General features: G+C 44.1%; 2 protein-coding genes and 1 long non-coding RNA gene across 8 annotated transcripts; 2 read left to right on the top strand and 1 right to left on the bottom strand.

Annotated features, from left to right (window-relative positions):
* Positions 1 to 30,803: 30,803 nt before the first annotated feature.
* On the top strand, positions 30,804 to 35,368 carry RTP1 (receptor transporter protein 1). Its single transcript, XM_061413280.1, has 2 exons — positions 30,804 to 31,402; positions 33,448 to 35,368. Exons 1-2 carry the CDS (start codon positions 31,131 to 31,133, stop codon positions 33,965 to 33,967), a joined length of 792 nt encoding a protein of 263 aa, XP_061269264.1. The 5' UTR covers positions 30,804 to 31,130; the 3' UTR covers positions 33,968 to 35,368.
* A 6,949-nt stretch (positions 35,369 to 42,317) lies between these two features.
* Positions 42,318 to 110,306, bottom strand: MASP1 (MBL associated serine protease 1). Of its 5 annotated transcripts, none has more exons than XR_009735720.1 (17): positions 110,220 to 110,306; positions 104,164 to 104,395; positions 81,652 to 81,829; positions 79,894 to 80,025; positions 77,590 to 77,786; positions 75,236 to 75,383; positions 72,989 to 73,107; positions 71,978 to 72,056; positions 65,360 to 65,497; positions 64,455 to 64,529; positions 54,565 to 54,702; positions 51,405 to 51,518; positions 50,337 to 50,522; positions 48,481 to 48,548; positions 46,015 to 46,114; positions 44,837 to 45,555; positions 42,318 to 44,787 (listed from the first exon to the last, which is right to left on the bottom strand). XR_009735720.1 is itself a non-coding variant. In XM_061413276.1 (17 exons), the coding sequence occupies exons 1-16, from the start codon at positions 110,222 to 110,224 to the stop codon at positions 45,365 to 45,367; spliced, it is 2,100 nt and encodes a 699-aa protein (XP_061269260.1). In that variant the 5' UTR covers positions 110,225 to 110,306; the 3' UTR covers positions 42,318 to 43,780; positions 45,330 to 45,364. The 5 variants fall into 5 exon arrangements, 4 of the variants coding, with proteins under 4 accessions (XP_061269260.1, XP_061269262.1, XP_061269259.1 ...); XM_061413276.1 differs by having other exon boundaries at positions 42,318 to 43,780; positions 45,330 to 45,555; XM_061413278.1 differs by lacking the exons at positions 42,318 to 44,787; positions 44,837 to 45,555; positions 46,015 to 46,114 and adding an exon at positions 46,157 to 48,044.
* Positions 109,344 to 122,312, top strand: LOC133245489 (uncharacterized). Of its 2 annotated transcripts, XR_009735746.1 has the most exons (5): positions 109,344 to 110,113; positions 110,465 to 110,584; positions 112,517 to 112,814; positions 118,724 to 118,774; positions 120,282 to 121,280. It is a non-coding gene; the product is annotated as an uncharacterized LOC133245489 (long non-coding RNA). The 2 variants fall into 2 exon arrangements; XR_009735742.1 differs by lacking the exon at positions 109,344 to 110,113 and having other exon boundaries at positions 110,495 to 110,584; positions 120,282 to 122,312.
* The last annotated feature ends 17,544 nt before the right edge of the window (positions 122,313 to 139,856 follow it).

Raw genomic sequence — 139,856 nt, 5'->3', positions numbered from 1 at the left:
ATATAGCTGCTACTGCTGCTGCTAAGTCCCTTCAGTCGTGTCCGACTCTTCGTGACCCCATGGACTGCAGCCCACCAGGCTCCTCCATCCATGGGATTTTCCAGGCAAGGGTGCTGGAGTGGGGTGCCATTGCCTTCTCCAGAAGTAATATAGAAGCCTCTATAAATCTACTGCCCAAACTTTCCCTGCTTCCAAAAGGGCAAAAGATTGATTCTAGAAGCAGAGGCAGGACTGAATGTCCAGTTGGTAAGCGAAGGGGCCCAGCTACAGGACAGATTGCAAGTTGCTGAGCAAGACACTAAAGAGCTAAAGAGCAGAGGGGCCATGTCTGGAAACCATGAAAGAGGGAGTCCCCAGTGTTTGGAGGGGGCAGGAAGGAGTTCTCAGAAAGCCTGACTGACACCAGAGAAGACCTGGCTGTAGTCTTTGGAAAGCAGACAAATGGAGGTTGTCCAGGCTTCCCTCTCTATCCTCCAGAGCCCCCAGCCCACTACAGAGACTAGGAAAACTCTGAGTCAATTTTATGGGGGCAGATATATCAAAGCTCCAACTCGTCAACTCCATCCTGTCCATGCTAGCAGAATGCCAAATGACAGGTAAACTCAAGAATTGATACGTGGAAAAGGTGGACAAGGGAGGTGACATCACTGGGTCGCCTTAGGGAGTGGGAGTAACCTTGTGATACTCTTCTCTTCAACCCTCGTTGCTACCCCCTCAGGAAGCATCCTTGATCCTGACTCATGAGGAATGCTGCCGAGGCTTTCTCATAATGTGGGACTCGGCAAAATAGTGGATGCCCTTCAACTCTCTCTTCAGTCTCTTCTTCTACCTTGTACGGTATTTCTCACCCTGTCTCCATTCTGCTTCAAGCCCTCTGCTTCCAGAATCACCTTGATTTTGTGCAAAGAGTGATGTTCTCAGGGTCAGGTGATCTAGGGTCTGAATCCTAGTTCTGCCCTGTAGTAGGTCTGTGACCTTGGTTAGTCACTTGACCTCTCAGGATGGCAACTTCCTCATTGAAAGAAAAACTCCTAGGGCGGTGGGTGGGAAGAAGAGCACAATCAAAGGCATGTTGTGGGCTTGCATATTCCGGAAGTGAAGAGTTTGGATCTGACTGACCTGCCCAGCTTTTCCTGGAAACATCATCAATCTGAAGTAAATACATCTTTGCTTCCAAATTACTGATGTATTTCTGAGTGACGCGAATGTTTTCTCTGTGCAAAGTCTTTGTGTGCACAGCGTGCTTCTCCAGATTAGTGTTCATCATGACTTTTTATCATATTTCTGTTTCAGCCATCCTGAAAGATAATTGTTTCTTCCTGCTGTCACTCAGCGACTTTCATAACTGTTATACATACCACACAGTCTCTAATTTAGATCAAATTATGGGAAGATCCTGTGGAGAAGAAAACCTACTCCAGTACTCTCGCCTGGAAAATTCCATGGACTGAGGAGCCTGATAAGTTACAGTCCATGGGATCGCAAAGAGTCGGACATGACTGAGCGACTTCACATTCACATTCATTTCAAATATAGCATTCAAGTTTGGTGAAAATTTGTCCACTTAGACTTGAATTTTGTAGTATCTCTTAAGAGACAGAACCTTAATTGCAATTTTAAAGATAGAAAATATGGCTGGACACGTTATTCCAGGTAAAAGAGCATGTTCAGAGTATTTCAAACAGGGCTCAGTTTGGAAACCATTGAAAAATCAATAGCTTGGAGCCCTTGAGGAGGCTTCTTAATAACCCAGTTCTCATTTTCTCATTCCAAGAGTGTTACTGATACAAAGGACTAACTCCCACCTCCACAGAAACTACCCAAAGGGGAAGAGCAGAGAGCTATCCTCAGTCCAGAACATTTTAGAGAAAACAGTGTGAGTGGGCGATAATGTCTACACTGCTTCCTTGGCCTGAGCTCTAGGCATTTCTGAGGGTCACCCTCTCACGGAACTAAGACAGCTCAGTGGTGAAGTGCAGTGCAGCCGGGGAGGTCAGTCACAGCCCCAGGGAAGCTTTCCTGGTTTGTTTTGAACATGTTGAGGATGGTGCTCTTCACGCAGCTCTCAGTGGCTCCTTAATGAAGACCCATAGGAGAGGATTTGCTTAGGACTCAGCATCAGGGAGGGTGCTCTGCCTGAACACCTGGTTTGTTTCTGCTACGTAGGTGGGGAGAATTGTCTTACTCTGTTGCCTTTTTCACATTGTTGGCTACAAACATTGAGCCAGGATTATATGCAGTGTGTAGAAGTACATGGAATTCATTTGTGCACCAACTCCAGTTCTGTATCCATCTTTCAGTTTGCTCTCTTTTACCCTCTCTTTTGTATTTACTAATTTAAAAACTGTTTCAGTATGAAATTTCCAAATGTACTCTAGAGTAGAGAGAATAGTATAATAAGCTTCCACATATCTATCCCCCAGACTAAAGTGATCAACAGCAACAATATCCACCCCCCCAGACTAAAGTTATCAAGATTTTGCCACATTTGCATTATTGGTTCCTTTTTCTTTTGGTTCATGCTTGGAGAATTTTGAAGCAAGTCCAAGGACCTTGTCATTTTGAGCTTAAATACTTCAGTACGTACCTCTAAAAATTTTGGACAGGTTCTTAAAAATCCACAATGATATATGAAGTGAAGTGAAAGTCGTTCAGTCATGTCTGACTCTTTGTGACCCCATAGACTATACAGTCCATGGCATTCTCCCAGGCCAGAATACTGTAGTGGGTAGCTTTTCCCGTCTTCAGGGGATCTTCCCAACCCAGAGATTGAACTTAGGTCTCCCACATTGCAGGTGGATTCTTTACCAGCTGAGCCACCAGGGAAGCCCACAATGACCTATGATACCCAACAGAATTAAGAATTCTAATTAGACTAGAGGCCTGATTAGATTCAGATTTAGTTTTCTGACATGAATATTTCATGATTAGTATTGTACAATTCCTCCAGCATTATATCAAGAGGCACATAACACCTGGTTGTATTTCTTTTCATGATTGATTCACCCTGTCCTGTTTTTTTTTTCCCTGAGAGAGAAGAATTTTATTTGGTTATTTATTATTCCATTTATTTTTATTGTATGCAAATATTTATCTCTCATCTTTAAATCAAAAGTGTGCATGCTCAGTTGCTCAGTCGTGTCCAACTCTCTGCAACCCCATGGACAGGCTCCTCTGTCCATGGAATTTTCCAGATAAGAATACTGGAGCAAGTTGCCATTTCCTACTCCAGGGGATCTTCCCAACCCAGGGATTGAATCTGGTGTCCTGCATTTCCTGCATTGGCAAGTGGATTCTTTACCACTGCACCACCAGATCAAAGGTAGCAATCTCTATGTATAGTTCTTCTGCCCCTTGATTTTTTTCTTTTCTCTCTTTTTAAGTCAAGAATATATCCTGGAGTATAGAGACAATCCTTGTTCTTTTGTTCAGCTCCATAGTTCTCCATTTTGTGGGTGTTGCATATTTATTCATCTAGTGCCCTACTGGTAAGCATTTAGGTTGTTTTTAATCTTTAGATACTAAAAATAACATTGCAACCAATAACTTTTGGTGTATATCATTTTATATTTTTGCCAGTATATATTAGGCCAAGATTTCTAAACTTGGGATTGCTGAGTTGAAGGGAAATGCATGTATTATTCTGTTATATATTTTGGGTGTCTTAAGATATAGAAACTATTGTCATATTTTGTGCATATTTGAATGCTGTTTTAAACTTTTTTCTAAGAAACTTGGGGCATGAATTAATTTTTATTTTCATTATTATAATAATACTTTTTGATGCAATAAATAGATTTATGATTGTATGTATATCTATTATCTATGGGCATAATTTTCTGTTGTGAATACTAGTATTAACCAGGGATTATCCATATACTTCCCTCTCCCCTCAGTCCACCAAAGCCAGCGCCATCACTGCCAGGTCAACCTTTTCCATTTCCACAGGCTTTTCCCATCCTTTGTACTCTAAACTTGTCATTGCCAGTCCAGTTTCCAGATTTTATGACAGAGGGAAATGACCTAAGGAGAAAAATGGAGGACTGGGAGATGAGAAAACTGAGGCTACAGAGGCTGGAGGCGGGCAGTGTGGTGGCAGGATGGGGGCAGTAAATGAGAGGTGCTAGGGGACACAGGAGGTGAAGACGGGGAGGGGAATATGTGAAATGGTGCTAAGTTGGTGCATTTGATCACTTTGTCTCATTTTGGCAAAGCAAGTAAATAAAAGTCTTCTGTAATTGTTTGGTTTTTATAATATGTATCTTGAACACAGTGCCATGTAGATATGAAACTTTATGGACTATAACTTCGTATTCATAATGTAAGCACCTAATGTGTTTGCAGATAATACCAGATTGAGATTTAAGTTGGCTGTGAGCATGCAATCAGTTATGTGTGAATTAATATGTATGTACCGACTATGTACTAACTGAAACCCGTCCATGTGCTTGGGTGCACCGCATGCAATGTAGATATGTCTCCTTCTAGCTATGAGCAGACCTAGAAAGCAAGGCTGGGTCCTACCAGATACCACGCGTCCACTTACATCCTAGTGCTTGAATCCAGGTCTTCTGGAATGAAACTGTGAATCCCTGGCAAAGTTTCTAAAAAAGAAGAAAAAATATATCAATAGAAAATAAAGCCTGACTCTAAGCACAGCCAACATATTAACTAAACAGGATAGGCCAAGTTGTCAAGACGTTGGCAAGTGTGGCTGTCACATAAGAAACTCCTGCAGTCACGTTTTCCATGATCAGTGCCCAAGGAGCTGCCACATCTGTCCTACACAGGATTCTTTCATGGGAAAGGAGCCTTCTGGGCCTGTCCCTGGTGACCTTGAGGGCTGATTGGGACCCATTCCCCAAGGGTAGCGTTCTTATAATCCTCTACTTAGTTTATCTCCATCTGTGGAAGACCTGGGGCCTAAATTCTTTTTCCAGAGAGTTTAGTTTTTAAACTCTTTGCAGCAACCTGGGGAAGTCACAGACCTGTGACTGCTTTAGCCTCTTTCCTTGTCCCAGGCTTCATCTGGGAACCTTGGGTTGATTCTGCTTTCCTTCTGCTCAGAGTTTCTCTCTGGATTATTGTACTGATACACATTGGTAAATTGCCAATGAGGCACATTGGTAAATTGCCAAAGAGCCTCTCTCTTTTTCTGCCCACCACTAGTTTAAGCTTGACATTTTAAAAGGAAATGCAAACTTTCCATATACTTAACTAATTTATGCTCACAAACATTCTGTGAGGTTATTATCCTGGCCCCTACCATGACCCCCAAATCAGCCAAATGAGGCTACAGGCTTTAGAGGATATACATTCTTTCAAACTCATACTCATAGTAAGTGGCAGAGCTGTGGGTTTCAGTCCTGTTTGTTTGACTACAAAGTGCATGCTCAAAACCACCACGCTTCCTGCCAACTCCTCCCAGGGGTAGACTATGACCTTGGCCTTCAAATGGCCACTCTGCTGTTTTTCTTCATGTCAATCCACCTTTTGTGCTGCTAACCAACTGTCCCTTTTCGAACATGGCTGTCTAAGACAGCACCAGTCTAACCATCCTTAATATGCCATCTCCCTCCTTCCCACCAAAATGTGCAAAAATACACAAAGGACACAATTGTAAAAGCATTGCAAATTAAGGATAGTAATGGACTATTTGCTAGTGTCTGAGAAGATTTCCTCACTAAGTGAGATGTGGAGGGGCTTACAATGACAAACTTTCCCTTTGACCTGTGACACAGAACAGCAGGACTAGCCATGATGATGCTACAAAGCAGATCTGACACTCCCCTCCCGGAGGTCCTCTCTCCAGGCCATAGCAACCCTTCATCTCTAAGTTGTCACATCTACTGGACAGCAATTCCCTGGGTGGAGGGAGAATGGAGAAAGTGTATGTGTTAGATTCTTCCTGGCACAAAATCTAGAGCCTTGGGGGCAGCGCCTTCAGGGGCTTTGTTTCCATGAGACAGCACTGCCCTGCCTCTCCCTCCCTTTCTTGTGCCAAGAGAAGTAATAGACGGGCATAAGGTCGCTTGGGAAGGAGGCCAAGAGATCTCAGTGGGGAGAGGGGAGGGGGATTTAACAGGTTTTGTTGAGGGAGGCACTCAGGAGAGCCAGTAAGGGTTAGGTTTCTATGTTACTTCGAAGAAAGGAAAAGAAAAAGATTTTAGAGGAATACGCTATGGTAAACAAGAGGTGGATAAGTGAAAAGAACATTTAGGACATGTTGCTTTGTGTTACACAATATAATTCACTACCTGGCAACCCTCTGAGTAATGTCAATAAAAATATAAATTATTTTTCATTGCCTCTTTTGGACGTGCTTCTTTTGGTTGTAGCGCTGTGTAATGAATGATTGTATGGTGGTCCAAAGTTACCTTCCCTTCACAGTCAGACAAATGGACAGTGGAAGAATCAAAATATTCCTTCTTAGTCAGAGTGGGTCACTCCTGAAGCCTAATTTTCTACAGGACAATCACCTCCCTCATGTGTGTGACCTGAATGAGGAGAACTCAGGCAAGCAGTCGGTAAAGAGGGTATCCATACCAACAATTTTCTGGAAAACACGGAGCCTTCATGGATCTCCTTTCAAATTTGAGCAAAGAGAAAAACAAACAAGCCTCAAATAAAGCCAAATAAAGATAAAAACACAATCCAAGTGGAATCTACAAAACAAGTCACAAAAAAGCATAGTAATACTCTACAGTTGCAAACGAAATACAAATTTAAAAGAAGTTACTATAGGAAACAAAAGCTTGCTTTAGAGTAATCTGCTTTCCCTTATTGGAGAAGGCAATGGCACCCCACTCCAGTACTCTTGCCTAGAAAATCCCACGGACAGAGGAGCCTGGTAGGCTTAGTCCATGGGGTTGCTAAGAGTCAGACACAACTGAGCTATTTCCCTTTCATTTTTCACTTCTATTCACTGGAGAAGGAAATGGCAACCCACTCCAGTGTTCTTGCCTGGAGAATCCCAAGGACGGGGGAGCCTGGTGGGCTGCTGTCTGTGGGGTTGCACAGAGTCGAACACGACTGACCCGACTTAGCAGCAGCAGCAGCAGCAGCAGCTTTCCCTTATTTCCTCTCCAACTTCCTTTTCTTTCTTCCTGTGACTCCCTTGTTTCTCATAATCTTTCACTGTTCCATATTCTTTTTCTTCTCTTCCTCCCTGTCCATATGACCTCTCTTTCTTCCTCCCTCTCTAATGTTTCCTGTTTTCCCATTATCCTTTTAAGTTTCCATAGTCCTTTCTAAGGATGACAAGGTGGACATCTTTAACTCTTCCCCCCATTCTCTATCCTGTGTCATGGGGGGCATGTGGGATCTGAAGTCCCAGGTCGTCTCAGCCCCTGAGACACCTGGGGTTGGGGGGGAATGTCTCTTCCTGTGGTTGCCTCCTTTTCAGAGTTTAAGTTCACATCTTACATCAGATTCCCTTGGCTCTATGTTCACTTGTTGAGGCTTGTTAGGGAAGGCAAGCTGCACCAGGTGTGTGTGGCAGGAGTGATGCCCTATGCAGAGTCCAAAGGTGCCTTGGACTGAGTTTCCTGGAAACAAGCTCAGAGTTGCAGAGTTGTGTGCAGAGTTTATTGGGAAGTGCTCTCAGGAGTTATACCTGTAGGGAGGTGAGGAAGGCAGGATTGGATAGATAAGAAAGGAACATGCAATATGGTTGCAACTGAGCAATAGTCTGTCCTATGTGGGGCTCTGGCAGTAAGATGGTCCTTTAGAGTTGTCTCGAATCAGGCTTGGGGGGCAGGGGCAGCACTTTGGATCCTTGAATCAGCCAGTCATTGCCCTTTGGAAGCCTACTGTGAAGGGCAATTCCCAATGAGCCATCAGCAGTCCCAGTATTCCTAGGTGAGGGATGCCTGGGGCATCAGCAGAGAGGAGGGCATCTAGGTGGAGAGCTGGAGTGATATCTTGGGGATGGGCATAATATATATTCACCCATCCAATATACTTCTGTAGTCAGAGTGATGAATGAGATGCAGGGTACTCAGACAGGGGTTTGGCCTTTCATTCAAGGTACAAAAAGATAATGACCAAACTAATAAAGGAGCAAGAAACAGCCTACAAAAGGGACATATCATCTTTGGGGGATGATGCAAGAAGGGTCCTGGGTGAGGTAGCATTGAATTGGGCCTGAGAAAAAGGCCAGATTTGGATAGTTAGAGATGAGGGGTAAGTAGCAAGAATGTAGGCAGAGAGTTATCTGGAAGGACTTCAAGTCTTTGCAGGTCGTCAAGTCCCAGATTATTGTGACTAAAGAGGATCTAATTTCTCAAAGATAATGTCCTTTAAAGACACTTTGGATAAAGCATAGAATGGATAGAATGGAATAGAAGAGACCTTGTCCTGGAGGTGTTTTCATATATTAATACTTCAAATATGGCAGGAAGATGCAGATGTTTCCCAAAGGCTTCTAGCATCTCTTATTTAATAGAAGTTTATTCACAGAGCCATTTCTAAGGCTTGTGTCTTGAAGTGAGTGCTAGAAAAGTTCCAAGGGTCATAACTGCAGCTGCCTTTAAATATCTGAAGGGTGCCTTAAAGTGGGGGAAATGGCTATCATTTACTCAATGTGAATTCATAAGGCAAACCTAAGATCACTAATGGATGAAACAGGAAAACAGATGGTTCACTGCATTGAAAGAAAGAGGTTAAAGGAAGACAGTGTGTTTTCAGAATTAGGTAGGTTTTGAAGTAGTGAGTTGACTATAGGAGGAGATACTCAAGAAGAAGTTGGAGACAATATTAGAGAGAAGATTCTTTCTTTGGAATTGGCAGTTGATCTAAATAAACTTTAAAGCCCATTCCAGCTCAGAGGGGCTTCCCAGGTGGCGCAGTGGTAAAGAATCCACCTGCCAGCACAGGAGACATAAGAGATGTGGTGTGGGTTTGATCCCTGCGTTGGGAAGATTCCCTAGAGAAGGAAATGGCAACCTACTCCAGTATTCTTGCCTGGGAAATCTCATGGACAGAGGAGCCTGGTGGGCTGCAGTCCATGGGGTTGCAAAGAGTCAGACACAACTGAGCAACTGATGCCAGACACAGATGCCAGCTCAGAGATGATATAAGAATGACAAACATTTATTCAACATTTGCTATATACCAAATACTCTTCCAAGCACTCTGAATGTATTACCTAATTTAATCCTCACAAGTTCATAAAGTGGGCACTATCGTTCATTTTATATATAGGAAATTGAAACTAGGGAGATCTAAATAAGTCATTTAGCCAATTGTCACATAACTAGGAAGAGGTAGTGCCAAGATTTGAATGCAGAAGGCTGACTCTAGAATCTGCTTTCAAGTCTGAGCCTGTGGCGTCATTGACCACCCCACATCAGTAGGAAAAGCCCAGGAATAACAGTGATAGACTCTGATGAGTTAGTAAATGTCCCCTCCACTCTGTCCCCTCCACTCAGTGAATTACTTAACTCAGTCATCTATAAAGTGTCCACAAACAATGGTACCTTGATGAAATTAAAAGATGCTTACTCCTTGAAAGGAAAGTTATGACCAACCTAGATAGCATATTCAAAAGCAGAGACATTACTTTGCCAAAAAAGGTCCATGTAGTCAAGGCTATGGTTTTTCCAGCGGTCATGTATGGATGTGAGAGTTGGACTGTGAAGAAAGCTGAGTGCGGAAGAATTGATGCTTTTGAACTGTGGTGTTGGAGAAGACTCTTGAGAGTCCCTTGGACTGCAAGGAGATCCAACCAGTCCATCCTAAAGGAGATCAGTCCTGGGTGTTCATTGGAAGGACTGATGCTAAAGCTGAAACTCTAATACTTTGGCCACCTCATGTGAAGAGTTGACTCATTGGAAAAGACTCTGATGCTGGGAGGGATTGGGGGCAGGAGGAAAAGGGGAAGACAGAGGATGAGATGGCTGGATGGCATCACCGACTCGATGCACATGAGTTTGAGTCAACTCTGGGAGTTGGTGATGGACAGCGAGGCCTGGCGTGCTGCAGTTCATGGGGTCGCAAAGAGTCGGACACAACTGAGTGACTGAACTGAACTGAACTGAGGGGTCATATCACTGCTATTTACCTGAGGCAGGAATAAGATAATCAAGCCCTTGACAGCCTCTAAGTGATGGATGTTACCCAGCAAGTGGAGAGTAAGTTTGCAGATGCATTTCTTTGCTTCTCTTGCGAGCTTAGAGGGGGACCAAGAATATATGACCCAGTTGTCCTATCTGAGTGGAGGTCCTTGTGGGCAGGAAGTGTAGCCATATTTCTTGAGGCCCAGCATATTTCTTGGGGCCTTGCCTCTTGTGAGTCAGCCTGGGTTCCCAGACAAGAGCACCAAGCCTGGATAGTTCTGGCAGACACAACCCTACCCTTAAGGGGCTTGTGAACTATTAGAATTGCTGTCACAGTCATAACTCACTCACACTCAAGATAACATCGCAAGTGTAACAGAGGCATCAGAAAAGAGTTTGCAGTGGCTTAGAAGACAAAGGGCGTTTTCTCACAGGGCAGAGTGGGGAAGCTTCCCAGCGCAAGCAGGACTTTAACTCATTCATTCAGCTTTCTTTGATGCTATGCCTTACACATCAGTGAGCTAAGCTGGAGGAGGAACTTAATCTCAGCTCAGCTTTTCTTGGAGAAGACGGATTATCCTGCCATCACCCAGCACAGTGGATAAGACAGTGGGCACTGCCATCAGATTTCAAATCCCTCCTTCACCACCTGCTGACAAGTGACCCATGGCAAGATGCTGAACCATTTCACGGCTTGAGTCATCCATGAAAAGCAGAAAAACAAGAGCTTACTTTATAGGGTTGATATGAGAGTAAAACATGGACCTTTAGCAGGGTGCCTGCTTGGCATATAGTAAGTGCTCAGTAAATGCCAGCAATCTTTATAAATGTGGCAGTATGGAATATGTGGGCTGCTACCGAGAACATATGCGCTCTCTCCCCTTCCACCATATAGGGCAACAAGCATACCCGGCTGGGTAAACTGGTGCTCTATGAAAATGGCAACAAGGCATGTCAGGTAGAAGAAACAGAAAGAACAAAAGAGGAGATGGATTCCAGGTCCTGTTCTGGAGAAAGAAGCATTGGCAAGGGGGGTTGAGAAGGGCTGATGTGGTGGGAGCTGTGCTTGGTGAATTAGACTGAGAGCAGGTGATAGGAGAACTTGAGTCCCATGGGGACTTATTTCCACACTTGTACATCCATCCTCCTTTGCAGGCTCTGCTGAGTTTATGTGGAATCAGAAAAGACCTGGAGGATACACTGACTCAGGTAAATACATAATCTTGAATTATCTGGATGTGAGGGTAGTTATTTCATAACTTTGGCCGTTTAAAAATCTGAGGAGTTTTCTAAATAATCACCAGTTCCTATTTATTCAGAAAATATTTCATGAAGAAAACTAAGGGCATAGCAATATCTATTCATTGGGAAAATAGAAAGTAGCTCCTTATATGTTTCTGAGTATCTAAGTAGCTTTTTAAAAATTAATTTATTCTTTTACTGAAGGATAATTGCTTTACAGAATTTTGTTGTTTTTTGTCAAACCTCAACATGAATCAGCCCTAGGTACACATATATCCCCTCCCTTTAAAACTGCCTCCTATCTCCCTCCCCATCCCACCCCTCTAGGTTGATACAGAGCCCCTATTTGAGTTTCCTGAGCCATACTGAAAATTCCCATTGGCTATCTATTTTACATATGGTAATGTGTTTCTGTCTTACTCTTACCATACATCTCACCCTCTCCTGCCCTCTCCCCATGTCCATAAGTCTATACTCTATGTCTGTTTCTCCACTGCTGCCCTGTAAATAAATTTTTCAGTACCATTGTCTAGATTCTGAAAATTTGCATTAGAATACAATATTTATCTTTCTCTTTCTGACTTACTTCACTCTGTATAATAGGTTCTAGGTTCATCCACCTTATTAAAATTGACTCAGATGAGTTCCTTTTTATGACTAGTAGTCCATTGTGTATATGTACCATGACTTCTTTATCCATTCATCTGTCAGTGGACATCTAGGTTGCTTCTGTGTTCTTGCTATTGTAAATAGTGTTGCAATGAACAATGGGATACATGTGTCTTTTTCAATTTTGGTTTCCTTAGTGGAAATGCCTGGGCTTCCCTAGTGGCTCAGATGGTATAGCATTTGTCTGCAATGCAGGAGACCTGGGTTCGATTCCTGGGTTGGGTAGATCCCCTGGAGAAGGAAATGGCAGCCCACTCCAGTATTCTTGCCTGGAAAATCCAATGGGCCGCGGAGCCTGGTAGGTTGCCGTCCATGGGGTCGCAAAGAGTCGGACACGACTGAGCGACTTCATTTTCACTTTCACTTTAGGGTATATGCCTAGGAGTGGGATTGCTGGGTCATATGGTGGTTTTATTCCTAGTTTTTAAAGGAATCTCCATACCGTCTTCCAAAGTGGCTGCATCAACATTCCCACCAACAGTGCAAGAGCATTCCCTTTTCTCCACACCCTCTCCAGCATTTACTGTTTGTAGACTTTTTGATGATGGGCATTCTGACTGATGTGAGGTGATATATCATTGTAGTTTTGATTCGCATTTCTCTAATAATGAGCGATGTTGAACATCTTTTCATGTGTTTGTTAGCCATCTGTATGTCTTCTTTGGAAAAATGTCTGTTTAGGTCTTTTTACCACTTTTTGATTGGGTTGTTTATTTTTCTGGTATTGAGTTGTATGAGCTGCTTGAATATTTTGGAAATTAATCCTTTGTCAGTTGTTTCATTTGCTATAATTTCTCCCATTCTGAGGGTTGTCTTTTCACATTGCTTATAGTTTCCTTTGCTGTGCAAAAGCTTCTAAGTTTAATCAGGTCCCACTTGTTTACTTTTGTTTTTATTTCCATTACTCTAGGAGGTGGGTCATAGAGGATCTTGCTTTGATTTATGTCATCTAGTGTTCTGCCTATGTTTTTCTCTAAGGGTTTTATAGTTTTTGGTCTTATATTTAAGTCTTTAATCCATTTTGAGTTTATCTTTATGTGTGGTGTTAGAAAGTGTTCTAATTTCATTCTTTTACATGTAGCTGTCAAGTTTTCCCAGCACTATTTATTGAAGAGTGTGCCTTTGCTCCATTGTATATTCTTGCCTCCTTTGTCAAAAGGAAGGTCCCCATAGGTGCATGGGTTTATTTCTTGGCTTCTATCTTGTTCCATTGGTCTATGTTTCTGTTTTTGTGCCAGTACCATACTGTCTTGATGACTGTAGCTCTGTAGTATAATCTGAAGTCAGGAAGGTTCATTCCTCCAGCTCCATTCTTCTTTTTCAAGACTGCTTTGGCTATTCAGGGTCTTTTGTGTTTCCATATGAATTGTGAAATTTTCTGTTCTAGTTCTGAGAAAAATGCCATTGGTAATTTGATAGGGATCGCATTGACTCTGTAGATTGCATTTGGTAGTATAGTCATTTTCACAATATGGATTCTTCCTACCCAGGAACATGGAATATCTCTCCATCTGTTTATGTCATCTTTGATTTCTTTCACTAGGGTCTTATACTTTTCTGTGTACAGTTCTTTTGTCTGCTTAGGTAAGTTTATTCCTAGATATTTAATTCTTTTTGTTGCAATGGTGAACGGGATTGATTCCTTAATTTCTCTTCCTGATTTTTCATTGTTAGTATATAGAAATGCAAGTGATTTTTGTGTATTGATTTTGTATCCTGCAACTTTGCTAAATTCACTGATTAGCTCTAGTAATTTCTGATACTATTTTAGGGTTTTCTATGTACAGTATCATTTCATCTGCAAACAGTGAGAGCTTTACTTCTTTTCTGATCTGGATTCTTTTTCTTTCTTTTTCTTCTCTGACTGCTGTAGCTAGGACTTCCAGAATTATGTTGAATAATAGTGGTGAAAGTGGACACCCTTGCCTTGTTCCTGATCTTAGGGGGAATGCTTTCAGTTTTTCACCACTGAGAATAATGTTTGCTGTAAGCTTATCATATATGGCCTTTACTATGTTGAGGTAGGTTCCTTCTATGCTCATTTTTTTAAGAGTTTTAATCATAAAAACTGAATTTTGGGTGCTGAATTTTGTCAAAGGTGTTTTCTGCATCTATTGAGATTATCATATGTTTTTATCTTTCAATTTGCTCATATGGTGTATCACATTGATTGATTTGCATATATTGAAGAATCCTTGCATCCTTGGAATAAACCCAACTTGGGATCATGGTGTGTGAGCTTTTTGATAAGTTGCTGAATTCTGTTTGCTAAAATTTTGTTGAGGATTTTTGCATCTATGTTCATCAATGATATTGGTCTATAGTTTTACTTTTTTGTGTTGTCTTTGTCTGGTGTTGGTATCAGGGTGATGGTGGCCTCATAGAATGAGTTTGGAAGTGTTCCTTCCTCTGGAATTTTTTGAAAGCGTTTTAGAAGGATAGGCATTAGTTCTTCTCTAATTGTTTGATAGAATTCTCCTGTGAAGCCATCTGGTCCTGGGCTTTTGTTTTATGGGAGATTTTTGATCACAGCTTCAATTTCAGTGCTTGTAATTGGGTGATTCATAATTTCTATTTCTTCCTGGTTCAGTCTTGGAAGATTGAACTTTTCTAAGAATCTGTCCATTTCTTTGAGGTTCTCAGTTTTATTGCCATATAGTTGTTCATAATAGTCTCTTATAATCCTTTGTATTTCTGTATTGTCTGTTGCAACCTCTTCTTTTTCATTTCTAATTTTGTTAATTTGATTCTTCTTTTTTCCTTGATGAATCTGGCTAAAGGTTTGTCAATTTTGTTTTTCTTCTCAAAGAACCAGAATTTAGTTTTATTAATCTTTACTGTTATTTCTTTCATTTCTTTTTCGATTATTTCTGCTCTGATCTTTATGATTTCTTTCCTTCTACTATTTTTTTGTTGTTATTTTTCCAGTTTTTTTAGGTTTCCAATAACTTTAGGTTTAGACAACCTAAAGTTGTCTATTTGATGTTTTTCTTGTTTCTTGAGGTAGAATTGCATTGTTATAAATTTCCCCCTTAGAACTGCTTTTGCTGCATCCCACAGGTTTTGAGTTGATGTGTTTTCACTGTCATTTGTTTCTAGAATTTTTTTTTTATTTCCCCTTTTGATTTCTTCAGTAACCTGTTGGCTATTTAAAAACGTATTGTTTAATCTCCATGTGTTTGCATTTTTTACATTTTTTTTCTTGTAATTGATATCTAGTCTCATAGCATTGTGGTCAGAGAAGATGCTTGATATGATTTCAATTTTCTTAAATTTACTGAGGTTTGATTTGTGACCCAAAATGTGGTCTATCCTGGGGAATGTTCCATGTGCACTTGAGAAGAAGGTGTATTCTTCTACATTTGGATGGAATGTCCTGAAGATATTAATGAGATCCATCTCATCTAATGTATCATTTAAGACTTGTGTTTCTTTATTAACTTTCTGTTTTAATGATCTTTCCATTGGTGTGAGTGGGGTGTTAAAGTCTCCTACTATTATTGTGTTACTGTCAATTTCTCCTTTTATGTCTGTTAGTGTTTGTCTTAGGTATTGAGGTGCTCCTATGTGGGGTGCATAGATATTTACAATTGCTATGTCTTCCTCTTGGACTGATGCCTTGATCATTATGTAGTGTCCTCCATTATCTCCTGTAATCTTTATTTTAAGGTCTGTTTTGTCTGACATGAGGATTGCTACTCCAGCTTTCTTCTGCTTCCCATTTGCATGGCATATATTTTTCCATCCTCTCACTTTCAGTCTATATGTGTCTTTAGGTCTGAAGTGGGTTTTTTGTAGACAGTATATATATAGGTCTTGTTTGTGTATCCATTCAACCAGTCTGTGTTTTTTGGTTGGCACATTTAACCCATTTACATTTAAAATAATTATTGATATATATGTTCCTATTGCCATTTGCTTAATTGTTTGGGGTTGATTTTGTAGGTCTTTTTCTTCTCTTGTATTTCTTGACTATATAAGTCTGTTTAACATTTATTGTAAAGCTGGTTTGGTGGTACTGAATTCTCTTAACTTTTGCTTGTCTGAAAAGCTTTTTATTTCTCCATCAATTTTGAATGAGATCCTTGCCAGATACAGTAATCTTGGTTGTAGATTTTTCCCTTTAAGTACTTTAAATATATCCTGCCATTTCCTTCTGGCCTGCAGAGTTTCTGCTGAAAGATCAGCTGTTAAGCGTATGGGGTTTCCCTTGTATATTACTTATTGCTTTTCCCTTGCTACTTTTAATATTCTTTCTTTGTGTTTAGTCTTTGTTAGTTTGATTAGTATGTGTCTTGGCATATTTCTCCTTGGGTTTACCCTGTATGGGACTCTTTGTGTCTCTTGGACTTGATTGACTATTTCCTTTTCCATGCTGAGGAAAATTTCAACTATAATCTCTTCAAAAATTTCTCATACCCTTTCTTTTTCTCTTCTTCTTCTGGAAGGCCTATAATTTGAATGTTGGTGTGTTTGATATTGTCCCAGCAGTCTCTGAGACTATCCTCAGTTCTTTTCATTTTTACTTTATTCTGGTCTTCAGTAGTTATTTCCACCATTTTATCTTCCAGCTCACTGATTCTTTCTTCTGCTTCAGATATTCTGCTATTGATTCCTTCTACAGTATTTGTAATTTCAGTAATTGTGTTGTTTTTCTTTGTGTGTTTATTCGCTAATTCTTCTAGGTCTTCGTTAATTGATTCTCGCATTTTCTCCATTTTGTTTTCAAGGTTTTTGACCACTTTACTATCATTATTCTGAATACATTTTCAGGTAGCTTGCCTATTTCCTCTTCATTTATTTGGACTTCTGTGTTTCTAATTTCTTCCTTAATTTGTGTAGTATTTCTCTGCCTTTTCATTATTTTTTTTTTAAACTTATTGTGTTTGAGGTCTCCTTTCCCCAGGCTTCAAGGTTAAATTCTTTATTCCTTTTGGTTTCTGCCCTCCTAAGGTTGGTCCAGGGGCTTGTGTAAGCTTTGTATAGGGTGAGTTTGTGCTGAGTTTGTTTGCTTGTTTTTCCTCTGATGGGCGAAGCTGAGTGAGGTGGTAATCCTGTCTGCTAATGATTGGGTCTGTATTTTTGTTTTGTTTGTCATTTAGATGAGGTGTCCTGCACAGGGTGCTACTGGTGGTTGGGTGATGCCCAGTCTTGTATTCAAGTGGTTTCCTTTGTGTGAGTTCTCACTACTTGATACTCCCCAGGGTCAGTTTTCTGGTAGTCTAGGGTCTTGAAGTCAGTGTTCCCACTCCGAAGGCTCAGGGTTTGATCTCTGGTCAGAAATGAAGATCCCACAAGTGGTTTGTTATGATATTAAGTGAGATTAAAACAAATACCCCAAAATGAACACCAGACAAATGACAATTACAAAATCAGACAAATAATGATTAAAATAATGGAATATACACATATACACCCATAAGCAAAATCAAAACAGTCCAACAAAAATAAAGTACTGTAGACTGACCAGGTGAACAAAGGAAATCAAAAATTATATTTACCAGTTAAGAACTGCTGCTGCTAAGTCGCTTCAGTCGTGTCCAACTCTGTGTGACCCCAAAGACAGCAGCCCACCAGGCTCTCCCGTCCCTGGGATTCTCCAGGCAAGAACACTGGAGTGGGTTGCCATTTCCTTCTCCAATGCATGAAAGTGAAAAGTGAAAGTGAAGTCGCTCAGTCATGTCTGACTCTTCGCGACCCCATGGACTGCAACCTACCAGGCTCCTCCGTCCATGGGATTTTCTAGGCAAGAGTATTGGAGTGGGGTGTCATCGCCTTCTCTGACCAGTTAAGAACAAAACTGACTAAAGCACAAACTGGAAAACAAAATTAAAGCAGGTTCCTAAGTGGGGAATAAAGCAATGAAAACAAAATTTTAAAATATGTTGAGAGGAAAGGAAAGAAAGAAAAGAAAAAAGAATAGATATGCATAGTTAAATAGAGGTAGATGAAGAAGATTTACATGCATTAAAGATTAAATACAAGAGGAAAAGAACAGTAGGAAAGGCAAACAAAGGAATAAATGTAGAGAAAATATAATTGGTTTTAAAAGATTAAAAACTGAATTTAAAAAAGATAAAAGAAAAAAAAAGGAAGAAAGAAAAAGAAAGGAAGAATAAAAAAAAAAAGGAAAACCACAGAACTGCAAAAGCCTAACGTAGAGGCAGAGGTTTATAACAATAAAAAGTGTGACTGAATATTCACATATACATATACACCCATAAGTAAAATCAAAACAGTCCAACAAAAAAAAGTACAATAGATTGACCTGGTGAACAAAGAAAACCAAAAATTATATCTACCAGTTAAAAAAAAAAAAAAAACTAACTAAAGCAAAAAGGTCAGTTTTTATTCCAGTCCCAAAGAAAGGCAATGCCAAAGGGTGCTCAAACTACCACACAATTGCACTCATCTCACACGCTAGTAAAATAATGCTCAAAATTCTCCAAGCCAGGCTTCAACAATACGTGAACCATGAACTTCCAGATGTTCAGGCTGGTTTTAGAAAAGGCAGAGAAACTAGAGATCAAATTGCCAACATCCACTGGATCATTGAAAAAGCAAGAGAGTTCCAGAAAAACATCTACTTCTGCTTTATTGACTATGCCAAAGCCTTTGACTGTGTGGATCACAACAAACTGTGGAAAATTCTGAAAGAGATGGGAATACCAGACCACCTGACCTGCCTCCTGAGAAATACCTGTGCAGGTCAAGAGGCAACAGTTAGAACTGGACATAGAACAACAGACTGTTTCCAAATAGGGAAAGGAGTACGTCAAGGCTGTTTTTGTCACCCTGCTTATTTAACTTCTATGCAGAGTACATCATGAGAAACGCTGGACTGGATGAAGAACAAGCTGGAATCAAGACTGCTGGGAGAAATATCAATAACCTCAGATATGCAGATGACACCACCCTTATGGCAGAAAGTGAAGAACTAAAGAGCCTCTTGATGAAAGTGAAAGAGGAGAGTGAAAAAGTTGGCTTAAAGCTCAACATTCAGAAAGCTAAGAGCACGGCATCTGGTCCCATCACTTCATGGCAAATAGATGGGGAAACAGTGGAAACAGTGACAGACTTTATGTCCCTGGGCTCCAAAATCACTGTAGATGGTGACTACAGCCATGAAATTAAAAGGCACTTGCTCCTTGAAAGAAAAGTTATGATAAACCTAGACAGCTTATTAAGAAGCAGAGACATTACTTTGCCAACAAAGGTCCATTAAGTCAAAGCTCTGGTTTTTCCAGTAGTCATGTATGGATGTGAGAGTTGGACTATAAAGAAAGCTGAGTACTGAAGCACTGATGCTTTTGAACTGTGGTGTTGGAGAAGATTCTTGAGAGTCCCTTGGACAGCAAGAAGATCCAACCAGTCAATCCTAAAGGAAATCAGTCCTGAATATTCATTGCAAGGACTGACACCCAAGCTGAAACTCCAGTACTTTGGCCACCTGATGCAAAGAACTGACTCATTTGAAAAGACCCTGATGCTGGGAAAGATTGAAAGCAGGAAGAGAAGCGGACAACAGAGGATGAGACGGTTGAATGGCATCACTGACTCAATGGACATGAATTTGAGTAAACTCTGGGAGTTGGTGATGGACAGGGAGGCCTGGTGTGCTGCAGTCCATGGGGTCGCAAAGAGCTGGAAACGACTGAGTGACTGAACTGAACTAAACTGAACTAAAGCACACATTGGAAAACAAAACTAAAGCAAGGTGCCATTGGGGAGTAAAGCAGTAAAATAAAACAATATGCTGAGAGAAAAGGAAAGAAAGAAATAATAGATATGCAAAGTTAAATAGAGGTAGATAAAGAAGATTTCGGAGAAGGCAATGGCACCCGACTGCAGTACTCTTGCCTGGAAAATCCCATGGACGGAGGAGCCTGGTGGGCTGCAGTCCATGGGGTCGCTAAGAGTCGGACACGACTGAGCGACTTCACTTTCACTTTTCACTTTCATGCATTGGAGAAGGAAATGGCAACCCACTCCAGTGTTCTTGCCTGGAGAATCCCAGGGACGGGGGAGCCTGATGGGCTGCCATCTATGGGGTCGCACAGAGTCGGACATGACTGAAGTGACTTAGCAGCAGCAAAGAAGATTTATATACATTAAAGATTAACTGCAATGGGAAAAGGACAGTAGGAAAGGAAACAAAAGAATAAATGTAGAAAAAATAATAATAGGTTTTAAAAAATTAAAATTAAAAAAGAGAAAAGAAAAAAGGGCAAGAAGTGAGAAAAAAATTAAAAAACACACAACTGCAAAAGCCCAACATAGAGGCAGAGGTTTATAACAACAATAAAAAATGTGACTGAGGAAAAAAAAAAGCTCAAAAGCTTAATTAGATTTCATAGTGCCAATAAAATTGACAACTATACCAGAGGGGGGACAAAAAAAAGGGGGGAAAAACCCAAAGGTCTATAGAACAAGTAGAAATGTAAGAATAGTAAATTTTTTCTTGAGTCACTGCTGTCAGAATCCTTTCCCTCACTGGGAGTCACAGTCCACCTCACTTTCCTAAGATGCCCTCCAACACTGTGTTGATCTCTGGACCTGCTGTGGGGGCAGCTCAGATTCTAATCTGGTCCTACTCCTGTGTTTTCTTGCCTCCAAAGTCCACAGCTATCAGAATTAGTGCGTTTTCTTTTGGGGGAGCTCTCAGTGTCCTTTTGTATATCCATATACACAGAGTCTGCCTAGTTGATCGTGTGGATTTAATCTGCAACTTGTTCAGCTGGTGGGAAGGTTTTGGGTCTTCTTCCTTAGTCACACTGCCCCTGGGTTTTATTTCCACCTCTGCATGTGGGTCGTCCACTAGGGTTTGCTCCTGAAGCTTCCCTGGAGGACTTGGGTCTGTCCCGTTGAGGGCCAGGTGTGGAGGTAGTATAGATGCTTGGGTTGCAGGGGTTCTGGCAACACCAGGTACTCAGGGGAGTTGGCAGCTAGGTCAGCAGGAAATATGGTGCTCTAGAAGGGTATGGCAACCAGTATTGGCCAATATGCTCCAGTATTCTTGCCTGGAGAACTCGCCTGACAGAGAAGCCTGGCAGGCCATAGTCACCAGTGCTGCCAAGAGTTGGACACGACTGAAACAACCCTGCATGCACAGACACAAGACTTTTTTTGCCTGTGGTAGCTCTGCCCGAGTGAGGGCTGAGCGTGAAGGTGGCACAGCTGCTTGGCTTGTGGGGACCCTGGTGGTGCCAAGTATGCAGGGACATGGACTGTCTCCATAGCAGAAGTTATGGCCCTATCAGAGTCTTTTTTTCTAGCCTTTTGTAGCTGGCGATCAGAAGACCTCTTTGGCCAGTCTTTCTCCATAGCTTCACCTGTTCAGGCATTTAGAGGGCTGCCTTGCCTGGGGTCCTTCTCTGTTATCTGGAGCATCAGGCACATAGAGGGGACCCCCTGGCTTGGGTCCTACTCTGTGGATTGGTGTGTCAGGCACTTAAAGGGGCACTCTGGGTGGGTTCCTACTCTGTAGTTCCGTGCGTCAGGTGTTTGATGGTCCAGCCTCTCTATTGTTCAGCTGCTGATGCTGGCCTGTGGGAAGAGAAAGGCTATGGTGATGGCTCCACCTCCTAAGCATGACTCAGCATATCACCTTGCTTCCATGGCTGCCTGGCTTCCCTCCACAGGCATTTCCCACCACAACCTCCTCCCTCACATACCCTCAATCCATCTCTCCACAGTGAACAGCAGCCCTCACCTTGGGATTGCTCCACAATCCCTAAACTCCAACTCCCAGCCACTGCACCTTCCAGGGGACCTGCATCCCTGTCCGGGGTATGTATGTCTGAGGCAAGGACTATTTGATTCTCATTCCATTTAGGCTGCCACAGATCAGCTGTTTCACTCTCAACCTTAAATGTTTCTCCTCTGACTCAGACAATTGCCCCGATGTGGGAATCAGACCCCTGCTTCCCCCACCCGCCGAGGGCAGGTCCAGTCCTACTAACATACCTGTTTTTCCCTCTAGTTCCTTCGTCCTAGTGAGTTTTGCATGGATCTATATATTCTTTTCCACTCATCAGGTACTCCTGTCCACTCTCAGCTGGTGTTCTGCATGCACTTCTGTGTGAAGGTGTATTCCTGAAGTATCTGTGGAGAGAGATGTACTCCACGTCCACCTACTCCTCTGCCATCTTATTCTCCTAGGTGGCGTTTGAAGAGGGAAATCCTATCTTTGCCAGAGCTTTAGGTGTTTCATGTAACTGTGGGCCCATAAATTGTTAGGACAAAGAAGAAACTTACAGATATGTGGTACAATTCTATTAACCTTAGGGTCACAGAAATGTAGGACCAGAGAGGTCAGCTTCTCTGGGTAACACAGCAAGTCAGTGACAGAATGGAGACCACCCCCCCACCTGTTTTTCTTGCTCTCATTCATTCCACAATTCTTTATACTTCTCTCTCTCCTTGTAGTTTCTGAGAGTTTATATATGTAGATATGTACTGAATATCATATTATATATAATATGCAGGGGTATATGGCACCATATAGTTAGACAAGAGGCCAGTTGCTTCCAGAAGCAGGTGAGGTGTCCCAGATGTTAAAATGCAATTCAGTCAAACAATGGCAGAGTCCAAAGAAAATAGTCAAGGTAACACTTAGGTTGAAATGGCTATGTATGCCAAAATTCTTCTCAGGCACAAGTGGTCTGGGTGATGCCTGGGTCACTATAACCCATGAGCTCACTCTGGGGCAGACTTGGCTAGTTCTGGGCTGGTGTGTTAATCTGTTTGAGCCTTCTAGACTTGTTCCCCATGGGCACTCAGATAAGGGGCTGAGAGAGGGATAACTTAGGAGTTTGGGATTAACAGATACACACTACTATACACAAAGTAGATAAACAACAAGGACCTATGTATAACACAGGGAACTATGTTCGATATCCTGTAATAACCTATGGTGGAAAAGAATCTGAAAAATTACAGATACATATGTGTAACTATATCACTTTGCTGTACAGCTGAAACTAACACGACATTGTAAACCAATGGTACTTCAATTTTAAAAAGAGGCGGAGTTCGTTTTCTATCTCCTTCACTCTGGCCCTGTGATTGCTTTGACCAACAGAATATGATAGGAATGATATTCTGGGATTTCTGACCCCAGACTTAAGAGGACTGGCAGCTTCCATTTCCTTCTTCTTGGAATGCTCCTTTCTGGAAACCATCCACCATGCAATGAGGACACCTAAGTAGCTGAGGAATGCCATAATAGTGAATAAGGAATTCTGAAAGTCCACAAATGCCACAGCATTATGAAGAAGGAAGAGAAACCTGTATCCATAGTACTTGTCTATTTCAGTTAAAAACAAAGTTCTACCTATTTTCATTTCCCTGATGGAAATGGTCAAGTATAATCAAACTGCCACCAGGTGGTTAGCGGGTTCCCCATGGGATTGTGCCCCCCAGTAAAGGGTTCAATGCTGATCATTGACATCTTGTCATTTGGACACTCAGCAGTGAGCCTAGAGAATACCTTATTTGCCACTATGATATTCTGCATAGCATTGTTTGGGTTCATGCTCACGGAATTCATTTGTCTTACTACATATCCCATCACTCTAAAGTGACTGACCTGAATAAACAGTGGGAGGCCTTTGGAAGACTCATTTATAGAGCCATCTAGGTGACCTTGCAGGGCGTCCCTGGTGGCTCAGATGGTAAAGAATCTGGCTGCGATGCAGGAGAGCTGAGCTTGATACCGGGTGGGGAATATCCCCTGGAGAAGGGAATGACAACCTACTCCAGTATTCTTACCTGAGAAATTCCATGGACAGAGGAGCCTGGTGGGCTACAATACATGGGGTCACTAGGACTTGGACACAACTGATCGACTAACACACAGCTGACCTTGTAGGACTGGGGTATTATTCTCCAGGATGTGGCATATACTCTAAATTAGCAACCAAGGTTTAGTGCTGTTTTCCTCAGCCTCAAGTATTAAGAGGTGGAAAAGCTCTCTCAAAATTACCTCTGATGGTACACTAGTGATTTTAGTTCACTTCAGTTCAGTTGCTTAGTCATGTCCGACTCTTTGTGACCCCATGGACTGCAGCACACTAGGCCTCTCTGTCCATCACCAACTCCCGGAGTTCACTCAGACTCACATCCATCGAGTCAGTGATGCCATCCAGCCATCTCACCCTCTGTCGTCCCCTTCTCCTCCCTCCTTCAATCTTTCCCAGCATCAAAATCTTTTCCAATGAGCCATTTCTTCACATCTGGTGGCCAAAGTATTGGAGTTTCACCTTCGGTGTCAGTCCTTGCAATGAATATTCAGGACTGATTTCATTTAGGATGGAGTGGTTGGATCTCCTTGCAGTCCAAGGGACTCTCAAGGGTCTCCTCCAATACCACAGTTCAAAAGCATCAATTCTTCAGCTCTCAGCTTTCTTTATAGTCCAACTCTCACATCCATACATGACTACTGGAAAAACCATACCTTTGACTAAATGGACCTTTATTGGCAAAGTAATGTCTCTGCTTTTTAATGTGCTGTCTAGGTTGGTCATAACTTTCCTTCCAAGAAGTAAGCATCTTTTAATTTCATGGCTGCAATCACCATCTGCAGTGATTTTGGAGCCCAAAAACATATAGTCTGTCACTGTTTCCACTGTTTCCCCATCTATTTGCCATGAAGTGATGGGACCAGATGCCATGATCTTAGCTTTCTGAATGTTGAGCTTTAAGCCAACTTCTTCACTCTTCTCTTTCACTTTCATCAAGAGGCTCTTTAGTTCTTCTTCACTTTCTGCCATAAGGGTGGTGTCATCTGCATATCTGAGGTTATTGATATTTCTCCAGGCAATCTTGATTCCAGCTTGTGGTTCTTCCAGCCCAGCGTTTCTCATGATGTACTCTGCATATAAGTTAAATACGCAGGGTGACAATATACAGCCTTGACTTACTCCTTTCCCTATTTGGAAACAGTCTATTGTTCCATGTCCAGTTCTAACTGTTGCTCCCTGACCTGCATACAGATTTCTCAAGAGGCAGATCAGGTGGTCTTGTATGCCCATCTCTTTCAGAATTTTCCACAGTTTGTGGTGATCCACACAGTCAAATACTTTGGCATAGTCAATAAAGCAGAAATAAACGTTTTTCTGGAACTTTTTCAGATAATCCAACAGATGTTGGCAATTTGATCTCTGGTTCCTCTGCCTTTTCTAAAACCAGCCTGAACATCTGGAAGTTCATGGTTCATGTACTGCTGAAGCCTGGCTTGGAGAATTTTGAGCATTACTTTACTAGCATGTGAGATGAGTGCAATTGTGCGGTAGTTTGAGCATTCTTTGGCATTGCCTTTCTTTGGGATTGGAATGAAAACTGACCTTTTCCAGTCCTCTGGCCACTGCTGAGTTTTCCAAATTTGCTGGCATGTTGAGTGCAGCACTTTCACAGTATCATCTTTCAGGATTTGAAATAGCTCAACTGAAATTCCATCACCTCCACTAGCTTTGTTCCTAGTGATGCTTTCTAAGGCCCACTTGACTTCACATTCCAGGATGTCTGGCTCTAGGTGAGTGTGAGTGATCACACCATCGTGATTATCTGGGTCGTGAAGATCTTTTTTGTACAGTTCTTCTGTGTATTCTTGCCACCTCTTCTTAATATCTTCTGCTTCTGTTAGGTCCATACCATTTCTGTCCTTTATTGAGCCCATCTTTGCATGAAATGTTCCCTTGTTATCTCTAATTTTCTTGAAGAGATCTCTAGTCTTTCCCATTCTGTTGTTTTCCTCTATTTCTTTGCATTGATCGCTGAGGAAGGCTTTCTTATCTCTTCTTGCTATTCTTTGGAACTCTGCATTCAGATGCTTATATCTTTCCTTTTCTCCTTTGCTTTTCGCTTCTCTTCTTTTCACAGCTATTTGTAAGGCCTCCCCAGACAACCATTTTACCTTTTTGCATTTCTTTTTCTTGGGAATGGTCTTGATCCCTGTCTCCTGTACAATGTCAAGAACCTCCATCCATAGTTCATCAGGCACTCTATCAGATCTGGTCCCTTAAATCTATTTCTCACTTCCACTGTATAATCGTAAGGGATTTGATTTAGGTCATACCTGAATGGTCTAATGGTTTTCCCCACTTTTTTCAATTTAAGTCTGAATTTACAATAAGGAGTTCATGATCTGAGCCACCATCAGCTCCTGGTCTTGTTTTTGCTGACTCTATAGAGCTTCTCCATCTTTGGCTGCAAAGAATATAGTCAATCTGATTTCAGTGTTGGCTATCTGGTGATGTCCATGTGTAGACTCTTCTCTCGTGTTGTTGGAAGAGGGTGTTTGCTATGACCAGTGCGTTCTCTTGGCAAAACTCTATTAGCCTTTTCCCTGCTTCATTCTGTACGCCAAAGCCAGATTTGCCTGTTACTCCAGGTATTTCTTGACTTCCTACTTTTGCATTCCAGTCCCCTATAATGAAAAGGACATCTTTTTTGGGTGTTAGTTCTAAAAGGTCTTGTAGGTCTTCATAGAACCGTTCAACTTCAGCTTCTTCAGTATTACTGTTTGGGGGCCAGACTTGGATTACTGTGATATTGAATGGTTTGCCTTGGAAATGAACAGAGATCATTCGGTTGTTTTTGAGATTTTAGTTCCTGATTAGTTACCCCACTCCAGTACTCTTGCCTGGAAAATCCCATGGACAGAGGAGCCTGGTAGGCTGCAGTCCATGAGGTCACTAAGAGTCAGACACAACTGAACGACTTCACTTTCACTTTTCACTTTTGTGCATTGGAGAAGGAAATAGCAACCCACTCCAGTGTTCTTGCCTGGAGAATCCCAGGGACGGGGGGGGCCTGGTGGGCTGCCGTCTATGGGGCTGCACAGAGTCGGACACGACTGAAGTGACTTAGCAGTTAGTTAGTTAGAGTGTTTTGTATGTTTGTTTTTGGTTTACTCTTTGCTTCCTTTCTGCCACAACTTCTGGTTTCCAAGGGAGGAATGTTTCCAAGGAAGAAAAAAATCGTTTAATTAGGTGGAAGTTGAGATTACCACCTGGGCTCTTTATACCAGCAAATCAACAGATCATGGAGGGGCTTACTATTTGGGTTCAGAAAATGTAGGTCATTTTAGGAAGGACAGTTCTTTGTTGTGGAAATGTCAGGTGTATTTAGATCCTTGGTCTCCAGGCACTGTGTGCCAACAGAAACGTCTAGTCATTGATCCAACCAGCAAACATACCCCCTCCTTCCCAAATGCCCTTTAGGGATATGGCATTGTTCATGGCTGAGAATCACTTGTCATTAGTGTGTTATTTTAAGAGCGAGGATGTTTTATAACATTTTGATAAGCAATAATAGAATAATAAACTTCAGGAAATATTTCTGATTGAGCCAAATACCAAATTAGAGACATGGTTTTCTTCCTTCTTTCTCCCGCACTGCCACACTATTTTCTACTTGGGGATTTAGCTTTAAACTATTTAATGGATTTAAATTGTGATCACAAACTTTAAGAAACTGGTCAAGGTGATGTCATTGGCTTTAAAGACATCTATATTTGAGACAGGCTGGGACAAGGGCCCCTCTGCTGCAGTGCTTGCAGCTGGACAAACATACCCTCAAGCAAAAAAAAAAAACAGAAAACAAAAAACGAAGAAACTATAAGGGGCTAAAAACAATTGCAGGCATGTGCAGTTGGGGCAAATTAAGAACATCAGGATATGAAAAGACCAAAAGCCCACTGCCACTTCAGACGGGTTCAAAGCAAAAACAAGGTTCTGTGCATGCCCCTTGCCCTTAGTACAAGGGTCAAACTACCTAAGCTACCCCTCTGGCACGACCCCTGGACGCACCCCATACAAAGAACTAGCTCACTGCTCCCTTCAGGGAGTGAGCAAGAGAACCCCTTACTTGTTTCCACCCCTTCCTGCTGCAGCACGAGCCCCAGCAAAGCCTTGCCTGAATTTTTCCTCTGGCCTCTTATCAATTTATATTGATTAGAGCCCAAGAACCCTGATGCTAAAAGACTGGCAATCTCTAAATTGTGGATTTCATGGCATCAGAGTTCATTTGATAGAGAGCAAGTTGCAATACAGTAGGGTTATTTGCATTGATAGAAATATTATTATATTAGAGAAAATATTCCCCTATACAGAAGGATGTACTACATAGATCTCCACAATAGTAAGCTCAGGTTCTAAATTAAACTTAATTTGTGCCAGTGGGAATTGCATCAGCTGGTTACACACACACATGTGGACACATGCACACACACACACACACACACACACACCTCTGGTGATTCTTACCTTCTGTGTTCTTGTCTTTCATCATAATGTTTATTGTAGCAACAACTGCAAAATACTTCTAGAGAATTTGTTCCTGATATCAGGTAACACACTTTGGTTTCACAATGAGTTCACAGAAGCTTCTCTCAGCTTCACATACTTCCTGGAAATATCCTCAGTTTCCACTCTCTCCTTGGCCTGTGGCTGCAATGTAAGACAGCTCCCATCACACCTCTGAGGCTGGTTAGTCAGTTTATGTACTTCTCTGGATATCAACTGCCTTAACTCAGAGACAAGAACACTGACTTGAAGGATAAAAGTTTAATGAGCCTAAAAATCCTTTCCAGCATGAATGTGCTGTGGTTCTGACTTAATTTCTGTCCTTCTTATTATGTCCTGTACAAAGCTAGTGGACTGACACCTCCCCAGAGACCTTTAACTACGTAGCAGCCCCCAGACAGACAGACCCTGGCCCCAGGCACTACCTGCGATGCCTCATGAGAAGCGTCCTTCTGCCATCCAGTGGCCTCCAGCCTACATCTTGTCCTCCAAGGATTCGGGTTTCTAAGTATAAAGCTCCGTGAATTCATATGTGGCTACAGTCAAAGGGGACCTTAGCCTTGCCCTCTACTCTAATTCTTCACTGAACAGATGAACAAACTGAGGCTAAGAGAAGTGACTTGACCATGGTCACAAAGGAAGCCAGTAAAAGGGCTGAGGATATATGTTGATATCTCCACCTTCCAGTTCAGTGTTCTCTACACTGAACCTGGGTTGCTGCTGCTGCTGCTGCTAAGTCACTTCAGTTGGGCCTGACTCTGTGTGACCCCATAGATGGCAGCCCACCAGTCTCTGCTGTCCCTGGGATTCTCCAGGCAAGAACACTGGAGTGGGTTGCCATTTCCTTCTCCAATGCATGAAAGTGAAAAGTGAAAGTGAAGTCACTCAATTGTGTCAGACTCTTTGTGACCCCATGAACTGCAGCCTATCAGGCTCTTCCGCCCACTGGATTTTCCAGGCAAGAGTACTGGAGTGGGTTACCATTTCCTTCTCCGCTGAACCTGGGTGCCTCTCATCAAATGTCTATGGCATCACAGGAATGGTGAAGCTGCTGATATTACCTCTGTATAGAGATTATTATTAAGATGAAATAAATTAAGACATATACAGTACTTAGGAAAATGCCTGATACCTCGCTTATGTGCGAGTGATTGCTGTTGCTATGCAAATTAAAAATGTATTCACATAAAACACCAACATACATTTTGAAATGATATATATAAATATATTAGGATACCCAAGAGGATATAAGAGCATTCAAAAAAAAAAAAAAAAAAGAGAGGAAAAAAACTACCTAGGCAAGCAATTTCAGAGCTCCTGCTTTTAATCACCAGAGACACTGCTTCGTTATTATCCCACTGCCTATCTGAATAAACTGAGGCTAAAATAAAGGATGCCAAAGCATCAAGCATTCATGCAAAAGCAGAAGAATCACTTGGAAGACAGTCTCGGGTATCACATAGGCGATTTAGGCCCTTCTTTTTCATCCTTAAGCTTCAGAATCTGTAGGCGGTCTACAAGTTATGCTGTTGCAGAGCCTGCTTATGTTCTAGCCACATCAAGCTTCTACAGGAGTAGAGCCACAAGCGTGTTTTCCAACTGCAGGAAGCATCATCTCTCATGCCTGAAATGCAGGCCTGTGAGCTTCAGCAATAAGCTTTATTCAAATAGGAAGTGAGTGTAATTGTGAAATGTTGGGAAAAATTAATGCCCCTGCAAAGAGGGTTTCTTAAATAAATTATGCTCAACCATATAACAGCATATAGGCAGCTTCTGAGATGGAATAATATTAATGATGTATGTGTGTATATATGCATACACATGCACATACACACACATATATATACACTTGTACATGTACAGAAAAATAACAGGCAGGGTGTGCACATCATAATATTAACAGTGACTATCTTGAGCACGGGTATTAGGAAGAATCTTATCTTTGCCTTGTTTGATCTATATTTTCCAATTTTTCTATAAAAAACCTGTATGACTTTTATAAAGGAAAATGTATTAAAGATTAGCCAAAGAGGCACCAATAGTAAAGGTTGTTTTCCCCATGGGTATTATGTTCCGCTTCTATAAACAAGTTGAAGATTATCTTTTCTGCGTCTGCCAGGCTGATGCAATGGTCCCACCTTTGTGCACAGGTGGCTGCTCTTCTACATGGCTGTCACAGCACAGATTCTGTTGCATTCTGGTTACTGGTACAACTGTCTGGCATACACAGAGCCTGGCACATGGGTATGTTTGACAAACGAATTGATGGATTGGTACAGGCTCAAAAGCTTGGATTTTGCCAGGAGCTCTGCCATTTATATGCTAGGTGAGTCCCAGTCTCCTGATCTGTATAGTGGCAATAACAGTTGTGGGTCAAGAGACCTCCAATCGTTTTTGTAAATGGCAAAGTGCTGGTTGCAAGACAGGTGAGGGTGCAGAGAAAGGGTTTATTATTATTGCTGCATCTATTAACAGGTCTGCATCTTCCCATCCCTTATTTCTCTTTAGCTCCCAAAGGCATCACGGTTACCACAGCAGCCAGATGCTGATGATACCTCCAGGGACAGCAAGGTAAAGCTGAGCCATTTCCCAGGTCCTCGCCTCTGCATGCCCTTGGCAGGCCATAGTGAGATGATCTGAAGCTCACTCTCCTTTCAGGCCCCCCACCCTGTCTAAGGCCTCTTAGATTCACAAACTCTGCCTCCGCAGCCTCAGTTTGGGGCCCTGAAACACCCCTTCAGAGACTCCCTCCTTCTCAACCTCTGTCTCTTGGCTCCCTGCCTGGTTGCCGTGGAAACAGGTTCCACTGCGGACAAAGGAGGGAGCTGGGTCCCGCTTCCTCCCGGTCCTACTGATGAGGATTTTTAGACCGTGGAGACTGCGCTGCCCTGCCCTGCACCTGCCCTCACTCCCTGTGTTCTCACTCAAGTGGAGCTTGCCCTCCCTCGCCCCTGACGAGACCATGTGTAAAAGTGTGACCACAGATGAATGGAAGAAAATCTTCTATGAGAAGATGGAGGAGGCAAAGCCAGCGGACAGCTGGGACCTCATCATAGATCCCAACCTCAAGCACAATGTGCTAGCTCCAGGCTGGAAGCAGTACCTGGAGTTGCATGCTTCAGGCAGGTAAGTAGCCCAGGAAACAGGCTCTGCAGGCAGCCCCGGGGATACCTTTCCAGAAGAGACAGAAACGTGGAGAACCCATGTGCTAAGGGTCAGCTTTGCTGTGAGGCCACTGTAGACTGGGAGACAGAGGAAGAGGAGCTAACTGGGAGTTGGGATATGTGAGTTTGACCCCAGTTCTTCCACTGAGCACCTGGTAACTTTCCCTCTCTGAGTCATAGCTCTAAGTGCTGATATTTTATCTATTTTTATATTTAATAACCTCTTTGATAGCTCAGTTTTAAAGAATCCACCTGCAATGCAGGAGACCCCGGTTTGATTCCTGGGTTGGGAGGATTCACTGGAGAAGGGATAGGCTACCCACCCCAGTATTCTTGGGCTTCCCTTATGGCTCAGCTGGTAAAGACTCTGCCTGCAATTCAGGAGACCTGGGTTTGATCCCTGGGTTGGGAAGATCCCCTGGAAAAAGAAAAGGCTACCCACTCCAGTATTCTGGCCTAGAGAATTCCATGGACTGTATAGTCCAGGGCGTCACAAAGAGTTGTAGGACATGACTAAGCGACATTCACTTTCAACCTCTTAAAAAGGTTGAAAGCCAAGAGAAGGGGGGACGTGCTTGTGGGTCAAGAGATTTGTGTTCTGGTCCTGGACCAATTCAGTTTCAATCTATTTAATTCAGCTTGACTTAATATAAAATACTGAACACATGAAGTATGTTGGAAACTAGCTCTACTCTTCATGGCCTTTGAACAATCCAGTTTCCTTCTTGGATCTCTTTCCCCACTTGGTGGAAGAAAGAGAGAACAGTAGTATCGGCATCACCTGGAACTTGTTAAAGATGCAGAATCTTGGGTCCCATTCTAGACCTACTGAATCAGAACCTGCATTTCAACAAGGTTCCTAAGTGATTCGTACTTACAATAATGTCCAAGATGACTTTCCAGCACTCTTGTCCGTGGGTAGATTATGTAAAGTCTTGCCGCTGGGGCACAAGGTTTGGAGGCTGAGTGGTGCAGCCTGGGGGTCAGAAGCAAGGCCTTCCTTCCTACTTTTCCTGGTTCAAGTCACTCAGTTTAATTCAAGAAACATCTACTGGGCACCTGTTATGTGTTGGATACCAGCTCTGCCTCTAACTCACTGTGTGTTCCGCTTCCTTACTCTCTGTGCCTCAGAGTAAAACAAAGGGCTAACTAGGTGACTCCTAAGGTCCCTCTAGTTCTGACATTTTCCATTCCAAGTTTTGTAGTTTTGTTTCAGAGAGGGGAAACAGTCCCCAAAGGATGTGAGTAAAAGAAAATAGATAAAAAAATGAAAATGTGGAACCCCTTACCCAGCTGACAGGACAGATGCAAAAGTACTGGACACTCGTTGACAGGGCCCAGGGCTTGTGGGGCTGAGTGGGGAGGGCTGGTGTCTCCTCTGGACCCAGCTGACAGCCTGAGAGCCCCAGCTGGCTCCAGTTAGCTCACTCTGGGTGTAGATTGCCTCCATATCCAGGACTTCAGACACATTAATCTTGGCACTGGCCCAGAGGCTAAGAAGCGATAATGGTGTCATTTTCTCCTGATTTGGGTCTAGCCTGTTCACAGTCAGTGTTGACAGGTAAGAGCGTGTGGATGGATTTTGCGTTTTCTAGGTGATGTGGGCCATCCCTGTGCTATCAGACTCAAAGGATATTTGAGCAGGAAGAACTCCTTTCATACAATGTGCACGTTTTCCATGTGAGGAAAGCTGCCCAGGGCCACTCTCCTAGAGGCAAAGCCCTTGGGCATTGAGATGGAGGGCACTGAGGCTTCTGCAGGGCACAGAGAAGGGCCCCGAGATGGCTGAGCACTGCTGGATCCCAAGCGCATCCTGAGGTGGGGTCTCTGGTCCTAGAAGAGTCCACAAGAGGGCGGGCTGAGCAGTCACCTGGGGAAAGCTAATGAACTCAGGGAGGCGTAAACACACCGCCTCCACCTTCCAGCTCTGCCTCCTGCCCCATACCTCCTTCCTGCAATCTGTTTCCACCGTCTCCACTCTGTCCTCTCCTCTCCTCGTCCCCGCAGGTTCCACTGTTCCTGGTGCTGGCACACCTGGCAGTCGCCCCACTTGGTCATCCTCTTCCACATGTACCTGGACCGCGCCCAGCGGGCGGGCTCAGTGCGCATGCGCGTCTTCAAGCAGCTGTGCTATGAGTGCGGCACGGCGCGGCTGGACGAGTCGAGCATGCTGGAGGAGAACATCGAATGCCTCGTGGACAATCTCATCACCAGCCTGCGCGAGCAGTGCTACGGAGAGCGCGGCGGCCAGTACCGCATCCACGTGGCCAGCCGCCAAGATACCCGGCGGCACCGCGGCGAGTTCTGCGAGGCCTGCCAGGAGGGCATTGTGCACTGGAAGCCCAGCGAGAAGCTGCTGGAGGAGGAGGCGACCACCTATACCTTCTCCCGGGCGCCCAGCCCCACCAAGCCACAGGCCGAGGAGGGTTCTGGCTGCAATTTCTTCTCCATCCCCTGGTGCTTGTTTTGGGCCACGGTCCTGCTGCTGATCATCTACCTGCAGTTCTCCTTCCGCAGCTCCGTCTAAGATTCCCTTGCTGGGCCCAGGGCGATGCTGGGGGCCCAAGGCCCGAGGGGCCAGCCAGCTGGTGGGAGGGGGTGAAGAGAGACCTGGGTTGGGAGTGGGGTTAAGTTCTAGCTCTGGTGCCACCACTGACTCCACAGGGACCCTGCACAAATCACCCAGCTTTTCCATCTATAAAATTAAGGGTTTGGGTTTAATCATTGGCTTTTCAAAGTGAGACCCAGGGCCCCAATGCTCTGCATGGTGCCTTAGGGACTTTTGCATTTGGAAGGGAGACTGAGAGAGTGGCTTTCCCACCCTGGTCGTACCTCCCATCCCCATCCCCAACTCCTGTTTCCTCCTCTTGCTTTAATCAGAGCAGCTCCATGTTAGATGGAGTTTTATTTAAGAGTTTTGGATGGGAAAAGGTCCAACTGGTTTTAAAAAGTTTGAAAGTTACAGGACTAGGTGATCTTAAAGGGCCTTTCCAGTGATGAGCTCACCCTTGCTTTCTGGTTCACCCTACCCCTTCCCCTCATTATTGCCCACATCCGGAGCTTCGGCCTTAAATTAGCCTCTGCCTAGTGTATGAGTCTCTTCCAGAGCTCTGTCTCCACACAAACAGCAGAGGTTCCTCTCAAAGAGAGAGAGAGAGAGGTGGGGGCACTAGGCTGCCCTTTTTTCCTGGGTGTGTCAGGGTCACACTCCCAGTTTCCAGCTTCCCTCCATTCAGGGAAGTCATGGGATTAGGGTGGAGTCCCATAGCTCTTGGCTTCCCACCTGCTGCATATGGACCATCAGAGAATTTAGCAGGGGTTTAGAAGGTAGAGTGTTAGAAGTAAAGCACAAAATTCCTAGGAAACAAATCAGTGTGTCTCCATTATAGTGAAGAGTCTGCAAAGTTCAGGGACCAAATGCAACTGATTCTCAGCGGTTCTGATGGTCAGAACACAGGAAAAGAGACCTGGCTTCCTGGGCTGTTTGTTGAGAGACTTTCCCATACTGGCCAGGCTTGGTTCCTCTCACCAAAGTCAGCAGTGCACCCAGAACTACAGGGTTGGGGGTTCATTAGTAAGAGAGGGAGCATTAAAGATGCAAAGGGTTTTGCCCATAGAGAAGTGCATAGGTCGGTGCAAGAATCCTGATAGTTTTCAAATGGGATGCAATATGGTTTGGAGAGGGGAGAGAGATGATTTCTGACAGTAGGGGTGTAGAATAAGGTATGGGGGAGGCAGAGTGCAAGAAGTAGGAACCACCTTCATTTCTGATGGTCCTCATTCACCTCACTTTTGTTAATAACCGACTCCTTCTTCTTCCCTCACCACTCCCCTTTCTAAGAGAAAGTCACCACCATCTGTAGTGGTGGAAGGAGGAGGGCCATTTATATATAGGCAGGGTACTTTAATAAAGATGAGATTTCTTCAATCAGGCTTTGTAGTCATTAATGTGTGCTTGAGATTCACCAGTGTCCTTGATCTGTAATAGGCTGTTGGACACCCTGATCCCTTCTCTCCCCTTTCTGGGGTCCTCACATAAACTTGATCTGGCTCCAGCTTCCAGGTCAGGGCCGATCATGTACATAATCAGGAGGGATGCAGGCAGCCCTTGGCAAGTCATTCAGGGGAGGACTCAGCATAAGATCAGTCTTATTCTCGGCCTTGCTCTGATTCTAATAACTGGCTGGTGACTTCCTCTGCTTCACGTACACAGTATTCTTTCCTTTATCCAGGAAGCATACCTGAGCACCTTCTGTCTGGCCAGGCTTGATGCAGTGGCCACTAAGGGATGGGCTCTGTCTCTCAGAGATCTCTGCTTACAGCAGATGTTCTCAAACTTGGCTGTCGTTTAGAAATCCTGGAGAGCTTTTAGAGAAATGTCAGTGCTCAGCCACTACCTCAGACCCATAGAATCAGACTTCCTGGGTGGCACTTGAGGATCTGAATTAGAATCAGACCCCCAGGTGGCCCACCTGAGTTGCCTGGGGTAATGCTGCCTACCTGAGGAATAGGTTTTCTTCTGTACCCAGACTTATGATTATAAGCCCTGAGATCTTCCTTGATGAACTCGCTTGGATTCTTTAGGATTTGGGCACAGTTTCCCTACTCACTACCCCTCCCTGCTGGGAACTTAACCCTCCCTCAAACCTCCCTGCTCCTGCCTGTCCACCTGTGACCATGGCTTTATCTTGCTCTGAGAGTCTCCATTTTTTAATCTCTGTCACCTTTGCCAGATGCTTGTCAAACTTTGTTGCAATTATTTAATACTGGCCTATAGCTATACTGCATGCTAGAGCATGATCAAAGTTACTCCAGATTCCACTGTCAGGCAGTGGCAGAGCAAGGAGTCCAACTCTCACCTAGTTTTAGTCCAGAGCTCTTTGCTAAAGCATTAGGCTTCTTACTGCTCTGTAGGAAGATGTCTACAATCTATGAACACCTCCTCTGTCTCCCTTATTGTCCCTTATACTTGCTAGGCTAGCTCACAGCTTAGCCCTTGTCTTAGCAAAGACTTCTCAGGGACAGTTCTTTCTTTGCAAACATGGCCACATGCCACATGATGAACTTGTTAGATGTACCCTAGGTGTTATAAATACACACCTCAGGGATGTTTCAGGATCCCAGGCCTCTCCCAGTAGAGGTTCTGTGCATTTGTCTTGATGTTCAAGCCAGGAGGAGAACTGTAGACACTGAATTGGGGTCGGAGAGGCTGCAATCCTTGGTTAGGGTCAGCAAGAAGTGCTGCCTTGATCACTTCCTTCAAACTCAGCAGGTCAGGGGATCAGCTCACTCTTCTTGGGGCTCAAGAGTCCTGTGGTTCTTGAGGGGGCTCCAGAAGATCACCGACTAAGGACAACTTCTAACATTAGTAAGTCCATAGGCCGTCAGAGCTATAAGACACATTAGAGGTGTCTTGATTAAGTGCCCTTATTTTATGGAGAAGAAACTGAAGCCTAGAGAAAGCACCAAAGTTACACTCTGGAGTAAGGCAAGATCATGAAATCTGAGGAAGAAACACTTAAGTCCTGGTTCTGCTACTTACTAGCTGTATTGTTGTTGTCCAGTTGCTAAGCCTTGTTTGACACCACGGACTGCAGGATGCCAGCCTTCTCTGTCCTTCACTGTCTCCTGGAGTTTGCTCAAACTCATGTCATTGAGTCAATGATGCCATCTGATCATCTCATTCTCTGTTGCCCCCTTCTCCTCCTGCATCAGGGTCTTTTCCAGTGAGTCGGCTCTTCACATCAGGTGGCCAAAGTATTGGAGCTTCAGCTTCAGCATCAGTACTTCCAATGAATATTCAGTGTTGATTTCCTTTAAGATTTACTGATTTGATCCCCTTGTTGTCCAAGGGACTCTCAAGAGTTTTCTCTAGTACCACAGTTAGAAGATATCAATTCTTCAATGCTCAGCCTTTGTATTTGACATGGCCTTGGGCCAATTAGTTAAGCTCCTTGAGCCCCATTTTCCTCCTCATCAAAATGGGAATAATAGATTTGCCATGGATGTCTATTATAAGGAATAAATAATACATTATCTACGACATTCCAGATTCAAACCCCATATTCATTCTCTTCTTTCTGATGAGATTAAACAGTCATCCTTATCTTTCTTCTCCTTTCCCTTTCAATTGGCAGCCTCCCCTTTGAGGCTTCAAGGGCTCTTCCTCTTTGTGATTTTGGTTATGTTGCTAAATAATTTAGGAAAACAAGAGTTAACTTCCCAGCCCAAGAGTTGGAAACTGGTTTATTTTAATATATGTAGTATGATTTCTTTTCTTCTCCTCATATATCTCTCAAAGCAATGACTTCATTTTTCCAGCAGCATGGTAGCACTCCTCATTCTTCAAAGATAGCTATTAAAAAAGTCTCCCCAAACAGAAAACACCAGTGATTTCTGGGCTCCATTCCCATTGGCTGAAATAGCCAAGAAGGAATTTAGTTCTTCTCCAAGTCCCATTCTGGTTCTCTGTAGGACTCCCAGCTAAGAAATGTCCTTTGGGAACGTTTTCGGCATTTGCGTGGGTACTGCTGCATGCGTCAGGGGAATGAAAGCTGCCTATTTTATGGCTTTGTTGTGACAGGACCTTGTGAGGGTGGGTGGTGGTATAGAAAACTCATTGACCTGAGAGCCGGAAACCTGGGTTTCAGCCCTGGCTTAGCCATTATCTAGGCATCTAGGCTGCTGACCTTGGGTGACCTAGTCTTTTCTCTTCCCTGGCTCTCAGTTTCCTCACTTATCAAGTAAAAAGGTAAGGTGATCTGAAGAGTCCCTACTAGCTCTGACATCACTCAAAAACTTCTGTTTAGCCTTATTTTGTCCTCAGGCATTTGGGATGCTGCCCTGACCCTGATCCCTCTAATAGTTCATCTAGTTGTTACACCAAGATTTCTGTCTGCTTAGGTCAGCTTGGAGTTGGACCTTCTCATCTGAATGCCCATAGCATCTTCCTTTCCTTTCTGGCAGCAAACTGTTATATGTCTTACTTTGACTCAACCTCTCTTTAAAGGTATTCACATTTTGAAAGGTAGTTATTTTGAAAGGTGTCACCTTATACAAATACTTGTGTGGTAGTGATGAAATTTCAGCCTGTGTCTTATTCTCTCTCTTCTAAAATAAGCCCAATAGTTTTTCTTCACTTCCATCTTAATAGGCCTATAATTTTATTTTGAGGACATAATAAAATACTCAGTATTTTCAAGATTCATTCACTAAATGAATGTTTGTTGAGTATATATTATGTGCCAGTCATTGTTCTAGATGCTGGGATACATGGAAGAGCAAAGTGACTAAATCACTGACTTTATGGAGAGTAGAGGAACTAGACAGAAAACAGTATAAGTAGGCTGTGTGGTACACTAGTTAAAGGACTAAGAAGAATCAAAGAGGCAAGGGGGACAGGAAGGGCAGGGGACAGAGTTACAGTTTTAGATTAGGTAGCTAGGGAAGGTCTCACTAAGAGGTGACATTTGGAAAAAAAAAAAAAGATGAAGAAACTGTAAGGGGAAGGGGAAGGGCATATGAAGGCCCAGAGGTGGGAGCAGCCTGGAATGCTGAACCATGAGGAGGCCAACGTGGCTGGAATGCAGTTCAGGCTTAGTAGCCATTACTAAGTGGGAATGGGGTGATGGATTCAGAGCATAGAATCCATATAGGTCATTATCAGGACATCGATTTTTAACTTAAACAAGATAAGATGCCATTGGAGGGTTTGAGCAGTAGGGTGATGTAATTCAGTTTACTGTCACTGTGTTGAGAATGACCACAGAGGGATAACAATGAAAAAGGAAAGATTAGCCAGGAGGCTGGTGCAACAATCCAGCAAAGAGGGGATCGTGGCCTGTTCCAGGGTGGGGGCCTGTAACAGGGTGGCAGCAACTGGGATTGAGTCTGGCTATATTTTAAGGTAGAGCTGAGAGGGTTTGTCGATGACTCAGATGTGGGGTCTAAGAGAAAGGGGAGTCAAAGACACCCTAAGATTTTGGGTCAGGTCATCTGGAAGAGTAGAGTTACTGCTTTCTGAGACGGGAAGGCTGTGTGAGGAACCGATGTGGGGGCCATATCAGGAGCTTGACTGTGGACACATGAAGGTTGAGATGCTGAAGGCATCCTGTTGGATATTGAACACAAGAAACGCCAAGGCAGGTGAATATCCATACCTATGGTTCCGAGGCAAGGACCAAGCTAGAGACGCAGGTCAAGTCATTAGCATTCCCACCATATTAAATGTCATGAGATTAGATGAGATCCCTGAGGGAGTGAGAGTTGAGAGTCCAGAAAGGAGGCCCAGAGACTGAGTCCCGGGGCTGTCTGAGTATAGAGGCTGGAAAGGAGACACCCTCGGAGACAGTGGAAACTGAACAGAGAGCATGAACCACTTGAGTTTTTGGAACTATCAGGCGGCAGAGCTGGCTCTGGAGCCCAAGTCTTCAGGGTCAGGGTCCAGGGCTCTTCCCATGAGTCTAAAGTGCCTTCTCTCCCAGTGGCACCAACTTACTCCTCAGATTGGAATCCTGCCCACGTCCTCCGTGTGGGGTGTGTTGTTTCGGCAGGTCTGAGCTGGACACAGATTTGTGTCTCTGTTTTTTTCTTTTTTTAAAAAGCATTTCATAATGTTGAAATGCACTGAAATAAAAAGACATAATGGGAGGCCTAGACTGCCAACATGGATTTGGGCCTTGGGCATACAAACTCAGACCAAAGGGAGTTGTTTTTGGAAAGATTCCATTGTCTGGGATCCTGTCAACAGGTCTGGGCCACATGTGAGTGTTTAGTGGGCCTGGGTTAAATAAGCCAGATAATGCCAGAAGATGGGCAAGATGGAATAGTGGCATAGGATGAATAGCTCAGGGGGAGGCGAGAATCCTCACTGTTAAAGTAGGTCAGCATTTCTGAGAGCCCCGGGCCTGCACTGCTTCTCTGCTGTGCCTTTCGTATGCCTGGGGCTTGTTCTGTTTGGTGCTGGCCCATTGGCATGTTACTTTGCAGAGTCTTCCCCTGGGACTGAAGGATATTAGAGGAAGAGTTCTGTTCCCACCCACACTAATCTGTTCATCATTCTGCACGCTTGCCCTGGGCACAGGCCCAGCTTGGCACATCTTCCCCTTGTCAGAGCACTGTATTGTCCTAACGCCCCTTCCTCACAGGGGCCTCCCGTGGAGCCTTTGCCTAAATATTGGCAGGGTCCTGGCTCTTTTTCCTGTGATCAGAGGCTCATTGCTGAGAACAGAGCCTGTGTTTTTGCATACAAAAAACATTTTCCTTATCTTCTTGAAAAAAGGTCAGCACATACCAGACACAGGAGGGGGCCACAAAGGCTCTGTTTGTCTCTCTCTCTCAAGTTCAGAGAATGCCCTGGCTTTCTTTCTGGAGACCGCGCTGATGCCGGAGGGTCACAGAACATCCAGGGACCTGAAAACGATGACTGCCTTTGGGTTTTGGCCTCTGCTCTTTCCCCTCTGTGCTCTCTACTTATTCACTCTCACACATGAACAGACGTTTGAACCTCTCTAAACAGGCTTCTCAGGGCCCAGCCCTAGGTCCTCAGAGCCCCTGGAAGCGGGTTCCTCTCCTCCCTCTCCTCAGCCTGCCCTTGTTCAGGGCCAGGGGGTCCCTCGCCTGTTGTTCAGAAGCCATATTGAGTCTCCTTATCTTTAGGTTCTTCTCCCTCAGTTTACTCTCTGCAGTAAACTTGATTTTGAAAGATATAGCCGATCACGTCTCTCCTTGGTCTACAATCCTCAAATTCCCCAAACCACGCTAAGCATCCCAGTTGGGACTTCCTGAAGGTGATCTTTTTTCTCCTGATTTCTCTGGCTCTCCAGGGACAATGGGCCTCTCAGTCTTCCCCGTTCACTACCCTTTCATCTCCCTGCTTTTTCATATCCTATTGTCCATTGTTCAGTTGTTTGGTTCAGAGACTGGGATGCTTTCTTCTTCAGTTTGCAAAGTAAAAGAACACGGTTCTTTCCAGGAAAACACTAAAGCGGAATGTCTTAGTGATGGTGCTGCTGCTGAGTCAGAGTAGTTCTGGATCTAGGGCCAGAGCAGGAGGGTGTCTGCCTCGCCTCTGCCTCCCACCAGATGTGTGACCTGAGTTGAAGACCCAAGCTTGGGAAATACTCCAAAGTGTTATAATCTCCCATAGAACTATTTATATTGATCTAATTTAGTTTCCAAATTTTTTTCCTGTATGTTAATTCATCTGATAGCACAACCCTCAGACAAGGGTAGGGCAAAGATTTTTCTGCCAGTTTGTAGATGGGAAAATTAAGTGAATAAAGAAGTCAACCAATGCTTGGATTACAACCTAAGTCTCTTGATTTCAAGACTCACTCTAGACCCAGATTGGCTACTGTTTCTGCTGCAAGAGGCTATAGATTTTCCTTCCCTGATTCTTGCTTACCTTTACTTAAGGACTTCTTGGTGGTGCTGATTCTTTGATTCTGTCACCTGGTAATAAGTTTAATTCATTGCAGAAGGAAAGTACGTACTCCAATTCAGAATAGGCTACTCATCAACCTGGTGCCATAGTCTCTGAACCAAACAATTGAACACATGATCAAAAAAAAAAAAAAATGTTTTTTCTATTCTAGGTGTGGATGAATCAAGAAATGTAACTTGGATATTGAAAGATGGTCTTCCTGGAATATTTTGATAACTTACAGGAACAAAAGAATAAGGTATTTCATCAGAACTGACCTGAGAAGCCTAAGAAGTGCTTTGGTATCAATGATTTGATTTTCCCATCAGAATCTCTCTCTCTCTCTTCATGGTACAGGGATCCTAACTGGATACAGAGAACTGTTGATAAATGACAATGCAACTCACCAGAACCATCAGTCCATGAAAAACATACAAGCCAAATAGGATGCTTTGACTCAATACAGATGTTTATTGGAAAAAATGTGCAGTTACAGCTACACATGTTGTAGAGCAACAGTTTCTGTTTCTGATGAAATTGGGCATGATCAGTGTTGCTAATAACAACATTCCATGGTACAGAATCCTAGCTTTAGATATACTAACTATTCTCTGGGAGGTGAATTGTGGTTGCATAGAAGAGAGACCTCTCTAAGAGATAGTCATTTTGACGTTGAAATTGGCTATATTTGGAGGTAGCTAGTGTCATATCTTTAGATATGCTCAAGAATGAGGTCACAGAGTTAGACAATATGGTCCTAACAGACCCTCCAACCCTCTGCTTCTACAACCCTGTGAGACATTTGGGTTTCTTGGACCTTAGCAGCAGTGCAGGGGCTGGCATATCTAGTAAATGCTCATAGATCAAGGGTAAGGTAAAGTCCAGCAGCACATCTAGACATCGCTTAGATAAGGATGAAGTTGCAATTGGAATAAACAGGATAAACTCATCCAGCCAGAAATTGGCATTTGTACACAAATCTCGAGGCTGCTTCAAGTCCCAGAATTGCCTGAATTTAAGGAGAAAAGTTCTTCTAGATATTGACTCTGATTCCAGAGTCAGAGCACTGGTCTGCTGGACACGTCATTTTTATGAGAGAAGAATGGACATGTGCTCTTATTGTTGTGTCTAGAAGGCCTCCTTTTGTCTTACCTGTAGAAATGCCCACCTTCTTCAAGGCCAATTCCAACACCGTCTCCTCTGAGATGCTTTCCTGGTGTCCCCTCCTCCAATGCCTGCATACAGGAATGGCCTTTCTTTTACATCTGTGCTGTTCTGACACATAGCACGCAGTAGGGTTCATTCTGTTATGGTGGATACTTGTGTAGGTGTCAGTTCTTTGTGCAGGAGCTCCTGGAAAGTATGAATCATGTTCCCTTCATCATGGTGGTACCCATAGCAGTCATGACAGCCTGGCACAGGGAGGGACACTCAGGCAGTGCTGTGAAATGAGCAGGCATGATGTTTGGAATGCTTTAGGTAGTTCCAAAACTTTGCATTGTGATTCTTCTTTGGTATCTAAAATAGAGCTCCAGTTTGCTTGACAAATGTCTGGTGGGACTGAGTATGAAGGCCGCCTTCTTTGTAGAGAACAAACAGCAGGGCACAGAGAGGTAGAATGCCCTGCTCAGAGAATCAAAAACTGGCTGTAAATTGCTGTCCCTGAGTGGTCAGCCTAGGGCTTAGTGTTCATAAGTTCTCATTCCCAGTATCTTCTTTCGGCAAGAGACCTTGAATGATTCTGGCGGCTGCAGTGCAGGTCAAGGACTGAAATCTCCCATGAAGACCAATTTTGGAACAGAATTGAAGACAGAACAGAAGACAGGACTTGGAGCTTCTGATCCCTTGAAGGGCTCACATCTCAGAGTTCTGGAGGGGAGGAGGACCCTGGAATCTTCCTGAGAGAGAAGGTGGCTCCTGAAGGGAAGAGGCATTCTGCTTGGGAAGATTTTATGACCCTGCAGGGCTGGGGTGTTCTGGCTGAGGAACAGGGGTGAGGAACCAGGGGAACGGTGCTTGGGATCAGCTGTGGACACAGGGAGCGAGAGTACAGGGGCCTGAGTCTGGCCTCCCAGGACCCACCACATGCCAGGTTCCCAGGAAGAAAAGGAAGTGGGCACCTAGAACAGAGGCTCTGCTTAGGAATAAGAAAAGGCCCCTAGGCTTGCACTCTGCCTGGGCTACATCCTGGGGAGCCAGGGTGTGGTGCACGGGGTAGGTGTTGCAGTAGCAGCAGGATTTGGTCTGCATCAAAGCTCTACGGGTTCTGGTGGCTCAAGTGGTAAAGAATCTGCCTGCAATGCAGGAGACCCGGGTTCAGTTCCTGGGTCAGGAAGATCCCCTGGAGAAGGGAATGGCTATCCACTCCAGTATTCTTGCCTGGAGCACATGGGGTCACGATGAGTTGGACATGACTGAACGACTAACACTTTCACTTCAAAGCTCCATTGGCCCTTTTTGACCTTTTGGTAATTTTGGCTTTAACTCATCTCATCAGGGAGAAATGGCTTTGTTGGATCCTTGACTGTCAGAACTGGGAGGGTCTTTGTTGGGATGAGGGGAAGGGACTTGCATAGAGTCACAGGGAGCTGGGGGCGAGCTGGTTCCCAGTCTCCCCTCTCCCTGTCTCTGCTTCTCTCAGGCACTCTCACAGTTCGGTATCCAGCTCAGTCATAAGTGCATCACTATGGGACCTGCAGAGACTCAGACTGTCTCTTTTACCTTTTCATGGAGAGGGGTGGGAACTGGGGTTGGGGAATGCGTGGCAGCAAAGAAGCATAGCGCATTTGGGGGCAGGCGAAGGCTATGGTCAAGGTTGAGGGGACAGGTACACACTTGCTCAACCCTAAGGCCCAGCCAGGATTTATAAGCGAATGCAGTGTGCCTGGTAGACACACCAGCCTTCCACTAAGTCACATTTATACCTGCATTGTGCTGCTGCTGCTGCTGCTGGTAGACACACCAGCCTTCCACTAAGTCACATTTATACCTGCATTGTGCTGCTGCTGCTGCTGCTAAGTCGAGTCAGTCATGTCCGACTCTGTGCGACCCCTTAGACGGCAGCCCACCAGGCCCCGCCGTCCCTGGGATTCTCCAGGCAAGAACACTGGAGTGGGTTGCCATTTCCTTCTCCAATGCGTGAAAGTGGAAGGTGAAAGTGAAGTCGCTAAGTGCTATGAAATAAATTTGATCTTCATCATATGTTTCTGAGCAGGTAAGGTAGGCCATTTCCATCACAGGGATGAAGAAACTGAGGCTCAAAGAGGTGAAGTCACCTGTCCAGTGTTGCAAAGCTAGTAGGCGATACAACCTGGGTTCTGATCACTCTGCTACTCTGCTTCTTTAAGGAGAGTGAGAAGATGGCTGAGATGCCCCCTTAATTGGCCAGTAATAGGTGGGCTGAATGAGGTGCGTGTAGGGTGAGGGCCGTCTGGCATCAGATAATTATCCTCTGGTGCTGACTGACCATGGGCAGGTGAGGCAGAGGGTGAGGAACTGAACTCAATTGCTCATGCCGGTGACCCTCCGGATCCAGTCCTTGTTGTGGAAGATGTACGAATACACTCCGTAGCGGTCCTTCTTTCCGCAGTCCACGCCCCAGGACACCGTGCCCACCAGGTACCACTGGCCTCTCTGTGTATCCAGTGTCACCATGGGCCCTCCAGAGTCACCCGCACAGGCATCCCTGCCCCCTAGAGGAAGAAGTGACCCGGGTTAAAGTGACTCCTTCCCTAGACCCAAATCCAGAGGGCCCTCCCTCTCCCTACGACTGACATGTAGTTCAGAGAATTGGACACCAGGGGGCGCAGCAGACCGTTGGACTGAAACTTGGGCTCTGAGGGTTGTAGTCAGGCCTCCTCCTACCTCTGTGATTTTAGAAAGCGTAGGTTCAGGACTCTCGGTTACATAGGGGGAAACCTGGGCTGGAAGAAGGGAAGTATGGAAATCCCTTACTTGGCACACTTTTCTCTGATGTAACTTCTCCAGTGGAATCTTTCCTCTCATGATCTTCCTCCCCGTCCCCAGCCTCGTTCCTCCCCTTCCTCTGCTGTTCAACCTGCCAGCTCCAAGGTCTGCAGGGCCACCTTTGCTGGGCGTGGTGCCCCGCCCTGGCTGGTGGCGCCCTGCTGTAGGCAGGCGTCTTGACTCACCTTCCTTCTCCCCAGCACAGATCATGTCTCTGGTCACTTTTTTCTTCAGTGGAGCATAGGCCTCCCGACAGATGTGGTGGTCAACAATTGGGATTTCGATCTGGAACACAAGACCGTTGTCAGTCCCCAACCCTGGCTGAGCCCTGCTCTTCTGACACCCCATCCCCCGCTCTGTCTCCTTCCTGGACAAACCTGGGTCTGCCTTAGACCTCGCCTCAGAAACTGCCCTCTGGTACAGGTACTGAACGCAGAACCAGCAGGTCTGTGTTCTGGTACAGTCTTAGTCATGAACCTGTGGTGTGACCTTGCACATGTCATTTGCCCCCTCTGCACCTCAGTTTTCTCATCTGTCAAATGGAGATAATTTTGCTTAGCATATGCATTATTTCAAACACATCAGCATATGCAAAACCTATGGGCAGTCTTCTTTTCCCCACCCTTAACATTACTGGTTGTGGGATGTGGGACATGTAGCCTTCACTGTTTTTTCAGATTTCTGAGACTCTGTTTCCTCATCTGAAAAATGGGAATCATAATATTTGACATGCTAATTAAATGGAGTTGTTACGAAGAGAGGAGTTGAACGAGCAGATGCTCTGTGAACTACAAACCCTGCATACACAGTGGGTGGTGTGGGCTTCCCAGGCAGCGCAGTATAAGGGATCTGTCTGCCACTGCAGGAGGCGCAAGAGATGCAGTTTCAATCTCTGAGTTGGGAAGATTCTCTGGAGTAGGAAATGGCAACCAACTCCAGTGTTCTTGCCTGGAAAATTCCATGGACAGTGGAGTCCGTGGGGATCGCAAAGAGTCAGACATGACTGAGCCACACACACACTCGCATAGAGGTTCGTGAGGCTCACCTTGCAGCAAACTTCACTTATGTTCTCCCTCACCATGGTTTGAGTTTCCATACCCTCAGACTGTATGTTGCACATTTCTATCTTATATAGCTTGGAACATGGTCACTACTCAGGAAATGTTATTTTGAATTGAGATGATGCATAGATACATAAAGGTAAGGTATTGCGTTTCTTATTGCCCTTGATTCAGCTTGAGGGTAAATGTTGGAGTGGGTGCCTAGAATAAAAAGAGGAATCGCATGAGTCTCATTCAGCCAAACCAAGAACTGAATGAGTCACATCTCCCACAAAGCACAAATTCTATTGGCCCTTGCTGGGAGGGTACCAGAGGTATCCACGTCCCTCTGAGGCATGGCCTTCCCAGAGAGGTGGGGGAGGGGAAGCCAGGCAGGGTGGTACAAGCACCTGTCCTCAGCAAACCATCGAGTGTCTGACTAACCTCTATCCACCACTCATTACATCGCTTAACTGTCACTTCCTCTGGCCTTCTGCACTCCCAAGACAAAGTCAGAGCCTGGTTATATATTCTGAAGCATCCTGCACCTCTTCCTCATTCCGATGATCACACTGATGAATACTTTCTGTCTGTCCCTATAAGCCAAGAAGACAAGGGGCCAGATCTGTCCTCTTATCCCCCTGCATACTTAGTAGTTAATACAATACAAAGTCGTTAATACAATGTCAGTCGTGTCTGACTCTGCGACCCCATGGACTGTAGCCCACCAGGCTCTTCTGTCCATGGAATTCTCCACGGTTGTCATTTCCTTCTTCAGGGGATCATCCCAATCCAGGGATTGAACCCACGTCTGTTATGTCTCCTGCATTGGCAGGTGAGCTTTTTACCACTAATGCCCCCTGGGAAGAGGCACTGAATAAACACTCAAGAGTGAATGATTGAAGGGGTAAATGGTTGTTGCAAACCCCAAAATTTAAAGTGTGGTTAAAATAATGTACATTGAACAGTTTAGAAACTAGCCGTGGCTCTCGTAGAACCTGGTAATGTCCAAGCCAGACAGCTCTTGGAGGACATCTAGTGTTGCTGGTGGCTTTGCAGCTTGAGAAACGACACTGCAGTCCAGAGGCAAGATGACTTGTTTAAGATCACCCAGTAGGTTACTAGGGGCTGGTACTTGGAAGTGTGGCTTCTTACTCCTGGTTCAGTGTTCTTTTCTGAAATGATGAGAAATGTAAACTTTCAAATGCCATAGTCAAGTTCATTGCTGCAAGGACTGTGGCTCTCAGGGCCCATCCCTTGACCCATTCTTGGTTACTGCTATGTGAGTCTTCCTGATGTATACAGATGGATCACCTTTTAGGGTGTCCAAACCTGCTGTTTTTCTGGAAGTGTTTCCATAAATTGAGCTTTTAATAAGCTACAGAAACACTAAACAATGTTTACAGACTAGAGTCTTATGACATGTAGAACAAATAGATCAAACTAGTTGGGATTCAATCTCACTTAACTTTGAAGGTGAGTCTGGTCCCTTCGTACCTGTCTCACTCATCCCCAGTCCAAACCTCCAAACCCCTGAGAGACACTGGGGCTCAGAAATGCCCAATGTGGGGCACAAGTGTCACCCTCTGAAGGGTATATATTGAACTTCACCTCCATCAGGGTCTCTGGGAACCTTTGCAAGAACTGCTTCCCCCAACCACTGACGATGACCACGGCCCCTGGAGGAGAGAAGACACAGTGAGAGCGGACAGGCTGTCTGCAGGTTTCTGGAGGGTGGCACCTTGCAACCCCCTCATCCCCTGCATGTGGAGGAAGCACTGAGTGTTCCCCCTGAGAAAATGCCAGCATGGTGAGGAGGAAGACTTGGGCTGGAGCTTACCTGAGACAGTGGTTTGGGCATTTGTTTCTATGAGATGTTAGCTGGTTTATGTGTTTAGTTGTCTGTTCTCTCCCACTCCCAACTAGCTTGGAACCTCAGCTCCGTGAGAGCAGTAATCTCATCTGCCTTATTCAGGGCTGTATCCTTATGCCTACAGCAGGGCTGACACAGAGTAGATGCTCAATCAATAACTGAATAAATACAAAGTCCAGCCTAGCCCACAACAGGATGTGCTCCCTCCCCTTCTGATCCTTAGTTTTCTCATCCATAAAACGAAGAGGTCGGACTCGGTACCTCTAAAACCCCTCCTAGCTCTGATGTTCTAGAAGTCTGTAAGGTTGGCAAATCTTGAGGCAATGTGAACATGGGCTGGGCACTGATAGAGCACTTACTTGTTTCATCATTTGAAAAGAGCCTGGATACTGAAAACAGCTCTGGGCCTTAAGTTGGAAGATCTGAATTCCAGCCCCAGATCTACTTCTTACAAGCTGAACCTCGGGTAAAGCACTTCCCTTTGCCAAGCCTCAGTTTTCTCACCTGAAAATGGGACTACAATACTACTTCACAAGGCTTTTATAAGTAGCACGTAAATTAATTAATGTAAATCAAGTGGTACATGGCAGACACATGGTATCTGATGCATCAGAGCCTTTCCTGTGGGCTCACTTCCCCTCAATACTTCTCATATTCCATTCAGTCATTTTTTTAAAAATAACTTCGTTAAACTAAAGAAGGTTAGCTGTGACATGGCACCACTGAATTTAGAACAGGATGAAACAAAAACCAACTTCCCTGAGTTGGACTCTCAGTCTATGCTGAATATGTTTGATTATTATTTCACTGAAACATCACAACCACCCACGGGGTATTTATTATTCCTAGTGTAAAGGGAAGGGGCTTGAAGTTAGGCAACTTCTTCAAGGTTGTCCAGCTAGGAGATGGCAGCCTGGAGAGTTGAGCCTGTGTTAGCGATTAAGTCATTATCTCTCAGCTCCAGCGTACCCTTTTATACTCTGCTTTGTGATGCTGCGAATGAGACTCTGGAATGGCAGATCCATTTTATCAGGAACATTCCTGAAAACAGGGGGCAGTTCCAGGAAGCCCTGCTGTTCCCGATGGCATCACCCTAGTGATGGCTCCCCACCCCAGCAGTGGCGGTTGCTTCCCGGCACCGTCAGCACAGGGCCTCTTCTGCAGAGTCTGAGTTCCTACTTCACAGAGCCCCTGCCTAAACTTCCAGGCTCTGTAACTCCAACCTCTTCCCTTTGTTTCTCCACCCCCAGGACTGGCAGTTCCTCCCTGCAAGTGCTCTCTCTCTGATCTCAGCATCCCGCTTTACTTCTCCAGCCCTCCAATACCCTGTATTAAATTCTTTTTGTTACAGTAACTAGTCTGGTTTCTGTTTTCCTGTCTGGACCCTGACGGATACTTGCTTGAAATACTGACCAAGCCTGCCTGCTTTTGTGCACCGCCTTGAAACTTGTTTTGGCTTAGCTGTTTTAGGGAAGGCGGCTGAGGAATCAGGCAGACACAGTCAGCTGACTCAGCTGGCACTGAAGCCTGACCAGCGCTGGAGTAAAAGCCTCCATGGAGGCTCTGCCGAGGTGGAATCAGGTGGGTGCGGTACCTTCCTCCGGTGGCCTCTGGGGTAGACAGATGGGCATCACAAAGTCATTTAGCACCGGGCCCCTCGACAGCTCCAACAGAGCAACGTCATTCTCGTACGTGTTGGGGTTATACAGGGGATGGAAGAAGAGTTGTTTGACACTGAGACTCTGTTCATTCTCATCTGACTGGGTCCTCCGAAGCTTGCCTGGGCAAGAAGAAGGCATGTGAGGCATGAGGGCATAGGAAGCTTGGAGGATAAAGTCCCACCTTGTTCCCTGCCAGCCCCTGCCATGCAGCCCATGCTTCCAGCCCTAACCCTTACAGTGCCCTTCACGTACCTGTTTTAAGCCATCCCTCCCCATTTGCCTTTCCCCACATATTGTCCTGGGCTCGAACCTCTATCTTTCTTCATAATCTGATCTGATCCCATCGCCTTGTAATTAATACTCATTCCAGGGCCCATTACCATATGTCCAAACCATAGTCACCCTTCTGTACCCAGGTAATGTGTTGCCTCCTCCGTGAAACCTCGGAGATTCTTGAGTTAGACGCTTCAGTTAGGAATCTCTTCCCTATGAACTCCCCCTGTTCCTCTCCTACAGAACTTACTGCTTCCTGCATTTTATTAGAGGGCTTTGTGCTCATATTTTATTCCTTTATTAGACTATCAGTCCTTGTGGGCAGGAACTTGTGTCTTTAGATCTGACATAATGTCAGGACATAAATATGTGGTGAACTGAACTCCATCAGCCAGTTTACAAAGGAGAAGGGAAGCTTGGATTGTTTGTGTATGAATCACTTGAAACCACGGATTCATAGAAGCCTGAGACATCTTTGGAAGTTATCCAGATGGGAGTCTTTATTATAAAATATAAGGCCTCACCTTCAATGATCTGCTCATGGTCCTAACATCCAAGAATCACTGCCTTGGGCTTCGACTGTGATCCAGGACTTGGGCAGGTCCCTGGACTCCTGTCCTGGCTTGTCCTTCATTTCCAATGACTCCCTCCCTGATGACTGAGTGAGTAGATACACCCCATCCCCAGACCCACAGCTGGATTCAGGAATCAGCTTGGCCCACACTCACCCATGATGATTTTGAAGGCAGAGGGGCTGAGCAAGTCCAAATCACGGAGAGTTACGTCCTCTGAATCCGGCACTTCATGGAGACAGTGAGCCGCAGTCACAATCCATTTGGAGCCTGAGAACAGAATTGTGAACACACCCTGTCCTCATGGCCCCACCTTGCGTCCCACTACCTCAAGCTGAGGGCTTCAGACCCCTCTCCACAGCACCCTACTCCCTTGCATTTCACAGCCCCCAGGGCAGAAACTCATTGATCTTAATCTGAAGATGAGGAGTTGAATCTGTGATTTCATCTACTTCCCCAATCTAGGTCAACACTGAACATTTTAAAAACGATTCCAGGTTTCCCTTAAATGCATGGGGTTGGCAAGCTCCAGACAGCCCAAGGCGTCCATAGTCTTGCTCACCGGTTGCCCCTTGGGCCTTGCTGCTCAAGGTGCGGTCCCTGGACTAGCGGCCTCAGCCTCACCTGGGAGCTTCTTGGAAATGCAGACTCTCAGGCCCCCACACAGGTCTACTGAATCAGAATCTGTACTCAGTAGTAAAATCTGAGAATCTTAAAAAGAACTTCAAGTAACTTCTAGGCGTATTAAAGTTTGAAAAATATTGTTGCACATGATTCTTCTCAAATGTGAGTACACATTTATAATAGAATCATGTGGGGAATTAAAAACAAACAAAGAAATCCTCCCCAGACAATGTCTGGGCTTGAGCCAGACCATCTAAGTCGTGGAGTGAGGCCCAGGTACAAACACATTTTAAAAGTGCCCCCAAAGTTCTGCTGTCACGAAGGCTGGGAACCACTGCTCTGACCCAAACTTCTCATTTTATAGACATGGATTCTGAGGCCTGAGGGGAGCGGGGATGTCTAGGGCAGGACCAGGGCTGACCGTGGGTCTCCTGATGATCAGCCTAGCACATCTCTTGTATCTTGGCTCTTTTTCCCTTGCTGGACATATTCCTGCTCTTTGCTTAATATAGGATCAGGGCTTGGTTCATCCCCAAGGTGAATCAGGTGACAAACCCGTAAATAGCTGAGCCCAGAGACATACTGGGATGAGCCAAACAGAAAGAAAGGTACCAGGGCTTTGGAGTGTGGGTATCATAGCAGAGTTCAGAGTTGCGGGCAGAGGTCCCTTTCTGTGCAGGTTCCTGACTCTCTCAGGGGCAGCCATGTGCTCTGGCTACTGGCTTCCAGATAGTGCCCTACACAGGCCATCCTCTTTCCCCTGGTGGTATTTTTGATCCCTGTCTACAGCCAGGGGCTCCTGGATAATTTTCCAAGTGGATAAAGTGGAATGAGGCACCCAGATTAGGAAGCCTGCCATGGAACAGGGCTGGGGAGAGCAATGATGAGACCAAGACATAGCTTCATCTCCCAGCTCTGCAGATAGTGAGTCCCTGAGTCAGGACCCCTCTGCACAGGCTTCATAGTGGGCACTGAACGGGCAGGTTCCCTCTGTCTGTCCCTCAGCTTCTTCTCGGTTTCTTACGCCCTCTCCTGCCTTTCCTTCCCTCTACAAAACTAGACAACAGGAGGAGGAGGAGATTCTAGATGAGAAGGGCTCTGGGCAAGGCTGAGGATACCTTGCAGAGCTCTTGTAGCTTGGCTGAGGTTAGGGAAGTGGGAACAAGCGTGCAGTAGACACAGTGAGCACTGAACATCATTGAGCTGAAACACCCAAGGCTTCAGAACAGGAGTCTAACCCTTAAACAGTGGGTACTTAACCCATCTCTCTTACATATAATACATTCTAACAAAATCAGAAGTGTCTTTGCTCTCGTCCACTCTCCCTGTCTGCTCCTCCCCTCTCTGCTTCTTTTCTGATGCTTTCCTCTCCTCTGGTCCCCCTGCTTTTCTCCTTTCATGATTCTCTATCTCTCATTTCCTGCCCTACCAGTTTCTCTTTCTCTGTTTGTACTTGTTTTCTTTCATTTCGCCCTTCGTCTCCCTTCACTCCCGTCTCTAGGTCTCTGACATGCCTTCTTACGCTATTTTTGTCTCTGTCCTTCTAACCCCTCTCATTCTTGGTTCTCTCCCCTGCCTGCTCCCCACTGGGCTCCCCTTTAACCTGTGCTCACTCACTGTGACCCTTTGGGAGGCTCCAGAGAGTGAGAGCTCCTGTCTTTGTGTTTGTGGGAATATAAGGATCAGCCCCTCTGCTGGGTTACCACTTCACATAACCCAGATGTCCAGGCTGCAGCCTCACCAGTGCCCGCACCTTCCCTCAGGGGTCCCTTGTCAGGGAGCTGTCCTCCCCTGAGCGCACCCTGGAGGAGAGGGTGGGTCAGGGTGAGGCGAGGCCAGCAACCCTAGAGCTGCCCAAGCAGAGGTGGACCCGTCCATGCCTTCCTCCTCTGTGATGGGGTCAGAGGGACTCTAGATTGCTATTAATTTTTATTATGATGTCAGAGCTGGGATGGACCTTAGCTCATCTTAGCTGAACTGTGATAGGAAGAGCCATAAATCATTTCTTTCTTGCCTCTGCTGCCACTCCCAACCACGTTCAGTCCATTACAAAAGTCTGGCAGTTCCCTTTTCCAATGGCTTTGAATCTGACTCTGCCTGTTTCCATCCTCATCCCCTATTCTTATTCTGAGGCTAATGACTTCCCTCCTCACTACTGCAATCTAGCCACCTCACTGGACTCTTGGCTTCCAGATTAACCCTTCTTTCAATCCATGTTGTCTCGGGAGAGGACTTTTAGGAACATGATTATAAACCTGGAGTAGCATTTAAGATGCATCTTGATTCCCAAGCATCGCATTCAAAGCTTTGAAAATCTCCCTTCTTTGACTCCTCTAGGGTGGGTTTCCTGGTTCTCCCTCGGCCCAGGGCACTGGCACACCCTGACTTTGAGCTGCATGGAAGTGCTTTGTGTTGTAGTCCATGTTTAAGGGTCTGACTCCCTGACCCTTCTCAGTGCCAGAGAGTGACCAGGGCTCAGGAAGTGTTGCCTGAAGGAGCCAGCTGGAACAGAACAAGTGTCTCCCTGCTCCAGCTAAGGGCTCTTTCTACCACATTGTGCTTCTGGGCCCTGCTGCTAGAGTGGAAGCTTCTCAGTGAAGAAACCTTGTCAGTCTCCAAGAAGAGGGTCAGGTCCCTTTCCTCTACCCCACCCTCTAATCCTGGATCCTCCACCCCTTCCACCTCTCCTTACCTAGAAGGGAGCCCCCGCAGAAGGGCTGCCCATTCAGGTGTGACAGCATGGCAATCCAGGGGGTGGTGCCCTTCTGGGCAGGGCGTCCATTGATGATCCTGGCCAACAGATTCCGGGAGAACTTGGGGATCCCACACACTGCAGCCAAGGGAAGGAGGATAGGTCACACTCTGGGCTCCACCTTGCCCTTTGCAAAAGCTGCTAGCTCATCACCCTCTGTAAGGAATATCTGTTATTTTTGATTTCCCAGCACCCATTGCCCCTTTCACTAATAGCACCCGAAGTTTCCTCTAGGGTCCTCTCTTCCCCCATTTCTTTTCCCTTTAGCCTGAGTTGCAATGATCTTACCTCTGGTTCTAGGGTTTAGGAATGTGACCATGACCTGACTAGTGAAAGCCTCTTATACTCTGGTCACAGTGATTGCTCAGAGATGGGAATGTAACCCTGGACAGGCCAATAAAAGCCTGCCTTGGGAGTTTTGCTAGAAGGTCCTTCTCAGTTGGGGTTGCTAGACTACGGGCTATAAGCCCAGACCTGCCAATCATCACTTTATGGAAAGTTTGTAGAAAAAGTTTCAACAAACAAACACAAAGCCCACAAGAAACCATCCTCCTTTGTATCTACTCCCTCTCTAAACATCTCTTCAGAACTGATTCTGGGCTCTGGATCCCCTCACTTCCAAACTCTTGGGGACCTGGTTTTGAGGATTCATACCCTTCTCCTCTATCTTGCACTTCTCCTTTCTTTATGCCTCCAAAACATGATCAAGACTTTTCATGCTAAAAATTGCATTTTCATTTTCTCAGCTTCTCATTTATTCCATAGTCTCTCCCTGTCCTTTCTTCCATAGTCAAGCTTCTGGAAAGAAAATTGACACTCAGTATTCACATCCTTCCCTGTCCTTTGGAGGTGGACTCAAAAGAACAAAGTACCATGGTTCACACAAACTTGGACATAAAGTGGCCATTTGACAATCTAATAGATTTGTAATCATATGACAGAATGGCTCTGGACCCATAACTGGAACTTCAGTGGTGATATTTACATGTATAGGAGGACACTATTTCTGAAATTTTCTCTCATGTATTCTTCATCTCTAAGAATTCTCCTCACCTTGCAGCTAACCACTGTTAAAGCTGGAGCATCTGTTGTTTTAGGTGAGGCTAGATACAGCTTTGACTCATGAAAGAGCAAAACAGAAACCAAAGTCTGAAAATACAAACTCATTTGAAGAGTCAGACAAGAACAAGAGGTTTGTATTAATTGGTTTCAGGGAAGCAAAACCTGGAGAACTGGGCAAAGATGTCCCAGAGAGGCTGCCTCAGGAAAGAGATAAAAAACCTAGGAAAAGCTTGAGAGAGAGAAAGAGAGAAGGAGGGAGACAATGGGAGGGAGAGAGCAAGGAAGAGAAAAGTGGGAAAGAAGGAAGAGGCTATGGAGGAGGAAAGGGAGGAGGATTAGGGAAATGGAGCATAAAGGAAGGGGGAGGAAGGGCTAGGGACTTAAATATGAGCATGGGTCTGTCCCCTGGATCCTCTTCCAGACTTGATGGCAGTTGTTGGTCCTGGTGCCTAGGAACATCCAGCCTGGAAGTGTCCTCCGGACTGTCCCGGCTCATTTGCATTGTTGATCACTTTTTTCTTCTTGACACTTTCTCTCCTTGGCTTCTGAAGCTCTTTTCTTCTCGTGTTTCTGATTTCCCTTTTCTATGTCTTTCTTGGGGTTTTTCTTCTTCTTTCCATGCAATCCATGCTGGTGTTCCCCTTCTTTAGTCCTCAGCCCCCTCGTCTTTTCTTTTCCTTTCCAGTGGATGATGCCACTTCTTCCCATGCCATCACACCACACTTAGACTCTGATGAATTTCAGATCAGTGTCTCTAATCTGCCTTCTCCTGTGGACTCCTCCTTTCTATACCTCCAGCTGGATTGCTCATAAACTCCTCAAACACAGCATCCTTCACCAGCCATCTCCCTTTTGTTACTCCATATGTCTGTTAATGTCTGCACAGACAGTGTCCTTGTTGCCTCCCTTTTCTTCAGCCACCATCTTTAATCAGCTACTGGTAAAAAAAAAATTACCAGGAGAAGCAGAGAGTAATGTCGCCGTGTGTTCTTCATGCAACCCCATGACACTTCAGTGTCTCAATACATCAACAATATAAATCCAAAAGCCTAGAGGATGTGATGGAACACAAGACTGATAATCTCTGAAACCAGCTGCACATAAAGTGTAAGGTATAATGTAGGATTCTTTTAGTTCTCAGTAGTGTAAAAAGCATGACAGTTTCAATATGATACAAACCCCAAACACAAACTGTGAGCGTATGACATGGGAGCCCTCACTAACATATTAGCTTGTGTTCCACTACATCGCCTGTCTGCACTATTTCACACAATGCCTCTGCACCAAGTTCTACCCACTACACTACTTGAACACTTTCAGACTGCACCCCCACATCTTCGGTGTCACGCCTTGGTCTGGTGGTTTGCACCACCTCTCTCCAGAATGGTTGCACTGATTTCCTATCACTCTCTAGGTTGGTCCCTCCCTTCACCCCCTCTACTTGCCACAGCCTGCTGCCCACACTCAGCCTACTGATTCAGAACGTGCCATGGGTGAGACCTAGGAACCTGCATTCCTAATAAACACAAGTGATTCTGATATGCCCCAAATTAGGCAGTCACTGGCTACAGGACAGGGCACTAACACAAGTATGACATTCAAGACTGTCCACTCTCCCCTACGCCCTCTGTTCCCATCCACTCGGGGCACACTTTCCTACCTGACCTTTGTCCCCTCTGCCCTGCCCTCCCATCTCCCAGTGTATTCTTTGTAACCTCTTTGAAAAGTTACCCAGACCCCTTTCAGCTGTGTGAACCTCCCCCTCCTTAAATTCCCATAACACTACGATCTCCACTCCGCTCACGACATTGAACTCCCCTTGCCTGCGTGAGACTTGGGTGCACACGATCTTGCTTCCTGTGCTTATCTGGGCACTTTGAACTCAAGGACTTAAATGGCAGGCACTTCTGTGATGGAACAGGTAGCCTTTGAGAGAACACATGTCCATAACCATCTCCATTTCTCATCACCCTTTCTTGGATAATGTCCAGGTGACAAAAACTGTACTCTTTCCACAGTGAGAGAGATTGTGGCTTAATGAAGGGTCAGATTTTCTTCAAAAGGTCAAAACAAACAAACACCAACAATAACCAAACCCCCAAACAAAGGCTGTTGGTTATCCACAGAGGATTTATTTCCATTTTGGTTCCCTGATGGAGGAAACAGCTCAGAGGAACCTTACAGAGGAGTGAAGCTTGTGATATAAATATACAAAGTATAGCATCCTCTACATGCACCGCTCAGACACAGGAGTGTGCTGTCAGGACCCAACTGGAAAAGCAGATGCTTCCCAACTGCTCTCTTGGAATCCTTCTCAAGGCTTCTGTCTCTGGTGGGGAGTCCCCAGGAGAGCAAACCCCAGGGAGGAGGACGATCAGGCTGGGGATAGCCAGGGAGAGGTTGCTGGCATTGGAAGCAGTGAACGCTGGAGCTGGAAGCACCCTGAGGGGGATCCGATGCCTTCCTTTTACAAATGGGGAAACTGAGGCCCAGGGAGGGAAAGCAATTTGTCAAAAGTTACAAGCCAGTTTTGGGGCAGAGCTGCGGCTTGAACCCAGGACCCTGGGCTCTCCTTCTCCTCTTACTGCCTTTCTTGGGCAAGTCCATGCTTCTCTTGACTTGGCTCCTGGAAGCTGGAGGAGTGGGTCCCTCAGAACATTCATGCCAGGTGGATTCTCTGTAGAGCTCAGACTGCAGGAATGCTGTGGGGGGAACAAGGTCTGGTGCGAGGAGGTCACTCATATAATCCTCCCTTCTTCCGTTTCCCTGCCCAGAGGCACAGCAGCATGGTGTGAGCCTTCTCTTTCTCCAAGCAATCGGGTTGAGTCTCCACATCTAGGGCTGGGGCTCGGATAGCCTTTTCAGGCGACACATTTCAAGACTGGAAGCTTGCTTCGTGCTTGTCTGGAGAGTCAGGTGTGGATGTACCCAGATACATGTTTTGCGTTGATGATAGGAATTTAATGGGGTTGGAAAGCTTCCCACTGTTCTTCTCCCCCCGGTCATCATAGAGTTTCCCAGCTTTCTCTTTGTCCTTTGAGATTCCTTTAACAGGGAATAGAAGAGATAAGACTTGGACTACAAGAAGCTTTGGGGAGAGAAAACCCAGGGATGAAAGTACCACAAGGCCTTATATTTAGAGAGAGGGGCCTCTGGGGTGTCATCCCTGTCTCCTCAAATCTGAGGGCTTTTCTGATAGAAAAGGGTCTAGACCAGAGGGCAGAGTGGGGAAAATATATGGACTCAGCTCTAGGCAAGGAAACATTTTCTAACAGTCAGGTCCAAGCTCAGTTATACCAATGGTGGTGCCACTGGATTTGATGCACAACTAGGAGTGAATGAGGCCCTTGGGGTGGGCATTCCAGGAGAGGAGTCCGGGCACTGGCCCGAGTCTAGCTCCCTCCCCGTCCTGCGGGAGAGTGAGGCCCAGAGAGGGAAAGGGACTTGCCCCAGGGCCAGGGACCCAGGTTTCTTATGTAGGGCCTTTTCCTGTACCACACTGCTGCCTCTCAGGGAGCCAGGAGCCATCTGGGGAGGGTGGGAACAGTGTGTCCATCCCTTGGTCTTGTGAGTAACAGTGGAGTGCGTTGTCATTAGGAGGGTGCAGTCTTGCTGGGGCTGGGCAGGGAGGTTGGCAGGCAGGAGTCCGGCAGCTCACCGCTCCACCTGCAGCTCGCCCAGGCCCTGCGGGGAACCCATCTGCTCCCACACCCAGTCCACATAGTTGGAGACCTTCGTGTAGACCCCATACACCTGCTTGCTGCCACATTCTTCAGGGCCTCCCCAGGATACCAGGCCTTGGGCCACCCAGCGCTGGCTGGCGTCGTCGAGGATGACAAAGGCGCCACCGCTGTCTCCTAGGCACGTGTCCTTGCCGCCCTCGTAGTAGCCGGCGCAGAACATGTTCTCGGTGACGCTGTAGTTGCCTGACCGCGACTCGTAGCTGGTCTTGCACTCGGCGTGGGGCACCACGGGTAGCTTGACATACTGCAGGACGTCTGACAAGGTCCGCGTGCCGCTGCCGATGATCTCGTCCACTGTCACGTTCGGGTTGGAGATGCCCCAGCCGGCTACCAGCCCCAGCACGTGGGGTGCCGGGCCTGCGGGCTCGGGCGGCGGCAGGCAGACGGGGAGGATATGGGGCCCCAGGGGCACGGGCTCCCGCAGCTGCACCAGGGCGATGTCATGGTTGTAACTCTGGATGTTGAAGTCCGGGTGCAGCACCACTCGGGCGGCCGAGCTGTTGACAGCCCCGGATTTGTCCCGCACGTCGTGCAGGCCCAGGTGGACGGTGACGTGCTCCTTGGAGACCGGTGTCACTGTGTTGTCTCTGCGCTGGGAGCGCAGCACGTGGGCGGCCGTGAGGATCCAGGACTCGGAGAGCAGGGCCCCGCTCCCAAACCACTTGTCATTGGGCACCCTTGAGGTGTCCTCCACCACAATCAGGGCCTGCCACGGGAAGAGGCCGGGCTCAGCGTTGCGGCCCCCAATGATCCGCTTGACCAGGTTTGGCAGCGAGCGTGAGGGCTGACCGCACACTGTAAGAAGGAGGGGGAGGGACGAGAGAAGGAGACTGGTCAGGTCAGCCAGGTGCAAAGAGCCTCTTAAAGAAATGCACATCTCACCCACTGTAGATTATGCCACTGTGGACCCTGGCCTATGTTTGGGGGCCGTGCTGGCCTGAGAAAGCTCTGAATGGGGTCATTTTTGGCCTAAGTCTTTCTAGCCTGGCTCCTCTGTAGTCTGACCCTTCTGTAGCCAGGACCCTCTATGGACCAGACCAGTTTACCTGTGGGCCTTCACCATCCTGAACCCTTCCAGCCAAGACCACCTGTGGTCTGGATCATCTTTACCAGGACTATCTCCAGCAGCAGTCCCTTTGCCCCTTTCTTCTCTAGAAAAGGCATCTCAGAACCCAGATATGGTCCATGCTGTGGGCACTTGGAAAACTTCTGAGAACCACAGGTCAATGGCTTTGAGAGACAGGAGATTAAAAGACTGTCTAGCAGGTCACAGCAAACACTGGAGTGGAAAATAAGACACTTGGGGTCTTGATCTGGCTTTTCTCCACTCTGTCCTGTGTGACTCTGGTAAGTAAATTTCCTTCTCTGGATTTCACTTTTTGATCTGCTAGATGAGACTGTTGGTCAAAATGATCTTCAAGGATCCTTTAAATTACAAATTCCTCTGATTTTTATTTCATTTGCCCTGGCCACTCTCATTTTATAGGTGAATAAAACTCTCCAGAGGGTAAGTGACTGACCCAAGGTCACATGGCTGTTAAGCTGGTTAGCAAGGGCTTAACTAGATTCTAAGACGAATGTCTTATCCTGTATTCCACAATGCCTCATTACATATGAAGGGCGTGGTCTCATGCCCTGTAACCTCTTCTTCTCTGGCCTATGGGACACATGCTGTGAAGGGATGGCCAGGGCATCCGAGCTTAGAGAAAGGTGGCATAATCTACAAGCAATGATGCATGGGCTCTGCTCTGAGCCATCCATCATTGCACCCAGGAGCCCAGTAGTACCTTCAGGGGAAGAAGAAAGGTCTGATCAAACTTCATTCCACCGAGTTGTACCCCGAGCATGCACATGCACCACCAGTCTCCTGCAGCCATACGCCTTTGGCCCATGAGCAGAGGGTCTTCAGTACCAGCCCCCTGCTGGCTAAGAACCAGCTCACAAGGGCCCCTCTCAGCAGAGTGCTTAGGTCTGGTAGGTAAGCCTGGTATGAGCATTGACCTCCTCTTGGTTGCAAATTGCCAGGGCTACACCCCTTGGCCCTCGATACTTTCAGTAATCCTTTAAAGACCAAGGAGCATTTGAGTTGTCTTGGCAACTTTGAGAGGTCAGGCTTCCAGCAACCTAATGCTTTTCAGATGCTCTTCTTCCGGATGTTTTATGTGATCCTGAGGCACCCTGCTGTTCACCCCAGGCCAGATGTGAGCTGGGTTTTGCTAATTGGCTGTGGCCGAGCCTTTCAGAGTTGAAGGCCAGAATCCCAATTATAAGCAGCAGCCTACAGAGTGACTTCTCAAGGCCGGTCTGTGACTAGCCCTTTGCAGCAACTTATTGAGTGCGGAAAGACCCGCATCTGATGAAGGACATGCCTGTGGCTCAATCCATGGTCAGAACAAAGCCAGCACTGAATGGTGCCTTTTTCAACCAAGGTGTCTGTGGCATACCCAGGTCACAGAATGTCTCCAAGCTGGGGAAGCTTGGAGAATGGCTAATTTACTGATGGCGAAATTAAGGTTCAGGGAATGCAAGAGATATATTCAAAGTCATTAGTGACAGAGCCAGGAGTGGAGCCTGTTTCTTTGGATTCTAGCTTCATTTTTTCCACTAAAGTCTTTTTTTCTTCTTGATATGCTCTTGTCCTTTCAAGATGTTGAATGATGCCACAAGCCTTCGAGAGTGCTCATTGAAATGGGGCCATTCTTTTTATCTGCTACCATTCTCCATCCAGTCTTTCCTGGGACAGAAGACTTGACTTGAAATACTAGAGCTTCAGCTGTGCTGAAATCAGATTTGGGCTCTAGAAGACTGGAGGTACTGAGGGAGGGCCCTAAAAACAAAATTGTGATATTCTGGAATCCTGGGTTCCTGAGGATGGCAGAGTCAAGAATGGCTGAGCATTGCTTGTGTTGACATCAGAAGTCTTGAGTCCACCTTCCAGTTTTGCCTTTAACTTTTTGCAGATAACTGTGGTTAAATCATTATACCTTCTTGGTCCTTAGTTTTCTCAGTGTAAAATAAGGGGAAAATAATATTTGCTTAATAGTTTCCTTGGAAAGGTGGATATTATGATGCCAGATGAAATGGCTTTCTCTATTCTGGCTTGTCTCTGCATTCAATCTCAGTGTTTTAGAAGAGAATTTGTAATTTCCTGGCCTGGTCCAATGATACACCATGTTCTGCTCAAGACTAGGTGTTACCAGAATTTCAAGACTCATTATATCCAACATGCTTTGTATGAATCTAGAGGATGATGACCATCAAGAGTCATAGAATGTCATGGATCACCTGATTCTGCTCCCCTACTTCTGAGGTATGAAATCCTAGCCCCAAAGAGGTCAGATGACTTAACAAAGATGGAGATCAGGAAAAGGCAACACCAGGACTAGGAGCTGGGCCCTTGACTCCCAGCGTAGTACCTCATCCCTTCTGGACATCACAACAGTACTGCCCAGGATGGAACCCACCTACACTGCCATTTTCTTTGGCCCACATAGTATTAGCAAAATGAGGAATTGATCTCGAGTTTGCCACAGCTGTACCATTCCCCATCTTCTCCAAGGCTTTCCCAGCTGTGGCCCTTAGGTGTGTTCCTGGCTAAGCCTAACTGAGATGACGGGGGCCAGCAGAGTGTGGATGGGTTGACCTTTTCCTTCTTCCAGACCCTCATGAATTCTTTGAATTCTTGCTTAGATTGAAAGCACTCTTAAGTGAAGTCTTCCTAACCCGTCCTCATTTCTCTGCTCCCAGACAACCACAGGTAGGAATGTCTTCCTTCTCTGAGATCTTGTAGCAGTTGTGATGGCCAAAGCTGATGCCCAAATGCTAAAACTTTCTTCAGGTCTGGTAGATGGCTCCATAGCCTTTCCATTTTAATGCCTAAATCTAGAAATCTACTGAGTGAATATTGGAGGTTACTACAATGTACCATTCAAACAATACACTATCTCAGTTTACCCAACACTCTAATTCAGTAAAATATGAATGCCACTCAACCCTGAACCATATGGTAAAGCCACTGCTGTTCAACCAAATGATGAAATCAACACTGCTTTTCTTGAATGATTATATCTTTCAATCACTATTGATTGAATCACTATTCTTATTTCTTTTTGAAGTGTAAATTTCTGTGTTGTGAATATTTAATTTTTGGTGGGTTATTTATTTAACCCTAGAGTGTGCATTTAGGGCTATACTATTCTAAGTCAATTTGAATATGTGCATACATCATGATTACGATGTAAATCATTCATCCATTTAATACCAATGCAGGTATCCATAAAATAGCCCCCAAATCTATATACACAGGGACACTTCCTGTTACCACAAAACTCTTTGTTCATTTTAAAGTAGGGTCAGTAAGTGAGCTCAGGGGAGACAGCAGTCACTAAGACTTGAGCATACTGCTTTTTGGAAGAACTTGTTGCTATGTCCTATGGTTATTTGGTGCTTGTCTGATTTCCACCTCCTCTACCCCGTGGTGGCTCAGATGGTAAAGCATCTGTCTACAATGTGGGAGACCTGGGTTCGATCCCTGGGTCAGGAAGATCCCCTGGAGAAGGAAATGGCAACCCACTGCAGTATTCTTGCCTGGAAAATCCCATGGACGGAGGAGCCTGGTTGGCTACTGTCATGGGGTTGCAAAGAGTTGGACACGACTGAGCAATTTCACTTCACTACCACACAGCGAGTGCTCCAGGAGCAGGTGCCCACTTTCTCACTTTTCCTGGTGCACAGCCGATACAAATACCAACTGTGTGAGATGAGAAGCCTGGCAGGAAGAGAGCAGAATGGCAGAGAGAGGAGGCAGGAAGTGTCCTGTTGTGATAGAACAGGTTGAACATACAGGCTGGTTTGTTCGAGAAGATGTGAGGCTAGACTTTTCTGACCTTTGACCATCTAAAGATATCTCTTCAAAAGCAATCAAAGCATCATGCTCCCTACCCCTTACTCCATTAACAGCCAGAGCACCCGTGGACCCAGTGCCTTGCATGGGACCTTGAGGCAGAGAACTTGAGAGCAAGGTACCTGGCAGGCAGGTGGGCTGGCTTCTCCCCAGGACTTCATTCATCCAGACTCCTTGGGCAGAACAGGTATATACACCTGGGTGAGGGAAAAAAGGTTGAAGAAAAAGGAGAACGTGGTTGATTCATAGCACATGGAAAATAGATCTGAGCTCTTAATTCCTCCGCTGTGAATCACTGCAAGTCTTCCAAAGAGTCTTTCTGATGCTGTTCTTTCTGAGCCAGTCTGGTCTGCAACTTGAAGCATCTTTCTAAAATGGGAATCTGATTTCGTCCTGTCTCTGCTCAAAATCACAATAGCTCCCCATTGGCCCCCAAAATAAATGGCATGCTCTTCAGTATGGTGTCTCTGAGCAATCTGACTCTTGCCTGTGGGGGCCCCGCCCAGACCCTGGAGGGCACTTCTCATCATTAGTCACACAGCTCTGGGTGGCGCACTTGCCCTGCCCCTGCTTCCCCACTTAATAAACGCTTTCACAAACCACAGTCGTGCCCACCATCTCATGAGGCTTACACTAGCTCTGTGAGCTCTGCCACTATTCCTCTTCGAAAGAGAGGACTTGGAGGCTCTGGGAAATTTGGAGCATTTTCTTGGTTCTTGTCTGTGGTGGAGGCAGAACTGATTGGCCTTCACATCTTTTTGAGGGTTCCTTTTTTGCGGGGGGCTGTGAGTGTGTCTGTGTGGGTATGTCATATAGGTCCTAGCAGTATGTCATGCTGCTGGGGTGTCATGAAGCTTAACTCTCAGGGTGCAGGCCTGAGGCAGGGAGAGGTGAGGTATGTCTCCAAGGGTTTCTCCTCCCAGTTCCTCTCAAGCGATGGCCAGCAGACTGGCTGTGTTAGCCCCCAGCCTAACCCTGAGCCCAAAGTATGAGGAGGGAGTGGGCTGGGTAAGCATGCAGGGCTCACCTGTGGTATTGTGTAGCATCTTGTAGTAGGGCCTCTGGCAGGAATATCTGATCTCAGACTTGTATGTGGTGAGGTTGTTCCTGGTGGAGAAGGTGACCACTCCGTTTTCCAGCTCTGCCGGAGCTCCACAGTCCGCAACTGAGAGGGAAGAGAGCAGAGCCCTCAGATGGCCTTGCCCCTTCTTCTTGGGGCCACGTGGTGGGTCTGTCCCATACGATGTGTAGGTTGTCCACTGCACACAGCTCCAGAGAGCAATGTTACAGCCTTGCATTTGGGGTCTCTCCCATCTGTGATAGTCCTGCTGGGTGGTCAGCTCACCTGGCCTGGTGTCAATGTCAGGGCAGGGGCTGGTCTGCTGAGATTCAAGCAGATCCTAGACTTTTCCCCACCAGGGCCCTCTCCTTGACTTCCAGTTCTATTGTGCAATCCTCTTATCCTCTTCTGTCCAAATATGAAACCCGTGGCTCAGTGAGAAAATTCTGGCTCATATAAACTAAAGAACCTTCACTTCTTCCAGCCCCAACCACATGCTGAGTAAGAGCAGTTACTGTGTTCACTTTGAAGCTTGGCATTTAAGAAAAAACAAAAACAAACAAAAACTCAGCTCCTGCATGCCTGCACAGCCCCACCCTGCTGGCTCCCCGAAGGCACAGAAGGCAGGATGGGGGTGGCTAGGGTGAACCAAACTTTCATCTTCACCTGCACATTTTCTCTGGTTGTGGGTGGCTGCTCCTGGGGGCTGGCTGAAGGACAAGACCAAAGATACCTGCTCCTCAGAGGTGGTCTTAGGAGAGCTTGCCAGTCCAGGCAAGTCTTGGGAGTTGCCAGCAGGAGTCTGCCAGGAGCCAGGAGCAATATCTGAGGAGCCAGTTTGTCAATATCTCTTCAAGGGCCTTGTTAGGGGGTGATGCTCCATTCTAAGGAAATCATAATCTTAGACCAAACAGCCTCTGTCAGAACTGAAGAATCCCAGGGAGCTCAGAACTTCCCAGGGGGAATGGAATCTGAAGTTAGGCAATCTAGAACATCATCTTTACTTACAGATGAGCCAGAGAGGAGCCTTGATTGGTCTAAGGTCACACAGTGAATTAGTCAGAGAACTAGACCTGATCTTAAACTCAATGCTTTTTATAAGTAAACCAGACTGACAGTTATTAGAATCTGTTTTCTAGTGAAAATGGCCTATAATCAATATTCTGGGTAAGGCTAGACATTAGCTGTCTGATGTCAGAGGATCACATTCTAAAGCCAGTTTCCTTCCTCCTGAATTTGCTTGGAAAACAGAAACAGGGACAATTTACCTGTGAGATGCTACTCAGAAATTGTGATTTTTTAATATTAGAATTCCAAATTTATCTTTTTTACTGAATAGAGTGTTATCTAGCTTAAAACATAGGTGATCTTAAGAGCCTCCAGCATGCAGGAGAGGGATGAAGGATGGAAGTAAATGCAGGTAGGTACCTCCTATCCACAAGAAAGGCAAACACACCCAGAAAACTGGTTAGTGGTGTTTCCTGGCCTCCAATCCCCCTGGATGAATCACTCCCATTTGTTTTGATCGCCCAAAAGTAGAGACACCCTTCTACTCTGGGCAGGGGCGGGGAAAGTGTGTAAGGGTCAGCACTACGATAGCAAGAGGGAATAATATTTACTATCTAAAACTGTAAACAATTTTACATGTATTTTCCTGATGAGTCTCAAAGCAGCTTTTTCTTCCTTTTTTTTAGGAAATAGCATTGATTAGTGTCTGGATCTTTGTATGAGCCTTGTCTCCCTTAACTTAGGTCTAGCAGTTTATTTTGCCCAAATTATCCTCAAAACCTAGTATCTAGTATTAGGTGGAGCAATTCCAGGGCTAGGTGTTCAAGCCCCTGAGAGCCTGTACGTGTCCAGCACTAGCAGAAATTGTCTGGACTGAGGGTCTGCTTTCACTTCCCTCCAGAGAAGTCACTTGGCCCACTGATGAAGCTGCTCTTACAGCCACACAGAGGGTGTGACAAATAGTGGAAAACAGAGGATCACTGCAGCTTGGATATAGTGAGTGGGGAAGAGGTGCACCTTCTCTCCAGGTCTACAGTAGTAGGCAAATTACTGTATCTCTGTGGGACATGGAGACAACTTCCCTTAGCAAAACCCTTTGAGCTCTGCCTGACACAATCCAAGATGGTAGATCGGGCCCTGTCTCCTCAGTCTATCTTCTTTGCTTGAGGAAGGGTCTTGACGTCTTCTCTAAAGTGCACCTGGTCACTTCCGCACTCTGGAATCGAAATACGCTTCCTCCCTCCATTCCCTCGGCCCCCCTTTCTCCTGCATCTCTGCATGGGGCTCTGCTACCCAGACCCTGTCTTCACTCTCACTCTTGCTGTCGTTTATTTCCCTTCAGACATGTTTTTCTTGATCCGCCATCCTGAAGATGCTTTGACAGAGTCTAGGGGAGTCCTAGGCAACCACACACAATTGACTCACCTGGCCCTCAAGATCCGGAAATGCCCAGCCCAGCCCACCCAGCCCCCAGCCCCATCTTCTGGGCATCCCTCCTGTGGTGCCCTTGTGCTCCAGTGTCAAGGACCCCTCACTGTGCTGCTGCTTTCCCACTCGGGGAAACCCTGTGGTTCATGCTCTGCCCACGCTTCGACCTTGATCAAATATTGCTGCTTCTTGAAAGTATTTTCTCATTCTTTTAATTGGGTACAGCTGCTTCCACATTTTTCTTTGCATGGCCCTTTATTCTTCACCCTCTGATGCATGTATCTTTTGTTTCCTGGTATTGTAATTATTTGGGTTCATATCACATCTTCTGCCTAAATGATGATCCCCTCTATCACACTGAGTGCAAGGCCTGTTATCCTTTGTGCTGTTAAAAATATTGATTCAACTGATGATTATTTTTAGTGATTGCCCCAGCTCCTCTCTCAGGGGCACCCTTGACCTAGAATGGCACTTCAGTCTCTGGACCATTCTTTGGCCAACTTTGCAGGATTCTGCCCTCATCAAGAGGCCATTCAATCAGGGAATAAACTAATAAGCAGTCACGGTGTAATGCAAGGGTTCTTTGATATGTCTACCTAGATTTTGTTCAGGCTGAAGCAGAGACTCCCAACCTCTGCAGCCCCTTCTTCATCATTGTTCATAACCCAGTGATGTCCCATGACTCCAAAGCTGAACACTGCTGTTTTCAAGTCTGATGCCTATCTTTTGAAAAACTTTAATTAGGAAATTTTCAGAAATGCAAACTTTGTAAGCCCCAGAGGAAAGATCTCCTGGTGATGGGATTTTAGCCCCATTTTAGGTACAGGTGGAAGAGAAACTTTTGGGCATGAGACTAGATCTAGGTTTCCTAAAAACCCACACTATATGAGTTATTGTTAACTTCACCTACTCAGGGTTGTTAAGAAAGTAGCAACAGGTACAAATATTAAAGTCACAAAGTGATTCTGGCCCATTTAACCTTGAGGTGTGGAGTAGAAATCAGGGCTCACTTTGACCTGGTCCTCCTAAGCTTTTGAATATAAATTAAATCAAGTGTCTCTAGAATCAAAGCCATTTTTTCCTTTCAGAAGAGTATAGTCCACATAGAAGTGCTAAAAAAGAAATCCCCCATTGTCTTTTCATTATTTTCCAGCACAATGTTTAAATGATGGGCGAACCCTCAGAAGGAGAGTTGTTCTCACACACTAGGCAGTTTCAACTGCTTGGGCCTGAGTTGCCTTGTTCAGCATCCATTCTAACCCGCACTGAAATGGGAAATGGAGTGTTGGGAAGATAGGGAGGGATGGAGGACCCCTGGGACCCAGGGTCTTGTGAGTGGTCCATTCCTGGATGTCTGCACAGTGTGGGGTCCCAGCATTCACTCTGCCACTTGCTCTGACTCAGGTTCGCTTTCCACATCCATTTCCGTTTCTGCCACCATGATGAAGATCAAAGAGGGGTTAGGAGGTGCAGAGAAAGGAAGCGGAGAGAAGGGAGAGAGAAAAAGAAGAGAAAGAAAAATTAGCAAGCAAAGCAGACACAGTTTATGCAGGAAATACAGAAATTGCTCCACCAGAATTGATTAAGAATGCACAGTGCAGGTAGTCAGCGTGAAGGACAGCTTGGGATTGTGGGATGTGTACCATTCTGAGAACTCGCACAGTCATAAGTCCTGGCTCGCGGCAATGGTAACATTCTGCTCCCTGAGCAAGCTTTGCATTCATCTGTTCCAAACCCTTATTTGACAGATGGCATCAGAGCAGACCAAGACTTGTTTGGAGTCACCACAGCAGGTGGAGGCAGGGCCAGGACCACAACCCATAATTCCCACTTCCTGTTCCCATGCAAGTTTCTTCACTGCACATGTACACTTCCTGTCTGTCTCAACCCCTTTCCCTGGGGACTCTCAACTTCTCAGTCTTTTTTGCCTTTGCATCTCTCCTAGGACCCAGCACATGCCTGGAACAAAAGTGCTCAATAAATACTTACTCAGTGAACAAGCAGAGATGCCGGTGTGTCTGAGAACTGGTATGTGGGAGAACCAGGCCATATTAGGAAGGAAAAAATTCCTCTTTTCCTGATACTTTTGTATATTAATATGTCACATAAAAGTACCATCAAACACATGAGTTGCCCTGCTCTGTCAACACTTCTGTTACCATAAAAAGTATGTGTCTCATTAGGGAAGAAAAATTATTACCCAAATTTCCAAAAGCATGAAAGAGAGACCAAAACCTCTTCTTATAAAGGGCGTTGGATGGGGGAGATGAACAAGCTTCTACTGAGTTTTCACTTATTCCTGCTGCACCTTAGGTATGATGTGTACATTAACTCAGTTGTGCTCAGTCATGTCCGACTCCTTTTGACCCCATGGACTGTTGCCTGCCAGGCTCCCCTTTCCCATGGAATTTCCAGGCAAGAATACCGGAGTGGGTTGCCATTTCCTCCTCCAGGAGAACTTCCTAACCCAGGGATTGAGCCCGAATCTCAATTAGTCCTCAGAACAATCAACAATGCTGGAAACTGAGGCCAAATGAGGACGAGCCAATGGTTCAGGGATGTTGAACTGGTGGAGTCTGGATTGGAATCTAGAACTTCTTGTCTCCAAAGCAATATCCTGTCCTTTCTACCCCTTGTCCTCCGATTCCTTCAGAACGCTCCCTTGCCTTGTCCTGCAGAGTGCTTCACAAAGGCCTCAGTCACAGCACCACACAGGAGCCACCTGCTGGAGGAGGTGGCACACATGTCTGCTGGCATTTGAGTTCTTTACCGTCTGACCTTGTCTTTTCCATCTGAAATCCCTATGGACTTCTGCATAGGCAACCAGGGGCTTCCCTGGTGGCTCAGAGGTTAAAGCGTCTGCCTGAAATGTGGGAGACCTGGGTTCGATCCCTGGGTCAGGGAGATCTCCTGAAGAAGGAAATGGCAACCCACTCCAGTATTCTCACCTGGAGAATCCCATGGATGGAGGAGCCTGGTAGGCTGCAGTCCATGGGGTCGCAAAGAGTCAGACGCGATTTCACTCATTTTCACTTAAACGTCTGTTGAAACTTTTTGTTGGAGTCGTAAAATGCCCCTCTTTCCTACACTGGGCTCTGACTCCAGCCACAATGTCCCATTAAAAAGAAAATTTAAAACAAGCACTTTCCGATCCAAAATTATGCCTGGGATTTGCTTCAGGGGAGCCCCACCCTGAGAGTGTCCCCTTGGGAATGCATCTGCCTGCTTACTGGACTCGAGTCATTTAGGACTAGGGAAGGGAATAGTACTTCAAAGTTTATATAGGTCATGAAATGGGGCTGGGGCTGGGTGAAGACCCACTCTGGTTCTTGACGTCTCACCTCTCCATTCAAAAAAAAATCCTCCTCCCCTCCTTCCCTTCTTCTCTTTCACTTTCTGTCACTATGCCTCCTCCCATCATTTTTGCCACAGATGTCCTCTAAAACTTCGGTCCTTACAAGTCTTGCAATAAAATCACCTGGGTAGCAGGAGAGGGCGTGGTGGCGGTCAGTTTGTATTTTTACAAAACTTACTGAAGGATTTATATGGATCGCATTATTTCAGAACCACTGGGATATATTCTAGAATATTAAGGCTAGTCCAAACTTCTTTGTAGCTGAGGTGAAGGATCTTATCCATGATCACAGCATGGGTTAGAAGCAGAGCCAAGGCAAGAACTCTGGGTTCCAAGAACCCCTGCTTCACGCAGGTCCACTGTGCTGACCTCACCACCCTGCCTTCACAGCCATCCCAGGAGACAGCAGATACAGCTGATGGCCACTTAAAGACGGTCAAGGTCACCAGTGCCAAAATAGTGTCCTATATTAGCAAATGCCAGAGCTAGTTTCAAATGTGGAGACAAGCTATTCATCTAGCAAATTTGGCAACCTGTCTGCAGGCAGAGGTAAAATTAGTATTTGGAAAGCAAACTGGGACTCATAAGCAGTGTCTTTTGAAATCCTAACACCTTACTGCTGAAAGGAACATTTGAGAGCTTTTCATCCAACCGCACTGTGTCTGTAAAATTCCTGCCCCATCCCTCTCAGGGTGCACTTGCCAGGCTCCCCCCACCCCGTGTGGGCTCTGCTCACATCCCCCCAGTGCTGGGGGGCTCATGACCCTTATAACCAGCCAACAGTGTGTTCTTACTTTTACAGGTGGGAATCTTGCTACTCCACGTCCCGTCCTTCAGACACTCCATCTGGAATGTGTCCATCTCCACATTATCCTAGGAAGAAGCATGAAGAAGGGGAGGAAAGGAGGGGGAGTGGGTTGGTGACTGTTTCCCAATGTAACCAGCTCTCCCTCCAGAGCTGGCTGTTCTCCGCTGGGCTTTCCCAACGGGGGCCTCCGAGGGCTTGAAATCAAGGGGAGGACAGACACTGAGTTCATGTCGCCCGTTCCTACTCTGGAGAGACACCTAGTGCTAGGGTGGGGCTGGGGGGTGCGGGTGTTGGTTGGGGGCTGGGCAGCTGTCTGAGAAGGGACACCTGTACTGGTGACGCCTTCTTCAGAGCTGTGGTTCTCAAACCTCACTCAGTGAGCATCAGTGTCACAGGCCCCCTCCCAGAGTTTCTGAATCAGTGGCTCTGGCCTAGGGACCAAGCCCTTGCATTTCTAACTAGTGATGTGCTGGTGTGGTGGGGACCCCACTTGGATTATCATTCCATGAGAGCAAAAGTCCACTAGCTTGGCTTACACTGAACTCACCTGGGCAACTTAACAGACAAAATGATCACGGGCCCTGCCCCAGAGATTCTACTTGATCTCAGGTGGGGCCTGGGAGGTGGTTTTGTTAACTAGTCGATTCCTAGGAGAACCACTGTTTCAGAGAATGAGCAATGCTCACCTGCCACCTTTAAAAGCTCAGCTTCTGTCCCAGGGCTACTCGGTAAGCCTGATGAACTGTGTTAAGGCTGTTTGTACTGACTGTTGGGCTAAATGGATATTTTGCTCGGACTTTTGTACCACTTTCAGAAGGGAGAGTCTGGGACACATGCTTTTAATTTTCAGAAGGCTGGAATTTTTGGCGCATTGTGGGAAAGCTCGGAAATACCGTGGTGGGACCAGGACAAGCTCTGGAAGCCCATCTGCCCTGGGAGGCTCTGGGGAGTTTCTCTAGCCTGGAGAACCCACCCCTCCCCTAGCAGGACCCTGTACCTTCAGCACTTTGTAGCCTGTGTCACAGCTGATGAGCACCTGGTCTTTGAAGGAATACGTGGTTTGCAAGGGTTCGATTTTCCCATGGACAGGAGGCTGCAGCTTGGGGCACTCATTCCCTGGTGGGGAGCAATGAAAGGAGTAGGTGAGAAAACAAAGGAAAGGGTGGTCATGAGAAGCCTTTCCCTAGAATTCAAGGCCTGATGGAGGTGGGAAAGAACACGTGAAAACCGCACCCCCAGGGCATGGGGGCCTAGACCTACCAGGCCCTGTAGAAGGCTTACTTTGGACACTTGAGCAGGTCACTTTCCAACTTGGACCTTTATTTCCTCATCTGTAAAATGAGGTGGTTTGCCAGATGATCTCATCAAAACTCGGGGTAGGAAAAGGTATTAAATGTCTGAGCATAACTCTTGTCTGATGTTTCCTTTCCATCTTCCACAGTAGGCCTGTGGGACACTTCTACAGGGACGAGGAGCTCAGTACCCACCAGTGTGTACCTTTCATACTAGACTCCTCCAATGAGAGGAACAGAATTTTCATATTCCGCTGAAATTTACACCCTTGAAGTTTTTACTCAGTGGGAGTAGTTGGCTCTTTCGGGCCACTCACGATGACCCCACTCTTTCTTCCCAAGATTATTCTTCACAGTGCCAGAGAGACTGTGATTTGCACTTCAAAAGGCTAAACTGGATAGAATTCCTATGCCTGACGCATTTCCTGGATTATTCTCCCTCATTAATATCCTCTTCCTGCCTCTCCCCACAAGCAGGCACTGAAGCTGGTGATGAGCCAAGGCCAGGATATAGCGTCTTTGCACTGTGTTAGTCACACCCAGCTGTGGTCCTGCCGCTGCCCCTCTTCCTCCAGTTACTGTACGCCCCTTGGTCAAGTAACTCCAGCAGGGTTTGGACCAGGACCGGGTGCCTCAAGGTATTGGGCGATGAGGCCTGTGGGCTTTGTCACTCTGGGTGCTCAAGGAGGCAAAGCACCATGATGAAGCATTTTGTACTAGAGGCCTACACCCAAATTTATGCCCCAGACTTTGGAAGGCCTGGGGCCGGAAGGATCCTCTCCAGGCCCAGTCAATCACAGTGTGAAGTTCTGGAAACTATTTTTTTTGAAAATTATAGTTTTAAAAAATTATTTATTTTATTGGAGTCTAATTGCTTTACAATGTCGTATTGATTTCTGTTGTACAACAAAGTGAATCAGCTGTATGTATACATTTATCCCCTCCCTCCACCCCCCAACCCCCATACTGTCTATCTAGGTCACCACAGAGCACCGAGCTGAGCTTCCTGTGCTTTATAGCAGGTTTCCACAAACTATCTATTTTAGATAAGGTAGTACATTGGATCGCAACTGAGCAACCTCACTTTCACTTTTCACTTTCATGAATTGGAGAAGGAAATGGCAACCCACGCCAGTGTTCTTGCTTGGAGAATCCCAGGGACAGGGGAGCCTGGTGGGCTGCCGTCTATGGGGTCGCACAGAGTCGGGCACGACTGAAGTGACTTAGCAGCAGCAGCAGCAGCAGCAGCAATACATATATGTGAATCCCAATCTCCCAATTTGTTCCACCCTCCCCTTTCCCTCACCCCGTGTTTGCATGTCTATTCTCTTATGTCAGCATCTCTTTTCCTGCCCTGGAAATAGGTTCATCTGTACCATTTTTCCTAGGGCATATACTCTGAGAAAACCATAATTCAAAGTGACATGTGTACCCCAGTGTTCACTGCAGCACTATCTACAACAGCCAGGACATGGAAGCAACCTAAACGTCCATCGACAGATGAATGGAGAAAGATGTGATGCATATATACAATGGAATATTACTCAGCCATAAAAAGGAACGAAATTTGGTCATTTGTAGAGATGTGGATGGACCTAAAATCTGTCATACAGAGTGAAGTAAGTCAGAAAGAGAAAAACAAGTATCATGTACTGATGCATATATGTTTTTTGTTTTTAAAAATCTCCCCACTTGATTCTGAAGTGCAGCCAGTTTTGAAAACGTCTTATCCAAACCCACCATCATTGCTGCCCTTTATCCCATTTATAGATGAGAAACTAGTCAGCAGAGAGAATCTGCCTTGGTCCCAAGCTGCTCAGTGGCAGGGTTGGGAGTCCTGCCACATCCCCGGAGGAGCCCAGGCCAGCACCCCCTCACACTCCCTGGCTGCTACACCATGAGGGCTGAGCATGGAAGACAGGTGTGACCCAGAAGGGGAGAGACTGTGTTACCTGTCGCCCTGTATGATAGCCTCCAGCCCCGGTTCTCCCCCGAGTTGTCACTGCGAAACAGGATCTGGATGCTGTGGCTCTGGGTATTGATGGGTTCTGGGGCTTTCTCTCCACAGAAGGGCCCCAGAACTTTTGGACCAGCTTTAATCTGTGAGGGGCAAGATAGAAAAAAAGCAGGGTCACACCTGAGTGGCAGTGACTGCTTCTGGGATCATCGCTACTCTGCACCCAGGGTTTTCTGGAAGCTTCCATGTGAGTCCATGATGTTCACTCACATTCTTAGTGGGCATTACCATTCACCAATGGGTTCCATCTCCATTCTGCCATTCACAGATTACAATGACCTTGGAAGTGGACAAGGCAGTCTGATTTTCCTCTCCTCAGAGATGAACATATTATGGTTCAGAGAGGGGCAGAGCCCTGTCCAGATACATAGGATAGAAAATGCCCCTGCTTGCAAAGATCCTGCAGTCTAGTCCAGGCAGACTAATAGATAATAATAAAAAAAAAAATAATTACCAGCTGTAGTAAGTATCACAAAAATAATCAGGGTGATATATAACATACATATATAATATAAATGTATGCTATATGTTTATAATTTAAGTAGTAAAATCTATGTAGTCTCTATAATTTTCATCATTAATATAGTAGATGTTGTTTAGTTGCTAAGTCATGTCCAACTCTTTTGTGACCCCATGGACTGCAGCCAACCAGGCTCCTCTGTCCATGGAATTTTCCAGGCAGGAATACTGGAATGGGTTGCCATTTCCTTCTCTAGGGGAATCTTTCCTACCCAGGGATCGAACCCCTGTCTCCTGCATGTGTCTCCTGCATTGCAGGTGGATTCTTTACCACTGTACCACCAGGGAAGCTTCAGTATAATAGATAATAACTTTAAATAGTTAGGGAAGGCCTCTTTGTGGAGGTAACATTGGATTTGAAACATGTAGGATGAGTAGGAGCTTGTCATTTGGAGAGGAGGGGAGAATACATTCCAGGCAGGGAAAACAATGTATATAAAGGTTGAGGCCAAAAGTGGGAAAGAGCCTGGTAAGTATCAAGAGCAGGAAGGAAGCCAGTGAGGCTGGAGGAGAGGGAATGCCATGGCTTGAGGATGGGAAGGCAGCCATGAGCCATGCTGTGTTGAGGAATTCATGTTTATTCCAAGTACAATCTTGATATAACCTGGCTTTTATAAAATTTACCCTGGATGCTAGAAAATAACATACCATGCAGAGCAAGAGTGGATGCCAGAAAACCCTCCAGGTAGCTTTGCAGCTGACCAGAGAGAGCAGGGATTGGACTCAGGAGAAGGCAATGGCACCCCACTCCAGTACTCTTGCCTGGAAAATCCCATGGGCAGAGGAGCCTGGTGGGCTGCTGTCCATGGGGTCTCGAAGAGTCGGAGACGACTGAGGGACTTCACTATCAATTTTCACTTTCATGCATTGGAGAAAGAAATGGCAACTCACTCCAGTGTTCTTGCCTGGAGAATCCCAGGGATGGGGGAGCCTGATGGGCTGCCATCTATGGGGTCGCACAGAGTCAGACATGACTGAAGTGACTTAGCAGCAGCAGAGGCAGTGGAGATGGAGAGAAGGAAGAGGCACTCTGGGCTGGTCCAGATTTCCAGCCCCCAGGCCTGGGTCCTGCCTCTGCTTTAACTCTTTCTCCTTCCTCCTCTGAGGACCAGCACTTCTTAATCCTCATTTGATGACTTCTATAATCCTGGGTATATCTTCATCTTGTCACCCTTACTGTGGTGAGGGGGACAGTGAAGCCCCTAGAGTTACCTGCCTAATGATAAGCTCATAGCATAGCAGCTGGGATGTAATGTATGGTAGACAGAGTTCTGGGCCTGCCTTGTGGCTCAGATGGTAAAGAATCTGTCTGCAATGTGGGAGACCCGGGTTCCATCCCTGGTTTGGAAAGATCCTTTGGAGGAGGAAACCCACTCCAGTATTCTTGCCTGGAAAATTCCATGGATAGAGGAGCCTGATGGACTACAGTCCATGGGGTCATAAAGAGTCAGACATTTTTTGACTAAATGACTAACACACACAGACAGAGTTCTAAGATGGTCCCCATGATCTTCACCCTGGTGTCACTTCATGATGATATTATGTTACCTGGCAGAAGGGATTTTTCAGGTGGGGCAAAGGGCTGATTTGGGATCAGGGAAGTTCCCTAGACTGGGTCCAATGAAGGTGGTGGATGTTATTTTAAATAATTACTTTTTAGGAAGCCACCTGCATGGCCCCCTATCCTGGAAGAAGGTAGAGAATGTCAATTTTCCCAATTCAGCCAAGATTTGTCAGTATCCCCAGGGCGTATAGCCACTGCTATCTTACCTTGATGTAGTCATAGGGGCAAGACACCTCAGGATGGTCCTCAATGTCGAAAATATCCTCAAATTGCAGGCTGATCATGAAACCCTCCTCTAGCTCAATGGTGTAGAGGCATTCGGAGCTCTTGGGGTAAGGGCTGGGGAAGTCGGGGCTGGTGATCACGCCTGTCCGCTGGGTGAAGAGGTTGTCACTGCACTCCACTGTGGGAAGCACACGGGAGCAAAGTGGTACACCACACTCAGGGCCACAGCAGCCCGTTTCTTATCTGCTACGGCACAATTTTCCCAGTGGTTCTGAGAGGCAAGTGGGGGAAGGAGTCACTATCCCCATTTTACAGATGGGGAAACTGAAGTTCAGTGAGGGGAAGAGATTTACGCAAGGTCACACAAGCAAGTAATTTTCAGGGTTAAGACTCACAGGCAGTGAGTGTGATATACCTTTTTGTCCAATTCTCCGATCTTGGTGTGGGGCGTGAGGGGTCTCAGATGAAAGGTTTTGAGATGTGTGGTCAGGGAGAGGATCTTCTCCTCTTTTGTGCTGCTCTCCCCTCAGCCCAGGACTCCATGAAATCTCTGCTCAAAGCCATCCTTGATCCCTCATTAACACAGGACCCTCACACATACCCTCACTCTCTGGCCCCTGGCCTTGCCTTGTTTCTCTTCATGCTGTTGACCACTGCTTGCATTGTGAAATGTATTTCTTGGTGGATTTTCCTGCCCCCACAAATCCCCTGAGCTCTGGGAGTCTGCTCTGTTCCCCATCACAGTTGCAACCCAGCAACCAGTGTCTTGTATCCTGGCCATGGCTTAACCCTGCAAAGGCCCTGTGATATGCCATTGAACCATTGTCCTTGGATCTGGCATGTCAGTTCTTTCTGGTCATTTGTAAATGAGAAAACTGTGGCCCAGAAAGGGGGCATAGCTAACCCTAAAGTTCCTCAGTTACAAGCTTTAGAACAAGGTTTAGAGTGGTCTCTGAATCCCTGTGCTTTAATATTCTACCCCAAGCATTTTCATGGGGATGACATTGCTCCCAGAGGGGCCAAAGTTGGTTCTTAGAGAGGGGAAGTTGTTACTCTTTTTATGCATAACACACAGGCAGACATATAGTACATAAACATATATACAGGGTATTTGTGGTATTAAATTTCATGGGTGAGACAATTAGGAACAGAAAAAGGCTCTTGGGGGGCAGAAGCAAAAATGAAAAACAGGATTCATAAACATTGCTCAGTCTTAGCCCCTCTGTGGTCAGCACATGGTAGATACTCAATAAATACTTTACTGAATGAAAACCATGGAAAATACAACCCTCTTCAACACTCATGTATGTGCCTGCTTTATACTGAGGGGTTTTATTCAGAAGTAGAAGTTTTTGAAGGAGGAAGGAAAAGACATCCTGTTTCTAGCATGCCTTCCCCCAATGCTCCCTCACTCAGCTTCCAAGCAGTCTTTCTGGGACCCACATCCTTACCCTGCAGTCATACTGATCTACTGGCAACTCCCCAAACATTCCGAATCCTGTCATGCTTCTGAATGTTTGCAGAAGCGGTTCTCTCTGCCTGTCATGCCCTCCCTTTCCTTGTCCTTTTTCCTTCATCAAGGGCATCGTCTCTGGCAAGTGCTTGCTCACTTGCCGCAGACTCAGGTCTGACGGTGCCACACCCACACTTCATTTACAACACTTACTAGGTTTTATTATTTGCCTGTGTGGCTATTACCTGCTAGCCAGGAGGTCCTCCTGGAAATGTCTTAGTCCTCCTACTTCTCCCTCCCCACCTCAGCCTGGATACTATGGCAGAGAAGGCACGTGGATGAGAGGGGAGAGCAAAGAGAGCAAGAAGGAAAGGGATGTTTTCTTGCTGTCTTATCTTTGTCTCTCTCTCTCCCCTTCTCTCGCTTGCACTGGGGTTCCCTCTATCACAATATAAAAGTGAGAGGCCAGGGAAGAGCAGAAAAAAAGGAGCTGGTGGGTAAAACCTAGTGCAGGGTTCAGACCTGGGAAACCTGGGTTTTCCCTTGACTTGGCCTATTACTTACAGGAGGAGAGGAAATAGGGACTAAAGAGCAGAAAGCCCTGCTCCCCAGGAAGAAAGATGGCCTAGAGGCCGGGGCTTCTCAAATGCAGTTCTCTGAGAATCTGAACCCGACTTCCAGGCTGGTGGGCATTACAACATCTTTATTCTTGTGGTTCGATTGTACTTTTAATTGTTCCTACTGCCTGTCCATCCTTCCTCTGAGCCTCCCCTCATCTTACTGGAAAATATGACTCCTAAAAGTGATGCACAGAATCAATGCTGGGCCCCACCTCGGCACGTCCTGTTGTCTGTGTGGAGAATGTAGCCGAAGCGACAGGAGCAGTAGTAGCCGCCGATGTAGTTATGGCAGTAGTGGTCACAGGACAGCTCCTCGTCCTCCCGCTCCGTGCACTCATCCACATCTGTAGGGCAGGTAGAGCCTCTCACAACCAATTCAAGTGTGATGGTGAAGAGAACAGCCAACATTTACAGAGCACTCAGTGGAGCCACTCACTTTGTTGGGAGATACCTGCATTGTCTCATTTAAGCCTCACCTAAGCCTCCAATTACAAACGAGGAGACTTACCCAAGGTCACAGAAAACCTGGTCAAACCTGGGCAGCCTGACTCCTGGTGCTGCCACTGTTCTCTAACAGTTGTGATGACAGCAAGCAGGACGGTTATGACCCCCTTGTTATAGATGAAGAAACTGAGACTTAGAGCCATTAAAGAACTTACTCCAAGTCACACAGATAGTAAGTGGAGTCCTCGTTCAAATCAAGGTGGGCTGGCTCTAAAATCTGGGTTTTTAACCTCTCCTCCATGTTGCTTCTCTCTTTCTAAGTTTCTAAGGTGGGTCAAGCCCTATCTTAGGTATTGGAAATATAAAGATAAAAAGATGTATGTTCTCAACCCAATTTGAACACATATTTCTTCCCAAAAGATACAGGAATGGCCAAGAAGCTTACACATGAACAGATACTCAGCATCACTAGGTGCCAGGAAAATGCAAATTAAAACCATAATGAAGTACCAACGCATGTCCTCTGGAATGGTTAATTTTTTTTTTTTTAATTGATGACATCAAATGTTGGTGAGGATATAGAGCAGCCAGAACTCTCATACATTGGTGGAGGGATACAAAATTGTGCAAACACTGTGGAAAAAGACTGTAAGACAATTTCTTATAGAACTAGACATACACCTACACTATGATTAAGCAATTTTGCTCCTAGATATTAATATATATCCTACAGAAGTGAAACATATGTTTACAAAATGGCTTGTACAAAAATGTTTGTGGAAATTTTTATTAATGAGATCCAAAAAATGGATAGAACCCAGGTGTCTGTCAATAGGAGAATGAATAAATAGATTGTAGTATATTTATATAATGGAAAATTACTCTGCCAGGAAAAGAAACAGTTACTAATGAATTGTAACATTAATGAAAATCAAAAACTTTGTGCTGAGTAAAATATTTCTCATCTCCAAAATATAATCTGTATGTGTTCATTTATATTAAGTTTTGCAAGAGGCAAAACTAATCTATGGTGGTGAAAAAAATCAGGACTGTTGTGGTAACCTCTAAAGAGGTCAGAGTGTGGTGTAATTGGAAAGGAGCATAAAGGAACTTTGGGGGTTAATGGTAAAGCTCAACATCTTGTTAGAGATTCAGTTATATACAAATATATATTTTTCAAAGCTTAACAAATGTACTTAAGATTTATGCATTTCATTGAATATACAGATTTTACATGAAAAGAAAAAATTGTGAATAGCTGTTGAACCCTAGATAAACAATATGCATGCTAAAGTATTTAGGAAGAAGAGTACTGATGTCTGCAATTTATTTTGAAATGTGTCCAAAAAATGAATTGATGGATAGAGGATAGATAGATGGATAGATGTGCGATAGACTAAATGCAGTAAGACATTAATGGTAGAATTTATGTAGTAGGCGTTCATTTTAAAGAAGAGAGCACAAGACACTTAATTTTGAGAGAGAAAGGGAGATGTGGGGATGAGTCACCCACTTCTCCAACTTACCCACAGCCACATAGTGGGCATCAAATCCTGTGAATCGCTCTTCATCAGAGAAATCTGACCGGAAAGTGATGGACATAAAGGAGCCGGGGGAGAGAACCACTTCCTGGCCAGGGGTTTGTTCTGTGTCCGTGGTCTCCCTGCCACAGAAGGTTGCCAGCACCTGGTCTTCAGTTTCTACCTTTAGGGTCAAAAAGAAAGGGAACATGATGTGCATCTTCCCAAATTAGCTTCTCTGCTGGTCTCAAGGAGAAAAGACAGAGGAGCTGCCCACAAGTGGACCAGGCAGCCTGGGAAGCCCAAAGAAAGAGGCTTAGGAATTCTGGAATTTGAAGAAAGACACATTACAGGTTAAGCCAATGTATCTGTCCTCTCCCCGTTTCATTCATTTTGTTTAAGTCCATCAGAAGTAGCTTCACGTTAGTCCTGTTGGCAACAAAATGGCTTATTTGTTAAAAAAAAATTCAATGTTAAAATAAATTTTCATATTTAATAAAACAGAAGAGTTAGATTTCACAGATGGATTCTAGATACAACAGGAACTTACATTTCCAGGAAAAGAAACTATACACAATATAAGTCATTCATTGAGAATTCAGTGTGTGCCAACCACGGAACAAAGCGTGGGATGGGGATGATGGGAGATGACTAAGCCATTGAGCTGTGCATGCGGAAGGGCTTCCCAGGTCTCTCAGTAGTAAAGAACCCACCTGGCAATGCAAGACACACAGATGCTTGGGTTCAATCCCTGGGTCAGGAGGATCCTCTGGAGTAGGAAATGGCAACCCACTCCAGTATTCTTTCCTGGAAAATTCCATGGACAGAGGAGCCTGGCAGGATATAGTTCATGGGGTCACAAAAAGCTGGACACATCTAAGCGACTGAGCACACACATGCCCATGGGGAAGCAGTGTTCAGATGGCGGAAAACAGACAGAGCTATCATACAGTGTGACAAGTGTCTTGTGAAGGATGTACTCAGAAGGAGGCAAAAGATCACCATTGGAATATAAGCTACAGGAAGGCGAGACTTTTAGTTAATTAATTACTTTATTATTGGTATATTTGAGCTTTATTTTTTAAATGATACATTATCTATATCAGAATTGGAATTTTTAAAAATGTAAATTGTAAATAAACATTGTAAATAAACCATGTGTTTAGTTACAATGTGTTAGTTTCAGGTGTAAAGTGATTCAGTTACACACACATACATATTCTTTTTCAGATTCTTTTCTTTACAGTTATATCTTCAGTGCATGGAATAGGACCTAGAATATAGCAGTTATCCAATAAATATTTGTCAGCCAGAACTAAAAGTGCAAGACCTATTCTGAGAATAATGAGAAGCCAGAAATTCTGTGGGGATTGTAGGAAAAGATGTATTTGGAGGCATAGGTTGAAACTAGATTATTATTGACCTTGAATCATGTAACAAGTGACTTGAAATCCCATGGACAGAGGAGCCTAGTGGGCTACAGTCCACGGGATTGCAAAAGAGTCGGGCACGGCTTAGCGACTAAACAACAAAAAGGCAAGTCACGTAATCAGAACTATATTTAATAGGTAGTCTTACTAATACAGAAACTACTGGAATCACCCCAAAATAGTTGCATTTTTTTAAGACTCAGCTGCAAAAATTGCCTATTTGCTAAAGAATTCCCTATTTTGCAAGAGCCAGGGGCCCTGGGTAGATTCAGAGACCCAAGGAGAGATTCTAAACTGGTTGTCTAAAGCAGATTTTGTGTGTTCGGTTTGGGAAGCAGTGTTGTAGCTGGCTGGTATGTTTTTATGACTACCATACTTTGCTTACCTACCATTCTATCATTTATACCTATCTCGATCCTTTTAGGACTTCCCTCGTGGCTCAGTCGGTAAAGCGTCTGAAGCATTTCTATCTGCATCCTCCAGATTGATGTTTTAGCCAAGATGCATGAGAAAAATCTGACCAAGAATGATGTCTGCTGCCTTTCAAAGCCTTTAAAGGAAAGTTCTCAAAGGCTGCCTATCTCTAGTAGCTTCTAATGAATTGTTTTGTTCATTAGCTTAGTGTGTCAGAAGTATCTTGACATTTGACACTTCTGTTTTGAAACTAATGATTTATTTATTTAAAATAAGTGGGAGCTTTAAAGGAAAACAATTTGCCCTGGCAACAAAACATGAGGACAATTAATCACTAACTTTGGGAATTGAAGTGTAAACAGAAGATGAGATCATGGCTTTGCTATGTTTTCCTCTACTCTGCAGATACTAGCCAAACTCACACCAGCCTTATTGCTGTAGAGTGTTCCAACCTACACACAGCTGAAATGTCACTTTCTTGAACATCTCAGCTGCTTCGTTGTTTTGATGATCTGAGTTTTCCAGGTAGCTGAAGTTTTACCTATGATTTTTTTAAAAACTGGGGTGTTTGTGAGTGTAATGCTTTTCAAAGCGCTTTATTCAAATGCCTGCTTTCTCAGGAAAATATACTAATCCTTTTTGGTGATCCAAGGACAGTATTATAAACATCAAGTTTCTTGGGGATATTGGGTTTTGTAATGTTGCTTGCCCTGCATTGAAAGCCCCCAGACTATAAAGCCTTTGCAATTCTTATATCTTCTTTATGTAGACAGGGTTTTATTTACTGTTTTAAATTCAGGTAGAAATTCATTCAGAGAAGGCAATGGCACTCCACTCCAGTACTCTTGCCTGGGGAACCCCATGGACGGAGGAGCCTGGTGGGCTGCAGTCCATGGGGTCGCGAAGAGTCGGACACAACTGAGCGACTTCACTTTCACTTTTCACTTTCATGCATTGGAGAAGGAAATGGCAACCCACTCCAGTGTTCTTGCCTGGAGAATCCCAGGGACAGGGGAGCCTGGTGGGCTGCCATCTATGGGGTCACACAGAGTCGGACACAACTGAAGTGACTTAGCAGCAGCAGCAGCAGAAATTCATTAAGCTGCTATCATTAGAATTTTATGAGAATAAGACTAAATACATAAAGAGTGAGGGTCTGGGAGGAGGCTTCTTCTATGAGTAACCACATGAGCTGAAATGCACTATCTCGGTGACCTCTGCATTGGAGCGAAATGTATGGACCTGGCTGTTAGAGGTCCGGACCCCTATTTCTGACTCCACCAAAAAGTGGTATATGGCTGACTCCTGACTCCTCAATTATCCACCTGGTAAACTAGGGGTTTGAACAAGCTGAGTTCTACGTTCTCTTCCAGTCCTGACATGCTAGTATTCTAACAAGGCATTATATCCATACATTAAATAAACCAACTAGAGCAGGGGTCCCCAGCCTCTGGGATCTTAATGCTTGATGATCTGAGGTGGAGATGATATAATAATAATAGAAACAGAGTGCATAATAAATGCAATGCACTTGAATCATCCTGAAACCATCTCCCACCCCCGGTCTGTGGAAAAATTATCTTCCACAAAACCAGTCCCTGGTGTCAAAAAAGTTGGGATTCGTTGAGCTAGAGAATGGTGAGGAGGAGTTTCAACACAGAGAGTGCTTCCTACTTAAGAACTTGAACTTGTTTGTGGTCTATACCATGTGTTCTAGAAGCAATTACTAATGAAGAGTCAAGCCTTGAGCATCAGCATTTCTAGACACGACAGCCTCATTCCTCGTTTGTTAACCCCGAGGTCTCCAGGGTTCTGTAGTACCTGTAGCATGAGACTTTCAAGTGAAACCAACCAGAGATCTTTTGGATCAAGGAGAGACCTAATGAAGGTCTACGATAAACAGCCTCCCTTCTTGTAACTTCCAGGCTTAAGGATACCTAAGTTTATGATGGCAGATAAACAATCCTCACCTGTAGTGCCTCACTATTTCAGAGGACAGGTAAGCATGCCCCAGCTGAGACCCATGGGAAAATCTGAGTCTGATAGACCTTTAGAAGCAGGAAAGAGAAGGCCCCAGGGCCCTGGGAATTCAGCCTGTAGCTCCAAATGGAGCTGGAGGGAGGGACCTTTAAGAGCTGTTTCAATCCCCTCCTTCTAGAGGAAACTGAGGTCCAGAGAAGGGCAATGACTTGCTCAAGAGTAGAGAGATAACCACGAGCATTTCCTGATACCAGATTTGCTTTTGGAACAGTTCTGACCCTGGAGAAAGGAGCCCACCAATCCAGAGACTGCAAGGCAAATGACACAGGCACTTTGCCAAACAACTTTTTGGCTCAAGGGCCTCTTGAAACTTTATCTGGCATGCATGGACTGTCTCCCAGAGAGGATGTGGCTCAGTGACAGCTCTGGTCGTAACCTAAACAGAGGGGTCACTGGCCCTACTTAATATTTGCAGCCCTTGCTATGACTGTAAAATTCTACAAAACCCAGTGACTTCTGAGTACAGATGGAGGATTGAGCCCTGGCTTCTGTTTGGACTGTCCCTGTACTAGGGTCATTGTATTAACATGATGGGGGGAAATACCTTATCAAATGAAAACAAAAAATTCATAATAGTAGAAAACCATTTGGCTGGGGATCACAGACTCTTTTATTTTTCTACTTATTATGGGCAGCCATGTCCTTTCAGCCGTGTCCTATTGTGATTTTCGGCACTAACATATGGATGCATGTCCTCAATTTGCTTTCTTTCATCTCAACAAATATTTATATACCAAGTTCTGTCCTCATTATAACATGAAGGATGCCAAAAACTACTAATTTGTTGCATGTGTTTAATAAGCAAGCCCCCTGCCTCTGGGAATATAAAACTTAGTAGGAGAATAAGTACTCACATGTGTCTGTGTTAGGGAATTACCAGATTATAGTTATTGCAATGAAAGCTAGGAAGTTCCTCGGGTTATAAATGGGAAAATATTTCCAGCCTAGGGAATCAGAAAACAGGAAGAAGAGAATGGTCTCTGAGCTGGGACCAAAAGGTGAGTAGGACGTAGGCAGGTAGAAATCATAGGTGGAGGGCTGGGAAGGGGGCAGAAGGGAGGACATCTAGGTAGAGGGAGTAGCAAAGTTCTGAGGGCATTTGGAGTCTCAGCTGCCCCTCCCTACCCACCACTACCTGATATAGGAAAGGGGTTCTTGAGGACAGGGAGCAGGAAAGAGAGATTGAAGGAGGAGAAACCAGAGCCTGCTTTCTATGAGCTGTCCATCTTAGTAGAAATAGCACAAACCTTCTAGGCAAAGCTAAGGCAGGGCAGCAGAAAACTTGGTGAACTTTCTGTAAGAGGACAGCTATGGCTTCTTTCCACATGTCCATAAAACGATCCCATCAGAGACGATCAATGCATCGACATCCACCCAGTGACAAACTTGAAGCTGAGATGATTTCAGTGACTCAATCAAAGCCATTATCTAGTGAGCGGTGGCTTCAGTTTCACACTGCAGCTTTCTGATTCCCCAATCAGTGATGTCTCCTGCTCCTTTAAAACTGGTGAAAGAAATCAAAGAGGACACTAATAGATGGAGAAATATACCATGTTCATGGATTGGAAGAATCAATATAGTGAAAATGAGTATACTACCCAAAGCAATTTATAGATTCAATGCAATCCCTATCAAGCTACCAACGGTATTCTTCACAGAGCTAGAGCAAATAATTTCACAATTTGTATGGAAATACAAAAAACCTCGAATAGCCAAAGCTATCTTGAGAAAGAAGAATGGAACTGGAGGAATCAACCTGCCTGACTTCAGGCTCTACTACAAAGCCACAGTCATGAAGACAGTATGGTACTGGCACAAAGACAGAAATATAGATCAATGGAACAAAATAGAAAGCCCAGAGATAAATCCACGCACATATGGATACCTTATCTTTGACAAAGGAGGCAAGAATATACAATGGATTAAAGACAATCTCTTTAACAAGTGGTGCTGGGAAATCTGGTCAACCACTTGTAAAAGAATGAAACCAGACCACTTTCTAACACCATACACACAAAAAAAACTCAAAATGGATTAAAGATCTAAATGTAAGACCAGAAACTATAAAACTCCTAGAGGAGAACATAGGCAAAACACTCTCTGACATACATCACAGCAGGATCCTCTATGACCCACCTCCCAGAATATTGGAAATAAAAGCAAAAATAAATAAATGGGACCTAATTAAACTTAAAAGCTTCTGCACAACAAAGGAAACTATAAGCAAGGTGAAAAGACAGCCTTCAGAATGGGAGAAAATAATAGGAAATGAAGCAACTGACAAACAACTAATCTCAAAAATATACAAGCAACTCCTACAGCTCAATTCCAGAAAAATAAATGACCCAATCAAAAAATGGGCCAAAGAACTAAATAGACATTTCTCCAAAGAAGACATACAGATGGCTAACAAACACATGAAAAGATGCTCAATATCACTCATTATCAGAGAAATGCAAATCAAAACCACTATGAGGTACCATTTTACACCAGTCAGAATGGCTGCGATCCAAAAGTCTTCAAGCAATAAATGCTGGAGAGGATGTGGAGAAAAGGGAACCCTCTTACACTGTTGGTGGGAATGCAAACTAATACAGCCACTATGGAGAACAGTGTGGAGATTCCTTAAAAAACTGGAAATAGAACTGCCTTATGATCCAGCAATCCCACTGCTGGGCATACACATTGAGGAAACCAGAAGGGAAAGAGACACACGTACCCCAGTGTTCGTCGCAGCACTGTTTATAATAGCCAGAAGCAACCTAGATGTCCATCAGCAGATGAATGGATAAAGAAAGCAGTGGTACATATACACAATGGAGTATTACTCAGCCATTAAAAAGAATACATTTGAATCAGTTCTAATGAGGTGGATGAAACTGGAGCCTATTATACAGAGTGAAGTAAGCCAGAAAGAAAAACACCAATACAGTATACTAACGCATATATATGGAATTTAGAAAGATGGTAACGATAACCATGTAAACGAGACAGCAAAAGAGACACTGATGTATAGAACAGTCTTTTGGACTCTGTGGGAGAGGGAGAGGGTGAGATGATTTGGGAGAATGGCATTGAAATATGTATACTATCATGTATGAAACGAGTTGCCAGTCCAGGTTCGATGCACGATACTGGATGCTTGGGGCTGGTGCACTGGGACGACCCAGAGGGATGGTATAGGGAGGGAGGAGGGAGGAAGGTTCAGGATGGGGAACACATGTATACCTGTGGCGGATTTATTTTGATATATGGCAGAACCAATACAATATTGTAAAGTTTAAAAATAAAATAAAATTAAAAAAAAAAAAAAGCAGGGCTTTCTTCATATACACACACACACACAAAACACAAGGTGAACAAAAATGGCTGTCCACTACTATGTGATATCCCTTATATGTGGAATCTAAAAAATAATATGAATTGATGAATATAACAAAAAAGAAACAGACTCACAGATACAGAGAACTAACCAGTGGGTACCAGTAGAGAGAGGAGAGGGTGGGGACAAGATAGGAGTAGGGGATTAAGAGGAAGGAGCTATTATGTATAAATAAGTAAGCTACAAGCATACACTGTACAACACAGGGAATATAGCTAATGTTTAATGATAACTATAAGTGGAATTTAACTTTAAAAAATTGTGAATCACCATGTTGTACCCCTGTAACTTACATAATAATGTATAAAGAAGGTTGAATGCCAAAGAACTGATGCTTTTGAACCATGGTGTTGGAGAAGATTCTTGAGAGTCCCTTGGACTGCAAGAGATCAAACCAGTTAATCCTAAAGGAAATCAACCCTAAATATTCATTGGAAGGACTGATGCTGAAGCTGAAGCTCCAATACTTTGGCCACCTGATGGGAAGAGCCAACTCATTAGAAAAGACCCTGATGCTGGGAAAGCAGGAGGAGAACAGGGTGACAGAGGATGAGGTGGTTGGAAGGCATCACCGACGCAATGGACATGAATTGAGCAAGCTCTAGGAGATGGTGAAGGACAGGGAGGCCTGGCGTGCTGCAGTTTTTGGGGTCACAGAGTTGGGACATGAGTGAGTGACTGAACTACAACTGTATATCAACTCTACCTCATTTTTTTTTTCAAAAAGGCTGTGGTATAAGTCCAAATACCTCAGAAATTTGCTTGTCAATGTTCCCAAGCTACATCCTTGAGCCCCTTTGACATCTTCTCTGGGCCCTTGAAGAGCTATTCAGGCTTAATTTAGGCAGATATTCAGAGTGTGCTGTTACCTTCAGAGGTCACATGGCTCCATTGACACCTTAATTTCAGACTTCTGGCCTCCAGAACTGTGACAGAAGAAATTGCTATATATTTATTTATTTATGAATGATATAACCAATAGGTTAATGGTAATTTATTATGACAGCCCTACAAATTGGAAATGCTCTGTAAATAGGTTTTTCTCATTTGTAAAATAGTGAAAATAATAGTATTTGTAAATCAGAGGACTTGGTGAACATATATGTAAACTATGTAGATAGTTATCTGAAATATAGTCAGCACTCAGTAAATCAGAGAGAAAAACAGGAGCACTAAGACTGAGCCAACTGAGGTGACATCTTTCTGGACTCCCAGATAAGTGGAGTGTGGGTAATTTTACACATTTGAAGAAGAATTAAGAGATTGGAACCATTCCTGGATGCCTTGTTTTCTGGTTCCACTCCTTCATTCCTAACCTCGCTGGAGCTAGCAACACAGACCTCTCTTTTTATGAGGCCCCCAGATCACAGGTTAATGGGGTGGGAAGGGAACCGAGGGAGCCCTCGCCACACGGCCTCCTCATCTGACAGGTGGCACCTTAGGTCTCTTTGACTCTCTGTACTTTACAAGCTTCCTAATGGTCCTGGGAGGTGGGTGACACAGTGAAGATATTTTCCTAATTTTATACGAGAGGACCAGAGTAATTTAAAGGATCTCTGACAGCTTATATCCACAAGAGAATAATATTAAGTCTAGAGACCTCCCCCTTACTGTCCTGGGTTTCAAAGGATTTCTCTAGGTGTCTGAATTTAGGCCAGTGTTTCAGTGACAGCCCTGGACCCAGAACTCCTGATTCCAGGGACTGGGCCAGGGGCAACAGCCCAATGTTACTGCTTTACTCAGCTGCCCAAACTGCAGTTAAAGATCATGAAAGTGAAAGTGAAAGTCACCCAGTCATGTCCGACTCTTTGTGACCCCATGAACTATACAGTTCATGGAATTCTCCAGGCTGGAATACTGGAGTGGATAACCTTTCCTTTCTCCAGGGGATCTTCCCAACCCAGGGATCGAAGCCAGGTCTCCTGTACTACAGGCAGATTCTTAACCAACTGAGCCACCAGAGAAGCCCAAAGACCATGAGAAGGAGCAAATTAAAAATACCAGATGCTAGACAAGAACCTGGGACTAAAAAAAAAAAAAAAGGAGATGTGTGTATGTGTTGTATTTCAGAAGTTCTTGAAAGCCACGTAAGTAAAAATAGCACAGCTGGTGTGGTTAAGACTCAAGTTGGCCATATTTGAGAGGGGCTGTAGGTTGTTACTTCAGTCCTGACCAAGTCATTTGGCTATAAAATAATAATGATAATAATAATTAAAGTACTTAATAATTAAATATTTTATATTATTATAGTTTATATTTTATTATATTTATATATTATTATATTATATATTTTTATATATTATTATATTTTATATTAATAATAATTAAACTAGTAGTGCGGGCTTAGTCCTTTAGTTGTGTCCAACTCTTCACAACTCTGTGGACTGTAGCCCAACAGGTTCTTCTGTCTATGGGATTATCCCAGCAAGAATACTGGAGGGGGTTACCATTTCCTCCTCCAGGGGATTTTCCTGACCCAGGGATCAAACCCACATCTCCTATGTCTCCTGCATGTCTAGGCAGATTCTTTACCTGCTGAGCTATTGGGGAAGCCCACTAGCAGTAATAGTAGTAGCTCAGTTCAGTTCAGTCGCTCAGTCATGTCCGACTCTTTGCAGCCCCATGAATCGCAGCACGCCAGGCCTCCCTGTCCGTCACCATCTCCCAGAGTTCACTCAGACTCACGTCCATCGAGTCGGTGATGCCATCCAGCCATCTCATCCTCTGTCGTCCCCTTCTCCTCCTGCCCCCAATCCCTCCCAGCATCAGAGTCTTTTCCAATGAGTCAACTCTTCACATGAGGTGGCCAAAGTACTGGAGTTTCAGCTTTAGCATCATTCCTTCCAAAGAACACCCAGGGCTGATCTCCTTTAGAATGGACTGGTTGGATCTCAATAGAAATAATCCACTCCCACTTTCCATGTGGATTTCCAGTTGACAGGGTATTTTCAACCCTCTTTAGGTAGTCTTGTAATGAATGTACTTCAGGTAGATTGTAGTTTCTGAACCAGACTGGTGATATGAATCTCCAAGTTCACATAGCCTGGGAATAGCAGACCTAAGACAAAACCTAAATGTCCTGACATGAGTCAGCCCTGGTTCAATAACTGGAATTACAAGACCATAGCAGATCAGACATAGAAAGGATTTTAAAGCTATCTTTTTCCTCTCTTAGATGAGGAAACTGAGCTCAAAGGAGTGAAGTATCTGGTTGAAAGTCACATGGCCACATAATGGTGAAGCCACTGTCAAGGCCCAGCTCTATTGAGAGTCCCAGTAAAGTGTTCTTATATATTTGTTAGTTCAAGTAAGAACCTCTTAATGGAGATAGGGGAACCCCCTAACCCTAGCAAGGTATGTATTGTGCACATACAATTACTGGACATCAGTACTGGACGCCACTAACAGTGTGAGGGCCTAGACACGCTGGCAGGTCCTTAGAATCCAGGAATCCCACTGCTACCAGGAAGGATTGCCCATTTGCCAGGAGGGCCCTGGGCAGAAAAGGAGATGGTCTCCAGGCAGCAGAGCATGGGGAGAAGAAAGAGCTGGCTGGGGAGGGGTAACCTCCAGCGTGGGAAGCAGGCATCCCGCAGGTGGGAAACTGGCGGTGCCCAGCATCTCAGTGTGGCAGGGCTGGGGGTGTGGGCCGAATCGTCTGGGAGTCATGGCTGGGAAGGGGGGCCAGGAAGGACTTTACTCTCATTGGCCTGTGAATGGCTTAGACTCTCCACACACCCCTTCTGTGACTTCAGAGACAGGCCTATTCACATGCAAATCTCCTTTGGGACTGGGAGGCTGAGCCCCAAGTGGTTCAGGGGCAGGAAAATAGCCTGGGGACAGGCAAAAACAAAGCCTTGTTGTGTTCTTCTATGGCAGAGGCAGCCTGGCTCCAAGTCAGTCGCAGTCAGCACTGGGGTGAAAGCAGTGATTAAGTAAGTGCCTAGCAGAGAGAAGGGACCTGCCGCGGGCCAGCGTCACCAGGCACTTTCCAGGAATGTGTAAGCTGGTGTGTCACTCATTAGAGGGACATCGCCCAGGACTCTGCCCTGCACCCGCCTGAAAGTACATCCTCAAATCTTCGCAGGGAAAATTTTAAGGTCCCTGGAATAGGGACCTAAAGACCTGGGTTCTGGCCACCACCCTACCACTGATATGTGTTATTTCAACCTCTCCCCAGCACGTGCCCTGAAGCTGGCTCATATCAACCTATAGGGACCAGCTGTCACTTCTCAGGGATTTTTGCTATGCTTTTGTTAGACACAGCCATTATGAAAGATTCAGTTTTATAAACTTACAGTTAAATAAATTATATTAAAAAGAAATAAATTATGTAAAAACTCATCAGTTCAGTTCAGTCGCTCAGTCGTGTCCGACTCTTTGTGACCCAATGAATCGCAGCATGCCAGGCCTCCCTGTCCATCACCAACTCCCGGAGTTCACTCAGACTCAAACTCATCACCTCCTAACAATTCTAAAATTTTACCATTATCTCTGCAGTTGAGTTTACTAACTTCTAGAATATTGGAGTGGTGAAGAGCAGGCTCCTGTCTGCCCTCCCAGTCCACCCCCCAGTCCACACTCAGTTGCTGATTATGATAAGTACACTGCTGGGTTCCAGCTCAGTTTTCACAAACATACTACTAGGTGGAACTTCATTCTATCCTCTAAGAGTCAGGAGGTCAAATGGCACATGGGCAGAAAAGCAGCTAGTAAAGTCTGCCATTGCCTGTGAGCATTCAGCAGGGCCCTTATTTCCCAGGCCCTGAGGCGATCCAGCTCCCAGGTGTACCTCTGTCTTCATCTTCTACCCCTCTCCCTTGTGCTCCAGCCACACAACCTTCCTTGAAAGTGAAAGTCACTCGGTTGTGTCCAACTCTTTGAGACCCCATGGACTATACAGTCCATGGAATTCTCCAGGCCAGAATACTGGAGTGGGTAGTCTTTCCCTTCTCTGGGGGATCTTCCCAACCCAGGGATCGAACCCAGGTCTCCCACATTGCAGGTGGATTCTTTACCAGCTGAGCCACAAGGGAAGCCCAAGAATACTGGAGTGGGTAGCCTATCCCTTCTCCAGTATATCTTCCCGACCCAGGAATTGAACTGGGGTCTCCTGCATTGCAGGCAGATTCTTTACCAACTGAGATATCAGGGAAGCCAGCCTTCCTTGCCATTCCTCAAATACACTAGGCATTTTCCCTCTAAAGCCCTGGCTGTTCTCTGGTTGAGAGCTTTTCCCTGAAAGCCACATGGCTGACTTCCTCAGTTTCTTCATCTTTGCTCAAATATCACCCTTTCATCTAGGACTGCCTTGACCAACACATTTCAGTCGTAACACTCACCCTTCTTTACCCTGCTCTATTTCATTTATTTGCCTATTACCTTACTGGTGGTGGTGGTTTAATTGCTAATTAAGGTCCAACTCTTTGCAACCCCATAGACTATATAGCTCGCCAGGCTCCTCTGTCCATGGAATTTCCCAGGCAAGAATATTAGAGTGGGTTGCCATTTCCTTTTCCATATCTTACTACTCACTATATAATTAGCTTTGGATTGTGTTTAGTGTTTATTGTCTGTTCCCCCCAGTGTAATGTAAGCAGTGCCAATAAACATTTCTGTCTTAATTACTGCTATACTCCAAGTGCTAGTAAATGCTAGGCATTCAGTGAAGATTTATTGAATAAATGAATACTTCCCTTTTTCTTGTATAAGCACCCCAAAGTAAACTCACGCTCTGCTTTTTACTAAGGTGTGTCTGAGAGCAGCTGTGTACACTTACACTCACAGATTTGCACACCAGGGCACTCCAGAGCATTCCACCTCACTCTTGCCCGCATTTTCTGCCTCAGAGCCGGGACCATCCTCCTGTTTTTCATCACTCCCAAAGCTGTGCTGCTTGTATCTCCTGCATAAAATAAGACTTTGTCACACTGTTTCTGAAGCTCATTTTCACTTCCTGATTCTTCTGAATCAACTAGAATGGATTTGGGAACCGGGCATCTCTGAAGTGGAGGAATTCCACTAGGGAATACCATTGAAACTCATGAGAAACATTTGCTCATTCTTCTTTTCCTTCAGGGGCAAGGCCTCCTATCTACTCCCAGAGAATGAGCAGAGCTGCATCAGTAGTTGAAGGTCGAGGGCATGTTCAGAGTAAACACAGAGCACTGCACAGAAATTAGGAGCTGGGGGTCAGAGGAGTCAGTCTTGGAGCAGGGCCATGAGAGGGACTTATCTCTCAATTATACAGCAGGGTGTAGACTGACCCAGCGAGGCTTGTGAAAGGAGAATCAGGACTGGAAGGACTGGGAGAGGCCAGCCAGTCCAATTTCCTCATTGAGCAGATGGAGAAACTGAGGCTGAGAACAGACAGGTGACTTGCCAATGTCTCGGCAGGAGTCAGTGGCTCACCTCTAAACCAGAGCCCTTTCCTTTATGCTCACCACCAGGAGACCCATGCTTTTTCCTGTTCTGCCCCCCAGGACTGTGTTCACTACAAGAAACAAACACAGACACAGGCCCTGAGTTCATGAGGCTGACAGTCCATGCAATGACCTTGAGTTTACTGTTAGAACTTGTGTACCACAAACAAATAAATCAAGCACTTTCCATCCTTCATAGCACAGAGTCCATTTCCTCTTATTTTTATAAAATATATTTTTCCAAAAATATATATATATATTTTTCCTCACAAAGTCAGGATAAGAGAAAAAGTTCTTTAACAAAACCTGGACAACATAGGGACCCTCAAGGTCCCACAGTTTTACAAAATTTTACTAAATTTCTCTTGTAACCCAGGAAGCATATAAAAATCCTGATACTCCGTTCAGGATAAAACCTGTTCTGAGAAAGTCCAAACAGAGAGACCCAATCTTAACTTGGGAGTAAGAAGACCAGGGATTGAGATCTGGCTTTGCTATAAAGTCCTAGACGAATGCACTTAAGCTCTTGATGCTCAGCTTCCTTTCCTGTAAATTAGGTGTAATAATTCTGACTCTCCCTAGTCCATGAGCATCAAATAAAGTAATAGATTAGAAAGTGCTGTGAAATGAAAATATCTCCTGCCATATCAATAAACAGGAAATATCATAGCCATTGTTGATTTCTGGCCTCCAAATGTGAATGAGGGCTCCCAAAACTGGCATCCAACAGATGCTGTCAACCCTCTACCGTGATTGCTAAGGAGTTGGGGGAAGGCAAGAAGCAGCCATCTGCCACTCCTTAAGGTGAACAAGAAAACAGGGTTTGCGCCCCCCACCCCTCCCCCCAGAGCAGAGGTGCATATGAAAGGAATGAATTCACTGAGCCCAGAGGCTTGTATCTTCCCATATATAGAACACTAAATTCCTTAACTTGAAATCTGATCTTGGATGTTCAGATTGCCTGCTCCGTTTGTTGTAAACCAGTATATAGTTGGACTCCCCCTCTGGCCTCCTTGGAACAGTTTTCTCAGAGCTACTGAGACGCTGCCTCCCGAGCTTGGAGTCCTAAACATTCCCACCAAAGAAAATAGCTCCCTGTTTTCAGGTTGTAATTATATTTTTTAGTTGACGTTGCCATAAACTTGTGTTACTACAAGGTGAACACACAGAAGAAATAAACAGCCTCTTGCATTTGATCAGTCCGTTCAAAGTACTTCCCCATAAACTGAGAAACTCAGTGACTTGAGCAAGGTCATAGGCAACCAGTTAGTGTTAGAGGAGATGAGGAAACTGACACTCACTGAGCATCCAATAGTATCAGCTGGTGCTTCAGTACTCACACCCTTGCCATCATCACCACTGAAACAATACTTACTGAGCTCATTACATAGGCATTGGACACATGCAAATACAGCATCTACCTCACTTGGCGTTCACAATAATAAGCCCAGGAGACAGGCATTATTGTTATCCCTATTTTACCATAAGTAGTGGAGATAGGAAATGGCAACCCGCTCCAGTGTTCTTGCCTGGAGAATCCCAGGGACGGGGGAGCCTGGTGGGCTGCCGTCTCTGGGGTCGCACAGAGTCGGACACAACTGAAGCGACTTAGCAGCAGCAGCAGCAGCAGCAGCAGTGGAGATGGGACCTGACTCTAGGTCTGACTGGCTCTAGGCCCTGATCTCCAAACCATTGAACACGTTTGCCTTTTCACAGTATTGATTCCACTCAGAGCCATCATTTCACTTAAATCCTCATATAACCTTTGAGGAAGGTACTGTATTATTAAGTCTTCTTTTTTTTTTTTTTGGTATAATCAAAAAACCAATGCTTAGGGAGATCAAGGTATTTAGAGAATTGTTAAATAGAAATTGTTAAATTCCTATTTATCCTTCAAGACTTATCTCAAACATCAACCATTTCCAAAGCCTTTTTTGAACCTCCAGAAATGACCACTTTACAGCATATATACTGCCTCATACTCTTGTGTTCCTCTTCCTGGCTTTAGCTTATTAATCATATACTTGTCTCATGAAATACTATGAAACTGTGAGTTCCTGTAGGGCAGGTACTGTTTTACTCATCTTCATGGGCCCCGTCTTTGGTGCAGTGTCCAACTTACAGTAGGATTTCAATAGAATTTTTGGACTTCATTCTATAGACAGTGGGGAACCATTGAAAGGTTTTGAGGGTGGCAAAATCAAAGCAGTATTTAAGAACATTTCTCTGGACACATGTAGCGGAGGATTGGATGGGGAGAGACTGACTGCTGGTAGACATTTAGGAGGCTATTATAATAAACTAGGTGAGAAGAACAAGAATTGGAACAAGGGGCTAAAGTGAAGAGAATGGGGAAAAAATGTTGAATATATCAAGAATATAGGATTAAGAGGAGAAAAATGGTGTTACATCATAAGAGCATTTAACAGTTGCCAGTTGAGTTGTATGCATTCAACAAGAGAAGGAAAAAGAGAGAAAGAGAATAAAAGCCAAATGTAGGTGTTTATTATCTCCTTTTCCAATGAACAGATGCCATGAAGTGAACTCGAAAATAGGATGTGTCAATCTGCTGTTCCCTTGGTGGTTCTGATTTCTGAGTACCTTTTGTAGTAAGTATAGCTCCAGGGCTCCTTTCTCAGCACAAATCAGTTACTTCACCCGATGCTCAATTAAAGGAACCATAATTGGTTGCATTTCTGAAAAAAAAAAAGTCTCTTCTGGACATTCTAAAAGACAGTGCCCTACTGTATTTAAGAGATTAAGTTTGATTATAGACAATATTTGCCTTCAGTTCCATTCAGTCGCTCAGTCGTGTCCGACTCTTTGTGACCCCATGAACTGCAGCATTCCAGGCCTCCCTGTCCATCACCAACTCCCGGAGCCTACCCAAACTCATGTCCCTTGAGTCGGTGATGCCATCCAACCATCTCATCCTCTGTCATCCCCTTCTCCTCCTGCCCTCAATCTTTCCCAGTGTCAGGGTCTTTTCAAATGAGTCAGCTCTTTACATCAGGTGGCCAAAGTATTGGAGTTTCAGCTTCAGCATCAGTCCTTCCAATGAATATTCAGGACTGATTTCCTTTAGGATGGACTGCTTGGATCTCCTTGCAGTCCAAGGGACTCTCAAGAGTCTTCTCCAACACCACAGTTCAAAAGCATCAATTCTTCGGCACTCAGCTTTCTTTATAGTCCAACTCTCACATCCATACAACACTTGCGTTACATTACACTTAAAAGCCTAAGCATCCATATGATGGGGGATTTCAGTATGACTTAATATTTTTAAAGGAAAAAAAGACTGAATGTTTTGAGATATAAATTCTGGTCCTAGTGTGACCTTGGTCCAAGGATTGCCCTTCCCTGGGCTTCAGTGTGATGATCATGAAGTTGAACCATGATTCCTGGGGTCTTTGATACATAGACTATCAGGGCTAGATGAGCCTTAGAGACCATCTGGCTTAACTCCTTTATGTGAGAGAGGAATCCCTTGCCCAGGGTTTCTTAGTTATAGAGAATGGCCACAAGAATCCAGGCCTCCTGTTCCCTGGGCCATGTCTGTGCTCTGCCCCTCGCCTGTGGCATTAACCAGATGGGACTCCTACGCTTGTTTGTGCACTGCAGGAGTCCCTACATTGCAGCCACATTCCAAGGAGGCAAATACTATCGTGCAGATGCTCATGAGCCTTGAAGACCAAGGACTGTGGGAGATTAGGCTGGAGAGGAATTTTCATAAAGTGAGAGTATCTGGACCACAGCCTTGGGGTCCTGCTCTTCTTCAAGCTGCTGATGTGCAGTGTCAGCAATTCCGTCATCATGACCCTGATGGGCCAGGATGGGAAGGGCAGTCTGTGGAACTGTGGCTGGGAAGAAAGGATTCCTGTGAACTGGAGGGTCCTTTACTCCCACTCCCAGGCCTGCCAGGGGAATTCAGTCACAGAGTGAAAGATCCCCAGGACAGGAGTATTATCTCACTGGAAGGAAATGTGTGATATTCACAGTTCCGTGGAAAAAGAACAGCACTAGAATGATATATTTACAAGTTCTCTTTAAATGATGTGTCACTAAGGCAACTCCAGCAGACTGTGGTCTCTTACCAGAGTGCTTATGGCCAAGGAACTTGGAGAAGTGGCTGTTGTACCATATTATTATTTTCTGGCATTATCCTACCTAGGATAATGAGGATTTAGTGAGGTCATCTGGAAAGCCCTGGAAAGGAGAATTAAGATTAAAATTCTGGAATTTTCAGGACTTTAGGGATCATCTCATCTTACTCCTCATGGAACAAATGAAAGAACAGAAGTTTGTAAAGCCGTATTGACTTATCTGAGGGTGATATAACCAGCAGGCTCACGCTTCATTCAGATGAGAAGGGAAGAGCCTCTTTCTCATTCATAGCCAGAAAATCCACATATCCTGGGGGCAGAGGGTTAGGGAGAGAATGCAATTTGAAAAATTCAATTGGGTTCAACTATATGTGGAAGACTTCTGGGTTTGAAAGCTTCTGAGTTCTCAGATGGAAATACTAGTCTTGTACCTGAATTGAGAACTTAGGGAGTATTTAAGCTGTAATTGGGGCTTCCCAGTTGGGCTTCCCTGATAATTCAGTTGGTAAAGAATCCACCTGCAATGCAGGAGACCCTGATTCAGTTTCTGAGTTGGGAAGATCCACTGGAGAAGGGATGAGCTACCCACTCAAGTATTCTTGGATTTCCCTTGTGGCTTAGCTGGTAAAGAATCTACCCACAATACGGGAGACCTGGGTCTGATCCCTGGGTTGGGAAGATCCCCTGGAGAAGGGGAAGGCTACCCACTCCAGTATTCTGGCCTGGAGAATTCCATGGACTGTATAGTCGAGGTCTCAAAGAGTCAGACGCAACTGAGCGAGCTTCACTTTGACTTTCAGGTGGTGCGAGTCATAGAGCACCTGCCTGCTGGTGCAGGAGATGAAGAGACGAGGGGTCAATCCCTGAGTTGGGAAGATCCCCTAGAGGAGGGCAGGACAACCCACCCCAGTATTCTTGCCTGGGAAATCCCATGGACAGAAGAGCCTGGAGGGCTACAATCTATAGAGTTGCAAAGAGTCTGATACAACTGAAGCAATCTAGCATGTGCCCATGCATGCATACAGACTGTAATTCCTACAAGCTGTGACCTTCAGGGGGACCAAGAAGACTAAGTGAGCAGAGTGAGCTTCTGAGCCATCTTCAGCCCCAACAGCCCCACTTCTGTTTCCTGAATCAGGACTACTAGAGGATTTCTAAGGAGAAAAACGTCCACGGGGCAGAAAGTATTTGAAAAACAATAACAACAACGTGGGTCTAGGTGGGTCTCCAGTGGCCCTCTGCAGTCTGACATTCCATAAGTTCTTGAGTCTAGGAAGGGAACTCTGCCAGGGGCGTGTGAGCAAGGGCACTGGGCCTGTCTCCATGTGAGCATCAGTTGACAGCGATCAGGGTGCAGTAGGAAGGCCTACTCAGGCCCCGTGGCTGCTAAAACCTCTGAAGAGGGGCCAGTGATGATGCTGGACAGCATTCTGGAAGGAAGAGAGCTGTGTAAGCCCGAGGAAAGAAATACCTCTCTGTCCAATATGTTAATCCCTTCTAAAGGAATTGGGAAAACTGTCGGGCACTTCAGATAGGTGGCTCAAACTCTGTGTTGTCTCACCCAGACTGATTCTTTGCTATGCTCAGAGGTCTAATTTTGGAGCAGAGAGTGCTAAATTATTGTCTTGTCCACTCCAGATCATTCGGGAGTTAGTGGCAGATCTGGGACCAGAACAGGAAGTTCCCAAACTCCAGGCAAGGACCCAGAGCATGCTGCCTTCCAGAGGGCCTAGTCCCATGTCCTTGAATTTTCAGGAAGGTGTCATATCACCCTGGATAGAAATCATCAATTAGTCTCCAAAATATTCTCCAGCCAGAAAAACCAAGCTTTGGGCATCTATGTATTCCAGTGTCCCTAATTCAGGGTCAGAAGAGGTCTTCATATTCTGTTGTGGCCCTTGAAAAGTACAGTGTGTGTGTGTGTGTGTTTCCATTACAAAATAGCCAATGTCAACCCCTTAATCTATCTTGTCAGGAGAATCCACTTATTTGGGAGCAAAGGAATGGGCTGCGTCCTCTGTTGTGTGTTTATCATCTTGGTAGTGGAGTCCTGTGCTGTGCTGTGCTTAGTCACTCAGTTGTGTTCTACTCTTTGCGGCCCCACGGGCTATAGGCCACCAGGCTCCTCTGTCCATGAGGATTCTCCAGGTAAGAATACTGGAGTGTGTTGCCATGCCCTCCTCCAGGGGTTTTTGCCAATCCAGAGATCAAACCCAGGCCTCCTGTACTGAAGGCAGATTCTTTACAAGCTGAGCCACCAGGGAAGCCCCAGAGGTGTCCTAACAAGGTCAGACTTGACCTCTGTCTCAATAATAGGAAAACTTGTTAGGAAAAAAAAAAAAAAACAATTGCAAATGAATTGAGAGTGAATTCTTGCAGTGGAGGGATGGGAAATAATGAAAAAAAAAGTCATTGTCACAGCTAAAGAAAAAAAAAATTGCAATTTTCTGTGGTCTTGAAGCCTCAATTACTAATAAAGGCAAATGTTTCCACTGGCAAAATTTCTAGATGTTTGACATGTTTGAAAGTAGATAAAAAGCAGTTAGGAAGTTCACATCTAGCCTTGTCTAAATCCATGGAATTTACTCTTGTATTAAGCAATGTTTGGTCATTTTCTTTCTGCTAAGTTCACTCTCCAACCTAAATATCTGAGAATACAATGATGGTACAGCCAGCATTAGCTAGGGGAATGGGCTGGGGGATTCTGCTAACCAAATGCCCCTTACCCATAATACATCTGGGATCCTGGAGTTTGGTTCTTCCAGAGGCTAGATTATATCTTAGAAGACATAACTAGCCTGTTTGTTAGAAATTTCAATTTACGATGATGAACACTTAGGGCCTTGGTGAATACTCCCTGTTTGCTCCTTGTGACTCTGAGAAGTTGGCTCCATTTGTAATGAATTTATAGAAACTGTATTTGATCTAGATTACCAGGCCACATCATCTCTGAGAGCAGATAGTTTCAACATTTCTCATTCTTTCTTTGTCAGTCTTTTATCATCATTACTCTTTTCCACTTTGTGCAATGGCTCTTTTTCTAGGCTCATCTCTTTTGGTAATGGACTAGATTTCTAGGTCCTTAAATTCTCACAGTTCCTAGCACAGGACATTCAAAGATGGGCAGCAGCAGAGAGAGAGCAATGGTTCTCACATGTGGAGTTTTTGCTCCTCTGGGGCTATTGATAAGTGCTGGAGGCATTTTTGGTTGTCACAACTGGAATGTGAGTGCTCTTGACATCCAGTAAGTGAAGCCAGGGATGCTGCTAAACATCCTATAATTTGCAGAATAGCTTTCTTCGGCAAATACTTATCTGGCTCAAAATGTCAATAGTGCTAAAATTGAAAAACTGTGCCATGGAGGACCAATTTTAGAAAGTTTTTAGTCACAGAAAATTTGCTTTAAATGGGATACTTGATGCATATCCAACATATGTAATCAGCAACACTCACCATTCAAAATGAGTTAATCAGGGTAGGAGTTCACAGCCCCAGTTACCAGGCTTTCCCGGCCCCCACCCAAGTGCTCTTGTCAGCCTCTGCAGTATCCTAGGGCTCAGTGGAGTACAGCTTGTGAGCAGTTTGGAGGAGCCAAAAGAACGAAAGTCATAAGACATGGATTTGGAATCTTGATCCATCATTTTACTAGCTGTACAATCTTGGGTGAGTTGCTTCACGTTCTTGGGGTTGTGTCTTTGCCTCTAAATGGGATAGTAAACCTATCTCATAGGATTGTTTTAAAGGTTGAATGAGATTATATGTGTAAGCACCTTGCCAACTCACTTCTTTGCTGATGATCAAACATTCTGGTTAATACCAGGTTAATTCTTACTGAATTACAGCTGTAGAAAAATGAAACTATACTAACCAAAAATATAGGAAATTTATGCTAGAGTGGTTTAATAAGAGCTTCTTCCAAGAAGCCAGAGAGAGGTTATAAGTAGGTTCTTAGGTCTTCACCTCTTTTTGAACCAGATACAACTGTAATATGTGTCATTTCTCAGAAGTACTTTGACCTTTCTTAGCTCCACTTTTAAAAGAAAACAGCTTCATATCTATGGCATTGCTTGTGGATTCTTTCTAAATTCTGAGAAATTGTTGTTTGATGCTGTAATCATTTCCTGCTCCTCTTTCCTTTGTTTTTTACATCCATTGTCACTTCCATTTTCTGTGATGACCCCTTACTGTTGCCCATACTATTTGTTAATAAAATCCAAACTTTTTAGCATTACATTCAAAGCCCTTCAGGACCTCACTCCAATCCAACCTTTCAGCCTCACCTCTTATTTCCCCTGTGGCATACTCTACACTTCTATTACCTTGATCATTACCTAGGGAACTGGACAATGCTTTCTAATGCCTCAGCTTTGGATATAATGATAGCTTACTCTGGAGTCTCTTTTGCTTGTTGAATTAAAGGTGACATTGGAGCAGAAGTTAGCAGAAATGTTCGACTTTGAGAACAGAAAGGCAAAGGGAAGGCTGTATTTGAGTAACACGTTGCCAACTTCATCTTCCCTTAAGATCTTTTCTAGGTCTTCCTACTCAACCTGCTCCTAGTGTACCACCCGCAACCTTCATTTATCATGTTATGATACTGTATGTCTCCCTCACTGGACTGCCAGCCTGCGGGGCAAACACATGATCTAATTCATCTAGGTTCCTCTAACTCCCAGCAGATTCTCCAGTAGAGAACCGGCCACAGCAAGGGAACATCAGGATCTCACCTTCACATAGTCGTATTCACAAAGGTAGGAGGATTCCAAGTTGAAGTGCATGAAGTAAAGCTTGATTCGAAATCCCTCTGGAACAGTGATATTCCAAGTCACCTCTGAATCACTTGGATAGGCGTCCGGATAGCCAGGAGACTGGATCTGGCCAAACATGTTGTTAAGCTCCACAATGTGGGCTGAGGCCTTCAACAAGGAGAAGCACAGAGCATGAGAGAGAAGGAGCCACCTGAAAGACATGAATGGATTCATCACACTCGGGTAACGGTCCTTGTCATTTAACTAAATCAGCAGCCAGGAGACAAAGTTCCCAGCACATCACTGACCTGCTGTAATGATTTTTCCCTTACGGGCCTTGCTTATCCACTGTATAATACTGGAGAATAGTAACTTGATTTCTAAGGTTACTCCCAGTTGTACTCTTTTAAAGATTCAATAATAGTATTAAACTTTCCCAGAAAATATCATATTTGGGACTCTGAGACATATTGTTTTTTGGTTTAAAGTATAAATGTCATAATTAGGTAAAAGCTGATATAATTTCTTCAGCTCAGCTTAATTTAAGAATCATAAACTCTTGATTCAGTTTCCTAAAAAGTAAGTAATAGTAACATGGAAATATTGAGATAAGGCTTGTACTCAATGATGGGATCTGCAGTATCTTAAAAAGATTTGACAAAATTAATCAATAAATATAAAATTTTGAATTAAGAAGAAATTACCAAAACAAGTTGTTTTCCCCCTCCTTTGACAAGTGTTCTTATAAAAGGATAAAAAACTTACAATCTATTTCCAGTTGTAGGAATCCAAGATAACAGACTGTTAAGAGTTGCATAAGGGGCATGGGAAATTCAACTAAAACTTACAGAACACACCCAAGTGGCTGATTCAATAATGAGGCAGAATGTCCAAGGCTTGCCAAAAACCTAATGGTCAATGTACAGTACAACCAAGGCATCCAATAGATTGTTCCCCTGAAAGACTCGAGGACCTTGAACTCAAACATCTCAAACCTGGCTTGTCAATTTCTCCCCTAAATCTTATTTATTCTGATTCCTATGTTTTGGAAACCCTCTGTTTCTCCTCAGTCAATTAATTTAAACGTTCTTATCCGGACTATTGCTACTGAATCCTAACTGATTTCCTTGGCCCCCATTTCATACCATTTAGCAATCTTCTGCCAAATTTGATTTTCTAAAACACAGACGTGTCCATGTGGCTTCACTGTGCCTGCAGGGCAAAGCATCTGCTACTGGGCTGGCTGATGAGCCCTTTTTGATCTAGCGCTGATTTGCCTGTCCAGCTTCATCTCATACCAGCCTGAGGCAGATCATTCTGGAAGCACGCCACACCCATCTGGGCCTCAACGCCATCACACATGCCCCACTCATTCCTCACCTGGTCATCTCATTTATCCTCCACCATCCAGCTCAAAGCTTCCCAGGATACCATGGAATATCCTTCACTCCAGATTGCAGCTCCCTGTACATGCTTCCAATTAGAGCAATGCTTTAGGCACGGCTCTGAAGTTAGGTGTATTTGGGTTCAAATCCCAGTTCACTTCCTTACTGGCTGTGAAATCTTGGGGAATTAGTCTCTGAGTTCAGGTTTCCTCAAATGTAAAGTGAAGATTATAGTCTTTAATTTACAGAGCTCACATGAATATTAATGATAATGTATGTAAAGGGCCCAATATAAAGCCTGGTATATAATAGATAATGAATGAATGAATGAGCTAAAGCATGAATGTGGGGCCAGAGCCTTATTAATATATAGTCTAAAAAGTAAGTTCTGGGGAACTATACCAGCATTTTAACATTAATAGTTAGAATTTGGCTAATCGGAAAGTTGTTTCTCCCAACCTACCCCTCCCTGCTCATTAAAAAGATGCATATATGTGTCTACATGCATATATATGAATTTTTGAGTGTATAAACACAATGAGATAACTGCAATGAAATTATCTAGCTGTTTTATATAATATTTACATAAAAGGTAAATACATAAGTGCAAAAAAGCCTAGAAGGGTATCACTGGGGTATTAACAGTGGTTATCTCTGAAGTGGTAATATAAAATTACACTCAATAAAAATGAGTGCTTTCAATTTTACTTTTGTGTATGTAAAATGTTCAAATTGTGCTATTTTTTCAATTAAGAAAAATAGAGGTATATTTTTTTCCAAGGCCCCTACAACAGCAACACATGAGCTGCAACTGAGGAGACAAAATGTTTTCATCCACTTGCCAGGGTCAGTATTGTTATAAACCAGTCTGTGGAGGAAGGGCCTCCAAGGCAGAGAGAAAGGCAGGCATGGGTCCAAGCTCCCTGATGAAGTAGTAGGAAAGGTAAGTTTGAAAACTCTGGCTTGCAGGGGTCAGGCAGCCCCACTTTGAAATGAGGAAATATACTGATATTTCCAACCTGCACTGGAAATTCTGGTTAAGTGTCTCTTGAGCAGGGGTGGGCACTAGTCTTGGGTTGGAAGAGCTGGATTCCAGTCCAGACTTTTATTTCATTCATCTAACCCATCTCAGGGAAGTCATGTAAGTTCTCCCTCTCAACCTCTTCATTCATTAAGTGTCATAGTAATGACACCCCCCAAGGCTGCTGTCACAATAAAAGAGGATTGGAGAGTAAGTACTTTGTCAGCTGTCCAGCCCTAGTTAAACATTAGTTACTATTACCCCATCAGGCTGCTTCCCGAAAAGCAGGGGTTAGGAATGAGCTTTGGTTCCCAAACTGGACTTCCCTGCAATAGCAACACTCTGATTATGCAAGGCTGAAAGGTCAGCTTTCTCCACTTCTGCTTTTTTCAAACCACATGGAGAAGACCCTGAGCTTCCTGCTGCTAGTTCTGTCATGGGCTGGCCCAGGCAGATGGCTCCATCTATCCTCAGAGGCCTCAGACCACATGTAGTAGGCAACTGGTCAGCGTAGGAGGAAGGCCTGTGAAGCACTCTGTTCTATTTTGTTTGCATTTCAAAACAGTTTCAAACATATGAAACAAATCTCTCTTTTCACATAATAAGCCTGAGCATATGCTCACTTGCTTGCTTGCGGGGCTGCAAATCAAAGAATGTAAGTGGCGGCTTCCATTTCCCATCACGCTCTCTGAGTGTTTCTGGCTTCTTATCCACCAGGCACCGGCTGTACAAATTCTGACACCTGCTATCTATTCTCCGACTAATCAAAAAGTTTAGTTACGTTTGCTTGAAATGTCACAAGTAATATATAAAGCCGGGATTTCATAAGCCCTACTGTAGGCACAGGCTCTGAGGAATGCATAAAAAATGCCGGCATATAGCCATGGTTGTGGAACAAGTAGCACTTTCTATCCTTTCCATTCACTCCTCACTTCAGCCTACGCAACACCAAGACTGTTTTGGGATAGAAGAGTTGAAAAGGTTTGTGTAGATCTCTTTGACAGTCTTACTTGACAGAGGACAAAAAGGATACCCCAAGAGGTGACATGTCACGCCCAATGCCATATGGTGAGTTAGCTTCCACAGAAAAAAGCAATAACAAAAGCTCACAGAGGAAGCTGGGTCCATGCCCATATCATGCCTAGGCATCTGGCCAAAGCAATTAATCCTGTGAAAAATAATTTCAAAAACCCATAGCTTTATTTGAAAATTAAAAAAAAAAAAAAACTAATACAAAAGTATTTAGTTTAATTGGTCAGATTTTAGTTTAATTGGTCTGGAGTGAGGCCTGGTCATTGGCATTTTTTTAAAAGTACTATAAATTGTTCTAATGTGCAGCTAGGGTTGAGAGCTGCTGATGTACAATAATATACTTGGTTGAGAGTCTGGCACAGTATTATAGAAAGAAATCCTAAACTTGGAGCCCAAAGATCCAAATTTGGGTCTCGGCTTTTTCAAGATCATCAGTGCGGCTTTGGGCAAGTTGCTTAACTCTTTTATCCTCATGTCTCCATAAACCCTTACCTCATCCAAAATCTGAAGACCAGATGCAACAGTGACTATACAAGTGCTTTGCAAACAGTGTTGTGCTTGTATGAGGCAAGACCTTTTGGAGACTTCTGCTGCTGCTAAGTCACTTCAGTTGTGTCCGACTCTGTGCGACCCCATAGACGGCAGCCCACCAGGCTCCCCCGTCCCTGGGATTCTCCAGGCAAGAACACTGGAGTGGGTTGCCATTTCCTTCTCCAATGCATGAATGTAGTGGAGCACTTTTCCAGGAGAAGTTTTGCTATTGAACAACTGAATTCAATTCAGCCAGTATAGATTGTATGCAAAGAAATGATCGTATGTATGAAACAGACATTAAGCTAGGTACGAGGCATACAAAGGTGAACAAGCCACAGATCCTATTCCTTAAGGAATAGTCAGTCTTGGAGGAGGAGGTGGACATTTCAACATGATAATATTAAGAGAGATAACTCCCAAGGACAGAAAAAGCACAAAGGATAAGATGCTGACTCTGGGGAAGCTGAGCAGGGAAGAGGAGGTGATGTTTGAGCAAGCTTGAGTGATCGAGTCTTGTAGAACAGTGGTCCCCAACCCGTGGGCCGGCCGAGGACTGGTACAGTCTGCCGCCTGTTAGGAACTGGGCTGTGCAGCTGGAGGTGAGCAGCAGACCAGTGGGCAAAGCTTCATCTGTCGCTCCCTGTAGCTTGCATTACTGCCTGAACCCCTCCCTCCTTCCCTCCATCCCTGGAAAATTTTCTTACATGAAACCGGTCCCTGGTACCAAAAAGACTGGGGACCACTACTCTAGAAATAGGGGAAATAAAAGAGTTGAGGGATGAGCAAATGCCAAGACAGAACTGATCATCGGCCCTATAGTTTGTATGGCTGGGGTCCTGGGTGGTAGGGTAAAGACTTGAATAGTGGACAGATGAGTCAAATTGTCATTCCATGTAGATGGGCATAAATCTCATCTCTTTTAGGAGAAAGGAAAATGAAGTTAGACAGCAGGTTTAACATTACAATGGATTTAAAAAGAACCTAGTGATTGGATTAACCTTAAAGACCTGATTATCTCTCTAAACCACAGGTAATCTGAGTTCAAAGAGTTAACACAGCCTGAAGCCCCTCATTGGCCCCAGACCCTGAAAAGTTGCTAGGTGACTGCAGAAGAGAAACAAATAGAAACCCTTTTCCAATTGAGAGTAAAATTAATGGGAAAAGAGGTGTTCAGAGACTTAACACATCTCTGGAGTGTTCGTTTTTTCTTTTTTGTATTTTTAACAGTATTAGCACTTATAAGTAGTAAAAATAATTATGGTGGCTGGATTTTGACACTTAGAGAGGAAAACTTACAAGAAATGTCTGGTAACAAGCAGCTAGTAACTAAGTATAGTCTGAGACATTGGAAATATTGAAGAGCTTGGAAACAATTGCAATTTAAAATCTTAGGTTCAGAATCAGGAAGACTTTTTTTTTTTTTAATTTGAAATATCCCTTTAAGAGTCATTTGGTGCAATTCATAGCCTGATTCATGCTACTGGCGGCCTCTGATTTCAGTGAGAAATGCAGAAATTTATAGGGGACTGTAAAATGTGGACAGGTTTTTGCTTTTTTAAACTGAGGTTTAAACTAGCAAACTTCTGAAGGTTTAAGAAGCCACAGAGCTGAGCAATGGGAATCTGGTTTCTTTTCCGGTCAGAACAAATAAACACACAAACACATATTTAACTCACAGAGTGTTGGAAGAGAGAAACCAGTGCTCTTTTCAAAGGAGGAAAACAAAAACTCAACCTTGTAGGCAACAGGAGAAAAGTCACATTGGCCGGCGGGCAGCACCCTGCGTTGGCAGAGGAGAAATCTGAGCTCCAGCGGCACCGGCGGCATTTGCACACAGCCACAGCCTCCCGTTTCAAGTTGCAAGTCTCTGGAGTCCCAGGCAAGGCCCCAGCCTGGCTCCCTTCTTAGAGCCCCAAGAACTGATGAGGAGCCCCTGCACCAACCATAGGACATGCAGGTGAGTCTGCCCAGAGACAAGGTCAGACCTTCCAGAGCTACTTGGCGTCTGGTCCCTGAAAGCCTCCCCCCACCCACCCCATGCCCACTTCTGCCCTGGCACTCACCTCATTTTCCTGCCTTGAGTGCTCCTGGCTGCCTGGTCCCCTTGGCCTGGCTCGTCCGCGAGCTCGTCCCCAGTGTGGTATCAGCCTTATCTTTGTTCTGAGGTCCCTGTGTGACTCTGGAATTGGCTGGCATTCTCCATTCAGGTCACGCCTTCCCCTGCCTGCAACAGATCCCCTCTCCCCCTCTCTCCCTCTGCCTTCTCCTCTCTCTCTCTCTCCTCTGACTTGCTCTTACACACACTCAGAGGAACCTGACAGAACAGAATCCGTCTTCTTCCTTACAAGATCTCCTCCTCCAGTTCCCTCCTTCATCCTGTACGGCTGCTTCCAGCTCCCGGGAGAGAATCACTGAGCAGCTCAAATAGGTATTTGTATCACCGTGTGTGTGTGTGTGTGTGTGTGTGTGTGTGTGTAGACAGTGGAGAGGGACAACGTCAGCTCTCCCTAGTCTCCCTTGCCAGATGGCTATAATTCTCTGCTCGTCTTCAGGACACTGACAAAAGGACATCAATTAACCAAGGACAATACTAAGAAGGCAATTCTAGTATCCTACACTAGGCAGGAAAAAAAGATCCAAATCCCAAAGCTTGTCTGTCTACAAACAACCACAGGCTTTTTGGTGAACTGAGCAGCTGGCCGGGCTTGTGAGCTAGCAGCCAGTCCTTCACTTGGCTAGTTGTTCCTCACCACTTGAAAGTGAGGCTTGAGTTTTTTACCAACTCAGGCTGAGCAGGGGCCTGTTACCGCCCAGGGAGGACCCACCGCAGTCAAAGAGCCTCACACCCCATGGCTGTGAAGAGACCTGGGCCTGTGTACGTGGCTAGACCCAGGGATTGTGAAGAAAAGCAGCACCGGATCTCAGCCGAGCTGAAGAAGGAAATTTCCTTTCTCCACAACCATGACCACCAGTCCTGAACAAGGAGAAGGATGTCTGGTTATAAAAAGTACAGTTCACTGAGGACCTTTTCTGTGTTAGGCACAGGGCTGGGCGCAAACGTCATCTCAATTATTTCCACAAACTTGAGAGGGTCACACTATCATACCCATTTTACAGACAAGAAAACTGAGGCAAGAGAGGTCCATAACTTGCCTAGATTATCCAGCCTCTTATTACTCCTACTGCTGTCGCAGCTAACAATTAACATTTACTGAGCACTATGTGTCAGGTACTGGTCTAGTAATGAGTTAACTGCTTTTGATTGTCTTTACATTTTGCAGAGCTGAGTAAGTAATATTATTCCTGCTTCCAGATGAAGAAACTGCTCAGAGAGTTTAAGTAAGTTACCCAAGATCACACAGCTAGAAAGTGATGGGGAAAAATCTGAGCTGGTATCCACTATGTTGTGCTGCTTCTCACTAACATATTATAGTGCATATGGCATTACAAATACATACCACATTCACAGAGAAACTCAATTTGAGGCATTTTTTGAAAAGAGCAATTAGACTCAGAGTTAGCTATAATCTTTCCTTTCTATTCAAGCGAACTGTGTACTTTGGACTCAAGAACATCTCTGATCCTATTTCCTCATCTGGAAAATGGGGTTTGCTATGAGACTTAAAGGAAATTATTCTTATGCTTTTTTAGCTGTTCAGTGTACTCAAGAGATGGCTCCCACCCATTCCAAGCAAGGCGGCAAACACATGCATTCTCCATACTCTGATAACACTGCTTTGGCACATTTGGGGGAACAGTGCCTTGAGTCTTACTGAAGTTCTCCTTGTTCCATTTTTTCTCCAGTTGCTCTGTTTTATCACCTTTAAAGGTCAACTTCGCTAAGCTGGGCATTATTAAGAAGCTGTGTTTGATATTGTGGGTGCAAGTATATGCGATGAGGAAATGTTTGAACCTAGGCACTGTTTTTGCAAAATACTGCTTTCTGGTTTAGGCAAGAGAAAAAAAAAAAAATCTGTAAAAGTCCCATTAAGAAGACTCACAGGCTCCTCAGACATCAAATAACTCTCACCAACATTTTAATGATTTAAGTGTAAATGAATCAGAAACACATGGACTGCATTTCTCTTGGAATATACAAGCATTTTAAAACCAAGAGAGGAAGAACTTGGCACAAAGCACCCTGCGCCATGCAGAGGGCCCTGCCCACTAAAGACATTCCCTCCATTAGTGCTGCAGATGAGCTGGCCCTCTCCTAATTTAGGGCATATCCAGGGAAATGCAGTCATTTGTTCTGGGCAGAGAGGGGAGAGTTTGGGAGGGAAAGCCATCAGCTTCTCCTTGTAAAGTGTCACAGAGCCACTGAGCATCCCAGAATAATTTCCTATGTTTTTTTTTTAAGGCTGCCAACGCTCAATGGGAGGCATTTGAAATATGTTCTGAGCCAAACTTCTGCCAATATACAGCAGAGCTGATATGTGCTTCCTTGGGAGTTAGCCAAGGCTCAGATGGAATCTGCATGAAAACTGCGTGACTCAGGACTGATCTGGCCTGGATTCAGGGCAATTTCCCATTGTGTGGGGCTGCACTGGTGATACCGTCCTGATCTTTTGATAAGAACGTCCTGGAGCGACATGAATAAATCATGAAGAGTGGGAGGAATGGAAAAGACAGTGGTCTAGGAATAGACTCAAACATGGGTAACTCATATGTGACCTTGGGCAAGTCACCTATTTTCTCTGCTGCAGGAGGGGAAGGAGGGACATCAGTTTGCTCTACTATAAACTCAGGGGGTAGGAGTCCATTGGGAGCACAGAGCACATGTAAATGTGTGTGAGGACTATGGAATGAAATTGCAGTGGGGGTGGCGAGGTGAATTGCTAATAATCTGTTAAAAGTCAAAGAGCCCAGAGTGGCCTTCTAATCTTGACACTTGCTTTTATCTGTGGTTATAATATCACATCATTCAGGATCCAATCATAGGTATTTAGAAAGATAATTTCTAAGAAGATTCAACTTGTTTTAAAAAATGTTGATGAAAAGGTTCACATACTTACATATAAGAAACTAACAGTATGTCAGTTAGAATCATAAAAGTGTAGAATGACGGATGTTGGCTCAACATCCCGTTTATAGTAAGGGAAACGGATCAGAAACCTACTACTAACAGAGTAAATACTACAGCATTCCTACAACTAGAACAGGGCTTTGTTTACATGTTCTACCAAAGTGTTTATTATATACAACTTTTCAGCACAGACTTTCTGGAATTCCATGAATGCGTTGGAAAAAGTAAAATATTTGGGCAAAAGTTTTTATTGACCAAATGTGAAATCCAGGCTTCCTATAGAATATCTAAAAACTGATAAATGACCCCAAAGATTATACCTTAGAATTAAATTTTGGGTTATTTAATACACTGACTGACAGAATGCTGGAAACCCTGACTTCAGAAACTATCAGATCATCAGACTAATATGGGAAATTAAAAAAATAACAATGCCTGAGCTTCGTCTCAGAAGATTAAATTCAATGAATCTTGGGAGGGGCTTTTGAATCTATAATTTTAAAAGCTCCCATGCACAAGTGTCCCATTTTGGGTACACATAATGGTGTGTCATAATTAATGACATCTTAGATTTGATGTAATATTCTTAGTATCTGCCAGATACCTTCATGTACATCACTACATGTAATGTTGACATGTTTTTCCAGATGAGGTTCAGAGAGACTAAGTATGCCAACAAGAGGATGATCAACATCTAGAGCCTTGGACTCCTGACCCTAAATCCAGCTCTTACTCCTCATCTGTAGACCCCTGATTCTGCCTGTGGATTTTGAGCATTCATGAGCCATGCTGTCATGTGACTGCAAGATTTTAGGGGAGGGAAAAATAATTTATATGCAAAAAATAAACTAGGCTCTATTATGGGCTGAATTGTGCTCCTCCAAAATTCATATACTGAAGCCCTAACCCCCAGTATCTCAGAATTTGTTTGGAGACAGGATCTTTAAAGAGGTGATTAAACTGGAGGTTGTTAGGGTGGGCTCTAATCCAGTATGACTGGTATCCTTATAAGAGGAGGAGATTAAGATACAGACAACACAGAGGAAAGATGGGGTGAAGAGACAGCCATCTGTGAGCCAAGGAGAGAGGTCTCAGAAGAACAACCTTGATCTTGAACTTCCTTAAAATACCTGCCAACACCTTGAGCTTGAATTTCTAGTCTCCCAAACTGTGAGAAAATATATTTTTGCTGTTTAAACTACCTAGTCTCTGATCCTTTGTCATGGAAGCTGGGCAAACTAATACAGACTGTCTAATAGAAGTTCTCCCAAAGCGTAAGTAAGCCCATACTACCATGCTGCTGCTGCTGCTAAGTCGCTTCAGTCGTGTCCGACTCTGTGCGACCCCATAGACGGCAGCTCACCAGGCTTCCCCGTCCTGTGTCAAGCTAATTTCAAGCATCACATACACGGAATTAACAAACACTGGGCAGTTAAGGTTTTGTTTGGTAGGTGATAAGAGAAACCTTGACTAGTGCTGAAACAGAGTTTATTTTCCTCGTGTAGCAAGAAGTGAGGCAGAAGGTGGGCCTGAGGACATTTTCTTTTTTTTTGTCTTCTGCCAGTCCTAGGAGGGGTGATGTGTCCTAGGGTTAGGTACATGAAAAATAGACCATCTGTTATGGGCTGAATTATTTCCTCCCCAAAATCATATATTGAAGCCTTAACTCCCAGTATCTTAAAATATGAACATATTTGAAGACAGGAGCTTTAAATAAGTGATTAAGTTAAAATAGGGATGAATGGGCCTAATCTAATTATTAATGTAAGAAGAGTTTAGGATACAGACAACACAGACAGTAGGGAGACCATGAGGGAATGCAGTAAGAAAGCAGCCATCTGCAAGCCAAGGAAAAGGCTCTCAAAAGAAATTAAAGCTGCCAACACCTTGATCTTAGACTTCTGGCCTCTATAACTGTGAGAAAATGAATGTCTTTTACTTGAGTGACCCAGTCTGTGGTATTTCAGTATGGCAGCCCTAGGAAGCTAATACGCCATCTATACTTGCCTTACCTTTGCTCACCTAAATATGTTTGATACAAATCATAGTTGCTCTTCACTCATTTTAGGTCTCCCCTCCCCCAGAAGTTCCTCAGATGCTAAGACCACATGGATCAAGAAGATACAACCATCAGACAGGATTAATTAGGCCTTAAGAAGCAAATGAATAGCAGGGGTCAGACCTTGTGAAAGGTCAGGGGGTTCAGGATTATCACCTCCCTAACTCTCTAGTGCTGTTTCATGACCATTACTTTTCCAAACTCCTTCTAAATTCCCCTGCTTTCCTATCATTCTGGCACACTCTACTCATCTCTACTACTGTCATCTTCCAATTTCTTTATCCTATCCTCTGTTCCTTTCATTCATAACTTAGGCGTGTGACACTATGCTCACCTCTCCTTCCCGATTCCTCCTGACATCCTGAGTGACAGTGGTCTCTCATTGCTTGACCTAGTTTAATGATGATTTCTTCCATTTCACCATAGCCAGCTACTCTACTTATAGCCATATCTATGTCTGAAATCTCACTCTTGTGATACCCCATTCTCTGACCACTGTCTCCCATCTTTCTAAGTCTGACTTCTTCAATAACCCTAGAATTCAACCTCATCAGGATAGCTAGCCCTCTTACACCATTCCAATTCTAGTCTATCAGATTCTCTTGGCTTTATATCTTTTCTGCATTCCACAAACAAGCACCATCACTCCTTAGTGGATTCTTTTTTTTTTAACCAGTTTCTCGACTCTCTTCTTACTTAAGAGGAATGATTCTTAATATTTCTGGTAAATCATTGAGAATCTAATGAAAGCCAGATCCTTCTGTTTTGAATATCCCCAACGAGACCACATAATTCATTCCCTCACTCCTTCAATTCTTTCTAAAAATGTCACCTTATTAGTGAGGTCCTTCCTGGCCACTCTATTACTTCTATTCTCACCCCCATTTGCTCTCCCCATATTCTGCTTCATTTGTCTTTGTGGCACTAGCCACCAGCTAAGATGGTATTTATTTTAAGTTTTCATTGGTTTGTTGCTTGTTCTCTACCCCATTAGAATAACACTGTCTATGAGTGGACAAGTATTTTTGTATGTTTTTTGTTTACTGCTCTATTCCCAGTACCAAGAATAATGCCCTTGGCTTGCACAAAATAGGACCTTAATAAACATTTGTGGAATGAGTTTTCTTCCAAGAAACATTTAATAGGCACTATTCTTCAAATTTGGGATATAATTTCAGGGGCTTGATGGCTCTCCTAAAACAATGAAGCTCAGAAGCTCAATTGTAACCAGTCTTCTCAAATATTTTTCATACATCCCACTATAGTTTTAAAAATCATTACATACTGATCACTAGCAAATCTACTACTTCTTTAGTCTAAATGTCTTTCCATAGTTCCTCATGCTTAAGTCAAATGTCTATTCTCATCTCCATCTCAAGGTTCCATTAGGCAGAAGTCATTTTCTATATCCAACCTGCTCATTTTCTCATATGAACAATGTTCATGAACTACTAGCAAATCAGAAATTCAAGCCAGATATTTGAGTGTCATCACTGACTTATTTTTTCCTTTTCTTCTCATCTGCCATCAATCAATAACTCCTATTGTTTACATATAAGTATCTTTAAATCCATCATTATGCATAACATCCATTCCCCATTGCCCTTGCACTAGTGGAATGATTCATTAGTTTTCATTGGATTATTTCAATAACTTCTCATTGGTTTCTTTACCTTTAGTACCACTCTTCTAAGTATATAAGTCTCATTAATTCTCTCCCTTTGATAGACCTTTCAGATCCTTCCTTTGCCTAGAGAATAAAATAAAAATACCTTAGAATAGCCTTTGAGCCTTAAAGTCTAATGCTGCCGTGAAACTGAAGTAGCCTACAGTGCTGAGCCAACATGTGGAGGACAGCTGCCTGGAGAATGGCCTGGATCCACAGCAGACTGCCTAAGCGAGAAAGAAACTGTTGTGTGAAGCCACTGAGCTCTTGGTATTGTTTGTTACTGTAGATAATTTAGCCTGCTCTGACTGACACAATACTCTTATATGGGTTTATTCTTTCACCTCTGTATTTTCCCCCAGAACCAGCACGCCTACACATCATACTTTACTGTCTAGAACTGGTACCAAACTAGTTTCATATTCCAGATTTTATCATGCTCTCTCATGTCTGTAGGCACTTACATACTTGGTTCTATTGGTCTTTAATGCTGTTTTCTTCCTCATTTGTCTACAGAACTTCCTCTTATTTATCATTTGAAATCTTTCTTAAACATCAGCTTCTCTGGAAAATTTTCCCCAATCATTCAGCATGGAAGTAAACACTACCTTTGTTCCTTACACTTAAACTTTAAATTTTACTTTAAATTGCATGTGTCAAATTATAGAGCAATTTTTTTGTTGATTTGTGTCATTCTTTCATCACAATAATTTGAGGGTCTGAACAATATCCTTTGTACTTTCAACTCAATAAATGCTTATTGAATGTATAGATGTCTAAATAAAATTTTAGAAAGATATCAGGACAGGTAAACATATAATTAAGTCTATAATTATAAATTATGATGACAGCTACACAGAAAGAGAGCTATGAGAGAGGCTAATAGAAGGGCTTAATTTATGCAGAGGGGTCAGCAAAGTCATGGTGAACTGTTATTTAAAATCAATAGGATGAGTACAAGTTTGCTAGTGAAGAGCTGGTGATTTCTCAATGATGGACTACCCTACTTGGACATCACATGTGTGGAAACTCCCCATTTTTATAACCCAGTTCATAGAAATAATAAAGATATAGAAGTGTGAACAGCTGCACTCAGAGGCAAGAAAAGGAATGACCTGTGGATGAGGAAGTGGGAAAGTCCATAAAAGGAAGGCGGTAGATGAGAAGTTATGGCAGTGAGTTTCCCACAGTGGGAACCCATCTTGACCATGTGGGAGGTCTTCATAGTCCCGCTGGGGCTGACAAGACTGTATGTAAAGTCACTGGGAAAGGAGAGAGAATCACCAACACAGAAAAACTGCCAAACAATAGTCAACAAATATTTCTCAAAGCCTATATATGGAAAAGTGATACTAAACTCAATAAGAAAAGGATTTCATGGAAGGAAATAGAGTCAATAGAACCACAAGAACAGAATTTTAAAATAACTGTCTCCAGAAAGTTAAAGGAGGGGATATCATCTATGAGAAAAGGAGAAAGATTTGAAATACGAACAGGTTGAAATGCAAAAAAGAAGCACTGGACAATTAATGAAATTAAAGTAACAATTTACATTTATTAAATGTTTATTGAAATTAAAAAATAAGATGCAATTGTAAGTATAAATAGCTGAATGGCTGCAAATGAAAAATTAATTAATGATTTGAAAAATCAAGCTGAAGAATTCTCTCAGATAGAGATCAGAAGTATAGAAAAAAATAAAGGGATATAGATTCTGAAGTTCTTACATATGTCTACTAGAATTTTCTTTAAAAATGAAATAAAGAGGGGGAATGTGAAACAATCTTTGATGATATATTGGCCTTAATTTTCCCAGAATTGAGAAAAGATAAGAATTCTCAGACTGAAAAGATCTACCAAGGCCCAGGTGAGATATTTACATAAAATTAGACCTAGATTCCTTGTCATGAAAGGTCAATGTATTAAGAATAAAATTAGAATCTTAAAATTACCAATTTTTAAGAGAAAAAAATTAGATTATCATTCATACATTTTCACCAGCCACGTGGAAACAAAAGGGAAATAGAGAATATCCAAATGTGAAAAAAGAAAATACCTTTAAATTTATCATTTTTTTACTAAGAATTATATACATGAAGCTGAAATAATGAAGACATTTTCAGACTCTAAAAAGCCTACCATTTGCAGGCCCTTTCAGAAAGAGTTACTGGAGGATGTTGAAGCTGGTTAGCGTTGGTGAAATTGTGGAGAAATAAGCGCACTAGAACCCTGGTGTCTCAGATGATAAAGAATCCATCTGCAGTGTACGAGATCTGGGTTCGATCCCTGGTTTGGGAAGATCCCCTGGAGAAGGAAATGGCAACCTCTCCAGTATTCTTGCCTGGAGAATTCCATGGACTGGTCTGGTGATCATGGAGTCACAAAGCCCCTGGGTTCACAAAGAATTGGACATGACTGAGCAACTAACACTTTCAACACTTTCAAGTACACGCATATCATGCTTGTCAGAACATAAAGTGGCCTGGCTACTTGGAATACAATCTGGGGATATTAACAAAAGAAAAATGGGCATATCCTACAAACCAATAATCTTACCTCGAGATACCTGTCTCAGAGAAACTTCTATTTGCAAACATATTTATTGTAGCATTATTTGTCAAGGTGAAAAATGGGCTTCCATGGAATAATGGCTAAATATAATATAGTCATACTATGGAACACGAAACAACAATAAGAAGGGATACGGAAGATCTATTGATATATGCATCAACCTGGATTTATCTCTAAGATTTACTGTTGAGTGAAATGGGCAGGTTGAAGAATGGTATATGCATTAGGATACAATTTATTTAATGAAAAAGCAATAGGTTCAACACGAAATACACATTTTGCTCATTTCATAGATATTTTGCATATATTTTCCATATATAACTGACAAAAGTGGAAGGAAATAAATCAAAAATAACTAGTTACTTGTGTGGAGGATGTGGTGAGAGGCTTTATTCATATTTATAATAAGCAAAACTTTTAGTGACTGATCAAGGCTGTTTAAGCAGGGAATTTTAAGGGTAAAAGAGGACTCTGGGTATTGTGAGGAAAATGGATTTGGAGGCCAGTTTGGAGCCTGTTGCAGTACTTAGGACCATTAGGCACTCTGGGCACAGAGCCTGGGGCCCATGAAAATGTTTTAATTTCTTTTAAAATCAGAATTAAAAAATAAAATGATAATGGATATATAATAAAGAATCCAATTATCTTTGTAGCAATGCAACACTAAAATATAACATTTGTTTATTTATTTATATTTTTATGAATAAAGCCCAGGTTAGGGGAGAGAATGCCTGGATGGATTGGACTGGTGGTGGTGAACATGGAACCCAGAGGATAAAGACAAAATATATTTTGTCTTTCAGAAAAGCCTGAACCTGGCTGTAAATTGAGAGTGAGAAATTCAGGGAAAGGAAGACAGCAAAGACAACTCCCAGAATTCTGACTCAAGATTGTGTTGTTGCCACTTACTGAGATGGGGGAAGAGAGGTAGAAGGTGAGTGGGGGTCAGGGTGTAAGGGGCCTTGCATGCCACACTAGATGCAGAAAACCTACTAGGCAGGCTGAGGATTTTCTCAACTCTGGATAAGTCCGAGAGTCACATGGGGAGCTTGACAAATTCAAATTTCTGCCACAGCTCCCAGACTTGATCCCATCCAAAATCTTGAAAGGGTTGAGGAACACTGACATTTTAGGCCACAGAAAGGCAAGACTTTTAAACAGAGAATGACCTGATCAGGTAGCGTTTTGTTTTGTTTTTAAATTCATATTTGATAGCAGTAATGAGTTCACAAGAGATTGGAGGATAATCAGGAACTATAATACCTAAAAAACCCAGGCTGTCTGATTGTCAGCCACTCCCAGGCTAGGAAAAATTTAATGGAACTAAAGCTGTTTGGAAAAGAGCTGAAAAGACCTCCTGGCCAGACCCAGCCCAGAGCACAGCTTGGCTGAAGCCCAGGGGCATTTGGAGCACATGGGCCTTGGGGCCATCAGCGTTCTCTGGCCAAACCGCAGTGCTAATTTAAATGTTCAGTTGTCACAAAACAGTGAACCTGAACCATAATGAATTTTTAAAAGCAGGATTTTAAGACCAAAAGTACTTCACACACACAAAAAAGCATTGCAAGAAAGCTGGCCATCTCTCAAAATCAGATAATGATTTTTAAGTGGTGGGCTTCAAAATATTTTCAGGCCCTAGATGAAGGGGCTGAAGCAGGAAGGGGCACGAGCTCTGTGTGTGTCTTTACCATATAGGACTGTGAAGTATGCCTCTTCTGAAGACATGCCAGCAGACCCTGATAGTTAACATGATACTCAGTGCTGCACTCATCAGGACAGTGAGGGTATTTGGGTAAGCTGTGGTAACTGGGCCTGAGTTGTTTTGTTTTCCCCACAAGATGGGAGAAACGAGAGCACTTTTTTTCACATCTTGTTTCAAGGAAACAGTTGTTCTTAAAGTCTTTTAAATGAGTGATACCTTTGGGATTCTAAGAAAAGTTGACCTTCTCTGGAGAAAAGTATAAAGTTTTCCTGTATCTAGATATTTATAAGACTGGTGATTAATCCTTGGTGATGTGAAAGTGAAATTCGCTTAGTGGTGTCCGACTCTTACGGAATTCTCCAGGCCAGAATACTGGAGTGGGTAGCCTATCCTTTCTCCAGTGGATCTTCCCGACCCAGGAATCAAACCTGGGTCTCCTGCATTGCAGGCGGATTCTTTACCAACTGAGCTATGAGAGAAACCAATCTTTGGTAATGTTTATAAATCACCTGCAAAGCTCCTGGCCCTTTGTGGAGATTCAACCAATAGTAGTTGTTATTAATATAATTAGAAAGTAAGAGTAAGGACCATGAAAGGTATACAAAGAAAGTGGCCTTCAGGATGGGCCTGAAAAGATGAGTAGGCTTTCAACAGGCCGAAAGGAAAACAAGAGCTACAGTAATGGCAAAAATTGAAGTAAGACTCAGTGATGAAGAGAGTATGCAGGATGAGTAATACTACTGAGACTTAGCTCCGTTCTAGGTGTGATATGCATTATTTACTTCAACCTCTACAATGAGATATTGTTAGAGAATAGGAAACAGAGAAAAGGAAATGTTCTTACTCAGAATTACCCACTCAACTTTGCTCCTGCTTCCTTAGCAAATAATTGATTATTTTTCTGTCAATACAGGTTCATTTGCACTTTCTAGAGATTTAAGCCAATGGAATCACATAGCATATATTCATTTTTGTCTGGCTTCTCTCACTTAGCATAATTATTTTGAGATTCCCTCATGTTGTTACACATGTAATTACTTCATATGTCATGATTCGCTTATTCATCTGTTCATGGACACCTGGATTATTACCAGGTTTCAGCTATTACAAATAAAGCTTCTATGAACATTCATGTATGTGTCTTTATTTGGAAAGATGCTTCCATTTTTATTTGGTCCATCTCTAGGAATGGGATGGCTAGATCAGATTGTTGGTGTATGTCTAATGTTTTAATACACTACCAAACACTTCTCCAAAGTGGTTGTATAATTTTACATTACCATCAATAGTGAATGAGCATTCCAGTTGTGCCATACTTGTCCCCAAACTTGGTAAGTTCTATTTTTGAAAAACTTTAACCATTATCATATATATGTAGAGGTATCTCATTGAATTTTAATTTGCATTCCCCTAATGATGAATGATTTTGAGCATTTTTAAGTGTTTTCATTCATGTATCATTTTTGGTAAATTGTTCAAACCTTTTGCCTTTTTAGAAATTTTTTGTGTTTTTTTTTTCTAATTATTGATTTATTTATATATGAATCCACTGTATATGGGACTTCCTAGGTGACACTAGTAGTAAAGAATTTGCCTGCCAATGCAGGAGACACAAGAGCCATGGGTTTGCTCCCTGTGTCAGGAAGATACCCTGGAGGAGGAAATGGCAACCCACCCCAGTATTCTTGCCTGGAAAATCCCATGGACAGAGGAGCCTGGCTGGCTACAGTCCATGGGGTCATAAAGAGTCTGACATGATGAAGAGTCTAAGCACACCACTGTATATGAGATGCGTAATTTGCAAATATTTCTCCCTCGTCCACGGCTTGTCTTTTCATTACTTTAATGTTTTTTGCAGAGGAAAAGTTTTTAATTTTGATGAAGTACAAGATCAATTTTTTTCTTCTATAGATCATGCTTTTGGTGTTGTATCAAGAAAATCTTTGCTTAACCCAAGTATTCACAATAATAAAATACCATGTACTGGGGGGTTAAACAACAGACATTTATTTTTGACATTTATTTTTCAGTTTTGGAGGCTGGGAAGCCGAAAAGCAAGGTGCCACAGACTGGGTTTCTGGTGAGAGCCCTTTTCCTGGTTTGCAGACTGCCTTCCTGTGGTGTCCTCATATGGGAGAGGGAAAGGGTGTCTTTTCTTATAAGGATGCTAATCTAATCATGGGCACCACCCTCATGATCTCCTCCAACCTTAATTACTTCCCAGTTTCCACCTCCAAACTATCTCATTGAGGAACAGGGCTTCAATATACGAATTTTGGGGGATATAAATGTTCAGTCTGTAACACCAAGGTCACAATAGTTTTTCCTTTTTTTAAAAAATTTTATTTCTTCTAAAATTTTTAGATTTAGATTCACATTAGGCCTATGATACTATGATTTACAGTTTGGTCTATGATCCATATGGAGCTGATTTTTGTACATTGCACAAGATTTGGACTGAAGCTCATTTTTTAGCATATAGATATCCAATTGTTTCAGCATCACTTGTTAAAAGGACCATCCTTTCTCCACTGATTTGCTTTTACACCTTTGTCAGTTGTCCTTAAGTGTGAATTTGTATCTGGTTTCTCAATCTGTTCTGTTCATCTATTTGTGGATCTTTATGCCAGTACCACATTGTCTTAATTACTGTAGCTTTAGAAAAAACTAGAAATATGTAGTGTTAGCTCTCCTGCATTGTTCTTTTTCAAAGTTGTTTTAGAAAGAGTTTGTTAATTCCTACCAGAAAGCCTGCTGTGATTTTGATTGGAATTCTGTTGAATCTAAACATCAGTTTGGGGAAGAATTGGCATCTTAAGAATAATTAAGTATTCATATTAAGAACATTCAGTATTCTTAAGTGAACACCATATATCTCTTAACTTATAAAGTTCTTTAAAATTTCTCTAAGTAATGATTTGTTGTTTTTAGTGAATAGTTCTTATCTACCTATTGTCATATTTATCTCTAGGTCTTTCATAAATTTTGATTTCATTGCATATGACACTTTTGATTTCTGATTGCTCATTGCTAATATAGAAATATAAGTGATTTCTTTCTGTCTGTCTGCAATCTTACTGAATTTACATTTTAGTTATGATAACTTTTTTTAAGATCCCATCAGATTTTTTACATAGATGATCATATCATCAAAAGAATAAAGACGGTTTTACTTCTTTTCTTTTCCTTGCTTTGTTGCACTGGCAGGAACCAAAAGTGTAATATTGCATAGAAGTGGAGACTGAACATAAAAGTTTTATTCTTGATCTTATGGAGAAAGCATTCAGTCTTTGCCATTACGTTATTTGCTAACTGTGGGGTTTTTGTAGTTGTCATTTATCAGATTGAGGAAGTTCCCATCTATTCTTAGTTTGCTAAGAATTTATACCAGGAATGGCTGTTGGGTTTTATCAGTTATTTTTTTCTGCCTTTATTTATTTATTTATTTTGGCCATGCCACACGGCTTGTGCGATCTCAGTCCCCGACCAGGTAGTGGAAGCACAGAGTCCTAACCACTGGACTTCCAGGGAATTCCATTTTCTACTTTTATTGACATAATCATATGATTTTTCATTTGTTAATATTTAAAATGTCAGTATTAAAAATTTACCACTTTAAAAATATGGTAAATTACATTGATTTATTTTCTCGACTTTTCCAGAAAGTTAATCTTGCATTAACTCTACTTGGTTATGATATATTAATCTTTTTGTAGATTGTTGAATTCAATTTTATAAAATTTTGTCAATAATTTTTTATATATGGTTTTGAGGTATACTGGTATGAAGTTTTCTTATAACATTGGCTTCAAAGAATGAGTTGAGAAGCATTCCCTTCTCTTCAGTTTTATGGAAGAGTTTGTATAGAATTGGTATTCTTTCTTTCTTAAGCATTTCTTAATACAGTGAAATTATATAGGCTTGACTTTCCCCCCCTTCTTCTCTGTGGGGAGATAATTTTAACTACAAATTCCACTTATTTAACAGATAAAAGGTTGTACAAGTTATCTGTTTCATCTTGAGTAAATTTTTGTGTTTTTCAAGGAATTTGTACATTTTATCTATGCTGTCTTTTTTAAAATTTATTTTTAATTGGAAGTTAATTACGTTACAATATTGTGCTGGTTTCTGCTTAATGGCGTAACATTGTTTACTGTAGTATTGCTTTATTGTACTTTTACTACTTATAAAATCTTTAGTAATGTCACCTCTCTTATTCCTGAATTTGGTAATTTGCATCTTCTCTCTTTTTGTGCTGATCAGTTTTGATAGAAGTTTGTCAACTTTATCACCTTCTCGGAGAGGCTGCTCTTGATTTCATTGATTTTTTTTTCCCCAACATATCTCTATTGCATATTTTTAATGGATTTATCCTCCAGTTCTTTAAAGTTGTGTATCTGAAAAGGTCTTTACCCTTCTTTTGTTTCAAAAAGATATTCTCACGGAAGCAAAACAGTCTGTATTAATTTGAGTGCAAAGAAAGGCATAATTAACATGACAGTATACATATATCAAGCACTTAGGTTATGCCAACAATCTTCTGAGTTAAACATCATTATTATTTGCATTATACAGACTTGGAGACTGAGGCTCAGAAAAATTTAAGGTTTCCAATGTCATATACCCAACAAGCAACAAAGCGACATTTACACAACTCCGGAGTCTCTAATCTTAACAAGGTAGACAAGATTCTGCTGTCTATCAAGAAAATAAAGGACATATGAGTATACACTCCAGGAAATGCTTCATGCTTGTAGTCCTGAGAAAAAAACTTAAGTCACTTGAGAGTCATTCCAGACTTTTTCCAGGACAATGGTCTTAGCAGGAAACTCCTGGGACCCTGTGAAACCATACAGCTCCCCAGAGACACTTACACAGAACACAACCAACAAAACTCCAGGACATAGCTTACTGATCAAAGCCACCCAAAGTCATTCCCAGAGCCTGAGAAATGGCTCCATAAAATTAGCAGCTGGGGGTTGGAATGGGTGTTGGTTCTAAGAGGGCATTTCCCTATGGATGGTTGCGCACATTTAGATGAAAAGACAGCCTCGCTAATAGTGTTGGGTGGGGCAGCATGTTCTTTTTTCAAATGTTCTGTGGAAATAGCATGGACAAAGAACACTGGGTCTGCACACATGCTACCTGAATGGATGGATTCAGATCTAAGAACCTGAGCATCCCATGTTACTTGCCTGGGCCTGTTTCCTCATCTATAACAAAAAGACATGAGTGGTCGTTCAGCCTACCATTTGGTGCTACAAAAGTGAGAAAGATAATTATTGTTGTTGCTGTTAATACTTTTCTGAACGTTTCAGGATTCTGCATGGAGATACAATGAAAACATTTTATATCACACACTGAAAACTGAAATATACCAAAAAAGCTGCACCAAGTTAGGATTTGGAACAGAAATTATTTACAAAATAGGCAATGCTACTGGGCATGTTTTGGTCTTCAATTAAATTCTTTTTAAACTCTGGCTCCATAGTGTAATGGTTTTGGAATTAGTAATAATAAAACTTTAGTTACACTGGTGAGTAATGGTTTTATTTAAAACAAGATGAAATGTTAACCCGGTGATGCCCAGAACCAAATGTAAGGCCTCTAAGTTAATGTCAGAGGCCAGCAGTGGGGTCATTGTTACTAACTGTTAGGTGGAGGGCTGAGATATACACAGCACAGCTAACTGAATCTCACCTTATTGTTTCATCTTGCTGTTTATCTGTGTCCTAACATCCTTTGGAAGCACTCAATATTGACTTTTTTTTTTTTTTTTTTTTTTTAACACTGGCAGACACCGGGACTCAGAAAAATTGATTGGGTCAAAGTCTCATGGCTTGTAGGAGTGCAGGGCCCAGGTTGTGACCATGCAGAGAGCACTGTCTGATATCAGGTGTCAGTTGGGGCAGGTGTCTGTGTAACTGGGGAGCATCCACTATGTGAGCACGGGGATAATACCTACTTCAGGTGCTTACTCAGCGCCTGACGCTTACTTAAGTACTAAATAAAAGTTAGCTATTCTTCTTCATCTCCCACCTCACTTTTCATTGCAGCACATGTGGGTCTTGGCAAACATAAGCACAGCCACAGGCAAGCTCCCACTTCTGTAGTCCTCCACCCACCAGGAACGTGCCCCCAACAAACCATTCTGGAATGGACTCCATTCCACTCCCCTCCCAGCTTGTGAGTCTTGGGCTTTGGAGGTCCTCCCCCAGGGCTCCTTTCCCTTCCTCTGCCAGGGAGAACTTCAGAACTTCAGCCTGGGTCTATCCTCACCTGATTCTGGTTACTTCCCAGGGGTGGGAGTGAGGGCAGAGGGGCTGGAGGGCAGTGCTTCATTTCAACTGGGAAGGGAGAAAAAAAGGAAAAGTTAGAGTGACCTTCTCTTGCAGGGCCGGTCCCTGCTCTGATCTCTATCAGACTCCCTCCCATCTGTCACCCTCCTCCCAGCCCGCATCTCTTTCTCCTCTTTGGCTTCAGGCCTCAGGGCCAAGCTCCTTGGCAAATCTGCATTTTTTTTTTCTTTTTTTCTGGAACATGGGGCCTGTAGCCATCTTCTGGGTTTGCAGAGAACCCATGCCAGCAGTAGTATTATCTGAGGACTTGCTGAAGACCCACATTCCCTGAAGGCACTAGGCCTCAGTTCAGTTTGGTTCAATTCAGTCGTTCAATCGTGTCCGACTCTGTGTGATCCTGTAGACAGCAGCCCACCAGGCTCCCCTGTCCCTGGGATTCTCCAGGCAAGAACACTGGAGTGGGTTGCCATTTTCTTCTCCAATGCATGAAAGTGAAAAGTGAAAGTAAAGTCGCTCAGTTGTGTCTGACTCTTAGCAACCCCCTGGACTGCAGCCTACCAGGCTCCTCTGTCCATGGGATTTTCCAGGCAAGAGTGCTTGAGTGGGGTGCCATTGCCTTCTCCAGATGTACTCTGCATATAAGTTAAATAAGCAGGGTGACAATATACAGCCTTGACGTATTCCTTTTCCTATTTGGAACCAGTCTGTTGTTCCATGTCCAGTTCTAACTGTTGCTTCCTGACCTGCATACAGATTCCTCAAGAGGCAGGTCAGGTGGTATGGTATTCCCATCTCTTTCAGAATTTTCCATAGTTTATTGTGATCCACACAGTCAAAGGCTTTGGCATAGTCAATAAAGAAGAAATAGATGTTTTTCTGGAACTCTTTTGCTTTTTCCATGATCCAACAGATGTTGGCAATTTGATCTCTGGTTCCTCTGCCTTTTCTAAAACCAGCTTGAACATCTGGAAGTTCACGGTTCATGTATTGCTGAAGCCTGGCTTGCAGAATTTTGAACATTACTTTACTAGCATGTGAGATGAGTGCAATTGTGTGGTAGTTTGAGCATTCTTTGGCATTGCCTTTCTTTGGGATTGGAATGAAAACTGACCTTTTCCAGTCCTGTGGCCTGCTGAGTTTTCCAAATTTGCTGGCATATTGAGTGCAGCACTTTCACAGCATCATCTTTCAGCAGTTGAAATAGCTCAACTGGAATTCCATCACCTCCACTAGCTTTGTTCGTAGTGACGCTTTCTAAGGCCCACTTGACTTCACATTCCAGGATGTCTGGCTCTAGGTGAGTGATCACACCATCGTGATTATCTGGGTAGTGAAGATCTTTTTTGTATAGTTATTCTGTGTATTCTCACCTCTTCTTAATATTTTCTGCTTCTGTTAGGTCCATACAATTTTTGTCTTTTATTGAGCCCATCTTTGCATGAAATGTTCCCTTGGTATCTCTAATTTTCTTGAAGAGATCTCTAGTCTTTCCCATTCTGTTGTTTTCCTCTATTTCTTTGCATTGATCGCTGAGGAAGGCTTTCTTATCTCTTCTTGTTATTCTTTGGAACTCTGTATTCGGATGCTTATATCTTTCCTTTTCTCCTTTGCTTTTCGCTTCTCTTCTTTTCACTGCTATTTGTAAGGCCTCCCCAGACAGCCATTTTGCTTTTTTGCATTTCTTTTCCATGGGGATGGTCTTGATCACTGTCTCCTGTACAATGTCAAGAACCTCCGTTCATCAGGCAGTCTATCAGATCTAGGCCCTTAAATCTATTTCTCACTTCCACTGTATAATCATAAGGGATTTGATTTAGGTCACACCTGAATGGTCTAGTGATTTTCCCTGTTGCTGCTGCTACTGCTAAATTACTTCAGTTGTGTCCGACTCTGTGTGACCCCATAGACAGCAGCCCACCAGGCTCCTCCGTCCCTGGCATTCTCCAGGCAAAAACACTGGAGGGGGTTGCCATTTCCTTCTCCAATGCGTGAAAGTGAAGTTGCTCAGTCGAGTCTGACTCTTCGCGACCCCATGGACTATAGCCTACCAGGCTCCTCCATCCATGGGATTTTCCAGGCAAGAGTACTGGAGTGGGGTGCCGCTGCCTTCTCCAGTGATTTTCCCTACTTTCTTCAATTTAAGTCTGAATTTGGCAATAAGGCATTCATGATCTGATCCACAGTCAGCTCCCAGTCTTGTTTTTGCTGACTCTATAGAGCTTCTCCATCTTTGGCTGCAAAGAATATAATCAATCAGATTTTGGTGTTGACCATCTGGTGATGTCCATGTGTAGAATCTTCTCTTGTGTTGTTGGACGAGGGTGTTTGCTATGACCAGTGTGTTCTCTTGGCAAAACTCTATTAGCCTTGGCCCTTCATTCTGTACTCCAAGGCCAAATTTGCCTTTTACTCCAGGTGTTTCTTTACTTCCTACTTTTGCATTCCAGTCCCCTATAATGAAAAGGACATCTTTTTTGGGTGTTAGTTCTAAAAGGTCTTGTAGGTCTTAATAGAACCATTCAACTTCAGCTTCTTCATCATTACTGGTTGGGGCATAGGCTTGGATTACTGTGATATTGAATGGTTTGCCTTGGAAACGAACAGAGATCAGGGAACTCTAGGGGCAGGGCCCAGCGCTCTGCGTAAGAAGCTCCCCAGGTAATTCCAAGGCAGCAAAAGTGTGAAAATTACTGTTCTAGGGAAATGAGGCAAAAGGAAGCTGCTGCTGCTGCTGCCAAGTCGCTTCAGTCATGTCCGACTCTGTGTAACCCCATAGACGGCAGCCCACCAGGCTCCTCCATCCCTGGGATTCTCCAGGCAAGAACACTGGAGTGGGTTGCCATTTTCTTCTCCAATGCATGAAAGTAAAAAGGGAAAGTGAAGTCGCTCAGTCGTGTCCGATTCTTCGAGACCCCATGGACTGCAGCCTACCAGGCTCCTCTACACACAGGATTTCCCAGGCAAGAGTACTGGAGTGGGGTGCCATTGCCTTCTCCGAAAGGAAGCTGAGGACCTGACTATTCAGCTCTGCTTCCTGAGCACAGTCAGAACCTCCCAAACTGTGGTTAAAGAGGATAAAGTTTTCAAATTTCTTCTGAGTAGATAAAGAAGACAGGATATAAAAAGAAATAAGAAAGGAAAGAGTTTTCTCAGCAGGAAAAACAGGTATCTGATTTTCCTGGATCCTCGATTGCTTCTCCAGAGACCACTCATGCCTTCCAACGAAAATCTCTGGGTCTAAGCTTCTGCAGGTGCCATCCAAAGGGACACTGGTAGCAAGGGAGCAGTGGCAGCATTCCAAGAACTTACAAGTTCATGAAACCTTTGGGGGGAATCTCAGAGCTCAGCCACCCAATTCTTCATCTGATGCTTGAGTTTCTATCAGCCTCTGAAGGGAACTCACTCCCATTCAAAAGCCTAGAGTTCTAAAAAAGTTCTTTCACTGGACACCAGAACAGGGCTGTGCTTACTTGTTCACTCTGATATTCTTACTCCCCCTGCTCCCACAGGGCTCAATAAGTACAGTTGAATGAATGGATGGATGAATGAACTAATGAGCAGATGTTCTGCCCAGTTCATGTGGTTAGAAGCACAGTCTTCCTATGAAGGAGGGTGGCAGCAGTATGCCTGGGACACTGCTTCTGCGACCCACCCAGGCAGTGCCTTGCTGAGGGTAGGAGCCCTTTGAACTTGAGATGGATGGGAGAGCTCCAGACTAAGAGGTCCCTGGCATGGGGAGATGACTCTTTCAAGTGTTCTGAATGTCAGGGCCCAGTGGCAGCTTTCCTCCATGGCAATGACTTATTACATTCCTGAATAAGTGAAGGGAAATTCAATCCATATGTTCTGGAGTTATTTGCACAATACTCAGCAAGATGCTGCTGTTGTGTAAGAGCCATTTGACGTCGGTGGCATGACTTTCTTCTTTCTGTTCTGAGAAGAGTCCCTGAAGAAAAGCCAATTCTACTCTCCCCGAAGAGGGAGGGGCAGGAGCACCGGGGGCAAGTCATCTAGGGCCATCCTGCAGGCAACTCAGCCCTTGAGGAGACTGGCAAGTCTCAGAGAGGAGGCCGAGGAGAGGGAGACTCCTGTCCAGCTGTACGCCCACGTGGGCCCAGCCAGCTGCTGCGGGAACAGCCTCAGTGGAGGATGGGGTGGAAACAGCTTAAGGAGTTGCTGAAGAACAGGGAGGAAAAGCCGATGCATTGGAAAGATGGGGGCATCAGGAAGAGCACCTGGGTTGCATTCTGCTGTAACTTTAGGTAAGTTACTTCCTCCCTTCCAGCCTCAGTTTCCCCTTTTGCAAAGTATGAGGCTATACTCATGTTCCACCATCCTTACGCATCCCGATAGACTATTCTAGGACCCTTTTTTTGTGTCTTACTATGAATATTATCTGGAAATGCCTGGATAATATTTTTACCACAATCCTTAGTAAGAAATACATTTCCCAGGGTAACTTAGTATACAAAACTGAAACAAAGTTTTCACGAATCAATGCTTACCCTTCCTGCAAGCACTGACAAGTTCATCAATGGGAAGCAGAGAGAATCCAGAAATAAACCTACACATTTACGGTCAAGTGATTTCCAACCAAGGTGCCAAGGCAATTCAACGAATAAGAACAGGTTTTTTAGGTGGTGGTGGCACAATTGGCTATCCATATTCAAAAATACATACATACATATATGCATCTGTACACTTACAGCTACTTCACATGACACACAAAAGTGAATTAAAAATGGATCAGAAATTGAAATATTAAGGGCTAAAAGTAAGTAGTGAACTATGTGCTTATGTTAACCACAAGGATGAACCCTCATGAACATTATGTGAAGTGAAAGAAGACAAACATGAAAACTAAATACTTTGTGTTTCCATTTACATAACATTTCTATAAAAGGCAAAACCTTAGAGACGGAGAGCAGATCATAGGTTTTCCTGGGCTGTAGGGCTGTGTGTGGGAACTTTGTGGAGTGACAGCAGTATTCTAAAACTTGATGAATGTTATTCAGCCCTGTAAATGAGCTAAAACTCATCCAATAGTACACTAACATGAGTGAACTTTACAATATGTACATTATAACTCAAAGAGATGTGACAACTAATAAAATTAAACCTGAAGGATAAAGATGATACATGATTTATTCAATTGTGTTGTTTTTTAGGCATGATGAGTTAGTTCTGGACCACCTCTTATTGCCTTATTAGTCTCTCTTCATATCTTCCATAGCATCATTGCACATAAATATACTACTCATGAATACTAGTCATATGAAAAGATTAGATATAGAGTGATTAGGCTTATATTGAACACTAAAACTTTTTTAAGGAGTTTATAAGCCTGAGCAAGTCTTCTAACATTATGCAACACCAACAAATGCCATTCAGTTCAGTTCAGTTGCTCAGTGGTGTCTGATTCTTTGCGACCCAATGGACTGTAGCATGACAAGCTTCCCTGTCCATCACCAACTCCCGAAGCTTGCTCAAACTCATGTCCATTGAGTCAGTGATGCCATCCAGCCATCTCATCCTGTGTTATCCCCTTCTCCTCCTGCCTTCGATCTTTCCCAGCATCAGGGTCTTTCCCAATGAGTCAGTTTTTCGCATCAGGTGGCCAAAGTGTTGGAGCTTCAGTTTCAGCATCAGTCCTTCCAATGAACATTCAGGATTGATTTCCTTTAGGATTGACTAGATTTGATGTAGACCATAATTAGCCATAGTTTCACGTATGTAATTTGTCATACTCTCCAAAGGCATAATATGATAGCTCTGAGTACTTGCAAAACACAAGGAAAAAAGTTCTGTTTCTCCTTAGTAGCTTAGTGTGGCAACCAGACACCCCCAAAGATTTCCTAATAAGTTCAGTGACTTCCAAACCTAACGGATCATGAGAATGATTCATGGAGAGCTTCCCATCTCACTCCCAAGACCCAGGCCATCAGAGCATCCGAGGGGTGGAGATTTAGGATTCTTTAGCCTTAGAAGGACTTCCTAAGTGGTCAGGGAGATTTGTGAGTTTCATTTGGTGAGATCAGTGTGATTAGATTTGAGATAGAACACAATGAACTAGTTTCCAGTTACAGTTAAAAGATAAAAGTTTGCAAATGAATGACTTAAATATAAAGCAGAGTATAGATTAAGTTGTCTCAACAATCACACCACCCACTCTTTCTCACTTTCATTCCTTTAGAAAGGGATGGAGTAACAGCCTTAATCTAGAATTCTGCAAATTCCTGGATCCTACAGTGATAACCTCAAATTCTTAGCTTTTAAAAGCTTCATAATCCTTTTTAGTTAAATGGAGAATATCATCAATTATTAGTTTTTAAAAATAGTTGGCTGCCATTAGGTTAAGTTACCCTTTTGTATTTTCAGAAGCTAATTTTTAAACCAAGTGCAGAATTTATATTTGCATGGTTAAAGTCAGTTTTTAGGTCTTCATTTGAGACTCAACATTTTTTTAACTCTTAATCCAGTTATTTAATGAACTCTCTATTTCTCCCAGATTTATTTATCAACTCAAATTTTGACAAGGTAAGTTTACATATTTACACTATTTGTTTTCTTTTGTCCCTTAATTTAGTCAACCTGCAAGCCTATTTGCATTCACGCTCTTCCTCTTATCATCTACCTCAAGAAACGAGGGTCCTGCCTCTGGGGGCTCAGGACAGCTCCCCAATCCTGCCTGCGCTCTGGGAGCCCCACCTCTCTCTCCTGGACCCTCTGCTCTGATGTCAGCCCATGCATCCTCCAGCGCATGGAAAAATATCCCAGTTTTTCCCATCTAAAACCAAAATGCCTCCACACCATCAGTCCCTTCCCACCCAGCCTCCATTCCCCTTCTCATTTTCTTTCCTAGTCAAGCTTCCAGAAGGAAAATCCCCTGAGTACTGGTGCTTCTCTCCTGCAGGGACTTCCTACCCTGTGTTGTCTGGCTTTTGTCCCCCCTGTTCAATAGACCACTGCTGGATAGAGTCAGTAATGACTGTGTAGTTGTCCAAATCCCATCAACCCATTATCTATTCATACCTAATTTAACTTTCATGTTGAGTTTGTTTTGAGGAATAGTCTCTACTTTTTTTCTTTTTTTTGTATGTGTGACTGGTCCTTATTTTATTTTTTAATTTTTTAATTGGAGGAAAATTGCTTTACAATGTTATGTTGGTTTCTGCCATATAACAATGCAAATCAGCCATAACTATACATATATCACCTCCCTCCCTTCCCCTTATTCCTTCCCTCTAGGTCATCATAGAGCACCAGGTTGGGCTGCTTTACACATGGTATGTGGATGCCACTTTCTTCATTTGTTCCACTCTTTCCTTCCCCTACTGTGTCAAGTCCCTTGCCTATATTTGGGAAGGAATAGTCTCCCCTCCGTAAAGTAGTCTTCCTTCCGTTTCTCCCTTCCACTTCCTGTTGCCAAATTGCTTTCCCTCCACCACCAGCTTCACTGCCCATCCTCTGCGTGTTGCCCGTTGTCCTCTGCTCTCTCCTCTCATTCTCCTCTGTGATACCTCAAGTGTGCCCTCAAGTCATACGTATCAGAAACACTCAAAAAGTTTGCTTCTTGCTGAAAGTGCAAATGCACAGACCTACTGAATCAGAACCTCTGCAGAGGACCTGGGAATCTGCATTCAAGCTGTCTGTCCTGGGAATTCGAAAGCATGATGAAGTGTGAGAACAACGAGCTCTATGGACGTCCACTGGGCCCCACTTTTTAGTCCAGTGTTTCCTGACTCATCGGCCCCCCTGCTGTCCATTCCCCATCTCACTGTTCTCCTTAAAGTCTTGCATGGCCTTCTCTCCCCAGAAACTGAGGCTAAGCTCCCAGATCCTGGCATTAAGGCCTTTGTCATTTGGCCCTGGTGCAGCTCTTGGCTTAGGCTTCTTCTCCCCACAACTCTCGAGAGTTCTCCATACCCTAGATGTACCCTTAACACACCTGCCTGCTCCACCTCTGGGCCTGGTTGTTCTGCTGCTCTCCACCAAGGTTCTCCTGAATTCACCTTCAAGTCCCAGAAACTTCCCTGAACATTCTTCACCGAAACTACCCTGAGCCTGATAGCCGTACCACATTCTCTTTTTGCCCTTTGGGCACCCAGGTGTAAGCCTCCCCCAACTCAGTATTGTCCTGGCTGGGCCTCCTACCCCCTGGAGCTCTTCAATAAGGGACCCACACCTGCTCTCTCCAGGACCCCAGAAGCATGGGGTTCCATAGCAGAGAACAGGAAGACAGTGGCTGTGGTGAGACGTGTGGTGAAGATGCTCCTGGTTCAGACACAGACTGTGCTGCCCACCTGGTGAGCAAGATGACAGGTGACTTCTCTCATCAGTTTATATCTGCTAGGCTCTAGGCTGTGAACCGTCTCTGCTCTCACGGGTTTCTTGTTGAGTAAAGGACATAGGAAAGTCGATGGAGAGACCCTGGGTAGAGAGAGAATCTGTTATAGAGGGAAGTGCGGGGAGCTGTGGAAGCATGGAGGGGTGCAACCAGACCGGACCTTGTTTCCAGATGGAAAGTGCCTGTCCTAGGAAAAGGGCAAAAAGATAGGAAAGATTAAACACAAAACACGGCACAGGGTGTGAAAGAGCTCCTGAAGGACAGCAAGAAGGCTTAAGCCTCAGTTTGGGCTCTGCCACTGATAAGATGTGTGACACGTGCTTATACAATTCCTGAGCTGCAACTTCATGTAAGTAAAGGGAGGAGTTTATACTAGGTCCAGTTCTGAAACCCTTGAAAATATCTGAGACTGAACTTGATATACATACATGTTGTAAAAAGGTGCATAATTAGCATTAGCCACCAGATGGCAGGAGAGGATCTCTTTTTTTTTTTTCCCCCCCACAAACTTGGGTCTTGCCTCCATATCTGAAATCTTGTTTGGGGGCAGTCCATTAGACTTGGGCCTGATGGACGCCACCAGCTCCAGATGTGGCTTCCATGTAAGAGGCTCTTCTGAGATATATGAGCAGCATATAAATACCTCACTTTGGGGAAACTTGTCATTAGCTGTCTTTAAATACACACTTTTGAAAAGCAGCCCCTGATACCTGCTGAAAGTTGTCCTGGCATTGCTGTTGCAGCCCTGGTTCTGACAACATGGGCTAGATACTGGAGGGAGATATTTTGTTCAGGTCCTAGTGGGAAAATCAGCCCACACCTCAGTCTCTGTGGGGCCAGGTATTGATCACCTGGGCAATGGAAATTGAAAAGAAATGGTTGGGATAACTTGCTAGGGACCTATGTCCCATCCCTGGGCCTTTGAGCAAAGCTGGGAAGTCGGGAGGTAACTCCAGATTCTCAGTGGCTGGATTGAAATCAGAGAACTCTGTGAGGATCTGATGGAAGCCATGGATGCTGTCCTCCAGAACACTCATGCTGCTGCTGCTGCTAAGTCGCTTCGGTCGTGTGCGACTGTGCGACCCCAGAGATGGCAGCCCACCAGGCTCCCACATCCCTGGGATTCTCCAGCCAAGAACACTTCTCCGAGAACACTTCTCCAATTGCCTTCTCCGAGAACACTCATGACACACATGTTATTTCAGCAGCTTCTCAGACCTTGTTTCTAGGGACCCAGGCTGTGAACCACTCAGAATTCTCAGCCTTAAGAACCTAAGGTCATGTATTCACTCTCAGTGGTCAGCTGTCCTGGGCTTCCCAGGTGGCTCAGTGGAAACGAATCTGCCTGACAACGCAGAAGATGCGGGAGACGTGAGTTTGATCCCTGTGTTGAGATAATCCCTGGAGAGGAAATGGCAACCCATTTCAGTATTCTTGCCTGGAAAATCCCATGGACAGAGAAGCCTGGCTGTCTCCAGTCCATGGAGTTATAAAGAGTCAGACACAACTTAACAACTGAGCATGGGCAGCTATGTGTATTGCTTTCTGATTTGTGGTTAGACTAAACTCTTGGTTATTTTCCCTAGAGAAGAAATAGAAGGAGTGATGAATCCTGAGCCTTACTATGGCTAATAGCTAAAAACGAAATAGTGGACCATGAAGCATCAGTTAGATATAACTAAGGTGCGTTTGGATGTGGGTTTCTTATGAGCACTTGAGCCCTGCAGAAGGGCTGTATTCTGGAGCTCTGCTCCAGGGGATGCTGAAGAGCTGCACATGTTTCTGCCTGCTGGAACACACTTTGTTCTGCACAAGGAGGGCGTGGAGCTTTTTGTCAGCTATATGCCCACATCTCTGTCCTGAGTTTTCTTTGAATATCTTTCTCTGTGCTGGAAAACCTTTGCTGCCTGTTCTGTGCACTGGATGGCTGTTACACATACTCATGGCTTTAGTGTTCTTTACTTCCTTAGGCTAGTGACCTAGAAGCATCAAGGGACCAAATGACTAGCAATGACCTTAGGTTAGGAGGCTCTGCCTGGCTCTGGCTCTGCCACTTATTAACTGCGAGTCTCTGGGCCTTAAATCTAGAATGGGGATAATATCTCCCTTTTGTGGTCCCACAGGGTTTATTTATTTGACAGATATGCACTGACAGCCTATTTTGCACCACTCCCTGCTCCAAAGACCATGGATACACTGAATGAAACAGACACGGTTCTCTGTCCTGATGAAGCTGACAGTCCAGGCTAGTCTGAGAATCAAAACCAGAAAACATCTGAATACCTTCTGTTAACTACGAAGTGCTCTGCTGACATGCAATCTTCCTACTGGTTTTGTTTGAATGGTTTTGCAGGCTGTGGTGGCAGGAGACAAAGTTCAAAATAGACACAGACTCGGGGCTCCAAAGAACACAAATATGAGGAACTTACCTCCTAGCAGAGTTGATGGACCCAGTCCTGCTTGGTGGGAAATTGTAACTGGTCTGACCATGCCCATCCTCTTTTTCTTTCTTGAAATTTTTCTTCTGGAAGATAAGAGCATGGGACTGGTGATACCAAGCAGGAGCCTCTGGGGTTCCTGGGAAAAAAGCCTTTCTGTGTCCCTCATTTCTCTGATAACAGGAAATAGGCTTCATTCACCCTGGTGCTATTGGTAAAGAATCCATCTGCCAATGCAGGAGACATAGAGATGCAGGTTTGATCCCTGGGTGGGAAAATCCCCCTGGAGAAGGAAATGACAACCCACTCCAGTATTCTTGCCTGAAGAATCCCACGGACAAAGGAGCCTGGCGGGCTGCAGTCTATGGGGTCGCAAAGAGTTGGACACGACTGAAGCGACTTAGCATGCACACACCCTCCATGATCTTCCCTAAGTTTCAACAGGCAGATTCAAGCAATTGTTAATTAGGGAAGGGAGGGGATGTGAAACCAGGGAGAAACAAACAGTCAAGAGAAACAGTAGAGCATCCTTGGGGCAAGGTCTTGGTTCCCCATTAAGGGATACATACAACAATATCTGTGAGATATTTTGCAGATACTGAAACACCAACCAGGCAGGAGAAGTTAACAGTTAGTGACAGGATGCTGACCATAAAGATGTAGACCCCAGACCAGCTGGAACCAGAAGGTCGATGATGTTGATTGACTTCCATTTACTGCCTCACCAACCAATCAGAATAATGTCCATGAGCTGATCATGCCGTCTTTGAACCATTACTATAAAGCGTCACTGCTCTCTCCAAGGGGGACACAGTTTTGAGGGCATTGACCCCCTTTGCTTGGTGAAGCAATAAAGCTATTCTTTTCTGTTTCACCCAAAACTCTGTCCTGAGATTTAATTCAGTGTTGTAGTACAAAGGCTGGATTCAATTTTACTGGGGACGTCACTATTCAAACAAAACACAAAGGTCTCCACTGAGATTCAGGCAGACATACAAGACCTTATGCGCTGCTGGCCAGGGAAGCACCCCTGGACACCTCCGAGTCTCCTGTTCCTTGTGTTCTTCCTCACGGTGTCCTGAGCCTCCCAGGCCATCCTAAGACAACCAGTTGTAGGTTTCTGTCTGGTCTTACTGCTTCATGTGATACCAAATTTCCAAATCATAGGCTACCTACACAAAGTAATCTAATGTTAGTAATGGGGAGTTGGGAGACCCTTGGTCCTCTTCTCCACTCTTTTCCCCTTTTTGTCTCCAACAAGGCCCATCCTCTGGGTCAGGCTCTGTCTGGGTGAGCCACTGTCATTGAACAGATTGACATTGTGTGGCTGTAGAAATCCAACAGCCCAGAGGACACTGGATCAGAAAATGAGGCTGGTCCTTACCCCAGGTGCTTAGAAATGTAAAACACAGCCCTCCCCCTCCCTGTACTCCTCTCAGTCCTTTGAATACTCACCCCTCTCACAGGGTGGGCTTTAAATCAACACTGACATAACACCATACACAAAAATAAACTCAAAATGGATTAAAGGCTTAAATGTAAAGCAGAAACTATAAAGCTTTTAGGCAGTACATAGGCAATGCACTCCTTGA

The sequence above is a fragment of the Bos javanicus genome, chromosome 1, assembly GCF_032452875.1.
Source record: "Bos javanicus breed banteng chromosome 1, ARS-OSU_banteng_1.0, whole genome shotgun sequence".
Lineage (NCBI taxonomy): Eukaryota > Metazoa > Chordata > Mammalia > Artiodactyla > Bovidae > Bos > Bos javanicus.
Note: the sequence above shows the minus strand (reverse complement) of the source record. Positions and strands in the feature narration are given on the sequence as shown.

Coding starts and splice junctions, on each gene's coding strand:
- RTP1 (XM_061413280.1), top strand. CDS start 31,131: ATGAGGATTTTTAGACCGTGGAGACTGCGCTGCCCTGCCCTGCACCTG. Junction 31,403..33,447: donor GAGTTGCATGCTTCAGGCAG/GTAAGTAGCCCA, acceptor TCGTCCCCGCAG/GTTCCACTGTTCCTGGTGCT.
- MASP1 (XM_061413275.1), bottom strand. Junction 77,787..79,893: donor AGACAACAGGACGTGCCGAG/GTGGGGCCCAGC, acceptor TGCTTCCCACAG/TGGAGTGCAGTGACAACCTC. Junction 73,108..75,235: donor GCTATCATACAGGGCGACAG/GTAACACAGTCT, acceptor GCTCCCCACCAG/GGAATGAGTGCCCCAAGCTG.